Below are 121896 nucleotides of genomic sequence, written 5' to 3'. Positions count from 1 at the left end.
GGTCGGTTGCTAATTTTCTAGATCTAAAGCCATACTGATAAGGTCCAATCAGTTTGCTGGGCATAGCACACTTAAATTCCAGTAGTTGGGCATGCTTTCGTCTGACAATATTTTAGAAAGAAACTGATACATGCTCCTTATCAGTTCTTCACGCCATGTCTGAATAGCTCGGCCTGCCATCTGTCGATCCCCGCCGCTTTGTTGTTCTTCAGACGAGTAATTGCTGTTCAAACTTCTACAATATCCGGCAATGGACCGATGCTCCATCGTCATCGATAGGGAATGCTCTCGTTGCCATTCAGAAGCCGGAGAAATGTTCTCTTCATAATTTTAGTATGTTCTGGGCATCGGTTACTAGACTACCTCCTTGGGTTCTACAAGATTATGCTCCGGTCTTGAAATCTTCTGTTAGTCGCCGCATTTTTTCGTAGATTTTTCGAGCATTACGCTTTTCGGCCAGCTTGTCAAGCTTTTCATGCACACGCATTTCGACCTCTCTCTTTTTCTGTCTGCAAAGGCGTCTCGCTTCCTTCTTCAACTCTTGGTATCTATCCCATCCCGCACGTATTGTGGTCGATCGTAACGTTGCAGTCGTTACGTTTCTCTCCGCGGCGACACGACACTCCTCGTCGTACCAGCTGTTCTTTTGCTTTTTCCGAAAACTACTGGTTTCGGTCGCAGCTGTACGTAATAGCTTGAAATGCGGTTCACAGTTCCCTTAACTACTCAGTATTTTGCAATTTACTTGCAAAAGCGTGTTGATCCACCCTATATTCAATTCGATGGATCGGACCAACGCCTTTAAATGAAAAACATCACCGTGAATTGGAATTGACCCAATTTGTTTTAAAGCTTTCGTGGTATTTCGTGGATCACACTTTGTTAGGGGACATCACATTCTGGCCATAGAAAATAATTTTCCATTCTTAAGTCCAAAGTAAGTTCCTACATTTTTCTATTGGCCACATCAGATGTTCCTGTACAAATCTAAGACTTCGAGCGATGTGATTTTTTATTAGAGAAACACTACGAGGGATGCGAACATTCTTTTCTCTATATGAATACCGCATGCTAATTATTGCTCGAGTTTTTGCATGTCTGACAGTATTTCCCTTGGAATAATCCTGCTGGGATCTCTGTTTTCTTGTTGTTCTTTATATTTTATCTCTTTGCAGATAATTGCTGCTGAATGCCCAACCAATATTTCGTCTTTTTTAAAGGTTTGTCGATCTGTATACGGTTTCTAAAAAATGTTCACTCTTTCACAGTTAAATGTTTCACGTGTTACATAAAGAATACAAACACAATATATTTTTATTATCAGTTCAAAAAATAGGGAAAAACTTTCAAACATACAATTTATGCATATTAAAAACAATGACCTTTACGTGAAATCTAATTCTTAAGCTGGGAGTTACAAACAACACAATGCTATCTGTTCTACGAAATAACGGTTTTAATTAAAATTAAACTCAAATTGAGAGCAATAGGGACGTTAAATGTATAATTGGTATCAGAACCTTTTATAGTGCGAAATATATGTATATCAAAACTTGTTTAACTACTATTTAATTGCTCGCAGTTGCACATATCTCCCGTACAACCGAATATTCAGATTTTTAAAATTTAGCCTTAAAAATCCCTGGCTCGAAACCGGTTTTAGACCCATAGTCTCTCAGACAAAGTTATTCAGAATGATCCGTAGAACATTCCCCGCATATGCGTTTTTATTTAAAAAATCGACCCGCTCTAATGTGTATGTATACTTATGCAGATAAATAAATAAATCTAACCCAAAAGAGATGTTATTTAGAAAAGAGAACCGCTTCATTTACTTAAATAAACGCAACTCTCTTTCATCGTGTGTAAAAACGATGTGGTATTTTTAATTGAAATAGCCGAGAAATACAGGAGTGAGCTGCCTCTTTGCTCATATGAAATTGTCCGTTTGCTATGGCATGTGGCTTTAGCAACGCGTTGAATTGAAGAACACACGATCGTGTGTACTCAATTGTTCCACTCAGCAGACACCATACAACCTGCTTTTCACAACATAGCATGCCAAAGCAGCTTCGTCTGAATATTGAACATGTTGGATAAGTGGATGTATGTATGGTGGTATGTCCAACATCTAACTGCCAGTCATGTATTTTCTTCTTGTTAGTTTTCGACGCAGTTTTAGTTGTCTTTCATTACATTAACATTGATGTTCTTGTTGTTTTTTTGTCGATCGCTTTGTCGTATTGCTACCGCTGTTATTTCGTACGTGTGTCCATACTTGAAATCGTCTCTGCTCTAGCTACAATAAGCAAACATTGCAGATACAAGTTGTTTGCGCTTGCATCCATGCTCGACTTCCTGATATTCAGTACGACCATAACAGAAGTAAAAGGTGCACGTACGCGCTTAGATTGTCCACTTTCGCCATATGTACACATATTTATTTATATATACTCACATATATAATATATACGAACGCTTCATTTTAATATTTATTAAACAGTGCTGGATTTAATATTACATGCATATATCATTATTAGCTCGTACATATTTGTATGTTTGAACATTTATCTTGTGATATTTAAAAAGTTTAATATCTGCAAAACAACAAAAAAATATAATACAATTTGTAGTGCATTGAAATTATAATTTAATTATAAAGAATAAATGTTAAAATATAAATTCAAAACATAAATATAAAGCAACGAATAAACCGCAAACAAATTTTGCCGCAATTCAAAACGAGACTATCCGCCGGCAAATCGTTTATGTTCGAAAAGGCGATATCAATCATATCCACTTATTTTAATTAATTAAATATATGAGGATGTACGTATGTAACTGCGTGCTTGCTGAAATTGCGAAAAAAATCCAAAATTATGTAGAATATTTCTGTTAGCAGCTCACGGAATTTAAAGTGATGTTATAGTAGATGAAACTCGATAAGCATTTATAATCATCAATAAATACAACGGAAACATTCCTTCACACAACAACATATCATTTTACTAAACTATTAGTCGCATGATTTCATTAAAACAGGGATGGATGCCTACACATTACCAACGTACTTCCCACTGGCGTAAGTAATTTCAGCTTATTCTTCTAAAACAAATTTACACCTATATAAAAGCGGAATTTTCTTTGTTAAAATTTGTGTTAGAAGAAATTGCAACTTAACGAGCGTAAGTGGTTGTTTATAAAGCAGCAAAGAAGTCCAGAATCGGTTAAAATATATGCGGCCTCTAATGATTTATTCTAAAATGTTCATAAAATCGCAGACTTCAACAACATTTAATCATACGAAGACATGTTCAACCTCTGAGCTGTAAGCCATACTTTCAAAAAGCCACGCTTACTATGTAGTCGAAATTTTGAAGTAATATCGGATACAACTGACGATATATTATTGTCTTATACATACATATACAGATTTTATTTATACTTATTTTTTTAAAACAATATTCATCAAGAGGATCCTTGAAAGATTAACAGTTAAAAATTGAAGCACCTTTACATTTATGCGTACCACTTTACCTTCTGAAGAATAGATTCTTAAATGTTATCATAATTTCATGACCACTTGATATATTACATGACACAAGTTGGATTTGTTTATATTCAAAAATAATAAAATATAAAAACACGCAAAAAATGTCAAGAGATAATAAGCACACACTATATTTTGCAATAGATGTTTTTGTTAGGCATGTTAAGCATTTAAGAGTTTAATTTTATTATCTTAAAAACAATTCAAAATTCATTTGAATGAATTTACACATACGTATTCCATGCTGCGAATATTCCAAGTGTTTAAACGCATAGGTTTCTATATTTTCAATTGAAACCTTCTAGAACAATGTTCACTATTGTTTCTTCCATCTTATAAAGTAGCAGGTAAAAAGATAAATTTTGAAACTTTTTATGGGCATGTATGGAAAAATGGAAATCAATCTAAATTTGATTTATAGTATATATTTATAGGGTGTAGTATAGTAGTAGTAATAGTAGAAGTAGCACATTGGTCTCAAAAATGTTACTAAAAGCCACGATATTTTCCGTGGAAAAGTTTCATAAAATTTCCAATGTTTTATAAAGAGACTTTTGGCATGTGTACTGTGGTAAAAAAATAGTAAGACTCACATCAAAATAATCGTTAGTGTTTAGTATGCTCTTGTGTTTCTGTAGTACATCAAGTGCTTTCGGCGCTTTTTACGATGAGTGAAATTATTCAACAAAGAAGTTCCATTAAATATTTTTTTACGTTTGTGATTGGTACAAATTATTCAAAGAGGGTCGAGAACGCGTTGACGACGAACCACGTCCAGGAAGGCCATTAACATCAACAGTCAATAAAATAAAATAATTGATGACGATTATCAGCCAGAGATTTTACTGGTATCGTTTGAATATCGGAAGGATCAGTGAAAACCATTTTGAAATATCATTTGGGCCTAAGAGAAGTGAAAGCATAATTGGTTCCAAAATCACTAAATTTTTTCGAGAAACAACGTCGCGTTAAAGTCTATGAAACAATCCTTTCCGACTACCAGAATGTCATAAAACGTATTATTACGGGCGATGAGTCTTGGATCTATGGCAAAGGTGAGCCGAAGTCGAAAAAAACACGTCAAAATAGGTCAAAAATCAATATTATGTTCACAGTTTTCTTCGATTATCACACACCGAACTCCTTCCGACCGACCAAACTGTCAAACTATCCAAACTGTCAATTGGAATAAACGTTAGCACAAATGTATTGGAGTCAAGTGGGATTACTTTTAGAGGGGTGAAATAGCTTTTGGTGGATAAATTAAGAATTTTTAAATTATGAAGAAAGTTTTATTAGTTTTTGCTCATAGTAGTATTGTATAACGCCTATTTAGAAAATTACTGTACTAAAAACCTTAAAATTTTTGTTTACAAATAGTATATATGTATTGCATATGTATATAAAGTAAGGCTTCATCAATTTTTTAGGTTTTGAATATCATTAATATAAGATTTCTAAGTACAAAATATCTACGTTTACGTAATATATGGATATGTTTATATTGCAGCTTCTTTAATATAATCCCATGCGTATTGCATTTCAATTCGATCAAGTTTTTCGAAGGCATTTTTAACTGTAATTTTTTTTCTGAAAATAAAACTGTGAAATATCAATACCTAAATTTTAATTTTATCGCTAATAAAATCAGGAACATAAATCAACTTCGATTCCTATAAATTTGTTTTAAATGAGTGATATTCATGTGCTAATGTATATTACTAAATGAACTATAAAATATTTATTTTCAAAATATATATGTATATGAACTCATGGAAATCTACCAATTACCATCCCAATTATGTTATTTAATCACCGGAGGAGCTAGTTATTTAGTGGCTTACAGGAGCGAATCACTACGTAGGGTCCCCATGAGAATATATAACTACTAGATAACTTTGATCCTGCACCTCAAATCAAAAAAATATAGAAAATTAAAACTTAAATAAAATTTGTGCAACACATTTCTATTTCTGTACAAATCCATATATCATATTTTCGGAAGAAATTTTTTCAATCACACTATTTCAAATCAATATTAATTTCATTACTCTGTCCTTGCACCTTTACTTATTTGCAATAAAAATAATAATTTTAGTGGAAAATGTATATATTACGAAAAAATTTCTGTACTACTTAAGAAAATGCAATGTAAACTGACCAACGCTTTTACTAGTTCATTTGGGCATAAGGTAATAGGCCAGTATGTAGATTAAACCTTCACAAGGCCTTGATATGTTGCAAAAGTTTAAGAAAGTTGAAAAGAAAATTTCTTCTCTACACATAACCCGTTGATCCTAAAAATTTGATCATTAGAGTAAAGTACAAATAAAAAAAATTCTTATATGAGGTAACATACAAGGTCTGTCGCAAAAGAAACAGAACTTTTTAAATATAACTGTTTCTGGTGGCGCCACCTATTGGTGGGTATATGAAATAAAAAGTTTGACCTCTTGTTGACATTTCGTAAAAATTTTAAGACAATTGGATAACTACAGTCGATGTTATCGACAGCAGTGACAGCAGCTCTTGGTCATCGGTCGTAAAATGCAAAGAGCAAATATTAAATTTTGTTTTAAACTTGGGAAAACGTTTACTGAAACATTTCAAATGATGAAAAAATTTTATGGTGATCAGTGCCTATCCCGTAGTAATGTGCATGAGTAGTTTAAGCGATTCCAAGAACGTCGTGTGGACCTCTGTGACGAGTCGAGACAAGTCGTCTTCAGAAGTCAAAAATAAAAAAAATGCTGATTTGTGTTTACGATTCCGAGGGTATTGTACACCGAGAGTTCGTCCCACGAGACCAAACGATTAATGCTGTGTTTTACATTGGTGTTATGAAGCGTCTTTTGTCACGCATTCGTCGTGCTCGACCACAATACCGTGAGGCAGGGTCCTGGCGCCTGTTGCACGATAATGCGCCGTGTCATCGGTCGACGCTTGTCACTGATTTTTTGACAAAAAACTCCATATTAACCATTAATGACTGACCCTACTCACCTGATCTGGCACCCTGTGATTTTTATCTATTTGGAAAACTTCATTTGCCCATGAAAGCATACTGGTTTCGGGACATTTCAGCTGTCCAAAAAGCGACGACGGATATTCTCAAGAGCATTCCGAAAAATGACCTTAAACACTCATTGAAATGCTAATTGACCGAGCTAAATGCTGTATCGAAGCACAAGGAAACTACTTCGAATAAAAAAATATAACTTTTGAAAAATATTAATTTTTTGTTTTTTCTTTAACAGTCATGTTTCTTTTGCGACAGACCTTGTATATGGGGCTAGAGTCCGTATTGACCACACCACTTTTGACACAAGTGAACGCTGTGTTCACAAAAACATTATCTTCCATTTTTAATGCTAGATATGAAATAATGAACGATATTTTCGCTAAAAAATCCACTATATTCACTAGGGTATACATATTCGGTATCTGTTGCCTTAAAATGCTATTATCCCATTTCGAGCATTTTTAGCTGTGAGATGGAATACCTAAAAATCACTTTTTATGCAATATTTTATTGGAATATAGTCACTCGCTTTATAAACTACATATGTATATAATGAAAGAAACCGACTGAATGTATTATTATTAGATATTGGAGTAAGACGTGGTTGTAAGGGGCCATCCATAAATTACGTCACACGAATTTAAGGACTTTTTAACCCCTCCCCCCCTCCTTTTCACAAGTTGTCAATTTTGGAAATATAACCCCCCCCCCCCCCCCCCTTTCGTAACGTCACACATTTTCCATTTTTATGGATTTATCAAAAAAAAAAGGTTATTCTATTTATTCTTATATTTATTGAATAATCTTTAATGAAATCAACATTTAGTTAAATATTAAAGTACAGACACAACGAATGACTAGTCAAGAATCTTCTTGTGTCCATGGACTTTTGACCCACTCCTTTATATCATTTATTACTGGTAAATCAGGCACTTCATTTTCGTTCTGAATTTGGATGTCAGGAACATCTTTCGTACCAACATCGTCTTCTTCCATCCATAAAGCATCGTCATCATTCATTAAACAGAGAATCTCTCGGGCATCTCTAGCCGCAATACTTTGAGGACGCATTTTCGCGATAGGTAACAGCTCTTGTTTTTTATGTGATTGTTTGTGTTGATTGGTGGCTTAATATGAAGAAAAATACAGGCCACATATGCTACACGATCTTTTAAATAAGTATGACTCGACACTAGGGCAATAACTATCATGGAACTTGTTTCAGATGGGATAATGCTTGGAGATTTAATAATATCTGTAGTAATAATGGAGCAAACTTAGCGTTGTTGTCATCACTCTCTGTAACTACATAACCTTCTGATGTCTGCTTAATTAACACAGGTGGTGGTAAAAATCCTTTTTTTAATAATTTCCAAAGACTAGAACGTCTTACACCGCAACATGCAATAGTTTCACATTTAACCATCAAATCATCATGATTTAATAGTGCACCAGTAAGTTCGCGTCTGAGAGGTGCCATGCGTCGTTCAACTCTGTTAAATGCACTCCTTCCTGGGGCATTTGTAGCTATATATGTAAATTGCATCTAATGAAAATCTTTAAAATGTTGTAAAGCTGAAACTATAACGCGGTAGACAATTTTGGAACTTTGATTAAAATTATAATATAAAATAAAATAAAGTACGATTCGCAGAAGAGCCCCAATGTTTACAAATTTATTGTAACGAACCCTAGACACGGCGAGTATACCTCAGCAAATTATACTCGGAAGAAGCAGGGACGGTAAAAAGCTTCATCACGAGTACAACTTAAGTATTAAAAAAATAAAGATGGTGTTTATAAATGTTTAATATTTTTTTGTTTACCTACATATAAATTTCACGTTTGTACATCACAAATTTTGAAATGTGATGTCACAAAGCTTTTGACCCCCCCTGCCCCCTGTCACACAGTGTCACTTCTGAATGATATCCTCCCTCCCCTTCAAGGTGTGACGTAATATATGGATGGCCCCTAATTAAAATTCGCCGAACTTCACAATGTACGATAAAAATAATTTGAATAATTTCACAAACCAAATATGGTTAAAATTGGTCTTATTATGTCTGAGATATTCACCTTAAGATGCACAGTGCACACTGAGAGCAAACACTCTAATATCCATGTTAATGATTGCGGGTCGATTATTTTTCCTATGAATCGAGTGTGTGAGAAATTCTCTCCGGATTATTATGTACAACTTTGCCGAAGAGTCTCTGGCTCTAAAGCAGATTTCGAACCAGCGAAGTTTAAAAATTCCGAATAATCAGATGGGAGACACATGTTTAGTTCTACGATCTGGCCGATTCCGACAAATTGTCAATAGAATATCAAAACATACGTTTAAAACTTCATTCGGAGATCACAAAACCTGACGACCAAACTTCGCCTTATAAATTGTCGGCTCAAAACTGGCTTTATATATAAGTTGTTCAGATTGATCCGCAGAATAATTCCCGCATAAGCAATTTTCCCGTTTTTTTTTTATCCCTGTAAATGAACCCGCTCTAATACGGACATGCATAAAATAAAAAAAAAACAGTATTAAGTAAGTATTCTTATATACATATGTATATTTATATTTTGCTCATTAACCCTTCTAATTGATAAAATATCATTTCTTTATAATTTAAGTTCGTGAGGAGTGACAAATCCAATTAACATATAGATTTACATACATAATCAAATATCAACAGAATACATGCGATTGTATCACTTTTATGACATGTAATATACTCGCTAGTATAATGTAACTTGATAAGGAAAAGAGAACTCGAATAAAAGTAGCAAAAAAACAACGAAGAATCAAAGAAAGTTTATGAGTACTTATAAACATTTGAAACTTATTGGACAGATGAAATAAAAGATTATTGCAATATCGAATAAAATGTCTGATATGATCCGTTATTGCTCATTTTAAAACATTATGTAAATGAAATATACATACATATGTTGGTATCTATATTAAATGCATCAAAATACAGTTAGCACGAAAGATAAAATTATATAGTAACAAGGAAGAAAGCGGTAAGCGTTTCATCTAGTTTCACGGAGTGTGGAGTGGTCCTTCAAATACTTGTTCTCGCCAATGTGACATGTAGATTAAACCGATTAGGGGAGAATCGCAAACTCATTTTTAACCCATCCTTGTAATATAAAATATATAACTTTATACCTATCCCGATTAGTTTTAGATGTTACACAAAACAATTAGGGGAAGAAACCTATTATACTATGTTGCTTGTTTTGGCAGGAGTATAAATATATGTGCAAGTATCGCCTATTAGTGCAAGATCTGCAAGGTAAGTATATTTGGTATAAAAAGGTACTAAATTTTCATTTTTAATTTCAAATACTTTCGTTGAGAGATCCGGCCTACTAACGCATAAATTTGTCAATCAGATGGCCGAATAATTTATGCCTGATATACATATGAGAATTGAGAAGGAACCGATATCAACCATTTTTAATGACGAATGCATTTAACTCATGTTTGGTAATAAATTATCTATATGTAAAAAAGAAAGTCGTATTGGTTACATTATTTATAACTTAAGAACCAAATTGACTGAAAATTGGTGGCGAGATAGCTCAGAAACAGGGGACGGACATAGGATACTTTTTATCTTATTAAATATGTTCATAATTACAAAAATTATATTTCAAATCATACTTCAAATTCATGCACAAATGTGAAACTTATTTGAATATTTTATTACTTAAAAAATTATAATACGACCACATAGGCATTGCAAGAATACAGTAATTTTCGTATACATGGAAGATAAGTACTGATTGTTGCTATTGGACATGGGACGCACCGCATGGAACCAGTAATACATTTAAAGGACAAACAAGAATTATTTTTAGTTTTTTGACCTGCTAACTAGGTGACAAATGTGCGACAATATTTTGTGACTAAAAACCAGAGACCATGAATAGTAACTTGTCACAAATTGAGGATTTACTTCAAAAGGTAAAAGAGTGTCTAGAGACTGCTTACAAAATTGCGCTATGAATATCAAAACAGAAAATTGCATTGTATCGCCAGGACATTGCTCGATTATGGCCAAACAATGCACTGATATTCATAACAAGTTAAATGCAATATCTAATAAAAAACATGTAAGGAAGGGCTAATTTCAGGGGTGACGACATATTCGGTACAAAACTTGTTGGAATAACAAAAATCACTATAAGTAGTATAAGGGAGATGGGGCCCGCATTGACTCGATTTTTATCTATTTTAACAAAGACTGCATTCAATTAACATACCACAGACTAATGAAATATGTACTCCTTACGTTTCACATATAATAACCAATCATATGAAGTAAAATCAGCTGGGATATGGGAGCTAAGTCAAGTTTTCGCCCAATTTTATCTATTTTAGGCACAAATATACACGGTTATAAATAAAACATGCTCTCTATAGGTACAGGGGTCCGCATATTCGCTACCAAGAGGCTTGAACAGTTGTGGGTCGATTTGGACGATTTTTGACTTCTCACTACTTCTCATATAATACAAGTTTTAATTTCTTTTGATTCTTTCACTTTCCGGTATACAAATCAAGAAGCAATTAATATAACGAGTTTAAACCCATTTTCAGCCTGTGACATTGAAATTTAAAGTAATGTCGCGGTTGAAATCGGTCCAGCAGGCCCTGGGATATGTAATTTTCTTTGAAAGAAGGCGGTATCACGCCCGTTGTCCAATTTTTACACCAGTTCTAATAAAGATGCCTAATGCCATCGCGGTGGTAAAACTTAATGTCTCTGTAGTTTTAAGCTATTGATTTATAGTAATTTTTAACAGTTCCATTATATGGGGAGTGAGCGGAGATATAATCCAATTTCATTCAATTTAACACTATCGATAAGGATTCTTGATTCAGATTTATCTTAAGCGAATTTGGTTGTTTTGGCTTTGACAGTTTTAGAAATATATACATTAAACCTATTGGAACGGTGGGACACGCCCACTTTTTCAAAATGTTTAGCCCACTGGTACTCCTTGCTACTGCGATCCTTTGTACCGTTATAAGTTTTCTTTTAATGGCGTTTTGTGGGCGCGGCAATAGTCCGATTTGCCCATCTACGAGCGTGTTTTTACTTTTTTGCCAAGAAACATACACATACCGAGTTTTATTACGATACGTACATATATCTCAATGTTTTCTTAAGTTACAGCTTGCATGGACGGACGGGCAGACAGATAGTCATTCGGATTTCAACTCGTCTCATGATTCTGATCATTTATTTATATATAATCCTTTATCTAACTCAATTAGTTTTAGGTGATACATACAACCGTTAGGTGAACAAAATTTTTATACTACGTGGCAATTTAAGCATAGTGACTTATAAATATAGATAGTTGATTTAAATTGAGTTTGAAAATGTTTATACTATTATTAAAAACTATAAATTCTATTGTTAAAAAGTAAGCAATTGGAATCGGGTACAACCAAACATTTTATACTCTTACAACTGCTCTTATACTCTTCCTATCAAAGACCGGAAACTTCATTCAGGTGGGATCAAAGCTTGCTATTAAAATATGCTGCGACAGAATTAAATTTAGTTTATTGCTATATTTTACTTCGAGCCAGCTAGAATTATATTAAAAACATCTTCAATATATATATGATATTAACTCTACCGAAGAGGCTAAATTTAATATATTGAGGTAATGAAGAATATGTCAACCAGAGGATCGAAATTCTTTCTACAAATTAGGGATATGAGATTTCAGGGCCGGCCCGAATCAATTTACCGCCCTAGGCAAATCTAACGCCTTTTCGCCTTTACAACATAATTTATACTTTTTTTTTTAAAGACATTCATATTCCAAGGGTTTAATATAATTATTAAAAAATATTATTAGTAGTACAATAAAAAACAGTTTATTATTAATATTTTTGTGCGTTAAAATTAGACAATTCATACACAATTGTTTTAAGAGTTTGTGCTACTTCATTTTAAATTGATCAATCTTCACACATTGCTGTAAACAAATTTAGAACGATATCTATTGATTCGTTTGAACAAATTTAATTTCGTAGTGTTTGTGGTTTACTTTGATGAGCAATTTTTCTGTCAAAAGCTTTTACTTCGTTGCATACAGTGAAACTAATTTTTTTTTATACAAATAACAAACAAGTTTACATACACCAGGGATTGTTTATATATTACTAGCCCTTCCTTCGACTTCACTCGCATTGAATCCCTTAAATAAATATATACACAAATAATATACCAAAATATATATGTATATTAGGGTGTGCCATTCCGAGGCAACCTTTTTTTTCAACTGAAAAACAGGCTCAAAACTTTCGAAAATGTGTAAAAAAAAGTCACTCAAAAGATGAGCTCCTAACATTAATATTAAGAGGTGCCTATTTCAAATTTTCTGTTTTCCATATAAATTACATAGAAAAAAAATCATTTTTTTTGTGGTGGTTATTGTGCGGAGGTTTTATATGTGCCCCGATGGCTGCCAGTAGGGATGGTAAACTCGATCCCGATTCTACTCGAGAATCGAGTTTTCTCGTAAAATAACCGATTTTTCGAATGTTCTTAATCGACTTCGACTAGTGGAGATCGATTCCGAAAAATCGATTATTTTACGAGAAAACTCGATTTATGGAGTAGAATCGGAATCGAGTTTACCATCCCTACTGGCAGCTATCGGGGCACATATAAAACCTCCGCACAATAACCACCACAAAAAAAAATGATTTTTTTTCCCATGTAATTTAGATGGAAAACAGAAAATTTGAAATAGGCACCTCTTAATATTAATATTAAGAGCTCATCTTTTGAGTGACTTTTTTCTTACACATTTTCGAAAGTTTTGAGCCTGTTTTTCAGTTGAAAAAAAAGGTTGCCTCAGAATGACACACCCTAATGTAGATATATATTTTTATAATTTTAAATTTTATTTTGCAAACAGATATAATCTGACTAAAAAATTTTTTTTCACAATGGGTTTTTATGCATTTTTATTTATTTGTGTACAAAAATATTTCGATAAGCCATATTTACTGCTAAATATATAAAAAAAAATAAAAATCAGAATAATTTTTAAAAATTTGCTTAGCATCGCGAATTGGTTCATCTTCCCATTCATAATTGAACTGTCTTTACTGTTTTCTTAAGCGAACATGGCCGGTTCTTATATGTACCGCCGAAAGTACATACATACATGCATAAACATGTGATATTTTGTGAGCAAATCAACGAAATACTCGCAATCAATGCCTAGTAACATATTGTTACGAATTTACTCCTTGCCAGTTTTACTTTACTGGGTTCGTATCTCTGGATTGACAAATAAAACCAATAACTGTTTAATTTAATTCAACGACTCTTTATTTTACAACTTGTCTACACTATAGCAGTTTACTCTTAGCACTGGTTGATTACGTTGGCGCTGCCACGGCTTATATAGCCACGCACTTTTCGCTGATGCCGACGTGTCCTTCTAGAATATTGCGTCTGGAAATTACCAGAACATAATGCTATACGGCGCCAGACGCAAGCAGACAGCCGCGGCGCCAGACTCAGCAATTGTTTAAGTAGACAAGCAGACAGTGCGGCGCCAGATGTCTATAACAAGACAAATGCTATTCCATATACCTACAGCTATTGTTCATAATAAGGGATGCATATAATAATACAAATACAACTTAATACTACTTTTGTAACACTGCCCTCCACTAAAGCCTAATCGTCCCGATTAGGCACAAATCCTCTTGAACCAAATGGGGCGAGCCTCTCCAAGTGTACTACTTTCATTTTACATCGTGCTTTTCCATTTCTTTGTATGCGGTATACCACGTCATTAAGTCATTTCATCACCATATAGGGTCCTTCCCAGGCTGTCTGCAGTTTCGGGGACAAGCCTTTCTTTCGAAGTGGATTGTACAACAGGACCAGATCACCTTCTTCAAAACCTTTTGAATTTGCCGCTTGATCGAACCGTTCCTTCATCTTATTGCTCATCAGATGCGTATGCTGTCTTACCATTAGATGAAATGAATGAACATCCTTTAAGGCAGAACAATAATCTCCACCATTTCTTACAGCTGCAGGATTCGTTCCAAACTTAAGATCAGCAGGGAGTCGCAGATCAGAACCGAAAATAATCTTTGCTGGCGTGTAACCAGTTGTCTCGTGCTTCGCTGAACGATACGCCAGCAGGAACATCTGGATGCACTTGTCCCAATTCCGTTGGTCTTTATCAACGATTTTCCGCAGATGTTCTTCGAGCGTTCGGTTGAATCTCTCTACCATCCCATCTGATTGTGGATGTAACGCTGTTGTCCGTGTCTTGTGGATGCCTAATAATGTACAGACTTCTTGGAAATGGAAGATTCGAAATTCCTGCCTTGATCTGAGTGTAATTCGACGGGCACTCCGAACCTTGTTATCCAATTTTCTACAAACGCTTCGGCTACTGTCTTCGCTTCATGGTTTGGTAAGGCATATACTTCTGGCCATTTACTGAAATAGTCCATGACAACCAGTAGATATTTGTTTCCGGCCGTACTGGTTGGGAACGGACCTGCAACATCCATTGCGGCTCGTTCAATTGGTGATCCCACGTTGTACTGTTGTAGCCTACCGCGACTTTTGGCTTTAGGACCTTTAGCTGCCATGCACTCTACGCAATTACTTATCCATTCTGCTATGGAATCTCGACAACCGATCCAGTAGAACCGTTGTTTAATCATCTCTATAGTTTTTGTAATTCCAAGGCGCCCTCCACTAGGTGCATTGTGATATTCTTTCAATACTTTTGGGATCATGGACTTCGGTACTATGATCAGCAGACGAGACTGTTTGCCATCTTCGCTTTCCCAGGTACGATGAAGGTATCCATTAACGAGGTTTATGCTGTTCCATTGGGCCCAATATGCTTTTGCCGTTGGACTCTCGTTACTTATTTGTTCCTCTGTTGGTCGTACCCCATTTTCTTTGGCTATTGTCAGCTTTGCAAGATCAGGGTCCTCCAGCTGATTGATTCTGATGCGGTGAGGAGTCCAATCATCTTCAGGTTCTATATTCAGTAATGGTACGTCAATTATACCTTTTTTTTCTTCTGATTTGGAGCAATGTTTACATTCCGGTGGACAAGGGCGACGTGATAATGAATCCGCATTTTTGTGGTGAATCCCCTTTCGGTGTTCTGTTGGTTGTTTCCATTTTGATAGGTTTACCTTTATATTGCAATTTCGGGCAAAGAGACCTGCTTTTCCACAGTTGAAACATCTGCCTGTTGTATTTACTCGCAGTGCAGCAATTGTCTTCAGAGTCTTCAATATTTCTTCCAACAGTACCGGTTGTTCCATTTCGTCTCTTTATACTTTGTGTGCTGGTTTACTTAGTAGAGAAGCTGTTTCCTGTGTGAGGGCGTGCGAAACCGTTTCAGCAAACGTTCTTTTTGGCAATGCATATGTGGGGCGTTTGGTGTCCACATCACGAATTCCATTTATGAAACTTTGAATTTTCACCCTCTCAATGTAATCCACAGGTGCATCTGCATTTGCCAAATGAGCCAGTCGTTCTATTTCAGTTGCGAACTCTTGCAATGACTCGTTCATTTTCTGACCCCTATTTTGCAGTTCGATCTGGTATATTTGTTTCCGGTGCTCACTACCATATCGTCTTTCTATCGCACTCATCAATGCCTCATAGTTGTCCCGTTCACAGTCTGGAATAGTCTGAAGGATTTCTGCCGCAGGTCCTTTCAATGATACAAACAAGTACGCCACTTTGTCCGCTGCATTCCAGTTATTGGCCATTGCTGTCTTTTCAAACTGAAGTTTGAAAATTTGAAATGGAATACTTCCATCGAATGTGGGTGCCTTCAATCTTGGATTATTTGTTGATGGTGCAGGGCCATGTAGTTGCAGTTCTCGCATACGATTACTCAGTTGAAGAAATTCTGATCTTAAATTTTCTTCGTCATTTTTTAACGTGTTTAATTCGTCTTCAAATTTTGAAAATTTCTCTTGCACTTGTTTTTGTACTTGTGTACTATTTTCTGTAATCTGTTATACCAAACGCTTTTCTAACTGCGTATTATTTTCAGTCATTTGTTGTGTAAGGCAAGACTTTAGCTGCGATGTATTTTCAGCTATTTGCTGTGCCAGACGATTTCCTGTTTGTACTGCATTTTCTGCATTTTCAGCTATTTGCGTCATTTGCTGTGCCAGACGATTTTCTGTTTGCACTGCATTTTCTGCTATTTGCTTAATAGCCACTAACAGCATGTTCATGTCTACACTTGATGATGTTAGTTGTTCTTCTACTTTTTCTTCTACCTTTGTAGAAGTTTCTGGCCCATCAAATTCGAACTCGTCCACATTAATTGCATCCGCTTCCATTGCTTCACGTAATCGTGCCTGCAGATCCGCCTTTTGCCCGCTTATCGGCAAATTACGCTCCTCCAGTTCCTTTTTTAATTGCTGAATTCTCAATTCTCCGAATTTAACCATCTTGAATTTGGATTATTTGACAATCCCACTTCTGACACCAATTGTTACGAATTTACTCCTTGCCAGTTTTACTTTACTGGGTTCGTATCTCTGGATTGACAAATAAAACCAATAACTGTTTAATTTAATTCAACAACTCTTTATTTTACAACTCGTCTCCACTATAGCAGCTTACTCTTAGCACTGGTTGATTACGTTAGCGCTGCCACGGCTTATATAGCCACGCACTTCTCGCTGATGCCGACGTGTCCTTCTAGAATATTTCGTCTGGAAATTACCAGAACATAATGCTATACGGCGCCAGACGCAAGCAGACAGCCGCGGCGCCAGACTCAGCAATTGTTTAAGTAGACAAGCAGACAGTGCGGCGCCAGATGTCTATTGTTTCGACAAGCAGACAGCCGCGGCGCCAGATGTCTACAACAAGACAAATGCTATTCCATATACCTACAGCTATTGTTCATAATAAGGGATGCATATAGCAATACAAATACAACTTAATACTACTTTTGTAACAATATGTATGCACTTTAACAACAACTACTTGATGCACTATTTACGAGGGCTGTCCGATAAATAACCGACCTAACCATGAAGCACGCGACTTTTTCAAATTTTTTTTTTTTTTTTCTACATAGTCTCCTTGTAACTCCACACATTTCTCCCAGCGATGCTCCTATCTCTGCAACCCTTCCAAATAGTACTTGGCATCTTTGTCTGCAAAATACGAGTTCACGAAAGAGATTGCCTCCTCATTTGACGAAAATCTCTGGCCGCCGAGCGCAGTTTTGAGTTGAGGAAACAAAAAAAAGTCGCTTGGTGCTAGATCCGGTGAATAAGGTGGATGGTCAAGCAGTTCGAAACGCAATTCGTGGATTTTCGCCATGGCGACTGTTGAGGTGTGAGATGGTGCGTTGTCTTGGTGGAACAAGACTTTCTTTTTTTGCTAATGTGGCCGATTTTTCGAAATTTCTTCCTTTAGCTTGTCCAATAATGATGCGTAGTATGCTCCTGTTATAGTTTTTCTTTTTTCAAGATAGTCGATAAAAATAATTCAATGGCTGTCCCAAAAAACACTCGCCATCACTTTCCCAGCCGAATACACAGCTTTAGAATTTTTTGGGGCTGGTTCCCCCTTTTCAATCCACTGTTTAGATTGGTTTTTTGTTTCGGGCGTATAATGATGAATCCAAGTTTCGTCTGCAGTTATCAATCGGCGCCAAAACTCGGTCTTATTGCTTCTAAACTGAGCCAACAGAGCGCTGGAAATGTTCATGCGCGCACGTTTGTGGTCTAGCGTAAGGAAACGCGGCACCCAACGCGCGGACAGCTTTCTCATGCCCAAATCTTGGTTTAATATGTGACAAACAGTTTCTTTTGACATATTCATAATCTCAGCTATTTCCCTAACTTTAATCCGGCGGTCGTCTAGTACCAATTGATGAACTTTAGCGATGTTATCGTTAGTGGTTACAGTTTTTGGACGCCCAGGACGTTCATCATCTTCCAAGCTCCTGCGACCACGTGTAAATTCAGCTGCCCAAAATTTTACGGTGGTAAACGATGGTGCAGAGTCACCATACACAGAGTCCACCTCATCTTTGATTTGTGAAGGCGTATTGCCTTTCAAAAATAAAAATTTAATTACAGTTCGATATTCAATTTTTTCCATTTTGGGGAAATCACCGAAATAGACACACAAAAACGACTGTCAACAGATAATTGCGCAAGATAAATTTCTGAAATTTTGGCGAGTAGCTATTATACATAATATGCACAATTTGAAGTAAAAACTTTTTTTTCAGATGTGCCGCTAGCTTCACGTTGAGGTCGGTTATTTATCGGACAGCCCTCGTAAAAGAAAGTAACAACACTCCGTATATGTTTACATTGTTAATTATTGCTTCTGAATTTGTACACTGGAAAGTAAAAGAATGAAATAGTACTTAAAATTACGTTAGACAGGAAGTGGGAGTGGTTTTAATTACATTTCGCAAATTTTTGTAATGTAACATAGAAATGTCAAATACAAAATTTGGTTAAAATCAGTCTGACAAGTCCCAAGATATGTGATTTATTGTACATTCTGTCAAGAAAGTATCGAGAATTCTTCATTTCCCCCTCTCATCTTCCGCTTATATGGAAGACAAGTAAATTTTTTTTCTGGGTTGGTATAGCTGTTCTTTATTATGATGATAAAAATTAGCGAGATCTGTCGTTTACAGCAGCTGTGTACATCAGTCGACCTCAGTAGTGTTTGTCGAATTTTAAACATTTTTGTAACGTATTTCTTCACACTGAAATAACCCCTTCGGGGAACACGCTTCGACTCAATTGAAGGCATCAAAACAAATTCGACGCGAGAGTTGAAGGTCATCCCGGAAAGTGTCTATAACAAAATGTTTTGATGATTGGGAGAAGCGTTGGCACATGAGCATCGCTTCAAATTGACGTTACTTTCAAGGCGATAAAATAAATTTGGATCATGATTGAAAAACTTTCGTTTTATTTATAAATTCCGGGTACTTTCTTAACAGAATGTATATGGCGTATTGAGTTATTGCTTCATCGCGCTTCAAGTAGTTTTGAACAGTACCCTTATATGAGGAGTAAGTGAGGTTATGATCCGGTTTCATTAATTTTCATATGTCGGTAGGTTCTTGCAGGATTTATCCTGAGCGAATTTGGTAATTATAGCTTAAGTAGTTTGAGAGATACGTACATTAAACAAAAATTTTTGATCCATATGTGCCTTTTTCTACTGAGATTTTCTTGCCAAATTACTTTTCTATATCTTAATTTATTTCTTATTTATGGCACTTTATAAGGATTTCTTTAACCCTGCTTAGATAACGTTATTTTTAAGTACTGAAAAGATAACGTACGTCTGAGAGACGTATTCAAGTTTTCGTCCTTTAAGGATGTCAATGGAAACACTTTTGCAGATATTTTTTTACGTAGATCTTTTATTTAATTATTATACTTTTATTTTGGATATTTGTTCTGCAGTTAACGACTGAGAAAACTGAAAGCGACAATATTCCCTTTTAACGGTTGTGAGAGAGAGAACGAAAAATAAAACAAGTGTACGTCTCGCAGACGTACGTTATCTAAGCAGGGTTAATGACGTTTTTCATTACAATATCTTAATTTTTACTTAAGTAACGTTTGCACAGGCAAACGGACGGACGAACAGACAAACATGCAGATTTCAACTCGCTTCGTCCTCCCGATTATTGATATATAGCCCTATATCTATTTCAGTTAATCGAGGTCCATTAAGGGTCTATACCAGTGTAACCCTTGAAATATTTTAAATATTAAAGTTGAAGGAATTTCCTATACAATGACTTACGATTTTTGAAAAATATCAAAAATTAACAAAATGGCATAGTTCTGAAAGCACATTTCGTTCTATTAGTTAAAAAAAAATGTTCGTTTTTAATGTCAAATTGAAAATTTTCAACCAATCAAAAAGATCGTCCGTCACTGTATAGTAAATACATTCAAGAATACACAGTTTGAATTTGAAGTCGATCGGTTTAAGTTTGAACTACCTGCGAAATACAGACCTGCGAGCGGTCGCTCTTTAGAACATTGCCATTTAAAAACTATTCAAGATATGACCTTGCCGATTTCACAGGATATTTAGGAAAATACAAACTATCGAAAAAACACAAATATATTTTTTGAAAGTGTCACACTGTATAGCCTCTTAAGACCTTCTGCAAGCATAAACGATATACACATTTTTACGGCTTTTCGTGTGTGGATCATTCGTTCTGTGGGTGCATGACAAAAAATCTTTAATTGTTATATATATTTATAAAGGGTGATTTTTTAAGAGCTTGATAACTTAAAAAAAAAAAAAACGCATAAAATTTGCAAAATCTCATCGGTTCTTTATTTGAAACGTTAGATTGGTTCATGACATTTACTTTTTGAAGATAATTTCATTTAAATGTTGACCGCGGCTGCGTCTTAGGTGGTCCATTCGGAAAGTCCAATTTTGGGCAACTTTTTCGAGCATTTCGGCCGGAATAGCCCGAATTTCTTCGGAAATGTTGTCTTCCAAAGCTGGAATAGTTGCTGGCTTATTTCTGTAGACTTTAGACTTGACGTAGCCCCACAAAAAATAGTCTAAAGGCGTTAAATCGCATGATCTTGGTGGCCAACTTACGGGTCCATTTCTTGAGATGAATTGTTGTCCGAAGTTTTCCCTCAAAATGGCCATAGAATCGCGAGCTGTGTGGCATGTAGCGCCATCTTGTTGAAACCACATGTCAACCAAGTTCAGTTCTTCCATTTTTGGCAACAAAAAGTTTGTTAGCATCGAACGATAGCGATCGCCATTCACCGTAACGTTGCGTCCAACAGCATCTTTGAAAAAATACGGTCCAATGATTCCACCAGCGTACCAACCACACCAAACAGTGCATTTTTCGGGATGCATGGGCAGTTCTTGAACGGCTTCTGGTTGCTCTTCACCCCAAATGCGGCAATTTTGCTTATTTACGTAGCCATTCAACCAGAAATGAGCCTCATCGCTGAACAAAACACGCGCGCGAAACACATTTCGAACCGAACACTGATTTTGGTAATAAAATTCAATGATTTGCAAGCGTTGCTCGTTAGTAAGTCTATTCATGATGAAATGTCAAAGCATACTGAGCATCTTTCTCTTTGACACCATGTCTGAAATCCCACGTGATCTGTCAAATACTAATGCATGAAAATCCTAACCTCAAAAAAATCACCCGTTATAAGATTATTTTAATTAAGATGCGTAGAAAAAGTTTTTGAGCCAATTAGTTCATTAGTTGTGAGAGGGCGCATCTCGTGCCATACATCTAATCATATGGTAATGTTTTGTTCAACATTAATCGAATGTAATTACAAAATCGATGGCTAAAATGCAGATACTACAGTAAGAAAACACAAACTTGATCGTTCCTTTTAAATATTGTATTGTTCTGTGCAATGCTCCATCAATCAACGAAGATGAGTACTGGCGGCCCTGTATTGTGATTCCATATCTTGACTCTTTAACAGCTTCGTTTAAAATAAGATTTGCCCGTGAAAAGACTCCAGCATTTGCGCTATCTCGGTTGCATCCATTGTATATGCTCAAAAGTTCAATTGAAGCCGTTTTTGAAAACTCAAAACTATTCGAAAAGCATTACGATTTAGATGTCAGCAATGAATTGAAACTTTGGTACAATTTATGGAAAAATAAAAATTTATCAGAAATGGAATTAAGAGAAATTGAAGTTGTTGAATTGATCAAACAGGCAGATGAATTTTACCCTTCAATTCGAAAAGCTCTCAAAATATTATGTACATTGCCATGCACTACAGATACGGTGGAGCGTTCATTTAGTACGCTAAGGAGAGTTAAAACTTGGCTTCGGAGCACGATGGGAGAAGAGAGACTATTTGGATTATGTCTCATGAGCGTGCATAGCACATTTGTGAAAGAACATCAACAGCTCATTGAAGAAAAAATCATCAATAAATTTTAAGAAAATCGTCTAGACGTCTACTACTTGCATAAAAATTTGTAAGTTAAAAAAAATTGAAATTAATAGCTGACATTTTTGTAACGTCTTTTTGTAACGAATTTTTGTTAAATTTTGGCCAGACACTCAACAAATATTATTGAACAAGTACCGAGTCTCCCTGATTTAGCTCCATGCGACTTTTACCTTTCTTCACACTGAAATAACCCCTTCGGGGAACACGCTTCGACTGAATTGAAGGCATCAAAACAAATTCGACGCGAGAGTTGAAGGCCATCCCGGAAAGTGCCTATAACAAAATTTTTTGATGATTGGGAGAAGCGTTGGCACATGGGCATCGCTTCAAATTGATGTTACTTTCAAGGCGATAAAATAAATTTGGATCATGATTGAAAAATTTTCGTTTTATTTATAAATTCCGGGTACTTTCTTAACAGAATGTATCTGGCGTATTGAATTATTGCTTCATCGCGCTTTAAGTAGTTTTGAACAGTACCCTTATATGAGGAGTAAGTGAGGTTATGATCCGGGTTCATTAATTTTCATATGTCGGTAGGTTCTTGCAGGATTTATCCTGAGCGAATTTGGTAATTATAGCTTAAATAGTTTGGGAGATACGTACATTAAACAAAAAAAGTCGATCGGTTTAAGTTTGAACTACCTGCGAAATACAGACCTGCGAGCGGCCGCTCTTTAGAACATTGCCATTTAAAAACTATTCAAGATATGACCTTGCCGATTTCACATGATATTTAGGAAAATATAAGCTATCGAAAAATCACAAATAGATTTTTTGAAAGTGTCACACTGTATAGCCTCTTAAGACCTTCTGCATGCATAAACGATATATATACACATTTTTACAGCTTTTCATGTGTGGATCATTCGTTCTGTGGGTGCATGACAAAGAATATTTAATTTTTATATATGTTTATAAGATGCGTTGAAAAAGTTTTTGAGCCAATTAGTTCATTAGTTGTGAGAGAGCGCATCTCGTGCCATACATCTAATCATATGGTAATGTTTTGTTCAACATTAATCGAATGTAATTGCAAAATCGATGGCTAAAATGCAGATACTACAGTAAGAAAACACAAACTTGATCGTTCCTTTTAAATATTGTATTGTTCTGTGCAATGCTTCAGGAATATTTCTCAGCTATTATGTACTCATCTCAAATATTATGATTCAACCTTTTCTTATGTATTCAGTTACAACTATCACTATAATTCATATGTAGATATGTACGTGTATGTAAACAAAAACCACTCTACGCTGCTAGTAGCTGTGTGATTTTATTTTGTATTTTTTAAGAAAAAATGTTCCAAGGCTCCAAGCTACCTCATTATCAATTTTTTGAAGCCGTTCTTGAGTTATAAATATAGGCATAAATTGCAAAATCGAGGTCGTCGTTAGGACCCTCTCCAGAACTAAAGGAATACCCGTGCAAATTTTCATGTCTTTCCGTTATGTGGTTCGGGCGTAATGCGCGGACATACAAAAAAGGCGTTTCAATTTTATACATAAGTATATGTATAAGATAAGATGTGAATAGGTGTGTGGATTTGTCGAAAAGCTACCATACAAGTAAACTATTAATATCATGTTTTTCTATGGAAACCAAAAAAATTTAATCTCGGTGGTCTGAGCTTTTTATATAAGTATATACAAATTTACTACTTATACAATAGTTTATTGAAGGTAATTAAGAATTTAAATGCGCAACCACACTCATTGTCAAATAAAATTCGATTTTGTCAGGTAATAGCGGACATATTTGCAACCGGAATTTGAAACTGAATCATTAAAAATTGGCGTAATTTAAACTTGCTAAAAATTCCTGCTGATTATTGCATCTGAAGTTATTTTATATATGACATATGTATATGTACATGTGTCTAAATAAAATAATGTTTTCTCTACTTCGTTTGCAGTATGTACATACACACATATATACATACATCTAATAACGTAATACTATATATGAGAGGGCGATGTGAATCCAACAATGGATAAAATACTCGTAACCATGACCATATACGTACATAAATATAGCAAGAGCTTCAAGTGTATTTACAATCTGGGCCCGATTTGAATTTTACGGCCGCATCAAACGCATTTATTTACCATACTGTTTTTATGTTAAATATATAATACATTGTATATTGAATTTATTTTTTATTTCACAAATTCAATTTCTTTCAATAATATCAGAGTCGGTAGAAAAGTAGGTGCAAACTCTTTATCATTTTTCCTCTTATTTATTGCCACTATTTGAAGCACTTAGTTATGATGGCCTATTGCTGTTGTTTACGACATGTAAACGTTGATCGAGAAGAAGCCGATCGTTCGATCTGGTTCGAAATTTAGATTAGAATTGATTTAATACGAGGTATGACAATTATGTAATGAGACTGATTCCATAAAAACCGTATATTTGAAAATTATTCTACAACTCCTGTAGTCCCCAGGGCAGCTATACAGCGATTCCAGCGCGTTTTCCATGCTTCGTAACATTTCTAGAACGCTTCGACTGGGATGTCCCCGAGTACTCTCGTCACGGCCACCTGGATGTCCGTAATCGACTCAAAATGGCTTCCTTTGACCACCGATTTTGTTTTAGGAAAAAAAAAAGTTACAGGGTGACATGTCGGGCGAATAAGGCGGCTGTTGCAACACAGCGATCCCTTTAGAGGCCAAATACTGGGACATGCTGAGGGCGGTGTGGCACGGCGCGTTGTCGTGATGAAGGATCCAATTACGAGCGATGTCTTGGCGCACCCTGTTGACTCGTTTTCGAAATCTTTCGAGTACTTGGCATTAGTAGACTTGATTCACAGTTTTCCCCGGTGGAACGAATTCTTTGTGGACGATTCCACGGCTATCAAAAAAGGCAATAATCATCGTTTTCACCTTCGACTTGTCCATGCGAGCTTTTATCGGGCGGGGGGCGCGCAGAGACAACCATTGGAGCTTTGGCACGACAAAGAGCACTATCACCATACACTCTTACAATTTTAGCGTACGTTTCCGAAGCTGTTTCACCCAATCTGGCGCAAAATTTTATCGCGACGCGTTGCTCTTGCAATAAAATCATTATATAATTAAATTAATTTGACTAAAATATTTGTATACTTCTTTGTTTCAATTTTGTTACAACATTTCATAATTTCTCTGTATTTCAGTACCTATTCAGATTTACAATTTCTGGCTTCTCGACGAGTAGCTGCAGTGGCAGCTGCAGCATCTGTGCTGCCCCCACCTCCACCACTACCGACCTCAGCTGTGACTGCCACGAATTCAGTTAACTCTCCAAACGTCAATTGCATCAACAGCTGCAATGACAATCCAAATAGTGGTGTGGATGATTGCAATTCTGCAGAGAGCAGCAAATTGCAGATGTCTCTGGACGTCATGAACATGGCTGCTGCTGTACACCATCACTCGCACCCACTTCATAATACTCACGGTGTTGTACCACCACCTACAGCTCAACCGCACGATTTTCATCCAGCCTACAGAATTCCAAGCTACATGGAACATTTGTACTCACTCCAACGTACCAGTCCTACCGCATCTTTTCACGGTACGTACTTTTTAAACTCAGAGGACAACTTTTTTAATAGTTTTTTTTTTGGAAAAATGTTAATTGTAATAATATAAAGCAAAATAAATAGATTAATAATTGAATAAATAGCTCAAAGTGCTGAGATGAATCTGTTAAATCATGAATGTATATTTATCTCTCTTAGCCTTGCAGAGAGATCAAAATTTCGCTTACAATAGTCGCCGCACACAAAACTACATATATTATTTAAAAACGCAATAAGTGATAATTCAGAAACAATTATAGAATGCCATTAATTCAATGTATTCAATACCTTACTGAGCTTAAAAATTATTTGACATCTTTAATATAACGATACTTTAGAATTTGCGTATGCGTTTTTGTGTTTGCTTATTCAAAGTATAAGTAGTATTTCGGAGAGATATTCAGTTCGAAATTACTTACAGAAAAATTTTATAATTGAGTGTACCAACCATGCTTACCGCTTCATTAATCATACTTGCTTTGTTCTTTTGCAGATCCATACACAGGCTGTCCTTCAACATTTCATTTAACCGGGCTTACTTTCAACTCTGGTGATTATTTAGGTGCTCGTGCTGTTAATTCCCTGGGTGATCTACATCCAGCAACGGCGGCAGCTGCAGCAGTAGCTGCCAATTCCTTAACAAGCGTCGATGGATCCCGACTGAATAATTCACGAGCGGGAAGTATACGGGCCAGCATTAGTCGGAAACGTGCCCTTTCCTCTTCGCCATATTCGGATTCCTTCGATATAAATTCAATGATTCGATTTTCACCAAACTCATTGGCTACAATTATGAATGGTTCACGCTCCAGCAGCACCGCTAGTGGATCGTACGGTCACTTATCAGCTGGTACTATCAGTCCAGTTCCTCATTTGCAACAGCTACAAGCCCATTTAATACGCGCTAGTGCTGGTTTACTGCATCCTATGCCATCACATCAAGCTGCAGCTGCCAGTATGTTTGCTATGGGACATATACACCCACTGCAATCAGCAGCAGCTGCCGCAGCCGCTGCCGCAGCAACAGTTGCAAACGATGGTGTTGGTAGCACAAGCAACACTGGAGGAATGCCACAAATCAATAAAAATAATATTAGTGACATAATAAATACGTCAAATCCAGGAACTATCTCAAACAGAAAAAATGTAAGCATTTGTGAGATTCCTGTAAACATAAAACTGTTTTGTAAGTGCGTAGACATGCATACGTATCTTAGCTGTACTTATTTACACTATTTTTGTTTTTTACAAATAGCGATTTATTTTTACATGTTCCATATCTACGTACTTTTTACTTATTTATAGTATTATGAAGACGTGGCATTAATAAATAAAACTAAACTAGAGCTGCCGACTTCAACATCAAGTGGTGTAGCACAAGTTGAAGCGGATAGTGCGTCATCAAACGCACTCCTGCATCGGTGCAAAATCATCAAGAGTCCACTGGCACCCTGCTCTAGTAATGTTCAGTGTAATACAACAACACCACACAGCGACTATGAGTGTCCCATTGTCGACACTACCGACATAAAAGACGAACCGGGTGATTTTATAGAAACCAACTGCCATTGGCGTGATTGTGGTATAGAGTTCGTGACGCAGGAAGAGTTAGTTAAACATATTAACAATGATCACGTACAGACCAATAAGAAAACATTCGTTTGCCGATGGATTGAATGTTCTCGTGGCGAAAAGCCTTTTAAGGCCCAATATATGTTAGTTGTACATATGCGGCGGCACACGGGGGAAAAGCCGCATAAATGCACTGTAAGTTTCGGTAGATGTATAAAACAATTATCATGTACAAACATAAATGGATAGTGTAGATGCATAAAATGTAATGATGCAAGTTTGTTATTAACAGTTCAATATCCAAGCTTCAAAAAATTCTGCTTCATAGTGGTTAGTCTGTTGGTTGCATGATTAATGTACTTTAGAGTTAAAGGCTGTGACGCATTAATTCGCTCATACACTATATTTATTTATTAACATATATGTACATATTTTCATACCTGTTTTTTATAGTTTGAGGGTTGCTGTAAGGCATATTCCCGTCTTGAGAATTTAAAAACCCATCTACGTTCACATACAGGAGAGAAGCCTTATACCTGTGAGTACCCTGGTTGCAGTAAAGCCTTTAGCAATGCAAGCGATCGCGCTAAGCACCAAAATCGCACACACAGCAATGAGGTGAGATAAGATATCTATTAATATTTCATTAATTTTGAAAACAGTATGACCTCATTTGTCCCACTAATTCCCACTTGTATGTATTTATTTATACTAATTTTCATATAATATTGTTTTTAATAGAAACCATATATATGTAAAGCACCAGGATGCACCAAACGCTATACCGACCCTAGCTCTTTACGTAAACACGTGAAAACAGTGCATGGTGCCGACTTTTATGCAAGCAAAAAACACAAGGGGTCTTCCAACGAGGATGATAATGGTGGTATAGATGGGCATGGTATTACCAGCAATGGGATTGGATCAAATGGCTTAAAATCTTCCTTACATATGCAACTTCATAATCACAATCATCCTCAAATCGATTCAAGTCCTCGTAGCGATGACATGCACTCGGGCAAAACAAACAGCATTTCCAGTCCAAGCATCAAATCGGAATCTGATGCTAATTCTCCGGATCACAGCCCCAATGGGGCGGAGGGTAATCAGCTATTGGTACAAAGGTCACAATTACGTTCGACCGATAATACTCGTAACAACGAAAATTCTACTTCAGGAACCGGTTTTAGAGCTGACGAATTTCAATTGAGCTCTGTGGCTCCCCTTGATGAGGGTTGGGAGTATGACGAAGATTTGGAAGTTGAAGATTTGCCATATGTTTTGCGCGCAATGGTAAGCATTGGTAGTGCGGTCAACACTGGAAATGGTGGCTGCGGAAATGTAAATAGTGGCCTGGGAGGCGGTGGTGGTGCAAGCGGGGTTCTTGGTGGAACTATGTCGCGGCAGCGTCTTCGGAGTCGATTACAGGCAAAAGGTATAAATTTAGGTTCAGTGATGTTATCAAACATTCCTGAAGCACGTCGAAATGTTGGCATAGGAATTGGTGAATTAAATCAAAGAATAAATAATTTAAAAATGGAGTCAACCACTTCCCCAATGTCGCCGCCCAGCCCAGATTACATGTCCAAAATGACAGGAAGTCATACAACCGAGCTTCAGACCCGTTTACAACAACAGCAATTTTTAAGACGTGATAGTCAGAATTCCAATGCTAGCACTTACTATTGCAGTATGCAGAGTAGGCGCAGTAGCCAATCATCTCAGGTGTCTTCCATATCTACTATGAGACCAACATATAACGTAGGCTCTTTCTACGATCCTATATCGCCAGGCTGTTCGCGAAGATCAAGCCAACTTTCGAATATAACTTCTAATGTTTTGAGCGGCTGCAGTAGTAATTATAATGCCAATGCTGGCACCAACGTGAACGCTAACAGCAATATCAATAACACTATGACCATTGACAAAGGCCCAGCAAATAACTTGATGTTAAGCAATTCAGGGACCGCTACTGATAGTTCTCTGTGCAATAATACAATTAAATTGAATGGAAACAATGGGAACAACCACAGTTTACCACCACCACCATCCTCGCATTTGATATCATCACGTTTCCGTCTTCACAGCAAAAATTATCAGCACAAAACTCCACCTCGCGACCGTGGTCGTAGCTCCATACCAAACCTTCTATTTCCACAACTCATTGAAGAACATTGTACTTCATGTTCAATGATAAAATCTTCTCAAGGACATTTTAAGCGTCGTCAATCTGAGCCCACAAGGGCAGAAAACAATCATCGCTCATCTCCCCAACCATTTGTTCCATACAAAATGACCAGCAGAACTCGCACAGCTAATAGCATTGATATAGAAGACAATCAAGATAAATTGAAAAAAATTAATTGTGTTGAAGAGAAACCTATCGCTTCATCTCGTGAACATCATCCAAACGAAAGAGTTAATCTGGATGAAGTTGAAGAAGATGAACTTATCGAGAATAAATTGGTATTACCAGATGAAATGCTTATATATCTTAATCAAGTAGCCGATAAACCATATTCAACTCGGCAACAGGAGCCAACAAGCCAACAGCCATTACAAACGAAACCAAAAGAAATAAAAGCTTCATGGATCGTTGATGATACCGCAAAACAAGCACAAACTTCCCAACGTATAGAAAGTGATGTTGTGAAAGCAGCGTGCACATCAGCTTCTCCCACCATGTACCCAAACAGCCCCGCTTTAACTTGCGTTACACAAAACCAAACAACAATGGGTCAAATTATGTCTCCTTTATCCAATTATTGCGTGACGGCAAGAGAAAGTTCCACCCGCACTCTTAATTATGAAATGTGTAGTCCTCAAGCAACTTATCCAACATGCAACTACTATCACGCCAACTCACAAGTAGCAGAACATCACGATATGGAATATAACTGTAATTATAACAATTCAACAAATTACAGGATGCTAGCCGACCAATTGCATCAGCAACAGCAACCGCAACAGCAATTCGAACATCATTTGGCGATTAACTACTTCCGCATGGAGAATTTGAATATTCATTCTAGAGTACACAATTCAAATTTACCACACCAGTATCAGCACCAACAGCATTCTCAATTTCAACAACAGCCAAAGTCACAACAAGAAAATACAGCTATTTGCGTCGATTCGTCAATGACAAGTTTACCAGAAACTAAAGCCGACAGTATTTCAAAACCTTGCGCTGAGCAGATTACAGCAGTTGGAGCTGTTGGTGTAAATAATAACCTATTTTACCGAGTACCTAGTACGGAGCGGCGGTTTCAGCAACATCAGCAAATGTTGCAAATTCAAGGGCCAGCTTTACCAGCATTGAGTGACCCAGTCTGCAAATTATCTGTTGCCGAAATTCAATGTGGCGATATCAGTCAATCCCAAATGTCACCCATATTGGAATCACAGCAACAAAACCCACCAACTAAAGTTATAATGTCAGCAAACACTACAACACAAACATCTGTGACTACCACTATGACCATGCAATCAATGTCGACCAATCAAATTCAGGTAGGCCCAGCAGTAGGACATTTCATAAACAACTTTCCAACCACAACAATAACAACAGTTGCGGCATCAACTACTGAATTATTTGGCAGTAGCAGAAATAATGGACAAAATGTGTCCTATATTCCAAACAACGAATCTGTTGCTAATGGCGGCATGCGTTTCGATACATACCAACGAACACTTGAATATGTGCAGAACTGCCAAAACTGGTTACATACTAACGATTCCGGCACGCATGGCAATAGCAATCACGACAATGAAAGGTCTGATTACGAGCAAAACGCCCAGCAAGCCGTTAGCAGTTCAACGCATCCTAGCAATAATATGATAATCAATGACATGACAACGTCATTGAGCTCGTTACTAGAAGAAAACAGATATTTTCAACTCTTGCAATGAGTATGAAATATAAACATATATGTATACATATAATAAATGTATAAATAGTACACACTCTTCCCACCATAAACTGCGGATAAATCTAAGAAAACTCTAACACAGCAAAAAAAAGTAAATTGCTATTTTCCCCTTAGCAATTACTCGTGTGTTATGACAAAACAAAATCGAAATATGTGACGGGGTTGTCTGTGCGATAGGAAATCCGGTAGGTCTTTCGTGTCCTCAATTAGAAATATTTAACTAGTTTCGGTGCGTATTTATACACCATAGTTCCCACCATAGTTCATTGATGGTAAATCAAATAACAAGACTGTAACTGTTCATCCTCCTGATTGTCGATTGTGTCTTATTACAACATTTTTTTGTGTTTAAATTAAATGTATTATGTATTATCTCTTATATAAAAGGAAAACATTTTCGTTATGTGCCGTTGTGGTCCTTTTTTGCAAAATCACCTTCGATTTTTTAATCTAAGTAAATATAATAAAGAAAGTCGTTTTTGTCACATAATTTATAACTCAAGAACGGCTAAACCGATTTGGCTTAGAAACTGGGGACAATCGTTTCAGATTGTTAAAAGTCATATCAATTCGTATATACAAATTTTATTTCAAATCAAAAGCATGTGTTCAATTTGCATATAAGAATCTATTTAATATTTTTTACTTAAAAAAAAAAACAAATTAACAGAACTGCCTGTATTTTTGTTTCCATGCATATCTATGTCTATGGTTTTTACTAACTGTTGTTAATGAACAAGGTGTTTTTGTTTTGGACACACTATATGGAACCATGACATTTATAAAATCGCAACAGAAAATCTTCTTAGCAGATACATCGCTGGTTACCGCGTCTACTTTGTTAGATGATGGGCGAACACACAAATTCGTAACAAACCAAACAAAACATGTAACATAACAAAAAAATAGCGGAATAGCTACAGTATGATATCTTCGACTACAACGCAGTAAAGATATGATGCCAGTCCCAAATTCAACAATCGGAGCTGCGGGTTTAGACCTAGCAATATGTACATATATACATATTTATTAAATATATGTACATACGTCTTCCAATGCATTTTTGCTTCTTTATATGGAAGGTACTTATATATATATTATAAAAGTAATTTCGTCGACGAAAAAGTTTATAAATGTTTAAGTGGATAAACAACAAAACAATGTACAAAGTATTCAGCCGAATTGTTTTAAGCTGATAATGTGCTAAACATTTTTCACGAATAATTCATTTAGATGTAAAATTTCTACAATTCTGAAATTTATTAACTTGCGCTCAGTTCTCCATGAATTTTTAATCAATTAGTTATGTTTTTACTCTCCCAATATGTTGAACAGCATTGTTCTCCTAACGACGAACATGACGAATTGATTTAACAATATCTGTCTGTCCGCCATCACCAGAGGAAACTGATTTTGGAAATGGGCACAGCCCCTTATACGTCACATTTAAGCTATCGAAACCAAATTTGTTGACAAAACCTTTGCGTGTAGCAAAAGGCTATTAGTAGAGGATCCGGCTTAAGAACAACACCCCTCATTCTTTTCCTTGATAAAATAATTTTTTTTTATAAGAAAACTTATTGATTAATCAAATGAGAAATGATTGACAGTCTATATCTAAGCAAGACTATTTTTAATTAAAAATTAAATTATTTAATTTTTCTTCTTGTTTACCCTCACTCTTTTCCTTTATAAATTTAGTCTCAATCAAAGAAAAAAAGTATATAGAAAATGCCATACAATGTTTGACTACCTTTTTTTAGGCAAGGATGCGTGTCAACCAGGTGTAAACAGGTGAGCGGATGGAGTGATTTACCCTCATTCTTTTTCTTTAAAAATTAAATATGTAAATATTCTGAATTTTATTACGAATCCAACGATATATGATTGACTTTCCAAATCTTGGCAAGGCGAATGATTGACACGATCTAAAGTTTCAATAATTTCATGTAAAAATAAAGTGTGACTGCAAGCGCTATGTACAATAACAGCTGCGCATAAGACTCTTGCCAGAAAGAGAAAGGCGTGAGTTCATAATAAAATATATTATTAGATTCAATATTAAAGAAATAAAAACGTAAATAATTTAAGTAGTTAATTGTTGAACAAATATTTTTTATTATAAAACGTTATAAAAGTATTTTTTGTCCTTAAATTATGATTAATTACTATAATATAAAAAAATTATTCATTATCTGATTCATCAGAACTTGCAATATTGAAATCGAATTCAGAGTTATCGTCGTCATTTTCTTCAATTGTAGCCGGCAAAATGTCATCAACTTGCAAGGGTGTCGGATCTCCAAGGAATTCTATTGGTTTTAGTAATTTCTCATCTATGTGCCATCCACAATTTTGGGGTTGCAGCTGAGCACAGTACGGATCAGTAGCATTAAGCCACATGGCATTCACGTATATTGTTCGTAGAATTTTTTGTTTCAACGATTTCCAGCAAGGTGGAATTGTGTTGGAATTAAAGCTTCTAACTTTTCTCAAAAATTGTTCGTTACTTTTATTGGCTGAATAATTTTTTTGAAAAATGCGATATCTTGCATCATTAACACTTGTGCAATTTTTTATGCCGTACATAACAGCAGTAAATTCTTGGACCACGTCAATTTTTTCGTCTATAAAAAGATCGGTACTATCTTTTAATGAGGCAAACACTTTTTGATAAGTTTCATTTTTTGAAAAAATTTTATAAGGCCTGACTTTTCCTTTATTGTAAAAAGCTGCAGTATAGTCACAGCCTGTAAAAGCGTGGAACGCCGGTAAACTTTGGCATAATGAGACCCCTAACTTTGTTGCTAATTCAGTACAATTTACGCAGCTAATATCTTATACACACAGAACTGAACTCACGCCTTTCTCTTTCTGGCAAGAGTCTTATGCGCAGCTGTTATTATACATAGCGCTTGCAGTCACACTTTATTTTTACATGAAATTATTGAAACTTTAGATCGTGTCAATCATTCGCCTTGCCAAGATTTGGAAAGTCAATCATATATCGTTGGATTCGTAATAAAATTCAGAATATTTACATATTTAATTTTTAAAGAAAAAGAATGAGGGTAAATCACTCCATCCGCTCACCTGTTTACACCTGGTTGACACGCATCCTTGCCTAAAAAAAGGTAGTCAAACATTGTATGGCATTTTCTATATACTTTTTTTCTTTGATTGAGACTAAATTTATAAAGGAAAAGAGTGAGGGTAAACAAGAAGAAAAATTAAATAATTTGATTTTTAATTAAAAATAGTCTTGCTTAGATATAGACTGTCAATCATTTCTCATTTGATTAATCAATAAGTTTTCTTATAAAAAAAATTATTTTATCAAGGAAAAGAATGAGGGGTGTTGTTCTTAAGCCGGATCTTAGACTATATTTTCTAAAAAATCCGAAAAAAACGTGATTTTCTTCTTTCTGGGCTAAAGTTACAGCTTTCCTATATACATACTACATATGTCTCAATAAAGCAATTGTATCGATTATGTCTGTTCCTGATATGGATATCACGAATACTAAGTAAGATATCTATACCCTACCTTACGTGCTTAATAAAGCATCTATCTAACGTGAAAAGATTTTCTTACCTGGATTAATATATACTATCCGTACATGTACATAGGCTTTAGTATACTACAGACCCATAGATAACAATTATTGTGGTATTAAAAGTACAAAAGACAACAAGTGCCACCGATTATACTACAGAATATAATTATAAATGCTTATAAAATTTGGCGCAAATATACACAAATAAATGCAATTGGTTAAGATATGCAAATACTATGTAAGTAAGTATATATGTATTTTAGAAACGCGCATTACACTACATCAAGTTAGATACATACATTGATGTATTTATTGCAATAGTTATGTACTTATGAAGTAAAAACAATTATAAAACCTACCCATCAAATAGGGCACACATTATTATATATTCTTACGTAGCACATACATACATATATATGTGTATCATTTTCAAAACATACAAGTACACCTAAAATATGAACATCAAAACTATAAACATATTATATGACATATGTCCAATTTTTTATGCTTTATCCTCTCAAATGTCTCTATTTGATGTAAAAGAAATCCTCACAAACATGAGCGCTATTGCTCAATTCTAAGGGGTTCCTATTTTTATTTTAGTCTTTCATATACTTAACAATCGAAATATTCTTACTTTAATTAATTTTTCAAAACACCTTAATATCCATACCTACAAATATGTTCTAATTATGTATGTATTTATATTAACTTATGTAAGATATACTTATATAAATACAATCAGAAAAGTTGAAAAAGTCTACAAATTATAAAAAAATATATTTATAAATTAAATCAATGTCAGAGGAGCATATTTTTTATGGAAAAACATTCATACACACATACATATGTATATGTATGGTATATACTCTGCCAGGCAAAAGTGGTGAAAAAAATTTCAAACCCTCAAAACTACTGAAAAAAGTCCGCCCAGAGAATTTAAAGCATAGAGAAGGTGCAGGATCGACAGCGAACATTTGTTAGGTTTATAGTAAGGAATTGACCTCGCAACCATATAATTCACGCTGTGAAATGTTAACATTTTTAACAGTTCTCCACATACTCAACCGAGAATATGAATAGAAATAAATACATATGTGACCTGGTCTACGGAAAGGGGGCCTAGGTGTCAAAAAATCAATTTTCACTTTTTAGTTGATTCGGATGGAAGATGAGATGCTTTTTCACGTGATAGAATCGAAAAAGTCACAACTTGTTTGAAAGTTCCCTAAAAATGTAGAGAAAGAAGAGTAAAAATACAAAAAAATTAAATTTTTTTGTAATGAACAAAATACATTGAATTATAAGCTATAAAGACATGATTATACACTAGAAAAACGTATTATGGGTCAAAAATATTAATAATAATGTTACCAGCTCCTCGTCCTTTACTTCAACAACAGACAGGTCAATCTTAACAAAAGTTTGTTCAGTATCATCTTCTGCCTGAGATACACATACTTCGTCTTCGCTCTCTTCATTGTTCTCATCATCCTTTTCATCGAAATATTGTTGTATTGTCATGTTTCATTTCATGCAAATTGCGAAGACGATAATCAACAGAAACACTTACACAAATGTGATAACGGAACATCTGGAAAGAGAGACGAATGAAAACAAGACAACAGCAGCTGCGCGGTATTAGAGTAAACGTCACTTCTTCAGTGTTACTTTTTTAAATGTTCCACACTAGCAACTTACAGGATGAACTATAATAATATTCCGACCAAAAACAACATTTACTGGACGACCTTGAAGCCTCTGGAAGGGAGAACAATAAATGAGATAACGAGAAACTGACGAAACGAGTTGTTTATTTTTAACAGCTGTTTCCCAGAAAACTAGTTTTCGCACGTTAACTCCCTATTCGTAGACCAGGTCACATATATGTATTTTCGGCATATAATGACGTGGCATGTATGCCCAAGCAGAGAAAATGACGAGACATAAATATATGTATGCATTCTCCTATGATACTCCCAACAGCGGCATTGTGATATTTTCATGCTTCAATTTTTGCTTTCAACTAGCGAATCGCAATGTATGCAAATAAGTATGCGTTTGCGTTTTGCTGTCGGCATTTCCATGTAAAAATAATTATAATATGAGTATAATTTTGTATGAATACATGCATAGTAATATTTACAGTCAATTTGGACTTGCATATTTAATAATTTTATTTGATTTTTACATAATACGAGTATGCTCTAATATACTAATAAATATTTTTGTATTATGTTTCTTAGTAATAGAAACTGAATTTATCACAACAATATATGTATAAATACATCGTCTATCATATTGATCTTATTATCTGCTCATATAAATGTATGTATGTATACGCATTTGCGCAATCGGAAATTCAAATCATGATTTTATCACTTATCAATATATTACATGTGAACGCATTGCTCTGCATGTTCATATACATTCATGTATACTTATATGTGCATAGTATTTGTATACATTGCCGAACAAATAATGCACAAGTATGCAAACATACATATGGGTACTCATGTGAATATGCCACCAACAAAAAATTTAAACATACAAAAACAACAATTGTGTCAAATATCAGAAGCATCACAAGTCAATATGGCAGCCGAATTGACGAAGTCCAAATGTAGTAAATTTTACAACAAAAACGATTTCATTCATAAACGCAGGCGCAAATTCCACAAGCGACCTCGCTTCATTCATAAAAGACGCCGTAACATCTCTCCGAGTATGTCTTTGCCAACAAGCGACTTTTCGCGACGATGGCAAACGCTAAAAATCATAAATTGAACAACTTTCTGGTGTGTGTTCTAAGAAAGAAGTGAGGAAAGTGGCAACATAGCTGTTGTCGATTTACAATATTTGTCAATTCTAAAATATTTTTCCGTGGCTCGCAAAAATCTGCGTCGATATGTATGCAAGCTGATACAAAAACATACAAATTTACGCTAGCTTGTTGGCGAAGCTGTTCGAGCAGCAAGGCAAGCGGTAATAATCGGCGATCTTTGTTAGTTTCTTTCGGCACAGCTCGGATTTTCTGCCAACAACACAATGTTGTGGCGCTTTGTCGTCGCGTCAGTGCTTCGACAAATTAACTCTTTGACAAAACGTGAGTTTCGGCCATTGGTTGTCCATGACAACGGAGATGCGTGCGACACTTCTAATTATGAATGTATGTACATATATACATATGTATGTGGCTCGCATTTGCTTTCGTAAACATACAGAAAAATGTGCCAAAGAAATAATATACATATGTACATGTGTATATGCCATAGAAATTCTATTGGTAAAGAATGGAAATGATAACGCAATAATGCGAATATGTGACCATCTCTGTTACGTTCCTTCAGTAGTGTCATATAAGAAAAAATACATCTGAGTTGCTCTAATATCCCCAATCGACAGCTGATGCAGGGTTGCATTTTCTGATTGCTAATTCAAAATATTTTTAGAATTCTAAACAAACATTTTAAATTTAAATTTTTGTATTTCTTTTTTAGTAATGTACAATTTTTACGAGCTACAAATATATTTAATAAAAAAATATTAATATTTGAAAAGAAATAATAATTAAATAGAATTCGTATATCTAAAAGAAAAAGAAAAATTAATTATTATATGCAATGATAGAAATATCTGAAACAAAAGCTTAATATTATCTGAAAAAAAACAAAATATATTAAATACAAATAGAATTGACTCTGAAAGCAAAGATTAATTAAATAGAAATAATAATTTTATCTGAAAGAACTATTAATATTATCTGATCATTTAAAATATAAAACAAACATCAAGAAATGAGATAACTTTTTTTCATAGCATTTAGGTTAAAAAAATAACCCGCTCATATGCGTAAGCGTTAGTGCATAGAGAAAAAATGTGTAATTGTATTGAAGTATTTAAGAAAAGGGGTTAGTCGTGGCTATGTACATGTGTTTTATTCGTTTAAGGCGGCTTGCACAGTCCAAAATAATGTGTGAAAACAAATGTTTGTTTTATATTTTAAATGATCAGCTAATATTAATATTTCTTTCAGATAAAATTATTATTTTTATTTAATTAACCTTTCTTTTAAGAGTTTATCACTATTTTATTTAATTAATCTTTTCTTTCAGATATTATTATCATTTAGTATAGTAATTAATTTTTCTTTTTCTTTTAGAATTCTATTTAATTATTCTTTATATTCAGATATTAATAATTTTTTTTATTAAATATTTTTGTAATTCTGTAAACATTGTACATTAATAAAGAAGAAATAAAAAAAAATTAAATTTAAAATGTTTGTTTAGAATTCTAAAAATATTTTAAATTGGGAATCAGAAAATGCAGCTCAGATATACTTTTTCTTATATGACACTACTAAATGAGAAAAGTAGTTTTTTCACTAGTTTTTCACCACTTTTGGCTGGCAGGGGTCTTAAGTAAACATATTTTTATGTGTATGTATTAGGTAATTTGTATCACATTGTCGTGCTTAATAAGTTGACTAAACAGATGAACTACTTTTTTATATATACTATACATGCATTATTTCTAATACTTAATGTCTTCCCTTTTAAACAATTCAAAAAAAGGTACGTAGTATTGCACAAATTTACAGCATTCAGAAGTCAGTTATTTGAAAACAAAATAAAAATTATTACAATTAAATCAAAACTAGTAAATGTGTTATCTTATAATTTTATTTATTTAAGTGGTTAAAAAAAAATAAATGTAAAGTATCAGCTTTGCTTTAATCATAATTTCCGGTGGAGCATTGGGCCTCAATAAAGCGTTTCAATCTGCTCCTGCTTGCTATCATCTTTTGTTCATTCCACGATTTTCCGCATTTGTCGATCTCCTCCACGTGGTCTTCCGACTTTCTTTGGGCTTACCAATCCAGAGCTTGTCAACAAAGTTTTGTAGTATCTTTGCACAATGTTTGACTTATCTATGTTCGTGTCTCAACAACTGCGGCAATATAGCAAGCGATCAAAATCAACGCAAAAATGTTGCAGTATAAGGGTATGTTCGAGGCACGCAATACAAACGACAATACTGCTGCACTTGTGAAAGTTTGCAACACTTCTGCAACTATTCAGCTAATACTTTTCTGATATTAACATTTATTTTGCATAGGTTGTCGAAGTTGAAAACCTAAATTAAAATATTGGAGCTTTCTATTAACATTTTTCCAACGATGAATAAATTCAATATTTATAATTAACAAACTTGTTTCTGCGCGGAAGTGCTTTGAATTGAGATCGCCGGAAGGTAAACTGCGGTGAGATTATTGAGTCGAGAGGCTATTGCAGCTGCGAAAAGCTTCTCAGTAGATGTAAGGCAATCTATTATCATTTTTCCTTATTGAACTTACCGTGCGATTCTGTACTGTGATACAGTCTCAAATTCTAAATTTGAGATTTTAAGTTAGAGACAATTTTTGTGACACGAGACGGTTTTGCTATTCTGTAAGTGACAGTCACAAAATCTATTACATTTCATCATTCAGAGATGTTTTTACACTTGAATGAAAATAATCATGTCGATAACAAATATTAAATTTTCTTTAACATAGTCAAAAAAACATAATTATCAATAAAAATATTAATATATATTCACCTTGTTTCATAATATTTACGAAATTTATGTAAAATTGATTTATTTTTAACCTTTTCGTGTTTGAGTTGCTTAAAAAATATACAGAATCGATTGATTAATATCTATGATGATCTCTATTAAATATATTCAAAATGGCAGACAAGCTAACTACCAGGTCTCAATATTTTGAGACTGACGCTTTTTTTTTTTTTGCCTCAAAATGTCTCAAATAGAGACTAGAGACTGCTTACAGAATTCCACTATTAGACCACCTAAAGATAATCTGGAAAAGTCACTACCATATATCAGAGAACGTACATATATCCTAAACAGAGAACGTTTATCATAGAGAAGGTTCACGGCGCGGACAATGTAAAAAATTGTGGCTAACTAGGTCGAGATGAGGGAGTTTCACCACTGCCTGCTCGGCAGGGGAAATTTTAACAGTTGCGCTTGAACAGAGCATGGAATAAAAATTATGCTCAGAACTATATATTACTATTACAGACGTACATATGTATATTAGCTCTTTTGCTTATATTTTTATTCGTTTATATGCAGACATGTGTATACATATGAATTGTTTTTGTACATATTTATGATTACAGGTGCAATTGAATACATTTGAATTAATTTACTTTTTAATTTTCATATATTTGATATATATGTACATACTTATGTGTATACTTCGCTACTTATGTATTAGTGATGAGCGATATTTCACTACCGGTGATTTTTTCACTGTGATTGAAAAATCGCAACTGCGATCACTTTTTATAAATAGCAGTTCGCTTCTATGAACTGCGATTGCGATCGCAGTTCGAACCTGTGAATTACGATCACAATAGCAAATAGCAGAAAAGTAACAACTTTCTTTAGGGTATTGTATATATCGTATATGCTATTTTTCGTCATAGCGGTTTGAAATTTTGAGTGTAACGTTCTTATAATTTTTAATAATGGCAGGAAATAAAGGGTGATTTTTTAAGAGCTTGATATCTTTTTTTTTAAAAAAAAACGCATAAAATTTGCAAAATCTCATCGGTTCTTTATTTGAAACGTTAGATTGGTTCATGACATTTACTTTTTGAAGATAATTTCATTTAAATGTTGACCGCGGCTGCGTCTTAGGTGGTCCATTCGGAAAGTCCAATTTTGGGCAACTTTTTCGAGCATTTCGGCCGGAATAGCCCGAATTTCTTCGGAAATGTTGTCTTCCAAAGCTGGAATAGTTGCTGGCTTATTTCTGTAGACTTTAGACTTGACGTAGCCCCACAAAAAATAGTCTAAAGGCGTTAAATCGCATGATCTTGGTGGCCAACTTACGGGTCCATTTCTTGAGATGAATTGTTGTCCGAAGTTTTCCCTCAAAATGGCCATAGAATCGCGAGCTGTGTGGCATGTAGTGCCATCTTGTTGAAACCACATGTCAACCAAGTTCAGTTCTTCCATTTTTGGCAACAAAAAGTTTGTTAGCATCGAACGATAGCGATCGCCATTCACCGTAACGTTGCGTCCAACAGCATCTTTGAAAAAATACGGTCCAATGATTCCACCAGCGTACAAACCACACCAAACAGTGCATTTTTCGGGATGCATGGGCAGTTCTTGAACGGCTTCTGGTTGCTCTTCACCCCAAATGCGGCAATTTTGCTTATTTACGTAGCCATTCAACCAGAAATGAGCCTCATCGCTGAACAAAATTTGTCGATAAACACATTTCGAACCGAACACTGATTTTGGTAATAAAATTCAATGATTTGCAAGCGTTGCTCGTTAGTAAGTCTATTCATGATGAAATGTCAAAGCATACTGAGCATCTTTCTCTTTGACACCATGTCTGAAATCCCACGTGATCTGTCAAATACTAATGCATGAAAATCCTAACCTCAAAAAAATCACCCGTTAAATATTACATCATTGTTTTTAGCTTTTCCGGATCTTGCCTATTGTTATTCAACTTATTGGTTCTAATTTTCATTTTTCTTTCAACTTCATCTTTAATCTCGGGATATATTACTCTCTGAAAATCATTAAGTTTTTGGATATATATTCGTTTCTGAAGGTCGTCTCTTTGTTAAATAAATGTAGTCTACCGTAAAAAATCTCATATCGCTTATTTGCTGCAAGACCGGCATAATTCAAAAAACGTGATTTTGGAGTTAATGCTGCAGAATTGTTCGTTATATCATACTTCATGTTGAGTGAAAAATTCATATGAATACCTCTTATATGCTCCGCTTGAGAAGAGGTGTAAGGTTGGAGTCACCGTGTAAGGTTGTAGTAAGTTGAAAACTTTAAACGCGTTTTCTGGCGAATCGATTTTTTTGAGTTATTCCGGTCTTGCAGCAAATGAGCGATATGGAGTTTATTTAGTGCTACAATGGATAGCGTTATTATATGTAGTAAACGTTTCGGTAAGAATGTCATTATGGTCACAATCCAGTTTTTTCTCCTTTCTTTTATTTATTATAATGCGATATATTTCTGTTAAAGAGGAATGTAACCTCTCAACTGGTGAATTACTAGATGATTGTTGGAAAGACGTGTAATGTATTTGAATATTATATTTTTGGCAGAAGTCTTTAAATATTTTTCCTGCAAATACAGCGCCTTGATCGCAGACAAGTTTTTTATGAGTACCGAAGCGTACAAAGAAAGTTCCATGGCTTTAACTATGTTCAGACTATCCCTTGCTGGAATGGTATATCCTGCTGCAAATTTTGCAAAATTTGTCTATAATTGTTAAAATTATTTTGCCATTGATGCTGTATAAGTCGATGTGTAATATTTGCATAAGAAAACCTGGGATTTCTGTTCTTTGATAAGGTAGTTTTTGTGGTTGTCTATCGTATTTTAAGGTTTGACAGATACGTATATCACAACAATTAATTAATCGGGAGGTTTGAGTTTCGAGTTGTGGAGAATATATCTCCCTCTTAAAAGTGGCAACCGTTTCGTCTATGCCTCTATGGTTGCTGTTTATGATAATTTTGTATTTCTATAATTAAATCTTCAATATTTTCAACGTCTTTCAGTATTGTAGTAGCTCTTACAATTTTGTAAGGGATGTAGTGCATGCCGCCTCCACGCTGGTGCATCCTGGGTAACGCCAAATGGCCTGCGGCCTTCACGGCCTTGCAACTCCCTTGACGACTTTTTCTGGCATCGAACTGGTTTTTAGAATAGGAAACTTATCTGGATCTGTTAGAACCCTGGGCTGGTGGTGGCGGCATTCTGGCACCTGAGTATGATGGGGCGACACCCATCAGAAATGGCTGTCGGGCTAATGTCGAAACTGCCTCCGTCCCGTTAAAACCTCAGGTCAGGTATCTGAGCAGCATGCTAACACGCTGGAGTGGGCCATGAAGGTGCTAAGCGAGAGCGAGACCGATGGGTCACGACTCGAAGCAAACAGACATGAACCAGCGGTTAAGCGGCAAAGGTCGCACGATGGAGAAACCTCCCTTGGCAAAAAATCGAGAACGGGGGCGGCGCCAACCTTCAGCGAGATTGCTAAAGGAGCTGGTGCAAGGATACTTGGCGTGCTCGACCACAGAAGGGAGGAAGGGGCTATCTCCCATGAAGAGTGGAAGAGAGTAGCGGCGGCTATCTCTTCGGTCTTCCTCAGGGTGGTCAAAGAAAACCCTGGGCCACCCCCAAAATGCGTTAGTGCCGGTTGGCACCATGGGCTGCACAAGCTTACTCGATGCGCCGATGAAAGATCGGCCATCTTATACAAGAAAGCAGTCTCTCTGGTGGGGGAGGTTTGGAAGGGGGCCAGACTGGAGGCCGTGGACAAAGAGGATCTTCCTCTTCGCCCTAGGGCTCGCGTCTGGCTCCCGGCCGAACCGTCTACTGCGAAGGAGATAGAGGAAATCCTCAGGTACTGCAACCCCTCACTCCCCGCGCATGACTGGAGGGTAATAAGGCTGGAGAGAACCGATGAACCATATCGGCAAGCGCTGATGATGCTTAAAGCGGAGTCCATCGGTCCTCTCAGCAAAACGAAGGGAGCCATCAGCTATGGGTTCGAAATGGTGGTACTGAAGGTGCTCCCAACGGATGCCAGGGCTTATGGCGCTCAAGCTGCAGATGCGGGGGAGAAAGGAGAAGGCGTTAGCGATGGTCAAGCGACCAGGGAAAACGACCCAAACCTCTCGGACGTGGCGAGTACTGGAGGCGGATCGTCGATCGGCGACTCCGTTTTGAGCCTCGAACAATTGTTTGAGGAGGTGAGGGTCGATCATGACCTAAGCGCTGAAATGGCGCTTCTAGAGGATAGTCTGAAGGATGAGATTCCTCCAGATTAACCTCCATCATGCAAAGGCGGCCTCCGCCAATCTACTGCCTCGTCTGGAGCAAGACGAAGCCGATGTGGTCCTGATCCAAGAACCATGGCTAACTAGCAACGGAATATCGGGACTAAGGACGAAGAGCCACAAGCTGCTGGCGGCCAAGGATGCAGGTAGAAATAGAGCCTGTATGCTGGTCAGAAACGATCTAACAGTATTTCTTTTACCTAATTTCAGCAACGCTGACGTAGTTACAGCAAAACTAGAGTGCGACACCGGGAATATCTGGCTAGTCGCTGCGTATATGCCTCACGACGATGAGGTGGAGCCACCTCCCGCATTGCTAAGGAGGGCCTTGGATGAAGCGTCCCGGAATGGTGTTGATGTCATCATCGGCTTGGACGCCAACTCGCGACATTTGATCTGGGGGAGCTCGGATACTAACACTAGAGGTGAGTCGCTTTTTGATTTTATTGTTAGCGAAAATCTTTGCATCTGCAATAGGTGAAATTCTCCTAATTTGGTGACCGCAGGCAGGAAAGAAGTTCTCGACCTCACCCTAGCCTCACACAGGATTGCCCCGCTGATCTCGAACTGGAGGGTTCTCGATGACCACTCCTTTTCTGATCATATATATATTGGGTTTAGTCTTGACGGAGAAGGTCCTCCTAGGAAACCTTTCAGAAATCCCCGAAACACGAACTGGGAAGGTTACCGCAGAAGGCTTCGGCAAACTCTTCCATGCACACCGGGGGTAGGCGCGCTGGCCACCGCCGATGTGGTGGATGGGTGGGTCGAAGCCTTCAGCTCGGCGTGCAACACTGCACTGGAGAGCTCCTGTCCATTGAAAACACCGAAGGGTAGAGGTAAACCTCAATGGTGGACTTTAGAGCTCTCGGAAATTAGGGCGTCCTGTAGACGCTTATTCAACAAGGCCCGTAGGAGTGGGCTACCCGATGATTCTTCTTCTTCTTAATTGGCGTAGACACCGCTTATGCGATCTACCCGATGATTGGGTCCTGTATAAAACCGGACTTTCGATATACAAGTCCGAGCTAAGAAGGGCTAAGAGGAGCTCGTGGAAGAACTTCTGCGAAAAAGTGGAGGGCTTTCACGAGTCCTTTAGATTCAGGCGAATCCTCGCGAAAACCCTGTGTCCCTGGGGTACCTTAAGGATGTAAATGGGAAGTGGGTGCTGAGCAGTGAAGAGACACTACAGATGCTCACTTCCCTAGTAACACGTCCTCTACGGAGGTATCTGTCGGAGTGTTGAATGCTGACCGCACGGCCTTTGTCGACCTTCTGGATGAGCGTCACTTGACTTGGGCGATAAATTCGTTCAAACCGTTCAAGTCCCCGGGACCGGACGGCATCATACCAGCGCAGCTGCAGCAGGCTGTTAAGGTATCATGCGGCTGGTTGGCACCGATCTATGCGAACTGCATCAGATTAGGTTATATCCCGGGGGCATGGAGACGAGTCGGGGTTACGTTCATCCCGAAGGCTGGCAGGGGCTCCCACGTCACGGCCAAGGATTTCAGGCCCATCAGTCTCTCCTCGTTTTTACTAAAGACTTTGGAGAGACTGATGGACTGGTATCTAAGGAGGCGCATTCCGAGGGACTATCTATCAGGAGCGCAACATTCGTATCGTAAAGGAAGGTCAGTGGACACTGCCTTGCACACTATCGTGTCGTGGCATGAGGAAGCAATTGAGGGTAAGGACTTCGCGGTTGGGACCTCCCTTGATATTGAGGGAGCTTTCAACAATGTCCTGCCAGAGGCAGTCGTAGCTGCACTAGACGGTCTTGGGGTTGAATCGAACCTCAAGCACCTCATTTTCAGTCTCCTGTCGAAGCAGAATGGGGCAGCGCGAGCGCGCAGTGGAGTGTGAGCAGGGGAACCCCGCAAGGGGGGGTTCTTTCTCCTCTTTTATGAATCCTAGTCGTAAACGACCTTCTCAAAAAGCTAGAGGATCTTGGCTGTCAGGTGATTGCCTATGCAGACGATGTAGCACTTATGGTGAAAGGAAAGTTTCTAAGCACAGTGTATGAATTGACGCAGGGATATCTCAGCGTTGCAACGAAATGGGCCATAGTCAAACCCATAATGTTCTATGCAGTCTTCACCATACTTGCAAAGAAACTTGAGAGCGTTCAACGAGCTGCGCTCATCAGCATGTGCGGTGCATTAAGGTCCACCCCAACCATCGCACTTAATGCAATCCTGAACATAACGCCGGTGGATATTGCCGGAAAGTGTATGGCCGCAAAGGTGGCTATTAGGCTCAGGGAGTCTGGGTTCCTAAAGGGGCGTGCATCTGAACACTCGGATATTCTCACAAGCTTTGACTTCATACCGGATCATCTGGATCATGGAGTCGCCATATCGAACTCCGATGGCTCTTTCTCTGCACATATACCGACGATGGAGGTTTGGCAGGGAAGAAGTCGCTGGAGGAGAGGGGCAGTAAGCTTCTTTACGGATGGGTCGAAGCTTGGGGGGAAGGTCGGTGGAGGGGTCAACTGTCGGGAGCTCTCCATAAAATCCAGCTTCAGACTTCCCGACTATTGCAGCGTTTTCCAGGCTGAGGTTGCAGCCATCAAGGTAGCAGCAGACATGCTGCTCAAAAGAGTGTCTACCTTCAGGGAAGTGACCATTCACTCAGAAAGCAGAGCGGCGATACTAGCCTTGAACGCATTCACAGTGCGTTCAAAGTTGGTCGAAGAGTGTCTGGCGTCACTGTCTCTGGCGGCGAGAGCTTTTATTATAAGACTGGTGTGGGTGCCGGGTCACAGCGGAATCGTAGGTAACTGCAAGGCTGATGAACTGGCAAGGAAATGCACCCGAGAATCGCTATCGGTAGAATGGGAACGGGTAGGTGCTCCTGCATCCTCCTGTTCACTACTACTGGATGACTGGGTCTCGCGACTGCTCGGTCAGCGATGGTCCAACATTGGTACCTGTGCGGTCGCAAAGGCCTTTTGGCCCAAGATAGATCGCAGAAGATCTGGTGATCTCCTTGCCCTCAGTAAGGCTAGCCTCTCATTAATGATGGGTCTCCTGACGGGCCACTGCCCTATTGGCATACATGCTGTAAGAATGGGAATCTTACCGGACGCCGCATGTAGAAGCTGCTTGGAAGAAGATGCAGTAGAAACTAGCCAGCACTTCCTTCTTGACTGCCCTGCTTTTGGGAGGTCAAGACTTAGACACTTGGGGGCACATAGCTTCAGAATACCCGCCGACCTGGCGGGCACAGAAATTAAGCGCCTCTGCAGATTTGTATCGGATACTAAACGGTTTGCCGATATCTAAGTCCGAACCCGGGAGTTCGTTTTTTAATGGCTTCACAAAGGACTACTTCTACTAGTCCTAACCTAACCTAACCTATAATTTTGTAAAGATTTGTTCGTAAGAAATATTCTTTTAACACATCTTGAATGATATTGAAAATGTCATCTGCAATTAGCCACGTTAGTGGTTTGTGATCGGTGTTAATTTTAAATTTCTGGCCAAGTAGATAAAGGCGGAAATATTTAGTAGCCCATATAATGGCTAACATTTCTTTTTCAATGGTTGAATACTTTAATTCAGTATCTGTAATGATAATACTGAGTTTTCATTGTTAGGTGTGCCTTGAGAAAGGACTGCTCCTAGCGTCACATTACTTGCGTTTGTCGTAAAGGTTGGTACGCAGCTCTCAAGTAATTGCTCAAGAAAAAAATACATTATTTCTCAAGTAATTTTGACAGCTGGTTACGCATTGTGAATGATCCACATTAGAAGAGCAAGAGAGAATAAACAAAGTAAACAAACTTTGTGCGTATTATGTATGTATGTATGTATGTGTATGGTAACATAAATATTTTCATTGAGATTTAAGGAATGTTGTTGATGATTGGTAGGTTTTATACAACATTTCAAAATGGAATATACTTCATAATCATGATTTCAACTAATTTAGAATGAATTTGACGATTATTTCGAATTTCCTTCAAGAAACAATTGTTGATTTGATGTTTCTTCACAAAACCAGGTTTGCCATATTCACATTTTATTGAAAAAAAGTATTAAAAATTAGTACTAGACTTCTTGAGAGCTGCGTACTAGCACAAGTAAATTTACCGCAGGAAAGTTTCTTGACCGTTTCTTAAGCGTTTTTTTATATGAAGTTTTTACGTTTCTTGAGAGCTGCGTACTAAGCTTAAGAGTGAAGGGTTTTGAAAAATCCGGATATTCTAACAATGTATCATTACATAATATGTGGGTTAGGGGTTTGGTGATCGTAGCAAAATCTTTAATGAATTTTCTTTAATATCAGAGCAAACCTAAAAATTATTTTATTTTTTTTTTCTGGTCTTTGGAAGGGGAAATGATTTTATAGCACTAATCTTTTTTGGATTTGGTTTGATTCCTCTGTCCGTAACCACGTGATCTAAATACTCGATTTCCTTTCTCAAAAATTCAGATTTTGCAGGTTGCAGTTTAAGGTTAGCATTATTTATATTATTTATCATAGTCTTGTTATGTACTTGGAATTGATTTAGTACTGTCTTGATGGCTATTGGTGTATGTAATTTAATTTAATTTTCTTTTTGAATATAATTAGAGTTAATAAAGGAAAAAGTAGCACCGGTATCTATAAGGAACTTGAGAGCTTTATCGGAAACCATATTTACCATAATATATGGTATTTTGGACTTGTTGTCTTTATTTATTAGGTATCCTGTCTGTTGTCTGAGGCTTTTTGTCGAAAATTTGCCGCCTCATTAAAATTGTGCATTTGTGCTTGTTGATCAACATTACTTATTGAATTTCTAGACTGTGTCTAGTTGGTGGTTTGTCTATTGGATTGTTTCGGTTGATTGTTATTGTTATAGTTATTATATTTTGGCATAATTGCTAACATGTTATTTCTCTTGTAATTATTATCAATATTGTCATAATCGTTACGATAGCGCTTATAGTAACTTACGTCTTTCGTCATTTCCTCTAATTTGCTTATAATCTATACTTCTAATATAATATTTTTGGGAACCATATTCCTGTTTTTGCTCCGGTCTTTTTATATTCTTTTGGGCGAAAAAAGTTTATTTTTCTTTTAACGCCCATTCGAAGGCCTATCGAAGGTTGGTTGGTTTCATAGATCTTACAGTACATAGTTCCTTATGGGCCCCTAATTCCTGTTAAAAATGAGTTGAGACATATATCGGCAAACAATATTTTTTTGTCTTCACCACGATCTGCTCCGATTCTGTGGTTTCAGCTATTCTAAATAACGCTAATTTAATCTCACAGACTTTGTCATATAGTGGACGTAAAGAACAACTCTCCTGCATAGAATTGTGAAGCTCGAACATACGAGTCGGTTCATATCTCTTGTCCGCACAATGTAAGATGAGAGCGGCACTAATTTCTTCCCAGTTAAGACTATCTCCAGATTCGATGATGCCTTCGCTAGTCTTTCCTTCGATTTTATTTCGAATCGATCTTAAAAGTAGGTGACCATATGGCGTTTTACTAATGCCCTAATCAGTGCTAGAATTTCCTCCACATTGGTTATAAATTCATTTAAAGTTTTAGGATTACCATCATATGTAGGTAAAAAACGAATTGCGTCAGGAATCTACAGTGTTGATAGGGCACCACGTGGATTAACATTTCGCTCTCCTTGATTCGAAAGGACATATTCTGATGAAGAAGTCGTAAATGACAGATCGTCTTGTCTTGTTGCGATGACCTCTGTATTCTTGGATATGCCGGTGTTGTTTCCGGTTCGACTACTGGTGCTTTTTGCTCCTCTCATGGTAGCTTTTCTCTTTTCAAATGTCCCAAACACCTTCCACGGCACGTTCTATCGGCTTGAGCACATATTGCTGCCCTTAGTCTGTATGTCTCACTGAAAAACAGAACTAACTGCAACCGTCTCAAACACGACACGTTCGATCAGCCTGAGCACAAGTGTTGTTTTTCATTGTTGTTTTAAACGTCGCTACAAATAACTTTTTGTTATATACACACAGATGTACATAGGCAAAAAAAAAAAATTTTGACGACTGTTCGTACTGAACCGAACGATCCCGTTATCTCTGTGTGCTTCACGCGTTGCTTCAACAAAACAACGGAATTTACATAAGCAAATTATTTACTTTGCTTCACCGATATATATTATATGTATATGCTTCACGCACCGTTCTAACAATCCTTAGAAAAAACACAAAACAACGGAATCCACACAAGCAAATGATTTACTTTGCTTCACTGATATAAGTACATTGGCAACAAAACACAATCAGGGTGCCGTCAGCCAGCAGTTAGTGAAAAAGACGGGATGCCAGAAGGGCAGCGCTATAATTACTTGACGAAATTAGTGTGAAATGAAATTTCATTGAACTGTGCGAACACATTTTGGCAAAATAAATGTTTATGTAAATTAATTAATGAATTTGCATTTTAGCATTTATATATGTATGCATTTTCAAAGTATTTAATTTAGTCTTTTGTATAATTTAATATATCTTCTTCTTAATTGGCGTAGACACCGCTTACGCGGTTCCTTCTTTTCGCTACGTGGCGCCAATTGGATATTCCAAACATAGCCAGGTCCTTCTCCACCTGGTCCTTCCAACGCAGTGGAGGTCATCCTCTTCCTCTGCTTCCCCCGGCGGATACAGCGTCGAATACTTTCAGAGCTGGAGTGTTTTCGTCCATCCGGACAACATGACCTAGCCAGCGCAGCCGCTGTCTTTTAATTCGCTGAACTATGTCAATGTCGTCGTATATATCGTACAGCTCATCGTTCCATCGAATGCGATATTCGCCGTGGCCAACGCGCAAAGGACCATAAATCTTTCGCAGAACTTTTCTCTCGAAAACTCGCAACGTCGACTCATCGGTTGTTGTCATCGTCCAAGCCTCTGCACCATATAGCAGGACGGGAATTATGAGCGTCTTATAGAGTTTGGCTTTTGTTCGTCGAGAGAGGACTTTACTTTTCAATTCCCTACTCAGTCCGAAGTAGCACCTGTTGGCAAGAGTAATCCTGCGTTGGATTTCCAGGCTGACATTGTTGGTGGTGTTAATACTGGTTCCTAAATAGACGAAATTATCTACAACTTCAAAGTTATGACTGTCAACAGTGACGTGGGAGCCAAGTCGCGAGTGCGACGACTGTTTGTTTGATGACAGAAGATATTTCGTCTTGCCCTCGTTCACTGCCAGACCCATTTGCGTTGCTTCCTTGTTCAGTCTGGAGAAAGCAGAACTAACGGCGGTGTTGAGGCCGATGATATCAATACTCGTATCATCGGCATACTCCAGCAGCTGTACACTCTTATAAAAGATTGTACCTGCTCGATTAAGTTCTGCAGCTCGAACTATTTTCTCCAGCAGCAGATTGAAGAAGTCGTACGATAGGGAGTCGCCTTGTCTGAAACCTCGTTTGGAATCGAACGGCTCGGAGAGGTCCTTCCCGATCCTGACAGAGCTTTTGGTGCTGCTCAACGTCAGTTTACACAGCCGTATTAGTTTTGCGGGGATACCAAATTGAGACTTCGCGCCATAGAGGCAGCTCCTTTTCGTGCTGTCGAAAGCAGCTTTGAAATCGACGAATAGGTGGTGAGTGTCGATTCTCCTTTCACGGGTCTTTTCCAAGATTTGGCGTATGGTGAATATCTGGTCGATTGTTGATTTTCCAGGTCTAAAGCCACACTGATAAGGTCCAATCAGTTTGTTGACGGTGGGCTTTAATCTTTCACACAATACGCTCGATAGAATCTTTTCAGGCGGGCAATTGCTATTCGAACTTCTTCATGGTCGGGCAATGGAACGTCTGGGGAGTCGGGTTCGTCTTCTCCTGGTGTTGTGTGTTCACTGCCATTCAGCAGGCTTGAGAAGTGTTCCCTCCATAATTTAAGTATGCTCTGGGCATCGTTGACTAGATCACCTTGGGGGGTTCTACAAGAGTATGCTCCGGTCTTGAAACCTTCTGTAAGCCGCCGCATCTTTCCGTAGAATTTTCGAGCATTACGCCTGTCGGCCAGCTTATCAAGCTCTTCGTACTCACGCATTTCGGTCTCTTTCTTTTTCTGTCTGCAAATGCGTCTCGCTTCCCTCTTCAACTCTCGGTATCTATCCCATCCCGCACGTGTTGTGGTTGATCGTAACGTTGCGAGGTAGGCAGCCTGTTTTCTCTCCGCTGCGACACGGCACTCCTCGTCGTACCACCTGTTCTTTTGCACTTTCCGAAAACCAATGGTTTCGGTTGCACCTGTACGTAAGAAGTTTGAAATGCTGGAGTGAATGATAGTACTCGGCGACGGAGTCTCTCTCCCACCACGAATCCAACACCAAACTTGCGCTCCTTTATATGTCCACTGTAGTAAATGTCACAAGGACCTACTCGTCTCTGTCCTTGGCCCGTCCATCGCATTTCTTGGACGGCGGTGATGTCTGCCTTTATTTTCACGAGGACTTCAACCAGCTGGGCAGCGGCACCTTCCCAATTAAGGGACCGGCCATTCCAGGTGCATGCCCTCAAATCATAGTCTTTAATTCGTTTGCCATGGTCGTCATCAAAAGGGGGGTCACTCATCCGAGGCTTGTTGTTCCTTTTCATTGGTAAGATTTTTTACGTGGCGGGTCCCAAACCCAGCACACAACCCTGCCGAGGGGATGTTTCGCCTTCTCACTTTAGCTCGCCTTCAAGCGGATGTTCTTAGGCTACCCAGAGGATATGTGGTCAAAGACCGGAAGTCGTGAGCTGCTTGAGTCATATGTAAAGAATGGTTTCTGGCCACTCCCAAGTGAATGGCGATCAGAGAACTTTCCTCACTTGCGTGAACTTCTACACATGACTCCATCCTCCAAATAAATATGTCACCCACAAAAAAAATCGTTGCGTAAATTTGTAGAAAAACACACAGCAACAATATTTTCATTCATGAACGCAAGCTCACTTTCAAAAGCAAAGTCGATTCATTCATAAAAGTAGACACCATCATATCTCCCCGAACATGCCTTTGCCTACAAGCGTTTTTTCGCGGCGATGGCAAAAGCTAAAAATCACAAATTGAACACTTTCTGTTATTCTTCTGAAAGGGAAAAGTGTCAACCCGCAAAGCACAGAAATAAGTGATACGAGGTATGACAATTAAGTAATGAGACTGATTCCATAAAAACCGTAAATTTGAAAATTATTCTACAACTCTGCCATCCCATTCAAAGTACTCACCTTGGGCAGCTATACAACAATTCCAGCGCGTTTTCCATGCTTCGTAACATTTCTAGAACGCTTCGACTCGGATGTCGGCGAGTACCCTCGTCACGGCCGCCTGGATGTCCGTAATCGACTCAAAATGGGTTCCTTTGACCACCGATTTTGTTTTACGACTCAAAAAAAGTTACAGGGTGACATGCCGGGCGAATAAGGCGGCTGTTGCAACACGGCGATCCCTTTAGAGGCCAAATACTGGGACACGCTGAGGGCGGTGTGGCACGGCGCGTTGTCGTGATGAAGGATCCAGTTACGAGCGATGTCTGGGCGCACCCTGTTGACTCGTTTTCGCAATCTTTCGAGTACTTGGAGTTTCCCCGGTAGAACGAGTTCTTTGTGGACGATTCCACGGCTATTCCGCACCTCGACTGGTCTCCCACTCCGCGCCTTGTCTTCCACGTTTTCACGCCCTTCCTTAAAATCTTTGTGCCATCGAAACACATGGGCACGACTAAGATATATATAGATATAGATGTATTTTCTATAACATAGTCAAGAAACACGCTAGAGACTGTTTAGTGAATAGTAACTAATCACAAATTGAGACTTTACCTCAAAATGTCTCAAATAGAGACTAGAGACTGGTTACAGAATCCCGCTATAAAATTAAGAAATGTATTGAGGAAAGAAATTTTAATTAAGAAGATTAGACACAAACGTGAACCAGGAATAAAGGGATGTACAACTTATTCCAGTGTGAGAGCGCTTCAAAATTTGCGCTTTTTATAACATTTTCCATTATGGCCAGATTGAACAAAATAATAATTTTTGGGCATTTAATTTAAAATACTAAACATTTAGTACGAATAAAAATTACATATAGTGGTTGGAGGATGGAGTCATGTGTAGAAGTTCACGCAAGTGAGGAAAGTTCTCTGATCGCCATTCACTTGGGAGTGGCCAGAAACGATTCTTCTACATATGACTCAAGCAGCTCCGACTCAAGCAGCTTCCGGTCTTTGACCACATATCCTCTGGGTAGACTAAGAACATCCGTTTGAAGGCGAGCTAACGTGAGAAGGCGAAACATCCCCTGCATAGGATTGTGCGCTGGGTTTGGGACCCGCCACGTAAAAAAACACCCCCAATGAAAAACAACAAACAGCCTCGGATGAGAGACCCCCCTTTTGATGACGACCATGGCAAACGAAATAAGGACTATGATTTGAGGGCATGCACCTGGAATGTCCGGTCCCTCAATTGGGAAGGTGCCACTGCCCAGCTGGTAGATGTCCTCGTAAAGATAAAGGCTGACATCACTGCCGTCCACGAAATGCGATGGACGGGACAAGGACAGAAACGCGTAGGTCCTTGTGACATTTACTACAGTGGACATATAAAGGAGCGCAAGTTTGGTGTTGGATTCGTGGTGGGAGAGAGACTCCGTCGCCGAGTAATATCATTCACTCCGGAGAATGAACGTCTAGCCACAATCCGCATCAAAGCGAGGTTCTTCAACATATCGCTGATTTGCGCCCACGTCCCGACGGAAGAGAAGGACGATGTGACCAAAGATGCTTTTTATGAGTGCTTGGAGCGCACTTATGAGAGATGCCCCCGCCACGATGTCAAAATCGTGCTTGGCGACTTCAACGCCAGGGTGGGCAAAGAAGGTATCTTTGGCACTACGGTCGGTAAATTCAGCCTCCACGAGGAAACGTCCCCAAATGGGTTGAGGCTGATCGACTTCGCCGGGGCCCGAAATATGGTTATCTGTAGTGCTAGATTCGAGCATAAGAAGATACATTAAGCTACCTGGCTGTCTCCGGATCGAAAAACCACCAACTACATCGATCATGTTGTGATAGACGGAAGACACGTCTCCAGTGTTTTAGATGTGCGTGCGCTCCGAGGTCCTAACATCGACTCGGACTACTATATTGTTGCAGCCAAAATTCGCACCCGCCTCTGTGCAGCAAAAAACGCACGCCAACAAACACAAGGAAGGTTCGACGTCGAGAAGCTGCAATCACAACAGGCAACCGAACGATTTTCTACTCGGCTTGCACTCCTGCTCTCTGAGAGCACTCGTCAACAACTCGGTATAAGGGAACTGTGGAACGGCATTTCAAACTCCTTACGTACAGCTGCAACCGAAACCATTGGTTTTCGGAAAGTGCAAAAGAACAGCTGGTACGACGAGGAGTGCCGTGTCGCAGCGGAGAGAAAACAGGCTGCCTACCTCGCAACGTTACGATCGACCACAGCACGTGCGGGATGGGATAGATACCGAGAGCGAGACGCATTTGCAGACAGAAGAAGAAAGAGGCCGAAATGCGTGAGTATGAACAGCTTGATAAGCTGGCTGACAGGGGTAATGCTCGAAAATTCTACGAAAAAATGCAGCTGCTTACAGAAGGTTTCAAGACCGGAGCATACTCCTGTAGAACCCCCAAAGGTGATCTAGCCACCGATGCCCAGAGCATACTTAGATTATGGAGGGAACACTTCTCCAGACTGCTGAATTTCAGTGAACACATAACACCAGGAGAAGGCGAACCCGATTCCCCAATCGATGACGATGGAGCAGACGCTCCATTACCCGGCCATGAAGAAGTTCGAATAGCAGTTGCTCGCCTGAAGAACAACAAAGCGGCAGGGGGCGACGGATTGCCGGCCGAGCTATTCAAACACGGCGGCGAAGAACTGATAAAGAGCATGCATCAGCTTCTTTGCAAAATATGGTCGGATGAAAGCATGCCCAACGATTGGAATTTAAGTGTGCTATGCCCAATCCATAAAAAAGGAGACCCCACAATCTGCGCCAACTACCGTGGGATTAGCCTCCTCAATATCGCGTACAAGGTTCTATCGAGCATATTGTGTGAAAGATTAAAGCCCATCGTCAACAAACTGATTGGACCTTATCAGTGTGGCTTCACCATGCGCCAAATCTTGGAAAAGACCCGTGAAAGGAGAATCGACATTCACCACCTATTCGTCGATTTCAAAGCTGCTTTCGACAGCACGAAAGGGAGCTGCCTTTATGCCGCGATGTCTGAATTTCGTATCCCCGCAAAACTAATACGGCTGTGTAAACTGACGTTGAGCAACACGAAAAGCTCCGTCAGAATCGGGAAGGACCTCTCCGAGCCGTTCGATACCAAACGAGGTTTCAGACAAGGCGACTCCCTATCGTGCGACTTCTTCAATCTGCTGCTGGAGAAAATAGTTCGAGCTGCAGAACTCAACAGAGAAGGTACAATCTTCTATAAGAGTGTACAACTGCTGGTGTATGCCGATGATATTGATATCATCGGTCTCAACACCCGCGCCGTTAGTTCTGATTTCTCCAGACTGGACAAGGAAGCAAAAGAAATGGGTCTGGCAGTGAACGAGGGCAAGACGAAATATCTCCTGTCATCAAACAAACAGTCGTCGCACTCTCGACTTGGCACACACGTCACTGTTGACAGTCATAAATTTGAAGTTGTAGATAATTTCGTCTATCTTGGAACCAGCGTAAACACCACCAACAATGTCAGCCTGGAAATCCAACGCAGGATTACTCTTGCCAACAGGTGCTACTTCGGACTGAGTAGGCAATTGAAAAGTAAAGTCCTCTCTCGACGAACAAAAACCAACCTCTATAAGTCGGTCATAATTCCCGTCCTACTATATGGTGCAGAGGCTTGGACGATGACAACAACCGATGAGTCGACGTTGCGAGTTTTCGAGAAAAAAGTCCTGCGAAAGATTTATGGTCCTTTGCGCGTTGGCCACGGCGAATATCGCATTCGATGGAACGATGAGCTGTACGAGATATACGACGACATTGACATAGTTCAGCGAATTAAAAGACAGCGGCTGCGCTGGCTAGGTCATGTTGTCCGGATGGATGAAAACACTCCTGCTCTGAAAGTATTCGACGCAGTACCCGCCGGGGGAAGCAGAGGAAGAGGAAGACCTCCACTCCGGTGGAGGGACCTGGCCTCGCTTGGAATATCCAATTGGCGCCACGTAGCGAAGAGAAGAAACGACTGGGGCGCTGTTGTTGGCTCGGCTATAATCGCGTAAGCGGTGTCCACGCCAGTAAAGAAAAGAAGAAGGTTATTTATTGTATGGATAAACTATTTAAATCTTTTTAAAGTATTGTTACAAAAAGTCGTATTAAGTTGTATTTGTATTGCTATATGCATCCCTGATTATGAACAATAGCTTTAGGTATATGGAATAGCATTTGTCTTGTTGTAGACATCTGGCGCCGCACTGTCTGCTTGTCTAGGTAAACAATTGCTAAGTCTGGCGCCGCGACTGTCTGCTTGCGTCTGGCGCCGTATAGCCGTATGTTCTGGTAATTTCCAGACGCGATATTCTAGAAGGACACGTCGGCATCAGCGAGAAGTGCGTGGCTATATAAGCCGTGGCAGCGCCAACGTAATGAATCAGTGCTAAGAGTAAACTGCTATAGTGTAGACGAGTTGTGAAATAAAGAGTTGTTGAATTAAATTAAACAGCGTTGATTTTATTTGTCAATCCAGAGATACGAACCTAACAAAGTAAACTAGCAAGAGTAAATTCGTAACAATTGGTGTCAGAAGTGGGATTGTCAAATAATCCAAATTCAAGATGGTTAAATTCGGAGAATTGAGAATTCAGCAATTAAAAAAGGAACTGGAGGAGCGTAATTTGCCGATAAGCGGGCAAAAGGCGGATCTGCAGGCACGATTACGTGAAGCAATGGAAGCGGATGGAATTAATGTGGACGAGTTCGAATTTGTTGGGCCAGAAACTTCTACAAAGGTAGAAGAGAAAGTAGAAGAACAACGAACATCATCAAGTGTAGACATGAACACGTTGTTAGTGGCTATTAAGCAAATGGCAGAAAATGCAGTGCAAACAGAAAATCGTCTGGCACAGCAAATAGCTGAAAATACATCGCAGTTAAAGTCTTGCCTTACACAACAAATGACTGAAAATAATACGCAGTTAGAAAAGCGTTTGGTACAACAGATTACAGAAAATAATACACAAGTGCAAGAGAAATTTTCAAAATTTGAAGACGAATTAAGCACAATAAAAAATGACGAAGAAAATTTAAGATCAGAATTTCTTCAACTGAGTAATCGTATGCGAGAACTGCAACTGCATGGCCCTGCACCATCAACAAATAATCCAAGATTGAAGGCACCCACATTCGATGGAAGTATTCCATTTCAAATTTTCAAACTTCAGTTTGAAAAGACAGCAATGGCCAATAACTGGAATGCAGCGGACAAAGTGGCGTACTTGTTTGTATCATTGAAAGGACCTGCGGCAGAAATCCTTCAGACTATTCCAGACTGTGAACGGGACAACTATGAGGCATTGATGAGTGCGATAGAAAGACGATATGGTAGTGAGCACCGGAAACAAATATACCAGATCGAACTGCAAAATAGGGGTCAGAAAATGAACGAGTCATTGCAAGAGTTCGCAACTGAAATAGAACGACTGGCTCATTTGGCAAATGCAGATGCACCTGTGGATTACATTGAGAGGGTAAAAATTCAATGTTTCATAAATGGAATTCGTGATGTGGACACCAAACGCGCCACATATGCATTGCCAAAAAGAACGTTTGCTGAAACGGTTTCGCACGCCCTCACACAGGAAACAGCTTCCCTACTAAGTAAACCAGCACACAAGGTACAAAGGGTTGAAATGGAACAACCGGCGCTGATGGAAGAAATATTGAAGACTCTGAAGACAATTGCTGCACCGCGAGTAAATACAACAGGAAGATGTTTCAACTGTGGAAAAGCGGGTCACTTTGCCCGAAATTGCAATATAAAAGTAAACCCATCAAAACGGAAACAACCAACAGATAATGAGGACGAAGCATCCACATCTCACAAGTCGTTAAACTAAAACGGAACAGTTCAAAGGGGCGTGAGCTGGTTCCCACAACTATTTGCCCCGCCATCTCGATATCACAAATAGGTCGCCATGACAACAATCTTACTATCAACGGCATCGTAAATGGACGACTGTCAACGCTTACTTTGGATACTGGTGCCACACATTCAATTATCCGACCGGATGTGGTAAGAGGAACGGTTGAACCATTAGTCGGTTGCAAGCTTCGAACGGCCACCGGGGAGGAAGCAGCTGTCGCGGGAAAAGTGTTTTGCAAAGTGATGATTGGTACCCTGGAAGTTAATCACACCTTCATCGTAGCAGAAATCACGGATGAAATTATAATGGGAGTAGATTTCATGATTGATCACGGGGTTACTTTGGATTTAAACAAGCAAATGCTGTTTTTCCAGAACATGGAGATGCCTATAAACACCGGATATGTGACCAACGTTGAAAGTAAGAGGGTGATTGTTGATGATAATCAGAGTATTCCACCAAAATCTGAGGCGATTGTATGGGCTAAAGTGAATGGAGGAGGTGGGACTGAAGAGTTGTGGATTGTGGAACCAACAAAAATAGATACACCCATATTGGTAGGAAGAACGCTTGTGAAAACTAGAGAAGACGCCACCATTCCGGTGAGAGTAGTGAATGAATTCAACACGCCTATAAGGCTGAAGAAAGGAGCAGTAATTGGACAGTGCCAGAATATAAGTGCAATAGCACGATGCGAACGGTCACAACAGAAGCCTACTATTGAGCCACAGCAGATAAGTCCTACACTCCTAAATAATTTGCTGAACGAACTGCATGGAAATGAAAAATTAAAAGCAGAAAAACTATTAGAAAAATACGCATCCATATTTGCAAACGAAGGAAACACAGGAAGAACCGGCATTGTCAAACATCGCATAAATACTGGAGACGCTAAACCAATCCGACAAGCTCCGCGTAGGGTTCCACTAGCAAAACGTGAGGATGCTAACAAAATTATTGAAGACATGCACAAAAACGGTGTAATCGAACCTTCAATAAGTCCATGGAGCTCACCTATCGTCTTAGTTAAAAAGAAAGATGGTAGCACCCGTTTCTGCGTAGATTATAGGAAGTTGAATGATGTCACAAAGAAAGACAGTTATCCTCTGCCAAGAATCGACGATACATTAGACACCTTGTCTGGAGCGAAATGGTTTTCTACATTAGATCTACAAAGTGGATATTGGCAAGTCGAGATTGATGAATGTGACCGTGAAAAGACCGCTTTCAGTATGGGCGACGGGTTATGGGAATTCTCTGTGATGCCATTTGGGTTATGTAATGCGCCTGCAATGTTCGAGCGACTGATGGAACATGTGTTAAAAGGACTCAACTGGAAGACATGTTTGGTGTACCTTGATGACATTATCATCATGGGAAAAAGTTTTGATGATCATCTGAAAAATCTAGAGGAAGTCTTTCAGCGAATAGCATCAGCCGGATTACGCTTGAATCCCAAAAAGTGTTCATTATGGAAGAAGCAGGTCACATATCTCGGACATAAAGTGTCAACTGAGGGAATTCACACCGAGGAAGGAAAAATAAAAGCAGTGAAAGATTGGCCTCGACCCACCAACATTCATGAACTCCGCAGCTTCCTCGGCTTATGCACGTATTACCGCCGTTTTGTACCTGGATTTGCGAACGTGGCTAGAAGTTTACATGATTTAACAAAGAAGAATCGCCCGTTTGTATGGCAGTTGGAACAAGAAAAAGCGTTTGAGCAGCTTAAGGAACTACTTTGTACGGCGCCGATGTTGGCTTATCCAATACCTGGAAAGAAATTCATCCTGGATACAGATGCGAGCGCTTATGGAATTGGAGGTGTCCTGTCTCAGCTCATCGACGGACAAGAAAGAGTAATTGGGTATTACAGCAGAGTGCTCGGGAAACCAGAGAAAAACTACTGTGTGACGCGAAAAGAACTACTTGCTGTGGTGGAATGTGTAAAACATTTCCACAAGTATTTGTATGGACAACGATTCTTGCTGAGGACTGATCATGCAGCATTAAAATGGTTATTACAGTTTAAGAATCCGGAAGGCCAAATTGCACGATGGATCGAAAGATTACAGAATTACGACTTCGAAACGGAACATCGAAAGGGGATTCACCACAAAAATGCGGATGCATTATCACGTCGCCCTTGTCCACTGGAATGTAAACATTGCTCCAAATCAGAAGGAAAAGAAGGTATAATCGACGTGCGATTACTGAATATAGAACCTGAAGATGATTGGACTCCTCACCGCATCAGAATCAATCAGCTGGAGGACCCTGATCTTGCAAAGCTGGTAATGGCCAAAGAAAATGGGGTACGACCACCAAAGGAACAAATAAGTAGCGAGAGTCCAACTGCAAAAGCATATTGGGCCCAATGGAACAGCATAAACCTCGTTAATGGATACCTTCATCGTACCTGGGAAAGCGAAGATGGCAAACATTCTCGTCTGCTGATCATAGTACCGAAGTCCATGATCCCAAAAGTATTGAAAGAATATCACAATGGACCTAGTGGAGGGCACCTTGGAATAACAAAAACTATAGAGAAGATTAAACAACGGTTCTACTGGATCGGTTGTCGAGATTCCATAGCAGAATGGATAAGTAATTGCGTAGAGTGCATGGCAGCTAAAGGTCCTAAAGCCAAAAGTCGCGGTAGGCTACAACAGTACAACGTGGGATCACCATTTGAACGAGTCGCAATGGATATTGCAGGTCCGTTCCCAACCAGTACGGCCGGAAACAAATATCTACTGGTTGTCATGGACTATTTCAGTAAATGGCCAGAAGTATATGCCTTACCAAACCAGGAAGCGAAGACAGTAGCCGAAGCGTTTGTAGAAAATTGGATAACAAGATTCGGAGTGCCCGTCGAATTACACTCAGATCAAGGCAGGAATTTCGAATCTTCCATTTTTCAAGAAGTCTGTACATTATTGGGCATCCACAAGACACGGACAACAGCGTTACACCCACAATCAGATGGGATGGTAGAGAGATTCAACCGAACGCTCGAAGAACATCTGCGGAAAATCGTTGATAAAGACCAACGGAATTGGGACAAGTGCATCCAGATGTTCCTGCTGGCGTATCGTTCAGCGAAGCACGAGACAACTGGTTACACGCCAGCAAAGATTATTTTCGGATCTGATCTGCGACTCCCTGCTGATCTTAAGTTTGGTACGAATCCTACAGCTGTAAGAAATGATGGAGATTATTGTTCTGCCTTAAAGGAAGAAATGAATGAATTGCATCTAATGGTAAGACAGCATACGCATCTGATGAGCAATAAGATGAAGGACCGGTTCGATCAAGCGGCAAATTCAAAAGGTTTTGAAGAAGGTGATCTGGTCCTGTTGTACAATCCACTTCGAAAGAAAGGCTTGTCCCCGAAACTGCAGACAGCCTGGGAAGGACCCTATATGGTGATGAAACGACTTAATGACGTGGTATACCGCATACAAAGAAATGGGAAAGCGCGATGTAAAATGAAAGTAGTACATTTGGAGAGGCTCGCCCCATTTGGTTCAAGAGGATTTGTGCCTAATCGGGACGATTAGGCTTTAGTGGAGGGCAGTGTTACAAAAAGTAGTATTAAGTTGTATTTGTATTGCTATATGCATCCCTGATTATGAACAATAGCTTTAGGTATATGGAATAGCATTTGTCTTGTTGTAGACATCTGGCGCCGCACTGTCTGCTTGTCTAGGTAAACAATTGCTAAGTCTGGCGCCGCGACTGTCTGCTTGCGTCTGGCGCCGTATAGCCGTATGTTCTGGTAATTTCCAGACGCGATATTCTAGAAGGACACGTCGGCATCAGCGAGAAGTGCGTGGCTATATAAGCCGTGGCAGCGCCAACGTAATGAATCAGTGCTAAGAGTAAACTGCTATAGTGTAGACGAGTTGTGAAATAAAGAGTTGTTGAATTAAATTAAACAGCGTTGATTTTATTTGTCAATCCAGAGATACGAACCTAACAAAGTAAACTAGCAAGAGTAAATTCGTAACAGTATATTAGAACAACTGTTTTTTGACCTTTCAATACCTAATAAAATGATTTAAGCTTGTTAGCTCTCATTCGTTAACTGTTTTTAATTATTTTCCATTGAAAATAATACTATGATGCTTCGAATTGCAAAACGTTTCTTAAAATACCTTTAAATTTCACAAATTTATTTAATTTTCTTTGTTTAACATTTTTTATAAGTGGTCTTGAACGATGCAACAAATTCCTCCGTTTACATATTTTTTGGTAAGATTTCAATCTGGTCATCGCTCGTTTCCAATTGCTAAACGTCAAAACCTCCTGAACTCGATCAACTCTCAAACTTCGTGAGGTTTTGACGTTTATCTATTGTTCTCTCACTTCCAATTAGAGAGGAGTTGGACATCTCTTTATCTCTGGTCATTTTGAAGAGTATTTTCTGTACATTTGGTTCTTCGATCCTCTTATTGAACTGGATACGTTTGGTCAATCGAGCCTTAAAGAAAGAGCTCAAGTGCAGGTATTATAAGCCTCTAAAAAGAAAAATAGCATTACTAGCTAAATAAATAAGCAAAAAAACGAAAAAGTGTTAAAAGCGCCCTTGTAGCTATAACAACAAGTACAGTGTTAAAAAAAAAAATAATTATATAAATAACAATAAAATTGAATCATCAACATCAACAAAAATCAACGCAACCAAAAGAAGCAACCATGGAGAATCTGCTTAAAAGACAGAAGGAGTTGGGCGATCTGACTAGACTATTATGCCTAAGAAAACTCAAGAAGCAGAAGATTACATTGCGAAAAATTACTACAAGCATGTGATTCAAATAATGGAAAATTCCACTCCAAATTTAAAAATTTAAAATGTTACCGAAGGTCCTTCAGTAGTAAGCAGCAAGTGGCTGATTTGATCTTTGTAACAAGCTAATCAGTTCGAATCAACTGATGTTGTTTCTAAAGGTCCGTATCCAGCTCTCAAGTAATTGCTCAAGAAAAAAATACATTATTTCTTCAAGTAATTTTGACAGCTGGTTACGCATTGTGAATGATCCACATTAGAAGAGCAAAAGAGAATAAGCAAAGAAAATAAACTTTGTGCGTATTATGTATGTATGTATGTGCGTAGTAACATAAATATTTTCATTGCGATTTTAGGAATGTTGTTGATGATATACAACATTTCAAAATGAAATATACTTCATAATAATGATTTTAACTAATTTAGGATGAATTTAACGATTACTTTGAATTTCCTTCAAGAAACAATTGTTGATTTCATGTTTGTTAACAAAACCAGGTTTGCCATATTCACATTTTATTGAAAAAATGTATTAAATGACATCCTCTTCATAGGACCGAGACTTCGAAAAGATATATTTGACAATATAATCAAATGTAGACATTGATATTGAAAAGATGTTTCGACAAATTAAAAAACAAAGAGTGATCAAGATTATCAATGTATATTGTGGAGAGAAACAAAAGGTGAACCGATAGAAGAATACAAACTACAAACAGTTACGTATGTGACAACATCAAACGAATAACATTTCCTGGATAAGGTAATACTAAAATATTCTAGTTCAAGCAAAGTAATAAAAGTAGTAGCTTATATCTTGCGAAATGAAAGAAGCTGAAGAAATGTTAATAAGATATCAGCAAAAATTACAATTTAGAGAAGAAGTTGTGAGTTTAGAATTCAAAAAAGAAATTAGTAATAAAAGTAGCATTTCATGCTTAAGGTTGGTACGCAGCTCTCAAGTAATTGCTCAAGAAAAAAAAAACATTATTTCTCAAGTAATTTTGACAGCTGGTTACGCATTGTGAATGATCCACATTAGAAGAGCAAGAGAGAATAAACAAAGAAAATAACTTTGTGCGTAATAGTATGTATGTATGTGTATGGTAACATAAATATTTTCATTGACATACTGAACACATAACGACGACCAGACGACAAACGACAAACGAGAAGTGAAATGAAAACAAAACAACGCATGTACACAAAACAACGCAGCTGTCCATTTTGCATGTACACAATTTCGTTGTGGCCATACTAATACCTTGCACTTCAAAGAAATTTGAATATTTTGTTCAAAGTTAAATTTTTTATGCAAAAAATAAGTAAATAGGTATATATTTTTGTTTTAAATTATCAATTGTTATTACAAATGATAAAATAGAGCTATTTTATGCTTTTATTTGTAAAATAACGTCAAGTTTGTAAGAGCTGTGAATAATTTTACATTTTACATATTAGTGGCATCACCACTCTTCCTCATCTCTCTTCTTCATTCTACTGTCGTTGGCAAATAGGAATTAGCGAGAATGACAACTGTCGGCCTACAGTCATGTTTTCGTGTCGTCGTCAAAATAAGTGTCCATAAGAACGTGTGTAATATTTGACAGATGTCGTTTGTCGACCTGTCGTCGTTATGTGTTTACAGCATGAGATTTAAGAAATATTGTTGATGATTGGTAGGTTTTATACAACATTTCAAAATGGAATATATTTCATAATCATGATTTCAACTAATTTAGAATGAATTTGACGATTACTTCGAATTTCCTTCAAGAAACAATTGTTGATTTGATGTTTCTTCGCAAAACCAGGTTTGCCATATTCACATTTTATTGAAAAAAAGTATTAAAAATTAGTACTAGATTTCTTGAGAGCTGCGTACTAGCACAAGTAAATTTATCGCAGGAAAGTTTCTTGACCGTTTCTTAAGCGTTTTTTTATATGAAGTTTTTACATTTCTTGAGAGCTGCGTACTAAGCTTTAAATCCAATTTTCGATAGTAATGGAATCCTGCGTGTAGGAGGTAGCTTGGGTAATGCACATCTTAAATATAATCAAAAGCACCCAATAATATTAAATAAGGCACATTTGTCATCATTAATAATTGAAAATCAGTTCGACTACAGCTCTCAGGCGAGTAAGTTCGTTAATCAACCGTCTAAGCGTAAACTTGAAATAAGTGACAAAAGTTGAATTAAGTGATTAATACTCTCATCGCGCACTGGTGTAAAACCTAGATTAAGCAATGAACGACCCACCCGACGTGGACCATACCAAAAAATTACGGAAATAAAATCTCCTGGACCTAAATTTTTAGTGATGAAAAGAATAAATAGTGACGAAACCTTAACTAAAGTGTCCCCATTCCTTATCAAAAAAGTGATCGACGGTACATGCGAGCAAGTCGACATCTGCAAAAAAATCAGAGGTGGCGATATCCTCATAAAAACAAAAAACCATACACAAGCTCAGAAACTCGAAAAACTAAAAAAATTATCCCCTTACATACAAGTAAAAATAATAATGCACTCTAATCTGAATTTCACCAAAGGTGTTGTCTACTGCAACGACCTTCGTGGAATACCCGAAAACGAAATCTTAGATGAACTTGAAGATCAAAGCGTAAGTGAAGTGCGAAAAATTATGCGTAAAGAAAACAATAATGACTCAACTCTTGTGGAAACCGGTTTAATAATTATTACATTTTCAACGCTCTCACTACCTGACACAATCTCTATCGGTTACGAAAAAGTACGCATCCGACCTTACATACCCCTGCCTCTACGATGCAAAAATTGTCACCGCTACGAACACCTCACGAAATACTGCAAAAACCAAAAAATATGCTCAAATTGCTAGCAATCGTTTCATACATCACCAGATTCTGTTGAAAAGTGCCACTACCCGTCCGCCTGCCATAACTGCAGAGAAAACGACGCCAGCTACGCCGACCACTAACCTTACTTTAGAAGCTGCCCTATATTCATTAAACAAAAGGAAATTCAGGCTATTAAAATGCTTCAAAAAGTGGACCACAAAACTGCCCACACTATATACAAACAACAACATCATCAATCTAGTACATTTGCCAGTACTCTACGAACACCAACAGTGTACAGCTCAAGCGACGAGGTCTTGGCAACAACTCTCACGACAACCAACAGTTCTCAAAACAAACAGTCCCACAACAACACCAACTCCAACTCCTCTCTACCTACTCAACGCTCTTCGACGCAACCCACCTACGCTCCAACAATGGCTCGCAGCCAGATCAGCACGAATCTCACACATACATACAAACACCAGCCAAGGAAACGACAACACTAATACGTCTGTAGTTCGCCCTTCAACAACAAATAAACAGTACGAATCTGCACAACTGACAGAAACGAAAATCAAAATATTCCCAAAAGCAACATCAAATCGCATGATCAAGCAACTAAAAGCTAAAGCTAAGGAACAAATAGGCAAAAACAAACTTAAAATGGCCAATCACAAACAAGAAGACAACAACCCCAACACAGAAGATAGTGATGACTTTGACAGTCTCACTATGGAAGAGTAAATGGCCTTACAACAACATATTTCTTCTTTTTTTTCTATATATTATCGTATTACTAATTATCTTACCACCTGAATATTTATTACATTCATTTAAGTATTTAATACAATACACTAACATGTCACTTACTATACTCCAATGGAATATAAAAGGAGACACAAATAACTACATCGACCTACAACTATTGTTAAAATCACATACTCCGAAAGTAGTTTCTCTCCAAACTACTACACATACAAAACGATAAAAATTTACCTATACCTATCAACTACCATATACCTCCGGCTCCACACGAAACGCGTTCGGTGGCTCCGCACTACTTATCCACAACTCTTTGCAACATACACATATCAACTCTACAGTAAATAACTTTGACGTTACGAACGTTATCATTCAATCTAAGTTTAAATTCATAATCAGCTCCACGTACATTCCACCCAATACACCACTTACTTACCATAACTTAGAAAACAAGTTCCACAATCCAGATTACCTGTACTAATTACGGGTGACCTCCATGCCCATCACACTAGTTGGGGCGCCAAAAACAATAATAAAAAGGGGAAAACGATATCCAAATTCATAGCACAATCCTTACTAACACTCCACACATTGACATATCAATCGCATCCCCAATCATCGCCATTGGAAAACGGAGTCGCAGCTCTTCGGCAGTGACCATTTCCTTATAATAATTACTCTCTTCCCTGACAATAACACTGAAATAGTCCCAAACCGCCCCAAATTCAATCTAAATAAAGCAAACTGGACTCAGTTCCACCTCCTAGCAAGCCATTTTAGCAACAATAGACCGGTTAGCACAAATATCAACAAAGAAACTGCAAAAATCCACAGGATCTTATTTCAAGTTGCCAATGAATCCATACCCCAAACATCATGCAAAACAAAATACGAGTATACAGTCCCGTGGTGGAACAACACACTTCAAGAACTAAAAATATTAAAAAATCACCATTGGAATAAATTAAAAAGAAACATCTCGAACGACAATATAATTCAATATAAAAAGGTTCAAGCAAAATTCAGGCGAAATAAAAGCTAGCAACAGCAGAGTCTATTAGACAATTCTTCTTCTTCTTTACTGGCGTAGACACCGCTTACGCGATGATAGTCGAGTCAACAATAGCGCGCCAGTCGTTTCTTCTCTTCGCTACGTGGCGCCAATTGGATATTCCAAGCGAAGCCAGGTCCTTTTCCACTTGGTCCTTCCAACGGAGTGGAGGTCTTCCTCTTCCTCTGCTTCCCGCGGCGGGTACTGCGTCGAATACTTTCAGAGCCGGAGTGTTTTCATCCATCCGGACAACATGACCTAGCCAGCGTAGCCGCTGTCTCTTAATTCGCTGAACTATGTCAATGTCGTCGTATATCTCGTACAGCTCATCGTTCCATCGAATGCGATATTCGCCGTGGCCAACGCGCAAAGGACCATAAATCTTTCGCAGAACTTTTCTCTCGAAAACTCGCAACGTCGACTCATCGGTTGTTGTCATCGTCCAAGCCTCTGCACCATATAGTAGGACGGGAATTATGAGCGACTTATAGAGTTTGGCTTTTGTTCGTCGAGAGAGGACTTTACTTTTCAATTGCCTACTCAGTCCGAAGTAGCACCTGTTGGCAAGAGTAATCCTGCGTTGGATTTCCAGGCTGACATTGTTGGTGGTGTTAATACTGGTTCCTAAATAGACGAAATTATCTACAACTTCAAAGTTATGACTGTCAACAGTGACGTGAGTGCCAAGTCGCGAGTGCGACGACTGTTTGTTTGATGACAGGAGATATTTCGTCTTGCCCTCGTTCACCGCCAGACCCATTTGCGTTGCTCCCTTGTTCAGTCTGGAGAAAGCAGAACTAACGGCGCGGGTGTTGAGACCGATGATATCAATATCATCGGCATACGCCAGCAGCTGTACACTCTTATAAAAGATTGTACCTGCTCGATTAAGTTCTGCAGCTCGAATAATTTTCTCCAGCAGCAGATTGAAGAAGTCGTACGATAGGGAGTCGCCTTGTCTGAAACCTCGTTTGGTATCGAACGGCTCGGAGAGGTCCTTCCCGATCCTGACGGAGCTTTTCGTGTTGCTCAACGTCAGTTTACACAGCCGTATTAATTTTGCGGGGATACCAAAATCAGACATCGCGGCATGAAATCGACGAATAGGTGGTGAGTGTCGATTCTCCTTTCACGGGTCTTTTCCAAGATTTGGCGCATGGTGAATATCTGGTCGGTTGTTGATTTACCAGGTCTGAAGCCACACTGATAAGGTCCAATCAGTTTGTTGACGGTGGGCTTTAATCTTTCACACAATACGTTCGACAGAACCTTATATGCGATGTTGAGGAGGCTAATCCCACGGTAGTTGGCGCAGATTGTGGGGTCTCCTTTTTTATGGATTGGGCATAGCACACTTAAATTCCAATCGTTGGGCATACTTTCGTCCGACCATATTTTGCAAAGAAGCTGATGCATGCACCTTATCAGCTCTTCGTCGCCGTATTTGAATAGCTCGGCCGGCAATCCATCGGCCCCTGCCGCTTTGTTGTTTTTCAGTCGGGCAATTGCTATTCGAACTTCTTCATGGTCGGGCAATGGAACGCCTGCTCCATCGTCATCGATTGGGGTATCGGGTTCGCCTTCTCCCGGTGTTGTGCTATCACTGCCATACAGCAGGTTGGAGAAGTGTTCCCTCCATAATTTAAGTATGCTCTGGGCATCGGTAACTAGATCACCTTGGGGGGTTCTACAGGAGTATGCTCCGGTCTTGAAACCTTCTGTAAGCCGCCGCATTTTTTCGTAGAATTTTCGAGCATTACCCCTGTCGGCCAGCTTATCGAGCTGTTCGTACTCACGCATTTCGGCCTCTTTCTTCTTCTGTCTGCAAATGCGTCTCGCTTCCCTCTTCAACTCTCGGTATCTATCCCATCCCGCACGTGTTGTGGTCGATCGTAACGTTGCGAGGTAGGCAGCCTGTTTTCTCTTCGCTGCGACACGGCACTCCTCGTCGTACCAGCTGTTCTTTTGCACTTTCCGAAAACCAATGGTTTCGGTTGCAGCTGTACGTAAGGAGTTTGAAATGCCGTCCCACAGTTCCCTTATACCGAGTTGTTGACGAGTGCTCTCAGAGAGCAGGAGTGCAAGCCGAGTAGAAAATCGTTCGGCTGTCTGTTGTGATTGCAGCTTCTCGACGTCGAACCTCCCTTGTGTTTGTTGGCGTGCGTTTTTTGCTGCACAGAGGCGGGTGCGAATTTTGGCTGCAACAATATAGTGGTCCGAGTCGATGTTAGGACCTCGGAGCGTACGCACATCTAAAACACTGGAAACGTGTCTTCCGTCTATCACAACATGATCGATCTGGTTGGTAGTTTTTCGATCCGGAGACAGACAGGTAGCTTGATGTATCTCCTTATGCTGGAATCTAGTACTACAGATAACCATATTTCGGGCCCCGGCGAAGTCGATCAGCCTCAACCCATTTGGGGATGTTTCCTCGTGGAGGCTGAATTTACCGACCGTAGTGCCAAAGATACCTTCTTTGCCCACCCTGGCGTTGAAGTCGCCAAGCACGATTTTGACATCGTGGCGGGGGCATCTCTCATAAGTGCGCTCCAAGCACTCATAAAAGGCATCTTTGGTCACATCGTCCTTCTCTTCCGTCGGGGCGTGGGCGCAAATCAGCGATATGTTGAAGAACCTCGCTTTGATGCGGATTGTGGCTAGACGTTCATTCTCCGGAGTGAATGATAGTACTCGGCGACGGAGTCTCTCTCCAACCACGAATCCAACACCAAACATGCGCTCCTTTATATGGCCACTGTAGTAGATGTCACAAGGACCTACTCGTCTCTGTCCTTGTCCCGTCCATCGCATTTCTTGGACGGCGGTGATGTCAGCCTTTATTTTCACGAGGACATCAACCAGCTGGGCAGCGGCACCTTCCCAATTAAGGGACCGGACATTCCAGGTGCATGCCCTCAAATCGTAGTCCTTATTTCGTTTGCCATGGTCGTCATCGAAAGGGGGGTTTCTCATCCGAGGCTTATAGTTGATTTTCATTGGGGGTGATTTTTTTACGTGGCGGGTCCCAAACCCAGCGCACAACCCTATGCAGGGGATGTTTCGCCTTCTCACGTTAGCTCGCCTTCAAACGGATGTTCTTAGGCTACCCAGAGGATACTTGGTCAAAGACCGGAAGTCGTGAGCTGCTTGAGTCACATGTAAAAGAATCGTTTCTGGCCACTCCCAAGTGAATGGCAATCAGAGAACTTTCCTCACTTGTGTGAACTTCTACACATGACTCCATCCTCCATTAGTCAATTCACTTCAAATATTAATCCGCACACACAACCAGGAAAAGTATGGGCAACCATTCGCTCCTTCTGCGGACTAAAACCCAGATCGTCAATTCATTGTATCGATACCCAACTGTTAAATGGAAATACAACTACAGAAAAAGCGGAAATTGCGAATATATTTGGACAATTTTGGTCGAAAGAAGCACAAAACCGTAACTTCTCGTCAACATTTCAGCAATGTAAACAAGACAACCTGAAAGGGACATACACCCTAATACCCAGGAAATCTGCTTCCTTCAGCTACATATTTGGAGTTAGACATTGCACTAAATAAACTCAAAGGCAAAACACCCGGTCTTGACCGTATATCTTACCAAATGTTACAACATCTACCAAAAACCGTAAAACACCGACTCCTTGATCTATTCAACAATATATTCAATCAATACTTATCGCAGATATACAAAAATAGTACGGTAATCCCCATACTAAAACCAGATCTCGATAAAACTTAATTAAATTATACCGACCTATTTCTCTCAATCCGTGCTGCTCAAAAGTACTAGACAAGATCATCGCCAATAGATTATAGTGGTTTGTCGCCACAGACAAACTCATACATAGTCATCAGATGGGGTTCAGGAAGGGAAAATCAGTGTCGGATTTTCTAATATATTTAGACTATCAGATCACTCAATCCCTATCGGCCAAAAAACACCTATCAATCGTCTCTCTAGACTTCTCCAAAGCCTTAGACAAAGTGGGATTACACTCCATTTTGGACCAACTTAGACTTCGAAATATCGGCCCAAAAATTTTCCGATACATAAAGAATTATCTGACCAACAGAACTATCAAAATAAAAATAAATTCACATTATTCTCAACAATATCCCCTACAGAATGGTATCCCACAGGGATCACCATTATCCGTTATACTCTTCCTCATTGCTTACAATAAGCTTAGTAATATCATTTCCCTTCACAAGGAATTAAACTTCCTGGCATACGCTGACGACTTCATTATTATAAAAAAATTGAACAGATCAAAAAACACTCCGATAGATCTCAGCAACCTACATAACGACATAACCAACTGGTCCCAATATTCAGGGGCCCAACTATCACTACAAATATGCAAACACATCCACACATGTAAAAAGCCCAACTGCCAGGTTAACACCCTCTGCAACAACATCAACATAAGCTCCGTTAACCACCTAAAAATACTCGGACTTATATTTAATAATAGATACAAATGGAATAGTCACATCGACTACCTAGTATCTGCACTTAAAAAACGACTCGACATCATAAAATGACTCGCAAGTACAAAATACAATTGCAACACAGTGTCATTACTATTAGCAGTAAAAGCGGTGGTTATATCAAAAATCAACTACGGCATATACCTATACGCATACGCGCCAAAATCGACTACAAGAAAGCTGAATTCAATCATCAATTCTAGCATACGCACAGCCCTTGGCGCTTTCAAAACAACCCCAATCATATCCCTTAACTCCGAGGCCAATATCCTACCGTTGAACACCAATAGAGATTTTAGTACAGCTACACTTATAAAATCGGTCATAATCAACGATTACTCCCCTCTTCCCATGCTCCTATCCAAAAATCCTCAAAAACTCCGCACTGGAAACTGGATCACTCAACAATAAACACAAATCTAGCCCATTTCAAAAAAAAAAAAAAACGTTACTCCTCCACTAGTATTTAGAAAGCAATTTTACACAATTATCGAAAAACTCCGTAATTTCAAATTCCTATACACGGACGGAATCAACACCAAAGTTAGCTACAGCATAATTCAAAACAAAAAAATTGTAAAAATCGCACACCTACTCATCTACAGCTCAAATTTCTCTGCCGAACTAATAGCCATTTACGAAGGTATCAAATACGCCACAAAGTTACCAGGCAAATTTGCAATTTGCACTGACTCCCTCTCTTCTATTGACTCAATAAAAAACCAAAACAACCAAGACTTCTATTCCAACTCAATTCGTAGGTCTCTACTAGAGAAACTAAATAAGTTAAAATTAATTTTAATTTGGATCCCAGGTCACGTACAGTTACCCGGCAACGAATGTGCCGACATATCAGCTAAAAATGCTATAAACGCACCACTCACAATTACATCCAATGTAGTCTTCTAGGACATAAAATGCTTTTTAAAATCACACTTCCTCCAAAAACACCAAAATGACAACAACAATCAATGGTACTCAAACATATTACCAAACTCCAAGACAATCAACGACTACTTAAAAATCAGTACAACCTCTCTGACTAGAAAAGACCAAACAGAAATTATAAGACTAAGCCTAGGACACAATAGTCTCACACATAAACACCTAATTGACAAAAGCCTCTCCAACATCTGTAAATTTTGCAATAATCAAACAATCTGTACCCAACACATCCTTGATACATGCACATTCTTCGACGCCTACCGACTTTCACTTCCAAACTCAAAAACCTTCAGAGCTACTCAAAAACCCCTCGTTTAATAACTTAATAACACTAATAAATTATTTAAAGTTTTGTAATATATATAATGAAATATGAACATACTATTATTTCGCAGCATAAATTATTTGCACTACTGTATATACCTACATTCATATTAGCTTAAGGCCTCATATGCCATAGCTTCTACTTTATATGTATATTGTTCTGTAATTTATGTAGTTATAGTTTCAATATTCTTGTAAATAAATAAATAATTGAAAATATACATAAAATAACCTTGCATGGAGCAAACAAGTTAATGGAAACAATGATTAGAAGGTATTACTGGATTATTGGATTAAAGAATTCCATAAAAAACACAATTCAAACTTGTAGTCGATGCATACGATACCGCAAAGAAATAGCAAAACAAATTATGGGAAATCTTCCAGAACTTCGAGTATCTATGACAGGGAGCCTGAAACCCCGGAGCACCTGCTAATCGACTGCAACGCAGTCTGTAGGCGCAGATCGAAGGCCCTTGGATCTATGTTTCCGGATAGGGATCACATCGCCTCGCTAGCACCCAGCAGGATATTGGACTTCATCAATATGCTGGGGCTAAGCGAGTCCCTGTGAGTTAGGAGAGGGCACAATAGACTTAAGGTCGCAGTGCATTCCTCAATCATTTATCTTATCTTATTTTATCTATGTCAATTCCATTTACACACGTTGGTATATATTATACTATGTCGGACCGATTCATATGAAAAGTTCAAAAGGAAGAGGACAAAAAGCTTTTAAAGGATACATAGCTGTATTTGTTTGTATGGCAACAAAAGCTATTCATTTAGAAGCAGTAAGTGATTTAACAACCGAACAGCTGCTTTGGAAAGATTTTTTGATAGAAGAGGTAAAAGTCAGCATATATACTGAACGGACAATGGAAGAAATTTAGTCGGAGCTTGTAGAAGATTAGACCTAGATTTCAAAATGGTAATCAAGAAAAATTCAACCGTAGCCCCAATATTAGAATCAGATAAAATTCAATAGCATTTTGGGCCGCCGGCAGCTCCTCCTTTGGGAGGCAGGAGTCAAATCAGTTAAATATCATTTAAAAATAGTGATAGGTGAAAGTAAATTGACATTTGAAGAAATGATTGCTTTACTATCACAGATTGAAGCAGTGCTAAATTCACGACCTCTATTTGCGATAGATAGTATAGGCGATATGGATGTTTTAACACCTAGTCATTTTTAATAGGATGTCCAATAATAGATTGTCCTAAGGCAATTAATGATGCACAAATAAGTTCATTAGATAGGTGGATGGGAATGTGAATATGTTGTAATCTTGCAACAACGAATCAAATGGAAAACCAAACCAAGTGGCTACATATTAGGTAAAATTATTAAAACTCATCCGGCAAGTGATGGAAATATAAGAGTTGTAACTTTAAAATTACAAAATGGCGTACTTAAACGGCCCGTTCACAAATTGTGCCAACTGAAAACAACAAACAGCAGTAGAACAGAGGAGCCAAATCAGGATACAAGTTTATTTACTTCAAGAATAATTGCCAACTCGGAACAGTCGAGTAGAACAAGCAGATTGATGATGTAGTTTTTAACGTTGCTCAGACTAGCAACACAAGCTAAATCATTATACATACATTAATGATACAGCTAAGCCAGGAGCTTCAGTGACTACGCTAAAAAATAACACAGCAATATATTTGGAATCGATTATTAAAATGGAGATAATAAATTCAAAATGAAACTTAATAGTATATTACGAACTAGGTACTTATTATTCGGATGCATAAACTAGAAGAATTTATTAATAGACTAGAAAATCAATGCAAAATATTAACTTATTACGAAGATACCTGTATAATGGTTACTGCAACTTTAAAGGACAGATATAATAATCTTAAGGCAAATAATAAATTGTTCATAAAAGAACAAAATAGAAAAAGGCGAGCACCATTCGAATTCGTTGGTTCAATTTACCATATATCTATTATTTGGAATTATGGATGCTGATGACCGAGAAAATATGGAATCAAATATTAGAAAGATTTTCGACAACCAAAAAGATATAGCAAAAATATTTAAAAAGCAGACATCAATAGTTGATTCCACCATAAATATATTGTATTAAAAAAGACAACAGATGCAGTTAACAATCATTTTGAAAAAAAAATGATGAACAACTTAGTAAATTTTATAGCGAACCAATAAAAGATTAAAACGCTGAGCAAATGACCCTGATGTTTCAAATATTAACCATTTCAATAGGAATAGTTATGGACGAATGTGAAGAAATCCAAACATCGATAATCAATCTCTTAATTGACATAAATCATGGTCGCATTAATCCAAAACTATTAAAGCCTTCACAACTGAATAAAGAAATTACATTTATTAGAAAAATTCTACCACACTATTTAATACTACCTGGAAAGCAATCGGGTAATGAATTAAAAGAAATTTATAAATCCATGACTGCTAAAATTTGAATTGTTGATTCAAGGCTAGTTAGTCATAAACATAGAAATCCTCTTAATATTGTATGAACCGTCAAACGTATACAAATTAATTCCACTTCCAATAAAATACAAAGATAATATGATTATCAGAATATTTAATATTCAAGTTTGAATCAAATTAATATTCACTTATAAATTAGGTAGATCTAGATAAATGTTCTACTAACTCGGAGAATCATTACCAATGTTCTGGAAATTGGGCTTGGAAATCTGCGACTGATAATTTATGTGAAGTAGCAGCCTTGAAACAGTTAGAAAATGAAGCATGTAAATTCAAACCTTCTGCAAATGAAAATGTTTGGAGAAAATTGTCTTCTCAAAATCGTTGGTTTTACAAATTATTTAGCAAAGCAATGATATATCTAGAATGTGATAACAATCAACAAATGCATATGGAAATCCCTAGTCAAGGTATTTATAATGACAAAAAGAGAATGATGTACAGCCCGACATGAAGGAGTAACTGTAGCAGCATCTTATCACGTATAATCAGAAATTAATAAAGAATTAAAGATATTGAAGATACCCCAGAACAACAAATAAAGCCCTTTGATTCAACATCAATAAACAATACACAAGCTATTGCACAACAGGAAATAGAACTCCTTAAAAAAGAAAATATTTAAATAAAAAGGATAAATTTTCATCACATAGGTAAGTGGTCACGTTTCGCTAACTTTAGTTTTAATAATAGCGTTAATTATTACTGTCTATATATATAAAAATAAGTCCGTATATGTACGTCGCCGAACTAATCATAAACGCGTCGTGCGATTTCAACCAAACATACACACTACGTAGGCAGTGGCCCATATATGGTTTATATGAAGTTTGGTTGAAATCCGATAACGCATGTGTGTGCGGTGCGTATGTGAAGTGAGTGTGTTTTTGCCGCAGGCTTTTTTTGTACCGCATACAGCATTTATTAGTATTGAATACATTTTGGTCGTTTGTATATTGGAGACCATTGCACGGAGTGATGCAAATATCAATTTGTTATCATTTCTCTTTTCTCTTTGGACGTCATTGGTGATTGTTCTTATCATAATCGATTTTTGAAAATATTAATTCGCGTTTTTTGGTGAGTATTTTGATAAAAATAAATTAATTTTCGTTCTAATCATCGTTTTAATTTGAATATTTTGTTAAACAAAATTAAAAAAAAAACAATGATTACTGAGATAAAAATCGATTGTTTTGCTAAACAAGTGTTCTGATTGTTACAAGTGACATAATCACAAATTTGATATTTTGTGAAAAAAATTAAAAAATTGAGTGAATTTTTTTTGTTCAATGTTCGATCAGTGAGCTAAAAATTACTTGGATTTTTTCGCCAATTTTTAATTGAATTTTGTCACATTTTCAGCAGTGTCTTTTCGTCACTTTTTGGTGCTTTTCGAGTGCAGACGATCTCGAACGTTTCATTTTCGCTTCCGAACGGTAAGACAAAAATTATTTCGATTTTTTGGCCAATTTTTAATTTAATTTGGACACATTTTCAGCTTTTCGAGTCCAGAATTTGCTGGATTTCATCAATTTATTACTGAAGTTCTTTATTATCTTTAGTTTAGTTTCTTCTAAAAATGCCACGAAGAGCAAGAGCTGACATTGGACGTCGGTCGCGTAGAACGCAAAATAGATCAAACGAAAGGGAAAATCAATCGCAAGAACAGCGAGAACTAGAGATTGCAAATACAAGGGAACGTGTTGCAAGATCGGGTTCAGATCGTAGGCCAACAAGTATTAATCAAAATGTTCAAAGGCGTGCCGCACAAATCTACGTTAATGTTGTTTGTTGTTGTTGGTGCTGGATTTAGATATAATCACGCAATTGATTACAGTTTGCATAAGTTTGTGGTTATGCACATAGCATTATGATGCGGCAAAATCAGGAAAATCATATTTTGAAATGTCGGAGACTCTTTCATCAATATGTCGTAGACATGTATGCAAAGATCGAAACAGAGCGTTTGAACTTTATTCAATTCAATCAACGGAAGTTGCGATCAGAAGAGTATATACATCTCCCCGATGCAATCAATAATGATGGAAATGTTGACAATGTTGGACAAGTTGTTATTTTACCAGCAAGTTACACAGGCAGTCCAAGGCACATGCATGAATATGCACAAGATGCCATTTGCTATGTTCGTTTGTATGGTCGACCAGATTTGTTTATTACATTTACATGTAATCCACAATGGGACGAAATCAAGCAATATTTATATGAAGGGCAATCTTCTACAGACCGTCATGACATAACTGGACGAGTATTTAGACAGAAGCTGAAGTCATTGATGGATTTTATTGTTAAAAATCAAGTTTTCGGCGAATTCGATGTTGGATGTATTCGGTGGAATGGCAAAAGAGCGGATTACCACATGCCCATATTTTGATAAGGTAAGTCAACAAAATAACAAGCGATCAAATAGATGACATCATCTCAGCAGAAATTCCTGATCAGGAAATCGATCCAGGTTTATTTGATGTTGTTACAAAAAGTATGATTCATAGACCATGTGGTGTTATAAATATTAATTGGCCATGTATGAAAGGTGGGAAATGCACGAAGGGGTATCCCAGAGATTTGATTTCCGAGACAATTAATGGAAAAGATGGTTACCCACTGTATCGCCGACGCTCTACAGATGATAATGGCAAATCAATAAATCTACAAGTCAATAATCTAGATATTACAGTTCATAATAGGTGGGTTGTCCCCTTTTCGCCAATACTATCAAAAGCATTCAAAGCTCATATCAATGTAGAATATTGCAATTCTGCTAAATCGATTTAATATATCTGCAAGTATGTAAATAAAGGCAGCGACATGGCTGTATTTGGTGTTGCAGAGAACCGAAATGATGAAATAACACAATATCAAATGGGAAGGTATCCGTAGCAATTTGGAGAATATTATCGTTCCCAATTCATGATCAAAATCCGACAGTTATTCATTTGTCAGTACATTTGCAAAAGGGACAACGTGTATATTTCACAGTTGATACTGCACAGCAATTTGTAGAGCGACCACCACAATTATTTCGAATTGTGTCAAAATAATCAATTTGCTAAAACATTGCTTTATTCACAAGTACCAACATATTACACTTGGAATGCATCTGGAAAGAAATGGAACAGACGTAAGCAAGGATGACCAGTTCAAGGTTATGGTGGTATTTTTGAAAGTGATGTCATTGGACGTCTCTACACAGTGCATCCCAGTCATGCTGAATTTTTTTACTTACGTCTATTGATTCATGTTCGTGGGCCTACATCTTTTTTGAGTTTGAAAAGAGGTAACGGTGTCACACTTTTCGTCAAGCATGTCAGGAATTGCATTTACAGCAAGATGATAATCACTGGGATGCGACACTGAGGGAAGCATCAGCAACAGGTTCTCCTCATCAAATACGAACATTATTTGCTATTATTATTTCAACATGTTTTCCATATGATCCACTGCAATTATGGGAAAATTTTAAGGATTTTATGACCGAAGACATTTTGCATCGAATGCGCCGAATTGCAGGAAAGAACTATTTAATTATTACACTTGAAATGTTTAATGAGGCATTGATTATCATTGAAGATATTTGTTTAGTAATTGCAAATAAAGCATTGACACAATTGGGTTTGGCAGCTCCAAATCGACCAATGCATGATGCATTCAATCAAGAAATAAACCGTGAAAAACAATGTGATTTGAATGAGTTGACCACATTTATAAACTTGAATCTCCAGAACAGAGACACGCATGTGATACCATAATGGAATCAGTACGAAACGAAACTGGAGGAATGTTTTTTTAGACGCCCCAGGAGGAACTGGCAAAACATTTCTGCATTGGCACTTGCATCATCTGGAATAGCAGCGACGTTATTAGATGGTGGTCGGACAGCCTATTCTGCAATTAAATTACCACTGAATATGAATGTAAATGAAAAACCCATCTGTAATGTTTCCAAAAATTCGGGAATGGACAAAGTCTGCAACAATGCAAATTAAAAGTGTGGAATGAATGTACAATGGCCCATAAGAAATCAGTGGAAGCGTTATACAGGACATTGCACGACTTGCGTAGTAATGATCAACAGATATTTGGTGGCGCTTTGATTCTGTTGGCTGGTGATTGCCTGTGATTCCCCGTTCAACACCAGCAGATGAATTAAAAGCATGTTTAAAGTCATCTTATTTATGGAGACATGTAAAAATACTCAATTTGACTACAAATGTGCGAGTACAAATTCAAAACGATCCAACGGCCGACACATTTTCAAGGCAACTGTTGGCAATAGGCAATGGTCAACTTGCTGTTGATCGTGAAACTGGCTTAATCACTTTACCAGATAACTTTTGTAATATTGCACCAACAAAAAAAGAATTGCTGTCAAGTGTTTTTCCAAATATTCCAGAAAATTATCGCAATCATAATGGGTTGGCTGAAAGAGCTATACTGGCCGCAAAAAATAAAGACGTTGGTCAAACGAATGCAGACATTTTAACCCATGTTCCTAGCGTGGTTGTAACATATCAATCAGTTGGCACGGTTACGAATCAAGACGACGCTGTTAATTATCCGACAGAATTTTTGAATTCATTGGATTTACCCGGATTTCCACCTCATCGTTTACAATTGAAAGTGGGTGCTTCCATTATTATGCTTCGAAATATAAATCAACCACGATTATGTAATGGGACAAGATTAGCGGTTAAAAAGGTCATGAACAATTTGATCGAAGCAACAATTTTAAAGGGGAAGTTTAAAGGTGAAGATGTATTGATTCCACGCATTCTAATGATTCCATCAGATTTACCTTTTGAATTCAAAAGACTACAGTTTCCAGTAGTTGGCAAGCCTTCAGTTCTCTTTATCTACACAACAACTCATGGCAAAACCAAAAATGTTTCTACGAAAGAGCTCTAAGATACTTTAAGTGATACATACTCTAAGATTGTAAGAAACTAGAATTAAAAGTTGAATAATAGGGAACAAAACCAACTTTATTAAAAACAAGTGTGTTTCTTTTCTTATTTTGTTTTGCCGTGCGAAGCAGGCACCGGGCCCGCTAGTTTTATATATAAGATCAAAATGTGTAACAAGAACTGTGACTGTTCCATTTGAAATTCCAGTTAGACGTAATTAAAAAAAAATAATAAAACATAATATACGAGTAAAGTTGAAACACAACTTTGGCCCCTGGCAAAATGTTCATAAATACAATATGAACATGACACTTTTATTTCTTAAGATAGAATTATATATAGAAAATTATATTTGTACATTAGTACATAAGTACATTAATACATAAACATACACATGTAAAAAAATAAATTAAATAAAAAGAAAATACAGTCCACTTAATGGCAAGTGCAATAGTAAGCAGCAAAATTGTAATATTATATGAAACTTGCTCATAAAAATGTGAAAATCATTTAATAAAACTCATAAACTAGTATATGTGTACATAAAACTAATATAAACCCTGCCAACCATGAGCGGGCAAAACACCAGATAATCAGCGGGTAACATGGTGGTAAACGTGGTGGTAAACATATAGAATGTTTCTTAAGCCTGGCAGATATTTTACCTACTCACGTACATATACATGTGATCATACATCTTTGTTGCGCTCATTCAGCAGTGTCATATAAAAAGTATATCTGTCCTGCTCTAATATCCCCAATCGAAGGCTGATTCAGGGTTGCATTTTAAACATCTGATGCAGGGTTGTATTTTAAACAGCTGATGTAGGGTTGCATTTTTTAATTCCTATTTTAAAAATTTATTAAAATTTCAAAGAAAACTTTTTAATTTTTAAATTATTAATTTTATTACTTTTAATATATATTTACATTTATACAATATATTTAATTAACAATAATAATTTCATTTGAAAAAAAATTAATTAAAGAAAGGATTATTAATAGCTGAAAATAAAAGAGTGAAAAAATATAAATACCTGAAAATAAAGTAAAGGTAATAAAACCTGAAAATAAATAATAATTACATTGAATTTGTATCTAAAAGAAAAAGAAAGATTAATTGTATAAAATGATAAAAATATCTGAAAGAAAAGATTAATATTATCTGAAAAAATAAAATATATTAAATACAAATAGAATTTTCTCTGCAAGCAAAGATGAATTAAATAAAAATAGTGATAAAATCTGAAAAGAAAGAATAATTAAATAAAAATAATAATAACATCTGAAAGAAAAGAAAATATTGTTTGATCATTTAAAATATAAAACAAACATTAGTTTTCACATATTATATTGGATTGCGCAGGCCGCCTTAAACGCATAAAATACATATGTACATATGTATGTATGTATTTATTTTTACGTATTATCTTGGACTGCGCACTCCACTTTTTTCACATACTTACTTAACAATTGATATTTGCCGCTTCTGATGATATACATAGCTGCTGCTGCTACTTCCAATTCAGTTCTGATTTCCAATGCTATAAAAATAAATGAAGTAATTATTTTCAAAATATTGTTAAAAAATCACATAAAATTCATTTACTTACCTTCTTGTTGTACGAGTCTCCTTTACGATGGTACGATCACGAACGACATGCGTCTTTCAATCGTTTTTTTATTACCCTTTTTGGAATTATCTATTGTCACTATTGACAATTATGTTTTCTCCTTCGCACTCATTCAAATAAATCAAGAAATGAAAGAAACTTTTTTCATCGCATTTAGGCAAACAAAAAATAACCCGCAAATGTGCGTTGGTGTTAGTGTATAGAGAAAAAATGTGTAGTTGTATTGGAATATTTGTCTCAAGCGGGTAGCCGTGGTTGGCAGGGAATATACAAACATAAATACTCCAAATACTAATGCACACAAGCAGCAACAGAGTACGAGTATCTATGGTGTGTACGTATGTATGTGTATAAGTGCGTTAGATGCATTAAGTCACACAGTGATTCTAAACAGTTGTAAAATATCAATGCGTTGGTATCTGAAGTATCCAATAAAAATATTATATAATTCTTATTTCCACATATATATGTACAGCATAACGTCTATACATACATAGTTAAGAGATTAGAATTAAGAAATGTATTGAGAAAAGAAATTTTAATAAAGAAGATTGGAGTCAAACATGAACTCTCCCAGTACAGAAGTATTTTGAAGAGTATTTTCTTGTCCATTTAAAAAATGTTACAAATCTAACATATTTTCCGCGGCTCAAAAACCTACGACGATATGTATGCAAGCTCATACAGAGACAAACATATTTACGCTGGCTTGTAGGCGAAGTTGTTACAGTGGCAAGGGAAGTGCTAACAATCGGCGTCCGTTCTTTTGTTTTTTTAAGCACAGCTCGGATTTTATACCAACAACACAATGTTGTGACGCTTTGTCGACGCGTCAGTTCGTTCAATATCTTTGAAATTTTCTTAAACTAACTCAAAATCAGAGTCGAATGCTTTTTTTTATAAATATATAAACTATTTTTAGAGTTTAATTTCAGTTTGGATATTTCATATTATGAAAAATTGTAAATGATAAGTCAGACGTGTACAAAACTATATATGAGTATTAAGTAATAGCAATATTGTTCAAATGTAAACAACCGCCATTAAAACACACATCAAAAATTTATTCAAAATATATATTCAAAAAAGAAAAGACGTGTGCGAAAATTACAATGGAAGATGAAAAACTAATAGCTCTAATTGAAGCTAAAAATGAGCTTTATAACAAAAGTAGTCCATACTACAAGCTGTAATCCCGAAAAGATGCTTTATGGCAGGAAATTGGGAAAGAAATGAATGCAAATGGTAAGTTGTTTTGTTATTGACAATTGTTTATATTGTTAATAATAAATAATTATGATTATAAAGGAGAAATGTGCCGCTGTAGATGGCTAACACTTCGGGATCGATACGGGAGGGAAGAAAGGTTAACGCCCCCTCAGGCAGCAGATTAACATTTTTTAAGCAGTGGCATTTGTTCGATTCGATGAAGTTTTTGAAGCCACACATTGTACCACGACCGTAAGTTTTAGCATATTATGTGAATATTCATATTTAGTTAAATTTGTAATAAAAAATTAAATTTACAGGGTTAGATGTTCGCCAAATTTTTGTGAAACACCATAAGTTCAGTGCTACCTGCTGTCGCTGTTCAGGCCGAATCGCAATAGCCATCACTAGCTGACGCAGTACAATTGCTGTCACAAGGACATGCGCACGGGGTACAAGTGCCATCACTATTATGGTCCTTGTCACCATTAAGCACTATCTCGGTATCGTTGCCTCCACCACCGCCTCAAAAAACCGTCACCAACTCCTTTCACGTCAACGTCGCTGCCTTCACCGTCCTGCTCTACGCAAGTGTCCACCCAAAAGGGTAGAAAACGAGTGTCATCCACTAATGAGGTTGACCAAAAAATGATGGAAGCAATTGAGGTGTTTAAAAATAGATAGTCATCCATCTAGGAATCCGAGCAACAACCAACCGCAAACCCGGCCATACAAGCCTTCAATAATTTGATGGTTTCTATGTTAAATAAAATTAGTGAAAAGAAGCAAAGCAGGATAATTAAACAAATTATGCTAGCTGCATTTGAAGTGCAACAGGAGCCGCAGTAGTTTATAGGTAGATATAAAATTAGATTTAATACAGTTATGAATTATTTTTAAACTATTAATTTAGTTTTATTTGTATGTACCTGTGTTGATTTTTGAAAAATTAAATTCATGAAGTAAGTTAGTTATTATTTCTACTAAGGTTAAACATATGGTCCTCTTGTGATAAGGTCTACATTGTTCTGGAATGGTAAAATCCTTCATTGATAAAATAGTTAGCAAGTCCTTCCCGTAAGTTAAACGCATTTATAGGACCTCTACTATCTATTATCATTTTCACGATGTCAATCACCGACATGAACAATGTTATCTCCTTCCCCTCGATCTACATAAGTATGAAGTTCTTCGGACAATACCAGCGATTGTGATCGTTCAACATTATAAAATTACATATGTGAGGCTATGCAAGTGAACACAATTTTCTGGATTACATTCAATCGTTATTCTCTAAATTCTCCATCGAGCAGTCAATATACCAAAAAAATTTTCTATGACTCTACGAGTGCGTGACAGTCGATAATTGAAAATACGCTTCGTGTGTGCTCGATTTGCTTTGGGAAACGGGCGTATTAAATTACTTCGTAATGGAAATGCAGCATCTCCAACGAAAAAGTAAGGAAAAGGTTCCGGTGACACGTTAGACAGTGGCACAGGTGGTGGTAAAGGCAGAGTGTTTAGTATTAATGCATGACCAAATGGAGTAAGTTGAAAGATTCCTGTATAAATAATAATATAATTGCATTATACTCGAATGTTACACAATTTTATAGATAGTACCTCCGTCAATTTAACTTCCATTGCTGCCAATACTAACTGCTGTGAACGTATGTATATCTCGCATCACATACAGTCATCAAAACGATGCTAAAGAATTTTTTTATAATTGTAGAACATCAATTTGGAATTGGGCGGGGGTCAGTAGGATAATCTTTTTTCAAAAAAAGTTTTTTTTGAATTTTCTGTTCCCTTATACCTTTGGAATTAATGTAGAAACCCACTTTATCATTGGAAGGTGTCGAAAAAAGCCCAATGGCGCTCGGAGTGCACACCTCAAACATTAAACGCGTTTTTCTCAAAACGCGATAACCATTCACGTACTTTTTAAGAATAAAATGGGTTTTTGTATTTCAGATGATCCAAACATGAGAAATCGTATCCGCCAGTGGAAAAACGCATCTCATTCACCCAGCCATTTCCACGACAGATGTCATCAAAATATTCCGAAAAATTTTGTTTAAGCACTCCATGTTATACCTCATGATGTGTGGAAAAAGTTCTATTCTTCTTCTACGCTACGTGGCGCCAATTGGATATTCCAAGCGAAGCCAGGTCCTTCTCCACTTGGTCCTTCCAACGAGTGGAGGTCTTCCTCTTCTTCTGCTTTCCCCGGCGGGTACTGCGTCGAATACTTTCAGAGCTGGAGTGTTTTCATCCATCCGGACAACATGAACTAGCCAGCGTAGCCGCCGTCTTTTAATTCGCTGAACTATGTAAATGTCGTCGTACATCTCGTACAGCTCATCGTTCCATCGAATGCGATATTCGCCGTGGCCAATGCGCAAAGGACCATAAATATTTCGCAGAACTTTTCTCTCGAAAACTCGCAACGACGACATCATCAAAGCCTCTGCACCATATAGCAGGATGGGAATTATGAGTGACTTATAGAGTTTGGTTTTTGTTTGTCGAGAGAGGACTTTGCTTCTCAATTGCCTACTCAGTCCGAACTAGCACCTATTGGCAAGAGTTATCCTGCGTTGGATTTCTAGGCTGACATTGTTGGTGGTGTTTACGCTGGTTCCAAGATAGACGAAATTATCTACAACTTCAAAGTTATGACTGTCAACAGTGAGGTGAGTGCCAAGTCGCGAGTGCGACGACTGTTTGTTTGATAACAGGAGATATTTCGTCTTGCCCTCGTTCACTGCCAGACCCATTTGTTTTGCTTCCTGGTCCAGTCTGGAAAAAGCAGATCTAACGGCGCGGGTGTTGAGGCAGGTCAATATCATCGGCATACGCCAGCAACTGCGCACTCTTATAGCAGATGGTACCTTCTCTTTTTAGATCTGCTGCTCGAACTATTTTCTCCAGAAGCAGGTTGAAGAAGTCGCACGATAGGGAATCGCCTTGCCTGAAACCTCGTTTAGTATCGAACGGCTCGGAGAGGTCCTTCCCGATTCTGACGGAGCTTTTGGTGTTGCTCAACGTCAGCTTACACATCCGCATTAGTTTTGCGGGGATCCAAATTCAGACATCGCGGCATAAAAGCAGCTCCTTTTCGTGCTGTCGAAAGCAGCTTTGAAATCGACAAATACGTGGTGAGTGTCGATTCTCCTTTCACGGGTCTTTTCCAAGATTTGGCGCATGGTGAATATCTGGTCGGTTGTTGATTTACCAGGTCTGAAGCCACACTGATAAGGTCCAATCAGTTTGTTGACGGTGGGCTTTAATTTTTCACACAATACGCTTATATGCGATGTTGAGGAGGCTTATCCCACGGTAGATGGCGCAGATTGTGGGGTCTCCTTTTTTATGGATTGAGCATAGCACACTTAAATTCCAATCGTTGGACATGCTTTCGTCCGACCATATTTTACAAAGAAGTTGATGCATGCTCCTTATCAGTTCTTCGCCGCCGTGTTTGAATAACGCGGCCAGCAATCCATCGGCCCCTGCCGCTTTGTTGTTCTTCAGGCGAGCAATTGCTATTCGAACTTCTTCATGGTCGGGTAATGGAACGTCTGCTCCATCGTCATCGATTGGGGAGTGGAAAAAGTTTTATTGTAGAATAAAAACTTCTATGAAAAAAATTTCAAAAAAAAACAGCCCATATTACCCAACTGACGCCTTATTTTAAAACATTGGGAGCAGTGGAAGACCAGCTGAAGTCCGAACATTCGTAGTGATAATGCTCAAATGCCATTTTATCCTTCCTCATGTTCTACACTCTGCCGATTCAACTTTCCCTTCTTTATGAAAATGTAATTTTAGAGATAAATTTTCTATGATTAGACATTGTTCAGTGGCGACGTAAACTCTAGCCCCTTCACCTAGGTTGCAGTGGTTGTAGATGTAGGAAACATTCCTGTAGTAATTTCGTGAAGCGCAACTCCACGATTGACACGACTTGGCCTGATAAAAATCTGGGTCCGTTCCGGTTACTTACACCCAAATGTCGAGGGTCCTTAGGTATGTATATTTATTGGTTTTCATATACACATATGAATACCGATCCATGCTTATCGATATAATAGTTAAAATAAATTTTTTTTTTGTATTTTGTTAAACACAGTACAACACTAAAAAACCAAATTAGTCCTAAAAAGGGTATATCAATATAACCTTTACTAATTAAATTGGTTAAGCAATATATCCTGTATTAATAATTCTATTATATCGAAGCAAAATAAAAGAAAGGAAGGGGTTTTAACGTGCTGTTATACAATGCATCGAAATAATACTTAACAATAACAGCATTGCACACCTGTCAATTTGAAAGTTTTTTTCTTGCTGGCACTGCAGATTTTGTTGATGTAGACGTCGTAACATAACGCATAGTAGACGCACACTAATTATCTCACTTATGTGTTCGTCAAAAGTTGATATACTTTATACTCCAGCTTAATCTTCTAGCCTCCTATTGCAACGTTTGTTTATCGACACAACTGATTTAAAAAAAAATTTGAAACAATTTCAAAGCATATAAAAAAAGACGTGTGGCACTCGGGGACTGCCGCGGTAAAGCTATTGCATAGCATTTTGTATCAATTTATGCAATTATAATTATTTATTTATTTTATTCATGCAGTATTTCTTTTTCTTTGATATTAATTCATGTTACACCTTTTGACCGTGGTGACCGATAAGAAAACAAATTTTTCTATTATTAATAAAATAAAAAAATAATAAATAAAATAATAATCTTCAAGCGATAAGCTTTCCAACGACACCTCATTCTTCTAAATCGGTTCATAAATGGCGGAGTTATTCGAGTTTTTACTTGGGCAACACCCCTACTGCGTAGTTATGGGTGCCTAGTACTTCACGTGAATTTACTACAGTGGTCGGCAAAAGTTAAACTGTGACTGTGTTGGTGAGCACAAGCGAACATGAGCATCCCAGTCGGAAATTGCGTGAATTGAAAAAAAAGTTATCACTTATTGCGTTTCAATGAGAACATAAAAAAAGGTATTGCATATACAGTGTACATACGTGCATAGATACAAACTTAAATAAAACATTCAAAAATTCATTTGGATTTATGTATGTTATGTAACATACATAGTTACATACATAAAAATATAATAAAAATTATAAAAATAATTTGCATTTGCCTGCTTCAAATTCCGAAAATATATGTACACGTTATGATATTTCTGTGATAAAATTATCAATAATGATATTTTTATGGGATATTCTTATTAAAAGCCTTCATATTTTCCAGTCATGACATTTGCACCATCTGTACACACTCCCGCAAATTTATTGATGTCAACAACTGAAAAAACCTTTTCGTTAACGACATCGAACAAAAGCTTTCCCGTCACATTTCCATAGAACGCTTCAAGAGAAAACAATGTTTCAGTTACTTCGCAATTTATATCTACGGTTCGATATATATATATAGCATATAGCTAATTGACAAAGATCGTTAATATCGGTGGTTTCGTCTAAGCATATAGAAAAAAGTTTGCAATCATTAATCTTTTTCAATATTGCTGATTCGATGCACATTTCTAATTCATCAGTACGTCGCGCTACAGTTCGTGGGGATAAAGGAATAGTTTCAAATAATTCTATATTATGTTCCAATTTTTGTAAAATTTTTGTACACATTTGTTTAACAAATACCCCATCAGCAAAATATCTGCCTTGTTTTACAATATCAAAGCTAATTAAGCATGAAATTTCTGTTTTTAATTTTTTATTTGAACAGCCTATATCCTCCAAACCCTCGGTTTCCGTTAACCACCCTTTAATTCTTTGCAAACAAATTTTTCTTTCTTTATTAAAAAGACGTTGTCTTTCTTCTTCATTCCGTTTTTTTTTAAATCATTGTGAAAATATTCGAAATGTCTTTTCAAAGCATAATTTCTGGTTTGTCTTTTTAATGTCTAAGCACGATGTTGATTCGTTGCTGTCTCGCCAACGACTAAAGGCCTAAAGGGCTAACTATAATGTGAATAAGCTAGCTTAAGCCAGCGTAAGCAACTGTCCGAATACACACAAATTGTATGTTGCAACTATAATGTGCATAACATCAAGTTTCGTTAAGTTTTGTCAAACGTCATTTGCTTAAGCAAAATGCGAAACTGATCGCATGTTCCGTACGGAATCAGCTGTTTTCTATTTTTGTCAATAGATACATCGTTTTGAAGAAGAAGAAGAAGAACGACGAATGTTTTGTACAAAATTTAATGGAAAATATTGAAAAAGGAAATGTTTTTACGACAAACAATATGCCTTTTCTTTCAATCGGGTGTATATAAAAAAATCTATATGATCAGTCCTCTTCATTTCTAGGAATCGTACAAAAAAACTATCCTACTTTCTTCCTGTTTATTTCCCTCACTGAACATGACCGAACTCTATTTTTTAATTTCACTAATTTCTGTCAATATGCGTATTCCTTCTAAAACAGAAGTAAGCATTTTAATTGTTTTTAAATATTTTAATATTCTGTTAATTTTTGCAAAATGCAAACTAAACAAAACCAAAACACAAGTTGTTTTTGACACTTTCTTCTTATGCATTTAAGCACATTATAGTCATTCAAAAGTCTACTCTCCATTCGTTATGCATTTGACAGGCTTTTCGTTCATTTTTTGACAGTAACATACGGCAGCTTATGCATATTATAGTTAGGCCTTAAACCATAGAGCGTAAGAATACGTGTGAAGTGAGAGGGCACAATTGTGCTATGAAATGCCGACCACTGATTTACTACGATTTTTACGCAGCATTTATTTCTTCGCGATACACAGCACCACCTGTGTGCGACATTTTACAGAAAATATTTTGCTTATGAGTCATCCTGCATCCAGGCACTACCGTCTTTGTGGTATGCCACATTTTGCGGGGCAACAATTTAATATTTATTGATAAACAGCGTCACCTGTGTGCAACATATCGCGGAAAATATTTTTCCTAATAAGTCATCCTGTATGCACATATTTCCTTTACGGTAGCGCCTTTGTGGTATGCAACATTTTTCGTCACCGCAATTTGTTTTTCACGAGCGTGAGGTTTTTTCGTTACAGAATTTCTGGATTCGGTCCACGCGCTCAGAAGCCCGCGATAGAAGCTATGCAATAGCTTAAAAGAAACAAGATAAGTAACGGGTGATTTTTTTGAGGTTAGGATTTTCATGCATTAGTATTTGACAGATCACGTGGGATTTCAGACATGGTGTCAAAGAGAAAGATGCTCAGTATGCTTTGACATTTCATCATGAATAGACTTACTAACGAGCAACGCTTGCAAATCATTGAATTTTATTACCAAAATCAGTGTTCGGTTCGAAATGTGTTTCGCGCTTTACACAACTTATTTTATCGACAAATTTTGTTCAGCGATGAGGCTCATTTCTGGTTGAATGGCTACGTAAATAAGCAAAATTGCCGCATTTGGGGTGAAGAGCAACCAGAAGCCGTTCAAGAACTGCCCATCCCGAAAAATGCACTGTTTGGTGTGGTTTGTACGCTGGTGGAATCATTGGACCGTATTTTTTCAAAGATGCTGTTGGACGCAACGTTACGGTGAATGGCGATCGCTATCGTTCGATGCTAACAAACTTTTTGTTGCCAAAAATGGAAGAACTGAACTTGGTTGACATGTGGTTTCAACAAGATGGCGCTACATGCCACACAGCTCGCGATTCTATGGCCATTTTGAGGGAAAACTTCGGACAACAATTCATCTCAAGAAATGGACCCGTAAGTTGGCCACCAAGATCATGCGATTTAACGCCTTTAGACTATTTTTTGTGGGGCTACGTCAAGTCTAAAGTCTACAGAAATAAGCCAGCAACTATTCCAGCTTTGGAAGACAACATTTCCGAAGAAATTCGGGCTATTCCGGCCGAAATGCTCGAAAAAGTTGCCCAAAATTGGACTTTCCGAATGGACCACCTAAGACGCAGCCGCGGTCAACATTTAAATGAAATTATCTTCAAAAAGTAAATGTCATGAACCAATCTAACGTTTCAAATAAAGAACCGATGAGATTTTGCAAATTTTATGCGTTTTTTTTTTTTAAAAAGTTATCAAGCTCTTAAAAAATCACCCTTTATAAGTTATAATTCCACTACTAATGCTTGATTATTAAAAATTATATATAACCTAAAATGTATATAACTTAAAAACAAATTTAATTTTAAATAAGTAATAACTAAATAACGAAAAAAAAAAAACAAAAAAACGGAAGAACTCAGATTTTATAAAGGATTAATTTGTTTTATTAATTTCACAAGCAGAAAGCAATTTGTGCAGTTTGCGCCAAATTTTCAGGAATATTTTTATCGAAAATGATATAGTAATGCTCAAGAATTTACCTTTGCGGCTGCGTAACAGAACATGATGGTATTTGACCCTGATGTGTTATTTGGTGGTACGACTTCGCGATTTCGTACAAATTCGCAAAGATTTTGACCAATTTTGCAACCTTTTTAAGACGTCAAAAATAAAAACATCTGAAAATAAAAATGTATGTGGAACGTTACGTCTTCTTTACGATAAGAAAAAAACTTGGCCAGGATTTAGAATAGCATCCCCCGATTTTTGTGTTAAAATAGGTACGTACGAATAGAGGAGGTCCTCCAGATAAAGAATATGTATATATGTATATATATAACTTTCTATAGATATACAGTTTGTCAAGTAATTCTTTGCAAAATTGGAAACGTCATTGAAATAAATTTTCAAGTTTATTTTTCTTAAGAAAAAATGGATTTATTTCAGTTTTTTCTTTTAAATTATAATAAGAGGGACTATTAGCTACAATTATAATTAAAAAAAAAACTTATTTCAGCATAAAACATAAAAACAAAACAACAAAAACAAAAAGTATGCAAATATTAGGCTGTCAATTTATTCTTTGCAAAATGCAAACAGAAGCTAAAGTGAGACACAAAACAAAGCAACGGTAAATCAAGTTCGAGGAAAATCAACACGTGCGTCTAGAATATGTTCTTATGACTCGTTTTATTACGCGCACAAGTGTTCGCAATACGGTATTAAAACAATGCCTGGTAAACGAGTTGGTGAAAATGTAATACAGTTGGTTTATTACAACTATTATAAGTGTAAATCGGCAAGAGAATTAGCTGATATGCTTAATATTAAATTAAGGACAGTATATAACATCATAAATCGGGCAGAAAAAGAAAATCGGCTGCATTTGAACAATTCTGGAGGGAGACCAACAAAACTTACCAGACGTCATCACTCAAAAATGTTGTAAACGATTAGCGATAATCCGCAAACAACACTAAGTCAATTGGCATTGGAACTAAAAATGGCTGCAATGCAATAGTTAGCCATGAGACCATAAGAAAAGTTCTCAACATGAACAAGTACTCATCACACGTAGCTAGAAAGAAACCTATGCTTTCTGCGATCAACATCGATAGGCGGCTAAACTTTTCTATGGCCAATGTTAACAAGCCGGCGGAGTACTGGAACGACGTTATTTTTTGTGATGAAACTAAAATAATGTTGTACTATCATGACGGACCCAGCAAAGTGTGGAGAAAGCCCAAAACACCCCTTAATCAAAAAAGTATCGTACCAACAGTAAAGTTTGGCAAACTTTCCGTAATGGTTTGGGGATGTATTTCATCCAAAGGCGTGGAGAGCTTCGTATATTTAATGATGTAATGACCAAAGAATTTTTTTTGGACATTTTAAAAAATGAATTAACAAAAAGCGTCTTGGATGTTGGGTTCGTTAGCCCTCATAATCCAAATAAACTGCAATATAAACTCTATCAGGACAACGACCCCAAACACAAATCGCTACTTTGCAGGACCTGGCTGCTGTATAACTGCAGCAAAGTGATCGACACTCATGCACAGAGTCCTGACATAAACCCTATCGAAAATGTGTGGTCTTTATTAAAGAAGAAGGTGGCTAAACGGGGACCAACAAATAAAAACGCCTTAATAAAAGCAATTAAAGAGGAATGGAAGAAAATACCGGAGTATTACGACATAAATGGTCTTATACATTCCATGCCTCGTCGCCTGAATGTGGTCTTGGATGCCAAGGGACGCCACACCAAATATTAGAACCATAAATGTTATCTATATATATAAAATTAAGTGGCAAAACTTCCTGTTCGCATACTCCTCCTAGACGGCTTGCCCGATTTCAATGAAATTTTCAGGGGTGATTGGGGTCCGTTTGGAGAGTGCACATAAGAAATTTAATGGGTGTATCATTGCACGTTTTGCAAAAAAAAAAAAAATGATACATCCCGCCTATACAAATTCTCCTGAAATAATGTTTTGCCGATAGATTGGCAGTCCTGTCAAATGCCTTTTACTAATAAACAGAAACAACTGGCAGATGTTTACAATTAATAAAAAAAAACACTGACATCGCATGTTGATCGTTTTTTCCTGAATTGATTCGATTGTTCAAAATCGCATTGGACCGCATGCCGTCTGATAACCATCGAATCGTCATCAGAGCAGACAAAATGCCGATGGGGCAGCATGTCAGACGATTCAACGCACCAACAATCGATGAGTTGGTAATCGTCATTGTTGGTGAACAGTTTGAATCGCGAGATATTGTACTGCACCGTAGAAACGAACAACTTCAGCGTGTTTCCGAGCTACACCGTAGTTATAATGCATTACAGTATCCGATATTATTCTGGAGAGGTGATGACGGCTATCACATCAATATGCGATTGATAAATCGAAGAAATGTTACTACCGATTCAATATTTTGTGTATTGTTCATTTATAGCCAAAGAAACACCAAAAAAACTCAGTGCAAGAAGACAACTACATCCTGAAATGTCGCAAGCTTTTCCATCAGTATTTAGTTGATATGTATGCGAAGATCGAGACCGAACGTGTCCACTTTATTCGATTCAACCAAGCGAAATTGCGTTCTGAAGAGTACATCCATTTGAGAGATGCCGTGATGAATGATGCAAATGTGAATAGCATTGGACGTCTGACAATATTGCCAGCCACATACATCGGCAGTCCGCGCCATATGCACGAGTATACGCAAGATCCGATGTCGTATGTGTGCCATTACGGCAGTCCGGATCTGTTCATAACGTTCACGTGCAATCCCAAGTGGAATGACATCAAATGCCATTTGTTCCCCGGTCAATCAACAACTGATCGTCACGACTTAACAGCACGTCTATTCAGGAAAAAGCAAAAAGCAATGATGGATTTAATTGTGAAACTTCGTGTTTTTGGAGAAGTTCGATGCTGGATGTACTCGATCAAATGGCAGAAAAGAGGATTACCGCATGCACACATCTTGATTTGGTTAGTTCGAAAAAATACGACCAGATCAGATTGATAAAGTCATCTCAGCGGAAATTTCAGATGAAGCAATCGACCCACAATTGTTCAACGTTGTAACAAAAAACATGATCCACGGCCCTTGCGGCGCTATTAATCCAACGTCACCATGCATGATTGACAATAAGTGTTCAAAGCGCTATCCTAGAGCTTTAGTTGATGATACAATCACTGGAAATGACGGATATCCATTATATCGGCGTCGATCCGCTGAAGATGGCGCTAATTCAACGGTCATAAAAGTTCGGAATCAAGACGTTGATGCACATCAATGTAGAATATTGCAACTCTGTCAAATCGATCAAATACATCTGCAAATACGTAAATAAAGGCAGTGATATAGCAGTTTTCGGAGTGGTTATCAGAGAATAGATGAAATTCAGCAATACCAAATGGGCCGTTATATAAGCAGCAATGAAGCGGTATGGCGCATTTTATCGTTCCCAATACATGACCGGCATCCCGTTGTTCTTCATTTGGCAGTTCATCTCGAAAATGGTCAACGCGTTTACTTCACTGCAGACAATGTACAACAGAGCGCAGCACGACCACCGCGGACAACACTAACTACCTTTTTCGAGTTGTGTGAAAACGATGAATTTGCAAGAACATCGCTATATTCCGAAATACCACAATATTTCACTTGGAATCCATCATCGAAAACATTTCAACGACGAAAGCAAGGGGAGCGTGTTGACGGTTATCCAAATGTCCGTAAAACCGATGCCATAGGACGCATTTACACCATCCATCCGAACAACGCCGAATGTTTATATTTGCGTCTACTATTAGTCAACGTGCGCGGACCAAGATCATTTGATGATTTGAAAACTGTTAACGGTCAGTTGTGTGCGACGTATCGTGAAGCATGTCAGCGATTGCATTTGTTAGAAGATGATATGCATTGGGACACCGCACTTCATGACGCATCACTCACATCTCATCCAAAACAAATACGCGTACTATTCGCCATAATAATATCTACATGCCTTCCGTCAAATCCGCAAGAACTGTGGAATAAGTACAAAGCCTGCATGACCGAGGACTTATTAATTATGGCGCGTAATCGAGCAGACTTGCTATATACATACATTACAAATGTATAATGATGCTTTGATATTGGTTGAAGATCTGTGCCTTACAATTGCGAATAAGGCATTAGCGCAACTTGGCATAACTGCGCCCAATCGTTCAGTGATGGATATGCTTGACCATGAGCTTCAACGTGAACAACAATACGATTGCAATGAATTGCGTGCTTTCATACAAGCTATCATTACCAAATTGAATATTCAGCAGAAAAATGCTTATGATAAGATTACACGAGCGGTTGACAATAACGCCGGTGGATTCTACTTTCCGGATGCGCCCGGTGGTACAGGGAAAACGTTTGTGATCTCTTTGATTCTTGCAACTATACGGTCACAGCAGAAAATTGCGCTGGCAATTGCTTCGTCAGGCATCGCTGCTACTCTACTTGATGGCGGCCGAACAGCACATTCTGCATTGAAATTACCGTTGAACATCCAAGTCGTTGAAACACCAACGTGCAACATATCGAGGAATTCAGCAATGGCAAAAGTTTTGCGAGGAGCTGGAATAGTTCTATGGGATGAGTGCCCAATGGCTAACAAAAAGTCATTACAAGCATTCAATAGAACAATGCAAGATTTACGACAAAAGCAACAACTTTTTGGTGGAGCATTAGTCTTATTATCCGGCGATTTTCGGCAAATTTTGCCAGTCATTCCTCGATCAACTCCTGCCGACGAAATAAACGCATGTTTAAAATCGTCAGTTTTATGGAGACATGTTCAAAGGCTGACTCTTGCCATCAACATGCGAGTCCAATTGCAAAATGATCGATCCGTAGCGGCGTTTTCGAAGCAGTTGTTGGACATTGGCGAAGGCAAAATACCAATCGATGATACCAGTTTGATCACATTGCCGAACAACTTAGGTACACTTTTACAATCGAAAGAAGAATTGATTGAAAGTGTATTTCCGAATATTGTTGTACACGTCAACGAAATCAATTTTGCCATTCACGAAAAACTGCCAGGAGAAGCTACAACATATACATCGATTGAATAGTGTTTTGAATCAAGATGAAGTAGTCAATTATCCAACTGAATTCTTTGGATCCCCCCGGTCTGCCACCGCATCGTTTGGTCCTGAAAGTCGGTTCACCCATTATACTTCTACGAAATCTGAAGCCACCGACTTTGTGTAACGGCACAAGACTTTCAGTCAAAAAATTGTGGCAAATTTGGTTGAAGCAACAATACTAAATGGCAAGGAGCAGGTGAAGTTGTACTCTTACCACGCATTCCCATTATTCCAACGGACATGCCGTTTGAATTTAGCGCTTGCAGTTCCCAGTACGTCTTGCCTTTGCGATGAATATCAACAAATCGCAAGGGCAAACGTTTCAAGTGTGCGACGTCAATTTGGAAGAACCGTGCTTCTCCCACGGCCAATTGTTCGTCACATGCTCGAGAGTAGGAACACCAAGGTGCTTATTCATTTACGCGCCAGGTGGACAAACCAAAAATGTTGTATACCAATATGTTTTACAAATGTTTTATAAATAAATAACAGTTTTACAACAATAAATAAAACACAAAGTAAAAACCCTTAAGAGTTTTAATCGATTTAGGTGTAGCGAAGTGCACAGGGTAACAGCTAGTAGTTTATAAGTTTTCGTTACAAGTTTAACCAATGTTTACATTTTGCAAAGAATTAATTGACAGCCTAATATTTGCACTAACACTTCACTAATTCGTTTTTAACCATTTATTTTATATTGGATAGTGCAAAAATAACTTGTATTCAATATTTAACTTTTGTTCAATTATTTTTGTTCACACAATAACAAAAGAGTTGCATTCTAACTAATACATAATAATTTTTACCTTACGTATGTACATATTTTACAGAAGAAACAAAAGAAATAAAGAAAACAAATAATACCCAATGACAGGAAATAAATAACACATTAGGTTTTCGCATAAAATTCTTTTCTGCATTGGGGGCCTTTGGTCGCGCTTCAAAAAAATAGCCTGCACCTGGACGTCTTCAATACTTTCGCGTTGAATTCCTTTCTTCACTGGGGGCCTTCGGCCGCGCTTCAAAAAAAAAAAACTCTGGTCGGACCAACGCCTGGGCGCTCAGTTCTTTTACGTTGAACTCCTTTTTGCGTTGGCAGCCTTCGGCCGAGCTTTAAAAAAAAATAACCCTGGCCGTTCTAACACCGGGGCTTAGCAAGATAATGAAAATTCTGAAAGATTTTACATTACTTATCACAAGATTATGAATTTTGTATTGCCGGCATAATCATTCTTTTTATTCCATTACAAAATTTGTTGCTTGTTTTCAACCATTTTGTATGATTAAATGGATTTCAACTAAAGTTTAATATAGAATTAAATTTTTTTTTACACTATTTAATACAAATGGTTAGAAACGAATTAGTGAAATGTTAGTGGATAGAAAAGCTAAAAATATAACAGTAAATTGGGAAACACACGTTTTAAATAGTTCAATTTTTGAACCTGGATCCGTACATACCCATTTTAACCCCGAAATCGGGGGATGCTATTCTATATCCCAGCCGTATTTTATTGAAGTGAGAAAATTTCACATTATAAGTAAAAGTTTGTTTATTTTGCAAATAATACAATTTGGGAATTTTCAAAAGCAAAATCTATTTTGCTTTAATAATGACAGAAATATAAATAATTGCAGCCAACACTATTGCGTCCCTTTTGAACAATTTCTGTGCAATTATATGTTATTGTTGTATAGTAGTTATTACATAACGTAATCATTATCCAATCCTCGATCGACAGTTTTAAATGAGCCACGGCCTACTTCCTTGTCGTACTTAAGGGGGTATTCTACTCTAGAAATCAAATTTTGGGCAGTTTTTGAATTTCATTTAAAAAAAAAACACAAATATTTTTATTATCCATTTTTTTATGGTGTTTTTATTTATATCTTTTTAATACAGAAAAAAAATTTACAAAAAAATATTAAAAATTAAAATAATTAGAAAAAAAAATCAAAATAAATTCTTAATCAGTAAGGATGTTGTTATAGCCTCTACCTCAGGGAGCAAGAAAATTTTTTTTTTTGAAAAATGGCGACTGCCTGAAAATAAAAATCATTTTTTACGTGTTTTTTGAAGTTCCTGAATTTTTTTTAAATATTAAAAACAAAGGATTAAGGATTATATAAAGATAAAGGATTATATAGAGATGGTTCACACAAAATTTCAAGTAAATCGGTTGTATAGAACTTGAGATAATGCCGGTACCGTGTGGAAAAAAGTAGTTTCGAGAAAAACGCGTTTAAAAACGTGAGTCTACTTACCTACCGGGCTAGGTACTGCGTCACTAAAGTAACTGTAGCTCTTAAAATAATTTTAATTTTTAAAAATCCTTTGGAGGATATGTTCTTAAGGGTCTTTAAATATATGAAAGAATTTAATTTTTCGAAATTCTAGAGTAGAATACCCCCTTAAAAAACGTCCGCACGGTGACATAGCAACTGGTTCATCGTCGTCATCCTTGCAAGAATTTTTCGAAGAGGATATAGTCGATTGGGTAGAAGTTGTAGTTTTGGAATTGCTTGAAGATACCACTTCCGTCGTGATTGGTGTATTGACTACAACTGGGACTATTTCTTCAAAACTGCCACGTCCAGCGTTTTTTAATGCAGTCTTTTGTAGAATACTTCTTTCGGTAATGTGTTCCTCAATTTTTTCTTTTACTTTAAACCTTACACGCTTTCCGGTACAAGTTGTTACAACAGTATTTACTTGAAGTGCATGTGGTCTATTATTTCGTCTTTTTTTATATTATGGGGCGTGGTTATTTTAGAGGATGGGGTCATGTGTAGAAGTTCACGCAAGTGAGGGGAGTTCTGTGATCGCCATTCGCGATTCTTTTACATATGGCTCAAGCAGCTCACGACTTCCGGTCTTTAACCAAGTATCCTCTACGTAGCCTAAGAACATCCGTTTGAAGGCGAGCTAAAGTGAGAAGGCGAAATATCCCCTACATAGGGTTGCGCGCTGGGTTTGGGACCCGCTACGTAAAAAAAAACACCCAACGAAAACTAACAACCATAGATGAGAGACCCCTCTTTTGATGACGACCATGGCAAACGAAACAAGGATTATGATTTGAGGGCATACACCTGGAATGTCCGACCCCTTAATTAGGACGATGTGACCAAAGATGCCTTTTATGAGTGCTTGGCGACTTTAACGCCAGGGTGGGCAAAGCAGGTATCTTTGCCACTACGGTCGGTAAATTCAGCCTCCACGAGGAAACAGCCCCAAATGGGTTGAGGCTGATCGACTTCGCCGGGGCCCGAAATATGGTTATATGTAGTACTAGATTCCAGCATAAGAAGATTCATCAAGCTACCTGGCAGTCTCCGGATCGAAAAACCACCAACCAGATCGATCATGTTGTGATAGACGGAAGACACGTCTCCAGCGTTTTAGATGTGCGTGCGCTCTGAGGTCTTAACATCGACTCGGAGCACTATATTGTTGCTGCCAAGATTCGCTCCCGCCTCTGTGCAGCAAAAAACGCACGCCAACAAACACAAGGAAGGTTCGACGTCGAGAAGCTGCAATCACAACAGACAGCCAAACGATTTTCCACTCGGCTTGCACTCCTGCTCTCTGAGAGCACTCATCAACAATTCGGTATAAGGGAACTGTGGGACGGCATTTCAAACTCCTTACGTACAGCTGCAACCGAAACCATTGGTTTTCGGAAAGTGCAAAAGAACAGCTGGTACGACGAGGAGTGCCGTGTTGCAGTGGAGAGAATAAAGGCTGCCTACCTCGCAACGTTACGATCGACAACAACACGTGCGGGATGGGATAGATACCGAGAGTTGAAGAGGGAAGCGAGACGCATTTGTAGACAGAAAAGGAAAGAGGCCGTAATGCGTGAGTACGAAGAGCTTGATAAGCTGGCCGACAGGGGTAATGCTCGAAAATTCTACGAAAAGATGCGGCGATTTACAGAAGGTTTCAAGACCGGAGCATACTTTTGTAGAACCCCCAAAGGTGATATAGTCATCGATGCCCAAAGCATACTTAAATTATGGAGGGAACACTTCTCCAGCCTGCTGAATGGCAGTCAACGTACAACACCAGGAGAAGGCGAACCCTATTGCCCGACCATGAAGAAGTTCGAATAGCAATTACCCGCCTGAAGAACAACAAAGCGGCGGGGGCCGATGGATTGCCGGCCGAGCTATTCAAACACGGCGACGAAGAACTGATAAGGAGCATGCATCAGCTTCTTTGCAAAAAATGGTCGGACGAAAACATGCCCAACGATTGGAATTTAAGTGTGCTATGCCCAATCCATAAGAAAGGAGACCTCACAATCTGCGCCAACTACCGTGGGATAAGCCTCCTCAACGTCGCGTACAAGGTTCTATCGAGCGTATTGTGTGAAAGATTAAAGCCCACCGTCAACAAACTGATTGGACCCTATCAGTGTGGCTTTAGACCTGGAAAATCAACAACCGACCAGATATTCACCATGCGCCAAATTTTGGAAAAGACCCGTGAAAGGAGAATCGACACGCACCACCTATTCGTCGATTTCAAAGCTGCTTTCGACAGCACGAAAAGGAGTTGCCTCTATGCCATGATGTCTGAATTTGGTATCCCCGCAAAACTAATACGGCTGTGTAAACTGACGTTGAGCAGCACCAAAAGCTCCATCAGGATCGGGAAGGACCTCTCCGAGCCGTTCAATACCAAACGAGGTTTCAGACAAGGCGACTCCCTATCGTGCGACTTTTTCAATCTGCTGCTGGAGAAAATTATTCGAGCTGCAGAACTTAATCGAGCAGGTACAATCTTTTATAAGAGTGTACAGCTGCTGGCGAATGCCGATGATACGAGTATTGATATCATCGGCCTCAACGCCCGCGCCGTTAATTCTGCTTTCTCCAGACTGAACAAGGAAGCAACGCAAATGGGTCTGGCAGTGAACGAGGGCAAGACGAAATATCTTCTGTTATCAAACAAACAGTCGTCGCACTCGCGACTTGGCTCTCACGTCACTGTTGACAGTCATAACTTTGAAGTTGTAGATAATTTCGTCTACCTTGGAACCAGCATTAACACCACCAACAATGTCAGCCTGGAAATCCAACGCAGGATTACTCTTGCCAACAGGTGCTACTTCGGACTGAGTAGGCAATTGAAAAGTAAAGTCCTCTCTCGACGAACAAAAGCCAAACTCTATAAGTCGCTCATAATTCCCGTCGTGCTATATGGTGCAGAGGCTTGGACGATGACAACAATCGATGAATCGACCTTACAAGTTTTCGAGAGAAAAGTTCTGCGAAAGATTTATGGTCCTTTGTGCATTGGCCACGGAGAATATCGCATTCGATGGAACGATGAGCTGCACGAGATATACGACGACAATGACATAGTTCAGCGAATTAAAAGACAGCGGCTACGCTGGCTAGGTCATGTTGTCCGGATGGATAAAAACACTCCAGCTCTGAAAGTATTCGACGCAGTACCCGCCGCGGGAAGCAGAGGAAAAGGAAGACCTCCACTCCGTTGGAAGGACCAAGTGGAGAAGGACCTGGCTTCGCTTGGAATATCCAATTGGCGCCACGTAGCGAAGAGAAGAAACGACTGGCGCGCTGTTGTTGACTCGGTTATAATCGCGTAATCGGTGTCTACGCCAGTAAAGAAAAAGAAGAATGATGATGTGAATAGTAAGTTGAATATTCACGTACATACCCTAAGTTACCAGTGAGTTCACAGTGACGTCGATAATTGCCTGGTTTTTTTATAGAACTTTTTGTTTTTAATGTTGAATTCTGTGATGTAATTAATGATTGTTTCGTTGTTGATTTTTTGATATCAACTTTCATACTAATACTTGTACCGCTTTCAGTCGTTGAACTCCTTACAGAAATTGAAAAAGATTTTGGTAAATCAACAAAACCGTAGTAAACGTTAATTCGAGTTCTTTACAATGCAATGAATAAATTGGTCATTTAAACATGCAACAGCTTGATACTACAAATATACAAATATTGTAGTTAATATCTTAAAGATCACATGACATGAAGATTTTTTTTTATTTTGGTAATACGTTGCAACTAGTTCAAATAAAAGAAAGGGCTAACAAGCAACTTGAATATGACTTAAACATATAATTACAAAATGACAAAACTACTATGAGAGTATTGGCTAATTTAAAAGATCGCTGAGTTTGAGGCGTTTGAGTCGTCTTGGTGGACCATCTCCAGAAGTTAACATAGCTACTTCTTCGTTACAATGCTGTAGCAATCTTGCACTATGTCCTGTTGCAATTTTTAATATTTCTGCGTTAACCGAGTTTACGCCTAGATCACGCTCTATATCAGCACATCTACAATACCAAGGCGTTTTGACAATTAGTCTTAGTACTTTGTTTTGGAATTGTTGGATGACTTTCTTATTGTTTGCGTTAGTACATCCCATATCGGTCGGATTATTTGTTTATAGATAAGTAACTTATTTTCGATGGATAACACTGATTTGTTACCGATTAACCAATTGTAATTTTTGAGTCGCATGTCCAGCTCCTTACGTTTGTTTTTTACGTGAACTTTCCACCGTAGCTTAGTGTCAAGCGTCATTCCTAAGTATTTAGCGGAATTAAAGTACGGTATTCGAGCACCGCCTATGAAAATTGGTAAGTACTGTATCTTGTTGTATGTGAAAACAATGTGAACAGACTTAGCTTCATTCAGCTTTATCTGCCATTTCTTTGCCCAATGTACCACTTTATTTACAGCTTTTTGGATATTATTAGTGGACTCGTGTTCACTACTACCAACAGCAAGCAACGCGGTATCATCTGCAAATGTGGCTGTTGTAGAATTGCAGTCTATTGGCAGGTCGTGCGTGAATAGAATATAAAGAAGAGGGCCCAACACACAACCTTTTGGAACTCCTGCTTTTATTCCCTAAGATCAGAATATTTGTCTCCTTGTTTAACGCGAAAGTAGCGATCAGATAAATACGATTTTATGATGTCATAATACTGTTTCGATAATATTAGTTTCAGTTTCGAAAGCAGTTCTTTGTGACAAACTTTATCGAACGCTTTTGCAACATCCAAAAACACGGCAGAACAGAATTTTTTTTCCTCAAAGGCTTTTTCAATAATGTGTGTTATCCTGTGGATTTGATCAATCGTAGAATGGTTGGCTCGAAACCCAAATTGATGCGCTGGAATTATGGTTTTTCGTTCAATGATTTTATTGATACGTTTTATGAGAATTTTCTCAAATAGCTTCGATATTATCGGTAGAATGGATATGGGCCTGTAAGAAGATACATACATCATACCCTGGTTTTCCTGGCTTTGGAATCATGATAATTTCAGCAATTTTCCAATAAGTTGGCACGTATTTAAGATGAAAAGCTGCGTTAATAATGTCGATAATTTTTATTATACTTATTTGAGGAAGCTGTTTTAGGACCTCGGCAGTAATCAGGTCGTAACCGGGAGATTTTTTGTTTTTAAGATTTTTGATTTCCTCACTTAGCTCACTACTTGTGCAACATGGGATTTTTTCGTTTTCTTGACTGGAAGCAGTAGGATAATCAACGTGTGTTTCATATGGGGAGAATATTTTGGCTAAATAATCCGAAAATACTTCTGCTTTTTTTGAATCGTCTCTGGCCCAGCTATCAGCACTTATTTTAATAGGACATATTTGAGTTTCTGGTGTTTGTAGTCTTTTACAGCGTTTCCAAAGAGAGTAGTCGGAATTTTTTTCATTTTCGGGAACGAAGATATTTTGTGAAACTTTCATTTTTAAACCTCTTAATTTTCCGATTAAGATCTTTAGATACTTTATTTAAAATAGATTTATCAGCTGGGCAACGAGTTTGATGCCACTTATGTACGTCGTAGCTTTCTCTTTAATTTGATTGTTTCCCTTATATCATTAGGATATTGAGAGTTGACAGCAATTTTCTTTAATTCCGGTGTACTTTTCCAAGCTGCGTGTTGTATACTTGTTGTAAAGTGTAAAATTTCAGATTCCAATTGGTCTATATTTAATATAGAGTGATATTTACTTTCGTAACATTCCATCCTTGTTCTAAAATATTCCCAATTTGTACGTTTATTATACAAGGCCGCTGTTTTGTCTTTAAAGATGACGGTTTCACTATAGCTTAAATAGATTGGGGAATGATCCGAGTTAAAATCACAACCCTGATTGATCGTAAATAGTTCCGGGATATTTTGCCGACAATGAAAAAATCTATCAGGTCTGGAATCTTTTGATTATCTGATTGCCAATATGATGGTAAGTTCGTCGAGAATGCGTAACTTCCGGTTGACTGCAGTGCTTTATAGAGTTCTCTCCCCTTTGTAGTCGTAACCCTTGAGCCCCAGTGCGTTTTCTTTGCGTTGAAATCTCCACCCATTATGAATATATACCTGTGTCTGTTTATTAAGTGTTGGTACTCTTCAAATGTCTCCGATACCATACATACGTCACCATTTTCTGAGTTCAGTACAATTTCGATTTCATTCTTATGATATGATGATGTTAATCCATTTGAGTTCCATAGAAGAATTTTTATAGATTTAGACATCTTTGGTATTAAAAAGATATTTTTCAAGCTTGCTTAAGCGATTTTGTAAGGAAGTGTTGAATTCCTCTTGTTTATTAAGTTTCGGTAAGATCTGTGATAAAATGCTGTTATTACATATATTATCATTATTATTTGTTTTTAGAATATGAGCAGAGTAAATTTTTTTGAAGTTTCAGCTGTAATTTTTGGATCTTCTTGTTGTTGATGTTCATTGTTTTTTATTCTAAAGTCTACAGGACCTTCTCCTTTTTGGGCTAGACCATTATCTTTTTTGTGGCTAATTGCGTTAGCTCGTATTTTCTGTAATTATTTGGCAAAAAGGCACCCTCGATAGTTGGCTGGATGTGCTTCCCCACAGTTACAGCATTTAGGCTGCTGGTTTTCTGGTTTCGAACACTCAGATGTTTTATGCTTACCGGCGCACTTAACGCATCTTGGTTGTTTGCCACAGTAGTTGTGTGTGGCCAAATGACTGGCAATATTTGCATTGTGGTATCATCTTCGGCAGTTTTACCGGTTCAATAGAAACAATTGAATTTAATATAATTTTAGTTTCGTAAATCTTTTTTATGTTCTCCATGGGATCGAATGTTACCAAAAACATGTCGAGGGGAGTTTTAGTTTTCCATTGAAGACGATAGACAGCACTCAGTGCATTTAATCCTTACTCTTTTAAGTCATCAATAATCGATTTTGGATCATAAGAATTGTGGAAATTTTTTACAACAACTCTAATTGGCCGCGTTTGCTTATTCTCAAAGCTCTACCAAGATATATTTCTACACGAACGTGCTTTCGATATGCATCTATAGTCCTCTACGGAGAAAGTATTTACTTTATATATTCCATTATTCAAAAGTTTAATAGTAAAATTGTTTTTTGCTTCTGATTTTGCAACAGCATATAGTTGCTGGTAATTATTGCCTTTGGCATCTCCAGACGCTATAGTTGGTGGAGGCCGCGTACTAGTTTTTGAGGTAAGCGGTTTTGATATGGCGTTATTTGCTTTTTCCTGAAGATTAGGAGAATACTCCGCTTTTCGTTTTTTAGCTGGTCTTTTTTTTAGAATCCATTCCGTTTCTCTAGCTAATTCTTCCTCATCCGTTGAGAATTCGACTTTATTTTCCAACTTCTGGATTTTCTTCACATCAGTGGACTTAAGCTTTATATTTTCGGCTTTTAAAGTATTTACTTCGATTGAGAGTTTTTTACACATTTCTTCCATTTCCTCTAGCTTTTTTGTTAGTTCTTCTATTGTGATATCTTTTTTGGCAGTTTTACTTAATTTACCCCCTCCTGGAGGTGGTGTCTTGATAATTGGCATAATTGGTTTGAAAATTTGCTTATAATTATATTCATATAAACAATTAAAGATATAAATCAGCCTCGACCAGCTCCTACTATTTTTAGTCTTCGTTTTTTCACACCAACATGCCTGAAGCTTCGCAGCAGAACAAGCGAAAACAAATCAGTTGCTGTCTGAATTTTGAACAAGCAACATCTTACTCGTTCGCTAAAGCAAATCAGACACTCGCTACGGCAAAATTTGTTCTTGCACTGAGCAAAAAAATTTATCAATTTTTTATGTATGAAAATGAAAATAATCTTGCGCAATGTATGTTGTGCAAGAGTACTTTTTAGAGTAAGCGTCTTTTCAATTTAGAAAAGCATTTTTTAAATTCTCATAAAGATATTTCTAATCTTGAAATTTCCGAAAGAGAAAACAAATTAGCGAATTAAAAAAAATGAACATTTACAAAGCAGTTGATACTGAAGAAAAGGGTAAACAAAGAAAAAGGCGTCGTTTATAGTTGCTCTTTATTTAGCGGAAAAAGGACACCCATTTGATGATGGCTTTTTTTTTTAATTTGGCCCTGAATTTTTTAGTTGTTTTGCAAGCAAAGGTTATGATGCCTGTCGGATATTAGAATCTGTCCCTTTGTCCCGCCCCACGCTAGTCCGTCGAACAGAACAAATAAGTTCATATATTTTTAAATGTTCAATAGATAGACTTAGAAATTGTATGTTTTTTTCCTTATCATTTGACGAAACCACAGATGCAAGTAATATATGTCAGCTTATTGTTTGTGCAAAATCAGTGGGAAGCAATTTCGAAACAGTAGAAGAAGTTTTAATTGTGATATCTCTCCACAAAAATGTCACAGGGGAAATATTTTATAAGGCTATCGAAGAAAATGTTTTAAATTTGTTAGACATTGAAAAACTGAGCAGTATTTGTACTGATGGGGCAAGAGTTGTGTTGGGAAAAAACAAAGGACTTGAGGGATAGTTTTATAAAAAAAAATATCAACATACTCACATTCCATTGTATAATCCATCAGCAGGCGTTATTTGCTAAAAAATTAAATATTGTTAAAGCCATGGAAGTTTCCATCAAAATAATTAATAAAATAAGATGCGGACACCACGCTCTGAGCCACCGAAAGTTTAAACTTTTTCTTGAAGAACTATTTTCGGATTATCAAGACCTGCTACTATATACCGAAGTTAGATGGCTCAGTTGTGGGAAAAGTATACAAAGATTGTTTAATCTCAAAGATGAAGTCCAATTTTTCCTTCAAGAGCTCAATGATGAGGAATCTTTAAGCTTAGCGAACATAATGTCCAACAAAGATTTCCAACTAGACCTTGCCTTTCTGAGTGATATTACCAGCTTTATAAATGAATTAAATCTCGCTTTACAAGGCAAAAATAAATTTATATCGGAGCTTATTAATAATGTTGGCCAATTTAAAAGAAAATTAAATATTTTGATTAGCGAACTTAAGGAGAAAAAAGTCACAAGTTTACCACGTACAGAAGAAATAATATTGGAAACAGCAAACGTGAGTAAATTGGATGAATATGTGGAAGTATTGGAATCAATCGTTATTGATTTCAATAAGAGATTCAAGGATTTTGATAAAATTAGCAACATTATTATTCTCCACGATAGCCCACTTACATGTGACGTAAGGCAGCAAAAAAACCTCTTCAAACTGAATTAAGGAGTCTGCAAAGGAGCGTAACTGTGCCATTGGGGAGCGGTTTGGAGTTTTGGAAGAATCTGGATTCAACTTTATATAAGAACACATTAAACGAGATCTACAAGCTTTATTCTATGTTTGGTTCAACCTACAACTGTGAAGCTGCCTTTTCCAATCTTAAAATAATCCAAAATAAATATAGAAACCACCTAACGGACAAACATATATGCGATTTAATGAGAATCAAAAGTTATGAATATGAAATTGACATTAATAAAATAATTGAATAAACTAAAATAAACATATATTTTAATTATGAAAACTTTTTTCGGTGTAGCTGTTTTGTTTACTTTTTGTTTCGCTGCTTGCTTCGCTTCTTGTTCTTCTTAACTAACATTTGTATAATTTTGTGCGTGTGGTAGTTTGGTCGAGACTGATATAAATATAAAACAAACAATACTTGGCAACCCTATAACTCCGTTGAATAATTGTTGAACAAAATTTTTGGTATACTTTTAAGCTAATATAAGAATATTTTGTGGCGCCAAAAAAGTCTCCCAAACAGCTGATGGTTTTCTCCTATGTCCAATGAAAAGTGATATCGACGAGATGACAAACCTTCCAATCCAAATTAGTCAGTGGTTGTAGCAGAGATAAAGAGATGGCCAACTCCTCTCTCACTGGAAGTGAGTGAGCAATTGCTAAACGTCAAAACCTACTGAATTTTGACAGCCAATCGAGTTCAGTAGGTTTTGACGTTTAGCAATTGGAAACGAGCGATGGCCAGATTGAAATCTTACCAAAAAAATATGTAAACGGAGAGATTTGTTGCACTTACAAAAAATGTAAAACAATGAAAATTAAATAAATTTATGAAATGTAAATGTATTTGATGAAACATTTTGTTATGTCAAGCATCATAGTATTATTTTCGATGGGAAATTATTAAAAACATTTATTGATTAAGAGCTAAAAAGCTTAAAACCTTTTATTGGGTATTGAAAAGTCAAAAGTCAGTTGTTTTAATTAGATTCTCTAGGTATTAAATAACCACTAAATAGTAATTTTTATTCTTACTAAGTGTTGGGTGTTTTAATTTAAATGTCCAAAAATTAGTATTTTGTCCAATCTGGCCATAATGGAAAATATTATAAAAAACGCTTATTTTGAAACGCTCTCACACTGGAATAAGTTGGACATCCCTTTATTCCTGGTTGTAGGTTCTGCACTCCAATACATCTGAATGCCGCGTTTTGTATTCTCCGGATTGATGAGCAAATTTTGTTAATTTTCTGCCTTTTTTCACCAAAAATAATTAATTTTTTTTAGCTCTCACTCACTTGTAAAAATTGGACATTTTATAGTAATTCAATTCTATGGTATCGCTTAAGATAAATCTCTATGAAAAATCACGAATAATTCACCAGAATTATCCAATTTATCCCGAACAGAGCGACCAATGAATGTCAACTCGGCACCATTCCTCGATTACTTCAGAAATGCCTTTTGCCGCTTTAGCAACAACATTCCCTCAACAGATGGTTCTACTTTACGAGGATTGTCCCCAATTTTATCCGACCACTAAATTGGTCCCTGATTGGATTGATCAATAGTCAAAACTAGAATAATTGAATAATTACTAAAAATATTTGATAACCCAGTTACTTAAGTAGTTAAAACATGACTATATCGTCACCTGAAATGCAAAATAACGTAACAACATTTTCGGAAATTTAGTGGCATGAATGAAACACGAAATAAATAAAATGGAATATGCGTGAAACAAAATTTTAATATTGGTTAAAACTGATTTATATCTGACCGCAGAACCTGAAAATGTTGAACATAATCAATATGACACTCAATTTCGAATTTTTTGATACATCATCGTACATAAAGTGGGCGACAAAGTCCACCTACTACCCCTAATTTGATGTCTTGCTGAATTTAAAGTAATAAAGAACAAGTAATGATGCAGTTTTTTTTTAAATTACATTGTTGTTAAGAAATTATAAACCAAAACACGTATTTAAAGTTTCAAACACTAGAAAAAACCTTTGACAAAATTCCACGTACGGCATTATGGTACACTTTCTGCTCTTGTTACACACTAAAAAGTACGGTTTCTTTTAATTTTGTGTTTATGCTTTAAGGTCCGTATCCAGCTCTCAAGTAATTGCTCAAGAAAAAAAATACATTATTGCTTCAAGTAATTTTGACAGCTGGTTACGCATTGTGAATGATCCACATTAGAGGAGCGAGAGAGAATAAACAAAGAAAATAAACTTTGTGCGTATTATGTAAGTATATATGTATGTGTATAATAACATAAATATTTTAATTACGATTTAAGGAATGTTGTTGATGATTGGTAAGTTTTATACAACATTTCAAAATGAAATATACTTCATAATAATGATTTTAACTAATTTAGGATGAACTTAAGGATTACTTTGAATTTCCTTCAAGAAACAATTGTTGATTTCATATTTCTTCGCAAAACCAGATTTGCCATATTCGCATTTTATTGAAAAAATTTATTAAAAATTAGTACTAGATTTCTTCAGAGCTGCATACGCCATTTCTTAAGCGTTTTTTTTAAATGAAGTTTTTACATTTCTTGAGAGCTGGGTACTAAGTTTTATATACGACTTCATGTTGAACACGTTTTAATATAATCATATATGTAGTTAAAGTGGTATATAGTTCCTCGGAAAGGAATGCCAACTGGTGTGCGAAACCTGGTTGTAAAATACTATACACCTGAGAATAAATCATTTGATAAAATATTTAAAACGCTTAATCTAACTAAACCAATAGTTCAAACCATATTTGAAAACTTTACGAAAATTCAAGGGTTAAAAACACACCGCCGACTGGTCGACCGAAGAAGCTTAGCGGCAGAGATGTCTTTTTATTCTAAAAGTATTTGATAATAAATTTTAGAGCTTAATACGACAATGGAGTACATAACATAACTCTAGGCAGGAAAGCCCTTATTAGTGAAATTATCCTGATAATGGCTTATAATTTGTTCAAAACCCTAAAAATAAAGATCTTGCATAATTTCTGGAAACAAATTTTATTAACAGAGGAATTCAAATACAACGTTTTCGCCGACTCCCTTCCAGTGAATGGCGTTCTTGGAGTCAAATCACCACCCATCGCAGACGAAGAGCTCGAGTTGCCGCGAGAAACGCGAGTGACACCCTAGCGCAGCTTCGTCCTGGATAGTGTAGCAGGTTAAGCTCCAACTTATCCAGAATAGATGCAGACATATCCAACATATGTATGTCCTGCATGCAATGAGTCTCCGCATGATACTGGCTACTTCTTTGAATGCCCTGCCAACCGCATTCATCTAACACCGCTTTCCTGACCACCACCTATATACTGTTGTTGTTGATGTAACGGGTACCTACGAATAATAATATCGTAATAATAGTTAACTAAATGTTATGATCTTAAACTGATCTGGCTGATGTGGCTGTGTCTGGAATAAAAAAAGACGTGTGGCACTCGGGGACTGCCGCGGTAAAGCTATTGCATAGCATTTTGTATCAACGTATGCAATTATAATAATGAGTCATCCTGTATGCACACCAGAGATCTGCATTGAGTACCAATAAAATTGGTGTACTTAAGTCATGAGCCATAACAATTGGTGCAAGTGTGTATCAATGCTAATTCATAAAATACTATTACTCATTCCAACCAAATCATAGAAATACCCACAGCACTCATATACAAATATGAGCGACAATTTGTGTCGTAGTTGGTTCTAACTGTAAAAATCTTATTAGACTCACTGAGTCGTGAGAGTGCAAAAAAGTACAATGAGTTTGAGTATTGATTTGTGTTATGGCTTCCACTTGCTGAACTTTCTGAGCAGTTATCGTTTATTTTTATTGTGTATTCATTCTGCGCATTGCTACTTGTGAAAAAAAAAATTAAGTGGAATTATTTCAGTAATTGTAAGTTGTTATATTTTGCTAACTTAGTTTGGTAGAATACTTTCTTTATTAAATATATAAATATACAAATGTATGTAAGTATTTCATTTTTTTAGTTTAAAAGTTTACTATGGATACTGAAGCTGTCGTAGAGAAAATTGTTAACGGTTTTTATAAACTAAATGACAAACGAAAGGGTAGAAGTGCTATATGGGATATGTTTGCAGAAATTATAAAAGACGATGGAAGTGTTTTAAATGGTTTAGTGTGTTGCCGAAATTGCAAAAAAGTGTTTAAATGTCATGGCATGCAGACTTCGAATCTCAATAGACACAAATGTTACATTTTACATACAAAAGAGCAGCCTAAACAGAAAGTTAGTGAAGACGATAGAAAACTAGCCTTAGAAACTTGCGCGGATTGGATGATTGCAGACTGTCGTCCTTTTTCAACCGTAAAAGCTTCCGGATTTAGGAATCTAATACAATTTTTTATAGCTATTGGCACGAAATATGGCAAAAATGTAGATATAGACGATTTGCTCCCAGACCCAACAACAATTTCGCGCAAAATAGAAAAAAAGGCGGACATGAAAAGAAAAGAGATATCATGTGAATTAAGCAGTATTGTAGAGTCCGGTCACTGTTCTGCCACAATTGATTTGTGGAAAGACAACTACATTAAACGAGGTTTTTTGTGTGCCACATTGCACTTTCAAAAAAACTTTAAATTATATGATATTGTACTTGGCATTAAGTCTATGGACTTTTCGCAATGTACTGGAATTAACATTAAAAACAAGCTACGAAGTCTGTTTGGTGAATTTGGCATCCACAGTTTAGATAGCGTTATTTTCGTCACCGATCGAGGAAGCAATGTAAAAAAGGCATTAGAAAATAACGATAGGCTTAATTGTTCAAGTCACCTTTTTTTAAACATTTTACAGTCAAGCGTTGAATCTACAGATGAACTCAAAGACATAATTTTGTCATGTAAAAAGTTAGTAAAATATTTTAAAAAATCGGGTAAGCAACATATGCTGCAAACGTCGTTGAAAAGCTATTGCCCAACCCGATGGAACTCACATTTTTATATGCTAAAGTCAATAGCAGACAATTGGTTGAAAATTAATGAAATTTTAACAAATAATGGAGAAATTAATAGGCTTACAAATTTAAATATATATATTATTCAAGCTTTGGTTAAGCTTTGCCAAGATTTTGAAATCATTTTTAAAAAACTTCAGGGTTGTTCCACCCCTTCCTTATGCTACGTAATACCTGTAACTCATCGAATAAAAGAACTTTGTAAATTCGATGATAATGATGTTCAAGCAATTTCAAACTTAAAATTGAAGGTTTTGGAAGGCTTAGAAGAAACTTGGCTCCCAAATTTGAGTATATGGCACAAAGTTGCATACTATTTATATCCGCGGGCATTATGCCTCCAAGCAAATCACTTAAGTGAAGTTCAAAATTTCTGCATTACTGAAATTACAAATGGAGATAGGTTACGTCATTTAACTACGCAAGACGCTTTTACAACACCAATACCTTTGCTACCGGAAGACCCATCGACACAAATTATTCAATTAAACGACTCAGTTTCAACTTCTACATCTTCAACAACAGTGACTTCCTCAATCAATAAAGAAAGCTTCTTTTTTCCAAATCTTTTGCAACGTACTTCTTCATTAGGAGATGAAAATATTACAGAAGAAGTACACCGATATTCGAAAGAATTCCATGACAACTTTGATGTAATGCAGTGGTGGCAAAACAATATTAAACAATATCCTAGGTTGTCCAATTTGGCATGGAAAGTATTGGCCATTCCTGCTAGTAGCGCAGCATCTGAGAGAGTATTTTCACTAGCCGGTAATATTATTACCGAAAAGCGGAACAGAATAGCCCCTAACACAGTGGATAATATTCTCTTTTTAAATTCCATTTTCAACAACAAACTTTAAAATATTTGTCTGTATATATGTATGTATGAATGTGTTATTTATGTACGGATATTTTTATTTTATTTTTTAATACTTATGGATTTCTTTTATTTACTTATGAATGTGATCTCATTTTGTTATTTAGAAATTAAAACGAAAAGAAAACGCATATTTTTGCTTTTAACTTCACCTGTTGTATTCCCAAATTCAAATAAACAAAACAAACAAAAAATACTCAAATGACTTTAGTCATTCTGCTGAATAATTGGTGCTTCTTTGTGTTTTTAGTCATAACGGTATAATATTATGAGTCAATTCATTGAATAAGAGAGCTAGGTACTCTACCAGTACACACCAAGAGAGAATTTGTCTTTTTACTTACACAAGTTATGTGTATGAGCGTAAACGTGTATTAATGGATATGAGTGATTATTTTTCTTTGAGTTATACCCACTAAGACTAATTTTTGCATTAGTCAACCAATGACTCAAAAAAGAGAATAATTGCAGATCTCTGATGCGCACACTTCCTTTACGGTAGCGCCTTTGTGGTATGCAACATTTTTCGTCACCGCAATTTGTTCACGCCACAGAGCGCCACTTGTGTGCGACATTTTTCACAAAATATTTTTCCACATGAGTCATCCAGTATACATGCACTTCCTTTTCAGCTAGCGCCTGTGGGGTATGCAACATTTTTCGGTATTACACCTGCGTGCCCGTCGGAGTGGAGAGCGTGAGGTTTTTTCTTTACGGAATTTCTGGATTCGGTCCCCGCGCTCAAGGTCCGCGATAGAAGCTATGCAATAGCTTAAATATTTATTGTTTGTAAAGGGATATTAAAGATAGATATATGTATAACCTAAATTTAAAAGCATCGGTAGGTTAACTGAACCTGGGTAGAAGGATGCGACAAAAATTTAATCTTTTAGTCCATTAGGAAATGTAATAGGAGAAAGGAAACAATAATTAACAGGTGGCGGACTTAGGCCACCATTGAGTCTATCATTGAATTTGATAAAATCTCCTTTTTCCCCACTCTAGATGGTAATATCTTTTAAGGCGTCAGTAGGGTAATGTTTCTGTTGAAGTTTTTCGGGGTTTTTCTTTGCATGCAAAATTGAAAATAATTTTAAAGCTCTGTATATGCTTAAGGACATTCAAAAAAATTTTGTTTGATATCTTTCCAGACCGACGAAGGTGAAAAATGTAGCTGCGAAGGCTAGGCGTACAGCTGCAGCGTTTCCTCTTTAAAAACTTGCAGAATACATTTTAATATACATATTTTAAACCACAATTTTGAAACACTCATTTACCAGAAATCAGTAATATTATGAATAAAAATTAACACCTTGAGAAAATTTAATTCTTTAAACAACTGTTTGTATTAAGCTGTCGCACTTATTTCACCTTCTATATAGTAACGCATTGACTAGTTGGAAAAACCTTAACAAAATTTCAACTGCACGACTACAAAACTGAGCGAATTTAATAGTAAATAAAATAACACAAACAATTCAAGACTTTTAGCAATGTCAATAACGGTATATCAAAACATTAAAATTATACCTATCAGCTTCTTACAAAAAGAGAGGAGTTTCTAATTAGCTGTCAACAGTTGTATACTTTGGAAACAGGGGTCGAATCGTTATATCCGCGAACATATCACTCGTCACGTAAATAGCTGTATTTCGAATTATGACATAAGTGATCATGACGCTTTATCGTAATCTGGCATGATGATATACGTAAACGGCATGATGAATATAAACGTATCCGTTCTTCGAAATGTCATTTGAATGAAAAATACCAATCGTAATAGACAAGTTTATGAAAATGTTGGTAAATTTTCTTCAACTATATACTTTTTATAATTTTTAGTAATAAAAAACAAAAACAAGAACCAATGAATGGAATACCTCATGAAAAATATAAAAAAATAGCATATAAACAAAATTTTTATATTTCAGTTTACATTAAAAAAAAACTTTTACAAGGTTAAAGACAGATGTATATACATTTTCAAATTAAATTTATTAAATAATACTTTATTTGGTCTCTTATCGTTTGGCCATTTGCAGTAAGGCGATTCGCTACCCCGGTGTCTATTTCTTGTGTGTGATCAGAATAGCAATTTTGATAACAACATATTTTAAATTTTATGTATGTGTTATGTAATGAATCACAAACGTAAGCAAATCTTGACACTTTTGTGAGATGATTTATTCCTCTCTTGCCATACCCTTAATTTCTCTACCGTCTTTTTAAGATTCCAATGCTTAGTTTATCTACAAACAAAATTTTGTCAATGAGGTTTCCTAATTTCTTTTTTATACCTGCGCTATTGCTACTATCTCTTAGCTATCTTCACTTTTGCTAGAGCTCAAATAAAAACCAAAGTCGGATTCATTTTGATATTAAATTAGCTTTTATTAGTTTATTGAAAATTTGCAACAGTTTTGACATTTCCACATCTATTGTGACCTAAAAATCGATGCAAAGCAATGTAAATTAAAAACAAATTACGATCCGTTTGCTATCGTATGTCATAATGCCAATCACCGTATACGACTGACGTATCACGAAATTTTCTTTCGTATGTTTGCCGATTCGTGCACGGATGTAACGATTCGACCCCAAATAACGCTGAAGACACTAATTATATGGTAATCAGAAGCCACTATTGTTATAAAGTTCAGCTAAGAACCAATTCAGCGCCTAATCAGGTAGAACTCTTTAAAAACTACGTGTTTAATACAAAGCTGAGAACTAACAACAATGAAAAAGTGCAGTTTCGGCAGGGATTATTTCAAAATTATCAGCAAAGAGTTTTGCGTTTTCTGGGAATTGATGAAGAGACCAGAGAATGAATAATATTATATGACAACTGATTTTTTTTAATTTCACTTAAACTTAAATTATTATCTCACTAATTTACAAGATTTTGCAAGATTTCGCACTGCAAAAATGACACTTGTTAATGCCATCATCGAGGAGATTTGAAGCTAATCTACTGGAAATCTTCCTTTACGATTCTGATTTAGCATCATCTGGCTGAAAAAAATGTAACATTCATTATTCGACGAAATCGTGAATAAATTACTTATATTACGGCTAAGTGATTCTGGCTTTATTGTTATATCTTACTTCCTGACAACAATAATTATATTTAAATAATCCTCAAATGAAATTTATGTGACATAATCCTATCTGAGACGCTAATTTTAATAAATTGAGTATATAAGGCAAAACTGGAAAAATGGGATTCTCAATATCACGAATATATATTGTTACGAATTTACTCTTGCTAGTTTACTTTGTTAGGTTCGTATCTCTGGATTGACAAATAAAATCAACACTGTTTAATTTAATTCAACAACTCTTTATTTCACAACTCGTCTACACTATAACAGTTTACTCTTAGCACTGATTGATTACGTTGGCGCTGCCACGGCTTATATAGCCACGCACTTCTCGCTGATGCCGACGTGTCCTTCTAGAATATCGCGTCTGGAAATTACCAGAACATACGGCTATACGGCGCCAGACGCAAGCAGACAGTCGCGGCGCCAGACTCAGCAATTGTTTACCTAGACAAGCAGACAGTGCGGCGCCAGATGTCTATTGTTTCGACGAGCAGACAGCCGTGGCGCCAGATGTCTACAACAAGACAAATGCTATTCCATATACCTACAGCTATTGTTCATAATCAGGGATGCATATAGTAATACAAATATAACTTAATACTACTTTTGTAACACTGCCCTCCACTAAAGCCTAATCGTCCCGATTAGGCACAAATCCTCTTGAACCAAATGGGGCGAGCCTCTCCAAATGTACTACTTTCATTTTACATCGTGCTTTTCCATTTCTTTGTATGCGGTATACCACGTCATTAAGTCGTTTCATCACCATATAGGGTCCTTCCCAGGCTGTCTGCAGTTTCGGGGACAAGCCTTTCTTTCGAAGTGGATTGTACAACAGGACCAGATCACCTTCTTCAAAACCTTTTGAATTTGCCGCTTGATCGAACCGGTCCTTCATCTTATTGCTCATCAGATGCGTATGCTGTCTTACCATTAGATGCAATTCATTCATTTCTTCCTTTAAGGCAGAACAATAATCTCCATCATTTCTTACAGCTGTAGGATTCGTTCCAAACTTAAGATCAGCAGGGAGTCGCAGATCAGATCCGAAAATAATCTTTGCTGGCGTGTAACCAGTTGTCTCGTGCTTCGCTGAACGATACGCCAGCAGGAACATCTGGATGCACTTGTCCCAATTCCGTTGATCTTTATCAACGATTTTCCGCAGATGTTCTTCGAGCGTTCGGTTGAATCTCTCTACCATCCCATCTGATTGTGGGTGTAACGCTGTAGTCCCACTCTAGAGGATGCCCAATAATGTACAGACTTCTTGGAAAATGGAAGATTCGAAATTCCTGCCTTGATCTGAGTGTAATTCGACGGGCACTCCGAACCTTGTTATCCAATTTTCTACAAACGCTTCGGCTACGGTCTTCGCTTCCTGGTTTGGTAAGGCATATACTTCTGGCCATTTACTGAAATAGTCCATGACAACCAGTAGATATTTGTTACCGGCCGTACTGGTTGGGAACGGACCTGCAACATCCATTGCGACTCGTTCAAATGGTGATCCCACGTTGTACTGTTGTAGCCTACCGCGACTTTTGGCTTTAGGACCTTTAGCTGCCATGCACTCTACGCAATTACTTATCCATTCTGCTATGGAATCTCGACAACCGATCCAGTAGAACCGCTGTTTAATCTTCTCTATAGTTTTTGTAATTCCAAGGTGCCCTCCACTAGGTCCATTGTGATATTCTTTCAACACTTTCGGGATCATGGACTTCGGTACTATGATCAACAGACGAGACTGTTTGCCATCTTCACTTTCCCAGGTACGATGAAGGTATCCATTAACGAGGTTTATGCTGTTCCATTGGGCCCAATATGCTTTTGCCGTTGGACTCTCGCTACTTATTTGTTCCTTTGGTGGTCGTACCCCATTTTCTTTGGCTATTATCAGCTTTGTAAGATCAGGGTCCTCCAGCTGATTGATTCTGATGCGGTGAGGAGTCCAATCATCTTCAGGTTCTATATTCAGTAATCGCACGTCGATTATACCTTCTTTTCCTTCTGATTTGGAGCAATGTTTACATTCCAGTGGACAAGGGCGACG

General features: G+C 37.4%; 1 protein-coding gene across 8 annotated transcripts; it reads left to right on the top strand.

The window, feature by feature from the left end:
- Positions 1–1935: 1935 nt before the first annotated feature.
- LOC105227911 (transcriptional activator cubitus interruptus) lies at positions 1936–86713 on the top strand. Of its 8 annotated transcripts, none has more exons than XM_049460111.1 (11): positions 1936–3082; positions 25784–26184; positions 26685–27337; positions 27497–27958; positions 28217–28381; positions 28505–45303; positions 45368–45582; positions 78115–78628; positions 85624–85779; positions 85843–85995; positions 86064–86713. In XM_049460111.1, the coding sequence occupies exons 1-6, from the start codon at positions 3045–3047 to the stop codon at positions 31673–31675; spliced, it is 4890 nt and encodes a 1629-aa protein (XP_049316068.1). In that variant the 5' UTR covers positions 1936–3044; the 3' UTR covers positions 31676–45303; positions 45368–45582; positions 78115–78628; positions 85624–85779; positions 85843–85995; positions 86064–86713. The 8 variants fall into 8 exon arrangements, with proteins under 8 accessions (XP_049316068.1, XP_049316067.1, XP_049316065.1 ...); XM_049460112.1 differs by lacking the exon at positions 78115–78628 and adding an exon at positions 9761–10068 and having other exon boundaries at positions 1940–3082; XM_049460114.1 differs by lacking the exons at positions 1936–3082; positions 78115–78628 and adding exons at positions 14931–22639; positions 22721–24299.
- Positions 86714–121896: the final 35183 nt, after the last annotated feature.

Source organism: Bactrocera dorsalis, chromosome 6, assembly GCF_023373825.1.
Source record: "Bactrocera dorsalis isolate Fly_Bdor chromosome 6, ASM2337382v1, whole genome shotgun sequence".
NCBI classification, from domain to species: Eukaryota; Metazoa; Arthropoda; class Insecta; order Diptera; family Tephritidae; genus Bactrocera; species Bactrocera dorsalis.
The sequence above is the reverse complement of the archived record's forward strand: the minus strand, read 5'-3'. Positions and strand labels throughout refer to the sequence as shown.

Bases quoted from the DNA above. Each gene is read 5' to 3' on its own strand.
- LOC105227911 (XM_049460110.1), top strand. From the start codon at position 3,045: ATGGATGCCTACACATTACCAACGTACTTCCCACTGGC. The intron at 27,959-28,216 runs GTAAGTTTCGGT...TGTTTTTTATAG, and splicing joins AAAAGCCGCATAAATGCACT to TTTGAGGGTTGCTGTAAGGC. The intron at 28,382-28,504 runs GTGAGATAAGAT...TGTTTTTAATAG, and splicing joins ATCGCACACACAGCAATGAG to AAACCATATATATGTAAAGC.